A 121,896-nucleotide genomic window follows, 5' to 3' on the forward strand; every position below is an offset into this window, starting at 1 on the left:
TTTACAGCACCTCACTAGCGGAAGCTGCTTCCCATTTTCTGGAACTTTCTCCTTCCAGGGTTTCTTGCAAATATCCGATGTCGATGCCTTCCTGTCCCCCCCCCCCCCCAGCCATCCCTCCCTGCTGACTGTTTACTGTAACCAGTCTTTCTAACGCAGAAACACATAAGTCAGCTTAAAGCTAAATTGAAAGGCTCACTGTCTGTGACCACGAGGTGTCAACACAGCTATGAACACAGATGTTATTAGCTTATTAAAGGTAGTCACAGGCGATCTCAACACAGATTGCATTAAGGGGTATTTGTTGTTGTTGGTTTGTTTTGTTCAAGACACTGTTTGCTGAGGATAAAACCCGGACCTTGATAAAGGCAGATAAGCATCCACCACCGAGCTACATCCCCGTCCTAGGGGCTGGAAAAGCACTGAAGAGTTCAGTATGTTTGATGCTTTATAATGAATAATATAATAAATAAAATGTTGGTTTTGAAAAGCAAAAATGAGAAACTTCTTACTGTGTCCATTGGTCCTCCGATTCCACATCCCTGAAGGCCTAAGAACTACACGCAGAGGCAAAGAAGCTGCCCCTTCCTCCCAGATGGGGACAGGAAGCCCCAAGGGACTTTGCGACTAGAGTTACTCATGCGTGTTCAAGCGCTCACACGTACCAGGAGTTATTTACATAGTTAATGTTTGCTGAGCGCTCACTTTGTACAAGGCTGGTTAAGACACTGTACGTTTGATTTATTAACCCTGCAGCCATTTCGTAAGCTAGGGACTGATCTTACCTGCACTTTCACCGATGGGAAAACCCAGAATGTAGAGAAGTTGAATAATTTGGCAGGCTCACACACAGCAAGCAGTGCATCTCTTACCTGTGACTAAAGCACAGCCCATTCTGACGGAAGCACTTCAAAGCCTGTCTCTGCCAGGTACATCCATCATGAAATGTCATGGTGGTCAGTTTGGTCCTCCAGCACTGACTGTAGGTCCCCACACATTCTTCACGTGCCAGCTCAGCATCAGGCCCACCAGACCCCTGGTTAAATGAGCATTATGAAGAGGGGAGGGCGCTAAACTACAGAGCGTGGGGGAGGGGTGCACGCTCATACTGTCTTTGGCTATTCTTACTGACTAGTCTCCATTTTATGGGTTATCAAATATTGTTTGGAACGAATTCAAACAGATTTGCTTTTTGTTTAGACCAAAATCAGGCCCGCAGGCCCACACCGGCGCTCTCCCTCCCTCCTGGGACCAGCTATCCTGATGAAATGTTTGAGGAAACAAGGCTCCTACCCTCTGCTATGGAGGTAAGCTTTGAGGTGAAAACAACGCTTTCTTACCAAGAGGGGTGTCCCTGACTTGGTGCACGGGGCTCTCAACCTAACTGTTTCTTTCCTCTGTTCTCGTTCTCTTGTTTCACAGGCACTGCGGGAAGACACTGGGAACCCCTTCGTTGTCTACCTGAACAGTGGCCGGCCTGTGGCATACATCACTGGGATGTGGTGTCAGCGACTGGGGATGGAGAGCGCACATGTTGCTGCATGATTACAATTGCCGACTCGAAGAGGCATTAAAGCCAGGAAATGAAAAAGAGATGAACCATATTACTTTACCCTCGGGACCCTGGACAGTCTGTTTATATGGTCGCCAGGAGGCAACCCTGTGGAAGGGCTCCAGCGTTCGGCATGACCTAACCTGCGGGTCTGTTTTCTTGTCTGGAATCTTCTCTTTGGGGATGGGGGTGGGGGTGCTGAGTGCTGTCTGATACTAAATATTTCCAGTCAGGGAAATCCTAACCTCCCTTCAATGCTCCTGAGCAAATTCTGAGTCCAGCTCCACCCTGTTTCATTCCGCTGCCGATGCTTGTTTTGGGCGGTTTACACCTTTCAAATATTTGCCGTCTGCTCTTCTGTTCCCTGAAGTCATTTCCGGGTCCCGGCTCTGGGTTTTTGGTTCCTTTAATCTCGCCTCATAAATCAGTCCCTCCGTTCTCTTCATCATTTTTATAGCTTTTCTCTGAACTCTCTCCAGTTTGTCTACATATTTCTAGTACTGACTATCTAAACTGAGTTCTCTGGACCAAAAGCCCTATTTTGACTTCCTCCATCCATCTCCTGCCCTGAACACTTCCAAGGGGCCTTTGCTATGGCTCTAAATACCGCCGATTTGTCTACCCCATTAATGTACAATAAGCGCTCCTAGAACAACCTGAAGATGTCATAAGGCCACAAACAGTGAGATTATCTTACCAAGAAGCTAATTTGTTGGTTTTGGTGGGGGGTTGGGGATGAGGTTGTTTGTTTGTTTGTTTTTGTGCATACACAGTAATTAAGTCAGTTTGCAGGGGTCCACTCCACATCTTAGTTCATTTTTATTAAATGGCACTAAAGGAGGGTATTTGTCACAGTTAGGTTTCTGTTGCTGTAAACACTAAACCTAAACCAACCTGGGGAGGGAAGTTTTCATTTGGCTTACAGGTTACAGTCCATCACAGAGGGAGGGCAGGGCAGGCACCAAAGCAGAGACCACAGAGGAATACTGCTCACCAGACCATCATACTGCTCCCTCTGGCTTCCACGGTTCCTTTCTTATACAGCCCAGGACCACCACCTCCCCTACAGTGAGCTGGGTCCTCCTATATCGATCAGCAATTAAATAAATTCCCCCAGAGACCCAGAGACATGGCCAAAGTCAAATCCAATGGGGAAAATTCCTCAATTGAGATCCCCCTTTCCCAGGTATGTTTGTGTCAATTTGCAAAAACTGTGCCAGTATCACAGGCAACCCCACCCATAGAGAGGGAGGCCATTTGTAAGTTGACCATCCAGGTATAGCATACAGCCCTTGGGTAACTTAGGGCCTAGGGCTGAATACTGGTCCACAAAATGTATTCTGCTGGTTATAAAATACTCCCAAACCCCAGTCTACTAAGAAAGAGCGAGAAGGAAATACACATTACACCAGTAATCGTTGTGTAAATTTGCACAACCTTTCTAAAAGGTGCTTTGGCGATTTGTATCCAAAATGTTTACCAAGTACATTCTCGTTGACCAGCGAGCAACCAATGATATTCTAAATATCTCAGGAAATAACTGGGAAAAGGATAAAGGTGTGTGTGTGTGTGTGTGTGTGTGTGTGTGTGTGTGTGGATATTTACCCAACTTCTGTTTATGGCAGATGGACAAATGCTTTAAAATTTTAAGGCATGACTATGAATGGAGTTGAAGAAAAGGGTACACAGGTGATATGTACAGGTGGTATGTACAGGTGGTATGTACAGGTGGTATGTACAGGTGGTATGTACAGGTGGTATGTACAGGTGGTATGTACAGGTGGTATGTACAGGTGGTATGTACAGGTGGTATGTACAGGTGGTATGTACAGGTACGCTCCATGCAGGGTAAGGTGCATGAAGCAGTGGAGCAGGCGAGGAGTAGAGTCAGCCACAGAGTCATTGGTTGAGTAACCACCCAGTAAGTGGTCTGGCTCCATAGTTGTTCACACACAAATATGGCCGTGGTCCATGTAGTAGCTGAGAAAAGATTAGGAGTCACAGACTGAGCTGGTTTGGTTTGTGGGGTTGCTTTTGTTTGTTTGTTTGTTTGTTTTTATCTCTACCTTTGTACATAATAGTTGTGGAGAAAAATACACTGACCTCTCACAGCAGTTGTCTCTGCCTCGCCATGGGAGGTGGGTCACTCTATGGCTCATCACCTGCTCCCCGTTCAATAAACAAGTTTATTTGCAAACCTAACAACAACGAAACCATGGTTTTCTTTTACTCTAAACTATAAACTTATAATCTAAAGTATAAATTATAATTATAATCTAAATTATACATTTGTGGAGCCTCTACTGTGTCCTAGAGCACAGACATAAGAATTGCTTCCCTCTCCTAGGTTACCATTCAGTGTCCCCCAGCATCGGTAGTTCTGTGGCCTTGACCATGACAATGGAGGAGCCATGGAGGCAGGGGAGGGAGAAACTGTGTAAGTTGAGAAAAGAGCCGATACCTCATTCAGACCTCGAAGGATGGCCTGACAATGGAGAGAGAGAGGAAATACAAGGCACCACCATGCCTGCTTCATATTCAGCTAATGTGACCCTTACTCTGAAAACACCGCCTTCCCTACATACCATGACCTCTTGCCCCTCCAGTGTCCACAATGCTGTGATGATCAACTACCGTCTTAGGGTTTCTATTCCTGCACAAACATCATGACCAAGAAGCAAGTAGGGGAGGAAAGGGTTTATTCAGCTTACACTTCTACATTGCTGTTCATCACCAAAGGAAGTCAGGACTGGAACTCACACAGGGCAGGAAGCAGGAGCTGATGCAGAGGCCATGGAGGGATGTTATTTACTGGCTTGCTCAGCTTGCTTTCTTATAGAACCCAAGACTACCAGCCTGGGGATGGCACCACCCACAATGGACCCTCCCACCCTTGATCACTAATTGAGAAAATGCCTTACAGTTGGATCTCATGGAGGCATTTCTTCAAGGGAGGCTCCTTTCTCTGTGATAACTCCAGTTTGTGTCAAGTTGACACAAAATCAGTCAGTACAGCCACATAGTTCCTAATATGTATTTTTATCATCATTGTCAATGTATGTGACTAGCAATTGGTTAATTTTTCTAACAAAGTACTAACACTGTGAAAACCAGAAGATCAAACAAGCACTCAATGAAAATTAGAGGTAGGTGTAGGGGTGCATCCCCACAGTCTCCTCACTCAGAAGGCTGAGTTTGAAACCAGCCCGGACTATACATAAAGGGGAAGACAGAGGAGGGAAGGGGACAGAGAAGAAGAGGAGGTGAGGGAATGGGAGGGAAGAGATCCACCAGACTCCCAGTAGGAGATTGTCCCACTTAGACAATAAACACATACCCACAGTATTTCAGCTAGGCTCTGAAACAGTCTCATAAAATCTCCATCCCGGGACAGCACTCACTGCCTCACATGGACCCCATCTTGTCGTCACACCCCGTCGAGCCTAGCCGCCGCCTGAGCCGCTGCCTGTTCGCTGAGTGATGACAAGCTCTCTTCAGTACCATTGTGAAACACTGCATCGCGGTCGACGCCCCCCTCCACTTCCCAGATTCTTGGCCGTAAGACAGAGAACGGACTTTTGAATTCCAGATGCCGGGGAGCACGCGTCACCCGGCACCGGAAGAAGCCTTTGTTGAGAGGCGCTATTTCTTTCTCCCTGGTGATCTGGGAAAGCAGGGAGATGCTTGCTCGTGGCTGGTCACTCACACCACGTGGGGCTCAGGTTCTTCGAGCAGATTACCTAGAACTCGGTAGACAATCTTTGGTTGCCTTCTGGGAATTTGTTGCCCTTCTCTCCAGAGCAAAACTTCTAGTCTATCAAAAGTAGACTCTTAAATTCCAAAGCAACCATGAAGGGTAAGAAGAGACGAATCACAAGAACTCATTTTTGCACTTTCCTGAGAACGGACCCAAGACGTGATATGCGGGTTAAGACCACTGATACCCACCTTCACACATACAACAAATAAAATCAGAAAAAAAAATCAAGATACACTGAAGTAGAAACTTAAGCATTCTTTGGAAAGTCAGTTGTGTTGGATAGTGTTTGCTGAGCAAACACGTGAAGGAACGCCTTGCTTAAGTGGACACAGGTGAAAAGCTAAGGCAGACTCGTGAAGGAACGTTTTGCAGACACAGGTGAAAGGATGTTCTGCTAAAGCAAACACGTGAAAGAAAGGATATGTGATGAAGGATTCTTCGATAATGACGCATGTATTGGTCTGCCTTACATTGCGTAGTTGACCTTCATTTATTGGGACTCCCTAGAGACTCAGGCCAATTGGTAGAGTGATGTCAGCTGAGACAGACTCATATACTAAGGCAAGACACGTGGTGAGGCAAGGACATGTGATGTTTGGAGGGAGTATAAATAGGACCCAGTGACCTGTGACCAAGGCTGAGCTTGAGCTAGCTTATAGAGTTCGCTTCAATGCTTGTCAGTCTTGTGTCTTCACTGATCTTTTCCAGAGGCACAGCCTAAAACTGTTCCTGGCATCTCTGGTGACCCTGGTCCCTCCTATTGACTTGTGCCAATTCAGCTGAGGCCTGGCTGTTCTTGATAGGCCATGCCACTGCACTTGCTATCCCAACACTACTGAACTGGACTGCTGATATATCCAAAGGATTTGCGAGTAGATTGAGCTGCCGATGCTGACCTGTGAATTGGGCTGCTGATTTCCTGACAACACAGATGGGATTTGCTCCAAAGAACCATTTCTAAACAGGTCCACTTCCCCCAAATCCTTTCTTTCCCACTACCTCTGGTGGGTGGTGGGCTAGAAGGGAGGTTAAAGCATTTAAAACCCATCTTTAAAGACTGGTGAGATGACTCAGTGGTTAGGAGCACTGATTGCTCTTCCAAAGGTCCTGAATTCAAATCCCAGCAAACACGTGGTAGCTCACAACCATCTGTAATGGGATCTGGTGCCTTCTTCTGGTGTGTCTGAAGACAGCTACAGTGTACTAACATACAAGAATAAAAAAATCTTGGGGCTGGAGCAAGCAGGGCCAGAGCAAGCAAAGGTCCTGAGTTCAATTCCCAGAAACCACATGATGGCTCACAACAATCTCTACAGCTACAGTGTGCTCATATACATAAAATAAATACATCTTTTTAAAAATCTTTAAAAAATAAGCTTTGAAAACTTAAAGTTACAATATACTAAAAGAGAATCTGCTTTTAAAAGAGGCCAATATCCACAGGAAGAAAGCATTCAAACAGTAGCAAGAGGTCCTGGCCTGGAGAGATGGCTCAATGGTTAAGAACACCGTCTTGTTCTTCCAGAATACCAGGGTTTAGTTCCCAGCATCTAAGTGACAAGTCACAATTGCAGTTCCAGTTCCAGAGAATGTGAAGCACACATACACATGCAGGCAGAACATATATACAAAAAAATAAACATTAGACGTTTGTAAATAGCAAGAAAGCATAATGTGAGTGTATTTATTGCCAACAGAGCTGTAGATTCATTATGATGAAAATGGTAGGTTTTATGGCCCACAGGTAGTGTCAGAAAGCTGTACATGAAGCTGGATCCTGACTATCTAATGTAGCCACGTGAGTATTGTATTCCTTGGCATAGAGAACTTGCTAGGAAATTGTCATGAGATACAGAAGGCCTGATCCCTAAACGTGAAAGTGTCTGGAATATGTTTTATAATTTTGCGTGTATCTGTGGGTGTGTCGGTGTGTGTAGGTGTGGGTCTGTGCACCCGTGTGTGCACATGGATGTCAGAGATCAGCATTGGGTATTCTTCTTTAGTACTCTCCGCCTTATTTTTGAGGCAATGGCTCCCACCCAAGCTGGAACTCACTGATTGGCTCGACTGTCTGACCAGCAAGCTCTGGGGGCTCACCCGCCTGTGCCAACCCCAGTGCTGATGCTACGGATATGCACCCCTGTGCCTACACTTTCACATGGTTTCTGGGATTATGAACACGCATCCTCGCGCTTGTGTAACCAGTGCTTTATCCATGAAACCGTTTCCCCAGTCCTGTGTTTCCTAATATTTTCAAATTCTATGAATGTATACTTTTTTATTTATATGAGTACACCGTTGCTCTCTTCAGACACACCAGAAGAGGGCATCGGATCCCATTACAGATGGTTGTGAACCACCATGTAGTTGCTGGGAATTGAACTCAGGACCTCTGGAAGAGCAGTTGGTGCTCTTAACCATTGAACCATCTCACCAGCCCCTAAATAACACTTTTTTCAACCTGTCCCTTCTCCAGTAAAACTGTACAAGTCAGAGCTCACCAAAGAGGAAAAGGGTGGAAGAAAAGGCTCACGAAATCACAGAGTCCAAGTTCCACAGTCTGCCATCTGCAAGCTCTGTATCCAAGAATGCCTGTGGCAGAGATCAGTCCAAAGTTCCAGTCTGAGGGCCTGACGCCACCTGAAAGCACTCTCACGGACACACTCGATGGCCATGTTTTGCCATCTATCTGGATATATCCCTTAGCCTAGTCAAGTTGACAGCTAACATTACCATTTCATAGCTCTTATCCAGACCCACTTGGATTGTTGTCATAATTCCCTGACTGATAGATAAGCCCTTCCTCTCTCCAGTGCCACTAAAGACCGTGTTCTGAAGGATAAGACAGAGGAGACATGTCACATGGTACTACTGACTCCTGGCATGTCCTTCAACTCAGAGTCATCCCTTACTGAGCAGCACTGATCAGTGTGAGGCTGTAGGAGGGACACCTGACAAGCTGTCACTAGGAGGAATCCCCAGGAGGACTCTGATTGAAACTGGGGAAAACATATCATATTCGGAGGAATAACTTGATGCAGAGGGTGGAGGATAGGATTTGTAACAAAGTGGTGGTTGTCTACCAAGCCTATAGGATTGTATTGTGCATTTACTCGGAGTAATGTAGGCTACGGTCAACGGCAATTCCAGGAAGTTCTATCGCCATCAATCTGCCCCCCACCCCCTTGTTCTCCTTGCTTCAGCTTCCTCCTGGCCTGTCGTCATTTCAGACATTGCTTTCTCTTGAGAGTCTTCCTTGACTCCGAGTGTCCAATCGCCTGCCTCTCGTCTAGACTCTCCTGACACCTCGCACACCCTTGCTCTAAAACCTAGGCACACTCTTCTGCCACTCTCCTTCCGTGCCCTGACGCCAGTCGACAGCTCCTTCAGAGGGAGGGATGCCGTTGTCCCAGTGCCTTGAGTGCAGAGCCCCAGAGCAGGCAAGTGACAAGTACTTAGTCATCACTTCCAAACAAATAATTAAATACGTGAACAAATAGAAATTAACACTTAGCAGTTAACCATCTCGAGATCGAGAGAGATCACAAAGGGTTAAGTGCTGTGTTAATGGCATGTGTACCTCCCGCAACTCCAGTGAATAAGCCATTAAACGTTTTCTTATATGGTAAGTCACAGTGAGACAGCATGTGACTTTGGTCATTAAATAAATTAATAAACTGTTGATCTGAAATAATGTCCAGGATAAAACTGTGAAACAAAGTAAGGCAGGAACACATGGTTATTTAATTCCCTAGAATTAAAGATACATACTGGGCAAGAATCCCGTCGCAATGCCCAAATCTAAGAAACACCAAGCTGCTAGTCCCCAGTTCCTGTTAAATGCTGGTTGTTACAAGAGCAGATTCTAGAAGCATCTCATATGGGCCCTAAAACAGTGCAGCCCTTTTTCCTACCCCCCAACTCCAGAGCAGAAACAAATCTGCTATTGTGCTTTCTGTTACTCGCAAGCAAATTTAATCTTAGTTCCTACAACTTCCTGAAGGAAATGAGTTGTGAAAACGAAGCGGCAGTCATCCAGACGCAGAGAAGTAGGCAGGGGGTCACAGAGGAGTAAATGAATTGGGCACAAGGACAGAAATCGAAAGACAAGGACAGGCCCTAGAATAGTGGACACGGGCTGTCCAACAAAGGTGAAGGGAAGAGACAGGCTACCAGGCTAGGAGACAGGCAGGAAATTAACCTGAGATAGCGGGGGACCAAGGCCGCACAAAGGAGCCTTTGTTGTCCCGAAGAGGAAGGGAAAGTATACATTGTTTCTAAACAGGAAAACTAAGCATTTGAGTTAGCGCTGAGAAAGCTCTCTTCAATAGAGACCCGCCTGAAGGGAAGCAAACTGGAGCCAGGTAAGTGGCTGCCACAGTAGTTTACAACAGTGGTTCCCTGCCTTCCCAACACTGTGTCCCTATAATATGGTTCCTCATGTTGGGGTAACAACTCCCCCCCAGCCATAAAGCTATCTTTGTTGCTACTTCATAACTGTCATTTGTGACAGTTATGAATCATGATGTAACTATCTGTGTTTTCCCATGGTTCTAAGTGACCTGTGAAAGGGTTATCCAACGACACCCAAGGGGCTGAGACCCACTGATTTGGACATCCATAACCCTACATCTGCACCATCCAAAACATCACAACGAAGTCTATCCCTCAGACACTGGATCACCAACCGGGCAGCACACACCAGCTGACGTGAGGCCCCGACACACACACAGCAGAGGACTGCGGGGTCTGGGTTCAGTCAGAGAAGATGCACCTAACCCTCAAGAGACTGGAGGCCCCAGGAAGTTCAGAGGTCTGGTAGGATAGGAGTGGGGGAGACATTCTCGTGGAGACACGGGGTTGGGGAAGAGGTATGGGATGTGGAACCCTCGGAGGGTGTACTGGGAGAGAAATAAAATCTGTAATGTAAAATAAAATAAAATAAAATAAAATAAATAAACAAAAAGAAGCCTAGTCCTACAAATTGAAAGAGACAAGGAAAGTCAACAGATGTGTTGTGAAGATACCTACAGCTAGCTCCAGCCATCATATGAAATGATAACATTTTTTTTCAAAACAACAATATTCCGTATTGGTTTGGCCTAGTTTGGTGCAATCCACCAAACCTGCTCCTGGCCTATGAAGCCAAGCCCCCCAATAACCGACCCCTAGACATTTGCCTTTTTCTGCCCTGTGTTCTGGCCCTTGTTGTGGCTGTCTATCAGCTACCAAGACTCCTGACTGGCTCTCAGCTCTCGAGTGCACCACAACGCCTGGCACACCTCCTGGGACAACTGTGTCTCTTCATTTGCCTTCTGAGATTCCCCGCCTTTGGGTCACTCCCCTTTGCATGATGACTATCGTCTCCTTTGCTGACTCCTTGTCACCTGAGCAACCTATTAAATGCTTCCGAGTCCCCAGCTCAGTGTTTCACCTTCCTCTTTCCATCTACATAAGGTTTTCTCAAGATCGACGCTACTGATATTTTGACCTGTCTGTCCTGTACTCAGCTGTCCTGTGCACTGTAGGACACACCGTGGTACCTCTAGCCTCTAACCACCAGAGGTCAGTAGCTATTGTGCCCCACTGAAACTACCAGAATAGTTAGGGACCAATGTCAGCATCCACAGGAAAGTCTCCTTTGGCTGTTTTAGATTTTTGTGCTCTCTTCCAGTCACTGGGTTCTAGATAGTGTCTATTGGCTGGTGGTTCCGCAATTCCCGCATCCAGAGCAGACTTCTCTCCAGAACTAAATAGAATCTTCAGTTTCCCATTCAAAAGTTCGTCCAATATTTAATACACACCCGAACCCACCTCTCAGCAGCCGTGACTCCACCCTTCTAGCTGCTCAGACTAGACTTTCCCTGTCATCTCTGACTGGTCTCTTATTTTCACATTCTGCATCCTGCCAAGAAATCCCACTAACATTCCAGATCGCAGGGAGGATATAGCTGTTTCTCTCCAGCTCCACTGCTTCAGCCTTGGCTCAAGACACCACAAGCTCACTCTTTGGCTACTGCATCAGCCTCCTACCAGGCCTCTCTGCTTCTGTCTGATATCCCTTCATGTCGGTTCTTCATGAAGCAGCCAGAGCATGCCTTTCGAAGCATGTCAGATAATTCCACTTCTTGCTGACAGTTCTTCGTTGTTCATTTTAGCTAGGTTTTGTTTACCTGTTTGTTTGTTTGTTTGTTTGTTTGTTTGTTTTTATCCATGTGCAGAATGTTCAGTATAAAGAATGGTGGCTTGGGCTGATGGCTTTGGAGGCTCCAGCCATGGTCAGCCAGTTCTACTTCGATGAGCAGGTTCTAGGTAAAAAAAGATGTACAAGATGCAGTGGCTCACGGTGTCACTTTGGAAGAGCATGCTGGAGCAGAGCTATTTAGCTAATGTTGGCATGAAGAAGAGAAAGAATGAGAGGGAGAAGGGGAGGGAGAGGAGGGGGAGAGAGGGAAGAGGGTGGGAGGGAGAAAGAGATAGAGGATGGGGACAGAATATGCCCCCAAGACATGACTCCAAGGATCCACCTCCTGTGACCATGTCCCACCTTCAGAGCATGCCACTAAATAACAAACCTATCTATGAAGTCTAAGATCAAATCGCATACCCAAATCACTATGTTGAAATACTGTTGCATTTGAAAACCACACCTCCAGCCTGTGGGGAAACGCTTACCCAAACAATAGGTGTATCTTTGCATTGTCCTCGGAGAAAGTTCAGCCTCCGTGCAGGTCCCTGTGTGAGCTAACCTCTATTTATTTTCTGGCTTTATTAACTGCTCTTCTTAGTTACCATCCACAGAGACAAGAAAGCTGAAGGGAGCAGGCTGGGTAGGCAGACCCAGAGTTCATGTAGAAATGTTCTTTTCCAGTTGCAGATACTGTGTAGACAGCTAGTCTGTAATCTAGAACTCAGAAGGAATTATGGGCTGGAAGCAGCCATTTAAAGTCGTTGTCATAAAACAGTATTTAAAACATGAGCCTAGAACAAGTCTCCAATGGGAGCAGATATTGATCAGCAGACCATGGGTTGAGCTCTAGGACACCCCAATATTAAATGGGTGGGAAGAAAAGGAGGAGCCACAGCAGGCGGCTGAAAGCGGAAGTCAATAAGCTAAGAAAGTGCCCTGCCAGCTACGTGAAAACTTCTCCGGGAAACAGAGAATCGAGTATTTGCATACCCAAATGAAGTATATACATATACAGATATGTCTTCCTCGGTTGTGCTTGCCCGCCTGTCTTTACCACATGGTCTTGCAGTAACAATTCTTTTCTCCCTAGAATACCAACTCTCTTGTTTGTGGAAATAGGGTTCTAGTTTCGTTAGATAAACCTAGGGCCCAGGTAGGGTGTGACTAGACCATATGGTGTGGAAATATTAAATGACACATATGACTAATATCTGATATCTGCAAGTTGGAACATTATTGGTTACTAATCTTGTCAACTACCAGAATGGGTGGCTGCCTTACCGTCAGCATCGTCAGAGCAGAGATGCGGCATCACATGATGGCTAAGACTCCATCCAGTGTTTTCCTTGTGTTTGTTCCTTTAATTTACTCTTCCATTACCTTCTCTTATGCCTGCCCACTCCCTGTGGAGTCCTTCTGCTTCGCCAAGTCTTTCTCTTGGTATTAATTATCTATTCAGTTTCCAGGGGTTTCCCAACACTTAGAACCAGGTGGCTTGGCTAACACAGCTAGTTCTTCCAGTGATACCAACACGTGTTGATCCAGCCAGTGTAATACTGAGGGTTACTATAGCCAATGGCAAACAAACCAGAAGTGCCACTTGGGTCACCTTGGTAAGAAAAGGTGTGACTTCTTATAAACATTTACTCCCCCCACCAAAGCAAAACAGAAAAAACTGAGGCTACCTGGCCTTATGATCACCCTTTTAAGCTGAAACCTCCTGGAGATTGGAACTGAAAAGGCCCCACAGGCCATGTTCCCTGTAAACAGTTATTGAGCTCGATAAACTAAAGGTCGGACCAGGGGTGGTGGCTCCCGGTTACCATCCTACCGTTGAAGAGGTTGACCCAGAAGATTGCCATGATTTTGAGGCCAGTCAGGGATACAGAGACAGAGACAGACAGACAGACAGACAGAGAGACAGAGACACAGAGAGAGGGGATGTGAATGGATATGAGACTTGAGAGAAGAAGGAAGGGAGGGGACAGAGCAAGGGAGGGAGAGAAGGAGGAAGGGAGGAAGGCAGAGAAAAGGAGGCACCGCAGACTTCAAGGGCACGTGGTGTGTATACCTTGTGCTACCTGTGTCCGATGCCCTTCACCCACACTGTTGCTCTGCACATTCCCTGGACAGACGTCCATCTGTACCACATTTTACTAAAACCATGGAACTAAGTCACCACTTGAGATTTGTAAAACACCATCGATGAGTGGAATCTAGCTTCTCTTACATTTCTTGATATAGAATTGGAGCCTGTAAAAATTAGTCAGATCGATCTCAAGTACCTATGGAACAGACCCTGAGAAGACTTAGCATAGGACCTTGGACTTCAAACTGCTCAGTAAATGGGTATTGAATGACTCTGAGCTGGAAATCATGAGAGGAGATCCTGGGCCATAGAAGGCAGGCTAATTAGAGCATACGCAGATTACACTCTTTAGCGAAACTGCCCCATGCGTATCTCATCAGTAGGGAGGTGTGGAGAGGGTATCCACAAAGGCACTGGTCCACTGATGAGGTTGCCAAATTGTTGGTCTCTGTAAAGAAGAGGTTGAACCGATCTCCTTCCAGAGTTGTTCCAGCTCCGAGGTCTCTGGAACATCAAGACATACAGAGAGCATCTATTCCATTGCTAGCTCTGCACCCAGGAGGGTGACCTTTACTCCTGTCCCCAGTGTGACACCTTACCTTACATATTATTTTCAAAGGAGGGCTGCCGCACTTTGCCTTCTGTACAGCCTGGGACAGACACCTTGTGTAGCCTCTAGCAAGTTTTAAAAGAAAGTTATTTGAAACCATTCATCAAGACGCGGAAGTCTTTGGCAGCAAACTTTGTACCTGAGCGCCTCTTGCGAATACATATGTACATACTTGCGAGTACATATGTCTGCGAATGAACAAAATGGGCTCGAGGACATAGGAAAAACAAAAGAGCCATCCTTGTAACCTAAAGGGCAGCGGGAAGTGCCCCTACATACACACAGCCCTCGCAGTCCGGCAGATGGCAATGTTCACGTGAAGCAACAGCGGCATCTAGTGGTCAGATTGATGAATCGCAAGTCCTCCAGTGCCAGTAATAGAGAAAGGGAGACCCCAAAGCTTGCTCTCTCTCCTCTCAAGTAGATGTAACCTGACAGATGATTGGGAAAACGAGTGCAGAAGACAATCATTAACTTGACCCATCTGGAATTTACTGAACACTTCATCCCAGAATGTAGGTTAACTCTACTCTTAATCCCCTGATAGTCGATGCACAGCCAGAGTCTTTTCCAGAATGCACATACCCTAGGCGGCTGCTAGTGTGTACTGCATATGAAAACTACTACCTAACATCTGTGGTGGCCAGTTGTTTGCTTACTACACTGATGAAACTTTAAAACTCTCATGAAGAAGACACATTCACCTCTCATCCTAGAGTGCAGGGGATGCTGGGATTGACAGGAGGGCTTGCAGAGGTTTGCCAGCCAGCCTAACTAGGTTTAGTGAGAGACTCTGTCTCAAAGGAATAAGGGGTAAAGTGATAGGATAGCTGATGTCCTCCCTTGTGGAACAAGTGGCCTGCCACCAGACAGAAGAACTGGTAAGGCTGAGCAGACTCAGAATCTCAGAATTAAGAAGGGCAGGAGTGGAGCCAGCTTCCTGCCACGATCTACTTGTTCGTGTAACTATGTTACTTGTGTGTAACCATGGCACACACGCATGAACACACAAACACCCAGCAGACCATGCAATCAGCCACATAGCATAAAAACCTGGAGTTCTCCATGCTAATGAGGTATCAAGATAGGCCAATGAGCTTCCCTCCCTGGGCATCCCTTCCTGCAAAATGTATTTAATCCCTGGTTCACCCAGAGTAAGGTGTATGCATTTACATTTGCAATCAAATAAAAGTTTGGACAAGCAAGAATAGTCTCTTCCTTACGAATAGCCACGAAGGGGGGGGGGGGGGGGGGTAGGGCGGGGGCGGGGCTTCGTGGTAAAAAGCCACGCCCAAATCTCCAGGAAGAAGGCCTTCTCTCTCCCAGCCCCTCTGTACTCTTGGGATTCATTCTGAACCTAACAGGCAGCCTTTCCTCTTCCTGCTTGGCCACAGACACCCTGAGGGGAAGCGAAGACCAGGGATCCCCGTGCCTACTCCCTGCGGTACCCCAGCAGCAACTGGGTACACAGGAGACTGGGACCCACAAGCAAACATCCCAGGTGCCACTGTTTCCCACCCGAGAAGAAACCGACTGAGATCCCTGGTAGTTACGGATGGCATCCTGCCTCCCCTGAGCAACGTGCCTGTTCTCTGAGCACCACAACGCGAGGCGAACACGCAGCCTGACACTCCCTCCGTCTCCATGGTCCATTGTACCTGTTGGTATTTCCCCATCTGTAACTACCCTGGTAGTTGGACATAGATATACAGAACTCTGTGTATGACTGTCCCCTTTTCCTGAAAATTTCTCTCAAACACCTTCACAAGAGCCTCCATAGCTAGCTGTCTGGGACATGAGCTAGGGGCTCTTCACCTCATGTGACTTCTCTCACAGGGGCATTTATACACATGGGGCGGGAAGAGGCATCAGTGAGATTCTCCATCTTCAGTGAGAAACAGGTAGTGGCCAAATCGGTGGCTTTCAAACTCTGACCTCCAGGACCCCAATCTTCTAGATTATCATCGGCAAGAAAGAGAAGGCACGGGAACGGGTGTAGCCTCTTTCCCCCACCTAGCCAGAGTAGCTCTGTACTGCCTGGGTAGTGCAGTTTGAACACAGAGTTCGGTTGTAGATCTGGAAGTCCAGAAACACAGGGACTTAGCATGGTGTAAAGACAGCACTCAGATCAGTAGAATGGACCACTTGACAAATGCTGTGGACAGCCTGGGTAAGCACTTGGGAAAAATATGTTAAGAGGACACTTTAATGCACATCTTATGTAAAAGTGAATTCCAGAAAGAGACAAGCATAAAAAGCAAACCGTAAGAGAAGCAAAAGGAAAACAGGATGTTTTACTAAGTATGAAGAAGTAGAGAAGGAGGCTCTCCACATTTCACAGGACCTGGAAATACAAAGGGGAAAACGATAGATGATCCAGATACATGGTAATAAATTAGTAGCAAATTTTGTCCTTGGTCGTAGCTGCCTCCATGACTGCACTGAGAGAGGCCTAGAAAGAGGATAGCATTGTCTCGCTGGTTAAGACTACATTTCATCAGAACGAAGGGAATATTAAGTCATCACTGACTCCAAGAATTCCTTAAAGTTGTTGATGTTAACTGTGGCGACTCCGTTTGCTTTCCTGAGGAAAGATGACTAACTCGGGACCCCATGTCGAAAAGATTTCATCTGTGACATGATGTCAAGCTGTTCACAGGTGGCATCAAAAGCAAAATCCGTGCCAGAATGTAATGAGAACTGGCTTACAGATTTCTCATTTTTACTGGATGTTATGGTTTGTATATGCTCAGCCCAGGGAGTGGCACTATTAGGAGGTGTGGCCTTGTTGGAGTAGGTGTGTCACTGTGGGCGTGGGCTTAAGACCCTTCCTCATCCTAGTTGCCTGAAAGCCAGTCTTCTCCTAGCCGCCTTCAGATGAAGATGTAGAACTCTCAGCTCCTCCTGCACCATGCCTGCCTGGATGCTGCCATGTTCCTGCCTTGATGAGAATGGACTGAACCTCTGAACCTGTAAGCCAGCCCCAATTAAATGTTGTCCTTCTCAGAGTTGCCTTGGTCATGGCATCTCTTCACGGCAGTAAAACCCTAACTAGGACACTGGATTTAACTACTCACTTCAACGAGTTGAACATCCATCTCTAAGGCAAAGGCAGCTAATCAATGTATCCCCTAAGTCACGCCAGTGTTCCAACGGAAACTAAAGCTATGGCATACTTGAACTGAGGCGATCTTACGCATGCTGACACATCAGCTAAGCATCTTTCCTGTGGACCCTGAAACCTGCATCGCCTTGCTTTTCTATGTGGTAAAGGAATTTGAAAACAGACTTCAGGATATCCTGGGGGAAAAAAAATAACATTTTGGTATACTTGGGACTCGATTTTCAGTTGACGTAAATGACTTATCAGTCAGTTTTCAAAGGGAGTAGAGAGCCTGCCATCTGGTATTGACTTAAACCTTTGATCGTGCCCTTCCTAGACTTCCCCAGGTCCGGCTTCCCAGGGGCAACTATCCCTTGATTCACAAACATTTCTTACTCGGGTCGTCACTTGAAAGAAGCACCTGTGGGAAGCCACATGTGTCGTTGCTGAGTGGCACTGACTACTGCTGGCCACCACGCATAAGATTGGACAAACAACCAATGTGTACATATGCAGTAAAGTTTTTTGCAAAGACACTGCCTGGCCCGGGCATGATAATGAGGTTCTATAAGGTACTGAGAGTATAACCAATCAGATGTGAGACATGCAAATGAGGTATGATAATGAGGTTCTGTAAGGTACTGAGAGAGAGTAACCAATCAGATGTGAGACATGCAAATGAGGTATGATAATGAGGCTCTGTGAGGTACAGAGAGAAAGAGAGAGTAGCCAATCAGATGAGGAACATGCAAATGAGGCATAGTGCATAACCAATCCGGGTGTGAGACACACCTCTCCTAGGCCTATAAAAGCAGCACCAGTTCTGGGCTCGGGGTCTCTTCGCCTCTACAATCAAGCTCTCCCAATAAACATGTGCAGAAGGATCCTGTTGCAGCGTTGTTCTTCCTGGCCAGTCGAGTGCGCGCAAGAAGCACCTATATTTGCTTGGTTGGATTTTATTTGCTTTATTAATGGTAGTAGTAGTGTTTTCTTAGGATGTGGGGATGGCCACATGGGTACCTTTAAGCACGCCTTCACTTTCAGTTAACTGCCTAGACTGTAGGCAACTCAACGTTTCTCAGACCTCAACACCCTTTGGTCCAAGAGCTCGTTCACACCAGTGACTCCGCCACTGTGTTTACAGCTTTGGGAAAAGGCTTACAAGTTCTTCTGTCCCCTTGTCTCAGGAGGCCTTTCTCACGTGCTCCCAGTGAGTGCTCCAGTGGCTCTGCTGAACCCCACAGGGCTTGAGAGGCTCCCAACCCAGCTCTCTTGCTACACTGTAGACACCATCAGGGATGCGTGGAGCTTTTGGAGGAAACTCGCTTTGAGGCCACCTAGGAATTTCACTCAAATTCCATTCTGCTCCCAAATATACTGCTGGGGCTTCTAAATTTTGTTGAGTTTGGGAGTTTTAAAAACAAAGCAAAAAACTAACAAACAAATAAACAACTGTTCTCATTTTTAATCATTCTACTTTTCTTAGCCATAAAAGCAACAGATGTGGCAAACAAGATATGGGTGGGGGCAGGGCATGGGTCATACTTGGCATTGTGTCCCATGACAGGAGAAGATTCAAGGCCTACAGAGGTTCAAAGGGCCTAAAGGCACCATGCTCCCCCTAAAGCTGCCCCAATACCCCCAACCTCACTCCCCTCACTTCCCCATATTTTCTGCTATAAGGATGGAGAAGACAGGGAAATAAGAGAGATCTCAGAAGATGTATGTGTTACCTCTGCAATGGGGAAGTGCTTTTCCATACCAGTGATACAACCAAGCTGGCTATCATCAAGAAGCAGAAGGTGGTTAACTGATGTCACAAAAGTTATTAGGATGAAGTGCTGTGAGTCAAGTCTGGTGCTAAGCCAACGTGACTTGGAATGAGCCTGTGTTGTCTTTCAACTCCACGATTCTCCAACAAGCTGTCCCCTCGTGGTAACCGGCCAGCGGCCAGCATCGCCTTGCAGGCTTTTTCCCTTCCAAATGTAAGTCCAATAGATCAAAGTGAGTCTGCTCCCCTGAAAGCTTGAAAGGAAAGCCTAGGAATTGATTGATTTTCTTTGCTCAAGTGGGAGCCAAAGATCAGTCACCACACCCAGGGTGGAGGAAGATGTTGAGGGGCTCTCAGCTTAGGCCTTGGACTCTGGGGCCATCAATCTCACCAGAAGTATAGACAGAGGGAGGCGGGGGCTAGCTCACCAGGCAAAGCCAGTCCTTTGTTATGGAAGGAAGGCAATAAATTCTGATCAACAAGGATAGCCTAGGACCACAACAGGCACCATGAACCTGAGATTGTGGTTTTACGGATACGGACATTGACGTTCCCAAATGTTAAATAGCTTGCCCTTGGTCTTAGGAGGAGGAAGTGGCAGAGATTAGTGACCCCACTGATGTGGTGTGCCAAGACTACAAGAATGAGTAGGTGTTCCTCAGACCAACTGGAACAAGGAAGAGGTCTAAGCTCTCTGAACATGGAGGAATAAAATATTGAGGAGCTGGGACGTTGGGGAATCTTCAAGTTATATTTGACTGTCATAGTTTGCATAGTGTCTTTCCCAGACGCCTGTGTGGTAAAATCTTGGTCTCCACCCTGCTACTATTTGAGATGAGGTAGAAAAATTTCAAAGAGGCCTAGTGAGAAGTCTCCAGATCATTGGGATGTATCCTCGAAGAGGCTGTAGACTTCTCTCTTGTCGCAGGTCATCTCCACTCCGGCGGAGACAGGAACGACACGGGTTCACGCAGTAGCTTCTTTACTTGCTCTCCTTCTTGCAGCTTTTCTTACAACAACTCCCTTTACAACAGCTTCTCTTACTACTACTAGCTTCTACCTAGGGCAAAGGCTAAACAACCCTCCTATACTCCCACCGAATGACCTCATCTAGCTCCACCCCACCTCATCCAATCAGAATTCACACACGCTCCAGGCACGAGCTCAAGTCGGTCACCAATAGGCTGACAGGTCCAGATCACAAGGAACGGTCCAGCCTGGCAGGCAGCCCACACATGCAGCCTCATGGCACATGCTCAGGCAAGGCAGTAAACATCTTGGCCCATGCGGCTACATCCAATTCCCGCACTCTCTTTTCCTTTTTTTTGGTTGCTTTTGATATCTGGCTATAATGTGGTTGACTTTCTCCCACTACCACCACCATCTTGCTACATACCCAACACAGCAACGGCCAATCAACCATCTACAGAAGGTTTTGGGAGCGTGAGCCTAGAAATCTCCTTTTGGTTGTTTCAGGTATTTGTCACAATAACACAAAACTAATTAATTATACCTTCTTGTCAGGCAGCTAGCAAGGAAAACTATCAGGCCTCGGCCAGACAGCATACTCTGTGATTTATCAGCCAGGTGGCAATGGTCGAGAGTATAACCACCTTGCTTTGTTTCCTAGAATAGTGATCCCTGAGGGACATATAATGCCTGACACACAGAAGCCCAACAAATGCTCACTACCGCTGTTCTGGAGATGCTAAATCAAGAATGCAGATGATCGGGGAGAGACCACGAGGAAACAATAGAGAATCATTCAGGATCTTCCTAACGAGTTTGCCCTTTATTTCTCCAGAAAGTCAGAGGAATAGAAAGATGGGCCTGTTAACATTTTCCTTTTCCAAGATCACCCGGGCAGCAATATGATAGAACATGGGTGATGAGCAACGCTCCCCCCCCCCCACACTACACACACACACACACGCACACCTGTTCACCTACAAACTAGGAAGAGTGTGCTTCTTCACTAAACACCAAACCTACCAATATCTTTACCTTGGACCTCCAGTCCCTAGAACTCCACAACTATCTATTGATGAAGCCACCCAGTTTGTGATCTCTTGTTATGACAGTGGGGCCAAGATACTCAGTGTCCTGTGTGGGAGCTGATGCCAGACCCCATTCATTCCCCAGCTTGGGGGAGCACAAGCACTGTTATCAGTGAGCCATCATCCACAAACAGGTCCCACATCCCATCCATAGCTTTAAAGCAGAGGCTCCTGGCCACAGATGTTGCTGACTTTAATGAACGATCTCATGTGGGGAACAGAAGCTTCCGTTGCTATGATCCACCCCTCCACCCCCATCTCAATCATTTCTATAGTCTCTAAATCTTATTTATGGAAGCTTGGCGACCTGAGTTCAACCCCCGGAAGCTGTGAGAAGCAAACACACGCATGCGCGCTTCCTGAAAAAAAGATCCACGGCTCTAAAGGTTCTAAAACATGCTACTTTTCTAACTTGGGAAAATGACGTATTCGAAATGCTGCTTCAGAGGACTGCTGTAAGTGGCAACGGAAGTAGGTTGGGAATTACATAAGAATCTATGCGGAGAGGCGCAAGCTGCTGGACACGTGACCCTAGCTCTCGGTCCAGGTGGAGTTTTTCAAAGACCAAGAAGTAAATTTATATTATTGCTTCCTTTAGTAAACAAAGTAAAAGAGCAGGTCTAAAGGTCAACTTATATGTACACCATATACGTATGATCTCTCCCTCCCTGCGTTCCTCCCTCTGGCCGCTTCTATTCAGGAGCCTGCTCTTCTGTCCCCTTCTGGGCAAATGAAAAGGTGCCCTGCACCCAGTGGTAAGAGCAGGAATGAACAGGGCCCTGAGGAGCCTCAATGAGTCTCCCTCGCTCCTGTGATCAAGCGGGATACAGGAGAGAGCGTTGAGAAATGACTAGGAGGAAGGAACGCTAAGCTTCCTGCACATTCAGACAGGAAATGACTCCGCCACCACAACAGTGAGAATCTTTATGCATATATCTCTGTGATCAGTACAGTTCTTCAGAACTAGACAAAAGAGAGAGAGAGAGAGAACATTGTTCCAAACAGTTACAGCCATAGATCGACATTACAAACTAGGTTTAGATCTAGATCTTTTTGGAGAGGACTGAGGTGCAGTTGACTTCCAGAAAAAGTGCTGAAAGGGTACAGGCAGACTCGGAAATAAACTGCAGTTATTAAGTTCTTCCGGTGTTTGCATACAGTGTCCGACACGTGGGGAAGATGGACAGTCACAACTGCCCCTTTGTACATGCTGTGGGGAGGGGCGGGGGAGGGGAGGCTATTACAGAGTTCTTGTTCTCTAAGTGGCAAGGCTCAGAAGTCCGTCAGTTCACATTGTGATTACCTGGTACAGTGCATGCATGTTATCAGTACAGAGAGCTTTAACAGGAATCTGTTGGGTTTCCTAAATTGACATGGTCATTTTTACCACACACACACAAAAATATTCTTCCAGCTATTCGTTCAACCAATACTCGGCCCATACCCTGTGCTGTCTCATCCGGCTCTTTCTTAAGATATTGGGGGACGAGATACTAAGAGAACAGTTGATAGACAACCCCACCCAATTATCCATCTCTCCCTCCAAACACTAAGACCCTCAAGAGCCAGGGATCTTGGTGGAGAGAGAACCATTTTCTCTTCAAGTCAGTCATGGGGTGTGTGTGTGTGTGTGTGTGTGTGTGTGTGTGTGTGTGATGCTTAATTGGAATGATCAAGAGAAAAGATGATAATTAGGTGGTCGTTGTGAATGAAGTTTAGTAGATAAAAGAAATTCTCTTCTTGTGCTTAACTTTGGGAAACAGTGGGTCTCATCATCTGGGGGTGGCATACAAAGTAAGCCCACGCAACCCCCCACCCACAGCCTTCCCTACAGACAGAGGAAGTGGCCTGCTAACTTCAGATAGAACTCCAGGCCCAAACTGTAACAACTTACCAGCTATTCCATCTTGCATCCTTTGGGGTAAAACTACCATGTGGGGGATTAAATGTGTCATTCCTGTAGTGGTTTTTCATTCAAAAGAGCCCACACAACTCCACTCTATCTGATTAAAAAAATGAGTACTTCTCATTGTAAAAGCCTTCTGAAACCAGATTTGGTTTCAGAAATAGCAAAGCAACTCACTCAAACCAACATTGACGGCTTCAACAGAGTTCCTGGGAGGAGCCAAAGGCTCTGGGAAACGAAGGTAAAGATATCACTGTATTCTGCTAATGATGGTGGAGACGGAGTGGAGAGCCCTTCATTTATCCAAAGGATAGACGCGTGAAGCATGTTGAAAAGGAACTAAATTTTCATGGTGAGGCAGTTTCACAACTCATTCTGTGAACACCATTCCGGGACTCTATACCAGCTAGAGAACGAGCCTTTGAATTAGGAGGCTGTGTATTAAATGGCTTCCTAGTCTTGGCTCATACAAGCTCTGTAGTCAGTCAGTGCGCACGGACAAAGAGCAATAGACCAGCTTGTCGTAGAAGAAACACTGGATTATTTACCGTGAGTTACTGAAGTGCCACTTAACCTGTGTGGCTCAGAGTTCCCAACTGCATAGTAGAGACAAGAGATGCTCTCCCTCTGATCTGCTGGGACCAGGGTAGGAGTGGAAAGACAGAAAGAACATGGGGGAAAGAGGGCCTTCTCCAGAGAAAGGCAGTGTTCAAGTAACAAAGTAACAAAAGTACTGCAACCCGAAACCACAAAATTCAAGTAACAGTCACTGTGCGGTGTTCTGGTTTGGAGCTGTGCATCTGCAGTGGAGAGAGAGCTGGTAGCGATCAGAACCATGTTCAGAGGATGCTGGAGTTCCACACAGAGCCCATCGAGTCCTTGCGAGAAAAAAATGAGCCTCCAGAAAGGTGGCAATCAGCAAACCGTTCAGAGCAGTTGCTTAATGCATAGTCCACCTGTGTCTCTGCATATAGTCTTCAATTTGGCTATTGACTTCAATTTCGTCTTATTTGAAGATTTTCTTTTTCACAGGTAGAAATAGAAAGTTAAAGAAAGGCTATCTTGACATTTTTGCTATGCTTTAGCATATCAATAAAAAATAATCTGAAGACAGGTATTAAAGTATACACATGTGCACGCGCACACACACACACTCTCACCCAAGCACACACAGGCACTCTTACTCATACACACACAAACTCCCTCCCCTCCCCAACAGAGCAGAAAGAGGAACATCAGGAAGTTTTTTTGCAACTAAGAAACTTACTTTCTACGGTTTTAGTTCTAGCAAGCTGGTGTTCGTTCATGCTTGAGTATTAGTGACCTCCTGAGGACAGAAAGGTCAGGGAATGTGTTGTTTCAGGGATCCAAAAAGGCCCTGAGAAGGCCAGAAGAGGGCTTAACAGTCTACAGGTTGTCTTTTCTAAAGAGCTCACAAGGAAAATTGGGGAAACGCCATACTTGAGACGCACAAGATTTACTTAGTCACCAGAATCCACTTTACCCAGCAGATGGGCAAAGGTCCCATCTGGTCCCCACCATGGAACTTCCAATTCCCGTTTGGATGGGGCTGATGGTGCTCAGCTCTGAACCTCTCAGTTCATTCTTATTGGACAAAAGAAACAGGAAGGGCGTAGCCTGCCACGTGAGTCTAGCCACTGAGCCACTTCGAGGCGTCATCGCTTCTTGGTGCTGCTGTTCCCAATGCCGGACTTGTTGAAGCCCCTGCTCATCTGAGGGAAGTGCACGTTTGGGGTTCTTTCTGTGGGGCCATATAACCCCAAATTCCTGGCCGTGGCTGACTTTCGCAGTGGCTTGACACTGGGAAAGGGGCTGAAGATGGGGGTTTTTGAGGTGCTTCCCGGGAGAAGTTTGATGGCAGTCTGGTTTTCTCCAGGGGCATCGGCTAACTCTGAAGCGTGCCGCTGGCAGGGGAAGTGCACCTTGGGTTCCGTTTCTGCCGCGGCATCCCTTTGGTTCAGTTCCAAGGCTTCTAATTTCACCTGAACTGCAGCCACGTCGACGTCAGCATCCCCAAACACTGGCTCCGGAGACTGCCCTTCGATCGTCCTCGGAGTGCTGCCGCCTCCATCACCATCACCGCTGCTGCCTTCACTGTGAGCTGTTACTGTACGACCGGAGGGAAACTCCTCGGCTGCCCCCAAGCTGCTGGCCTTACAGCCTTCACTCTGTTCTTCTATCAGCCCTACCGTGTCTCCGCAGCCTAGATGACTCTTGGTCCTCGGCATGTTCTTTTTGTGGACTCGGATGTGAGTCCGCCATGGAGAGTTGAGCTTTGTCTTAATGTCTTCATAGGGGACGGGAGAGATTTTCCCTCCTGGGTGGCCTGGCACGTGGATCACTGCATTCTTGGCTGCTCTGTTTGTAATTTTCATCTTTTTCCCCAGAAGAAGGTGGTTGATCACGGGAGAACTATTTGCCTGCGATGGGAGGATGCTGGTCACCGGCCCTTTGTCTGAAAGAAAGGTTGAAAGTCCGTATGAAACACACCACGCAGAAACACAGCTGTCTTAACGGCAATCTCACGGAGCATTTCTTCCCCCAAATCGTTTCCCCAAAAGCTGGCAGAGCCATGTGACTGAGGACAGTAGAAACCGAATCAAATCAAACCCTAGTGCCGGGGATACCCAGTCCCACCCTCTTCAGATAGGAGAGCACTGTGGGCTGATACATTATGCTTTAAATGGATGTATTCCCCCCTAAGGGCTCCTGTATGGAAGGCTTGCTCCACAGCTGGTAGATCCAGTCACTGATGACATCATCATGACGTTGACCTAACAGCATGAGGTAATTGTTCCTCACAGGATTTTAAATTGCATCAACTCTTTGGAGGTGGTTAAAGGTGACCCCATAGAAGTGGGTCGTGGGGGAGAGGATGCCACTGAAGGGTGTACCTTGTTCCCAGTCTCTTTCCCTGTGGCTCTGCTTCCTGGCTGCAGAGCTGTGAGCAGTTTTTCTCTACCATAACCACCACCACCACCACCACCACCACCACCACCACCACCACCACCACCTCCTCCTCCTCTTCCTCCTCCTCCTCCTCTTCCTCCTCTTCCTCCTCCTCCTCCTCTTCCTCCTCTTCCTCCTCCTCCTTCTCCTCCTCCTCCTCTTCTTCCTCCTTCTCCTCCTCCTCCTCCTCTTCCTCCCCCTTGTCCTCCTCCTCCTCCTCTTCCTTCCTCTTCCTCTTCCTCCTCCACTTCCTCCTCCTTCTCCTCCTCTTCCTTCCTCTTCCTCACTATCTCAGGCCATGAGGATGGGGCCAACCAACCACAGCCTGAAACCTCATGACCCACAAACCAAACCCAGCCGCCCCTTCCTTCATGCTGTTCCTTCAGTTATGGTCAGTTATGAAGACTCTAACACAGACCTAAAATGGAACAGAGACTCTGCTGGCCCCATGCATTCCTAAAGAAAGCTCAGCTATCCTAATGCTTTTTACAGAGTTTGTCTCTGAAGAGCCACCCTAGAGATCAGGTTATCTAGAAAATCTTTGAAAAGAAAATTGCAAACAATACAATAAACTCTAAGGACATGAGTCATGAGCCATCAGACCCCGAGAGGCAGGAAAGCGACATGCTACACAGTGTGGAAGACACTGTCAGAGGGAATAAACACAGTGGGCTCACATTGACCCAGTGCCTGGCCCTGAATATGAAAACTATGTCCTCAGCTCAATGGGCTTTGAAAGCCAAAAAGCAATTAGAGCAGCAATGTTCTGGGGGACACCGATAGCTTGCTGCCTTCCTCCTCTTGAGGCTGTGACCAGATCCCTATCTGTGGTCTAGCATTTAACACCACGAGCCCCGGAAATGAGGGCAATGGCCGGAAGCATGGAGGAGAAGTCTCTCCATGTGAGCGAAGCTCGCTCTCCCTGATGCCTGTGCTGTGTGGCCGACTTCCCTCCACCTCCTCAACTCTAGTCATTTCCTTCCGGTCACATCTCAGTCTCACTGGAAGCATTATTCACATCTCCACCTCATATGCTGCCCTCTCCCTCAGAGAATTTAGAGTTCTTGGGACAGACATGCCCATTGACTATTCTAATGGCTCCTCTCCCTCCGCTGCCCTGTCCTGAACCTTGCCATCAATACACACACTCACTCACACACACACACACACACACACTCTCTCTCTCTCTCTCTCTCTCCCTCCCTCCCTCCCTCCCTCTCTCCCTCTCTCCTTCTCGCCCTCTCCCCCACCCCCGCCTCTCGTAGGTGCCTGCCTCCTGGTTGTCCTAGTTTCTCACATCCCTCATCCATCCTTACATTGCCAACTAAATGCTCTCCATGTGTGCCGCTCAGCTGAACCTCAGCCTGACTACCCACCATGCGTGCCAGCGTTCCTACACCTTTGCCACACCCCAGAGAAGTTCCAACCCCAGATCTAAGGCCTACATTCTCTTTTCGGAATCCTGGCCCTTCGAGTTCCTGACTTTGGGTTCCATTGGGACCTTGATGTCACCAAACAATCTGTCCTCCTTTCCCCTCTTCTCTCAGACCCTTCAATGATTTATCCAAATCTTAATTACTCTCCTTCATGTTCCTTCTTGTTCTCAAGGCTTCCCCCATGCTCACTGCAAACAGCATCTTTCCTAATCTGCCCAAGGAAACAGGAGCTCTCGGTCTTAAAGACCTTGACTTCTTGTCCTTTTTACCCTAGGAATCTGGGACCTCAGGCCCTCCCTACCCTGGGAATATGGTACCTAAAGTGCTATTCCCATCAACCCTTCCATTCTGAAATCTTTACTGTGCCTTCAAGGTACTCAGATATTTAATCTCATCTGCTGCCGCTTCCTTTAAAACCTTGCTACTCAAAGTCTAGGCCCCACCCAGAGGCTGAAGAAGCCTCGGCAAACAGCAAACTTGCTGGAACGAGTTCTGAACTTCAGCCAGCCTCTAAATGACTGTCCAGGCACCCTAAAATTAAAGAGCCAACGCTCTGTAACTTTGCCTCTGAACACCAATCTCCCCTTATTTAAGGACAACAAAGGGGGCTCTAGAGAAGGGACCATCAGACTTTCTAGACTGTAAATCTCCTAACCACTAGAGCATTAAGCAGCCTTAACCAAGGTGTAAATAAATGGGAATAGCTGTTTTCCAATAAAACTTTATCAAAACAAACAAACTCTACAAACAAGCAGTGGGCAGGACTTGGTCTGTAGCCTCGGTTTGCCAATTCCTGACTAAAGAGCAAGCCATTGGAGTAACTTAAAGCCCAGCAGCAACCGTTCACCATTCTCTCAAAGATGCTTCTGAAAAACAGCTACACAAAAGATGAAAGTTGCCCTGGCTCTCACCCTGGCCTGACCACTCACAATCGCTGTAACCCCAGACAAATGCTAACCTGTTAGCCCTTCCTGGGAGATTGAAGGACAAAGCAAGGAAATGTGTGGGCCAGTGTTTTGAAAGCTAAAACGTTGTCATTGTGGGTTTCCTTCATACTGCTTTCTTACTGACTCAAAGTGGAGTGAGAGCCTTCAGGATTTCCCTATTTTTTTTTTCCTGATGTTTTTTCCAAGTTTTGTTTTTTTGTTTTTTTGTTTTTTTTTTTTTTCAGTGTTTGTCCAAGATCAGTCACATGCTCTGAAATCATTTTCCAAATTTGTACTTTTTGTGAACTCCGTCCAGACAGGCAACATTTTCATTGGGAACAGGAGACTCACTCCCCAATCAGCATAAATTAAACAGCAAGGCAGATTGTTCCCTTTGATTTGGGAGATTATACAGGTGAAAAAGAAGCTTGACAATCCTTGGAAAAGAGCGTTTTCACCGAATGACAGTTGTTCTCCTCATACAGGCCCAAGATTCCAGAGCTAGCAAGATAGGTGAGACACAAGATTTCTTTTTTTTTTCTGTCTCCCGTCTTCTATGGTCACAGCTGTTAAATTACTACCTGACTTAACTAACGAGTGCACACACAGCTGATGACATCCCACTTTCAAATGCTTGCTTGTCTTCCTGTTTGTTTGCAAGTGCATGTGCACATGAATGCAGCTATATGTGGACATTGCACACACCCGGAGGTCAGAGGTCGGCTTTCTGAGTCATTCCCCTGTAGTACCGGGGACTGAGCTCAAGTCATAGAGCCTATGCAAAAACACTCCCCCTCTGTCATCTCACCAGCCCACACGCTTGACTTTCTAAGGTTTCTCAAGTCCAAGGATTGTACAGCTCGGCCACATTTTAATCATTTGTAAATCCCTCTCTGCAAGCACACGCAGTAAATAGGATATGATACCATCCACAGCCTGTTCCTCAGGACCTAAGTAGAACCCAAGGTCCTGTTCTTCTTTAGATCCTGATAAAATAAAGTAGAAAATGAGGCTCTAGATAGGTTGCTGTCGGACACCAGTGTGTGACTCGATGGCTAATCTTCACTGTCAACTGGACTCGGAACCACCTGGGAGACACACGTCTGGGCGTATCTGTGAGGTATCCTGAGAGGTTCCCTGAGGAAGGAAGGCCCGCCCTGAACATGAGCAGCCTTGTCCCTTGGGGTCTTGACCGAATAAAAAAGGAGGAAAGATAGAACATAAGCTGGATACCAGCACTCACCTCTCTCGGCTCTCTCTGCTCCCTGACTGTGGGCGCAGCATAACAGCTGCCTCACATCCCTGCTGCCCCACCCCCAGCCCCTACAGCCCCTCTCACCACCTTGCTTTCCCCTCCATGACAGACTGGGAGCCATCCTATGAGACAAAGTGATCTCTTACTTTGCTACTTTGCTTGTGTGGGCTATCTGCCTCAGCAGTGTGAATTCTGAGGCCATCCTAGGGTCCCTGTATGCGCTGGGATGGAGTTCACACTAATGGAAGCATCCCCTTACCTGCCCTTATGTACACCTGATGGAGCTGCTGCTGTTGCTTCTTCTTAATTCGGGAGTACTGCCGCTTCAGGGCGTTGATGTCCGTGGTCATCCGCTCCATCATCATACTGTTGAACGCTGCATGGTACTCACTCCGACAGGAATTGATGGCTCCTGGGCTCAGCTCTGCGATGTTGTTCGATCTGAGGGTCTGTTCCTCAGTCGCTTCTGTACCCGGGGAAGGAACAAAGTCAGCGGAGGGGACCTGAGCAAATGGGAACCAACTACCCTACAGCCAGTCTTAACCTGCAAGAAATTCCAAACTAGGAAAGCGTCCTCTGGAATTTACCTAGTACTGGCTTCGATTTGCTTCTGCATTCCCTAGTGAGCCTGTGGGTCTGAAAAAAGCCCTGTGGCTCACTGATTTGGTGGGCACTTTTTTCATGCTATAGACATACAATCAACTATCTCCAATTAAAAATCAACGCTGAGCCGGACATGGTAACCTTTATTCCCAGCACTCGGGAGGCAGAGGCAGGCGGATTTCTGAGTTCGAAGCCAGCCTGGTCTACAAAGTGAGTTCCAGGACAGCCAGGGCTATACAGAGAAACACTGTGTTGAAAAAACACACACACACACACACAAAAGATCAACGCTGGGCTGGCGAGATAACTCAGTGGGTAAGAGCACTGGCTGGTCTTCTGAAGGTCCTGAGTTCAAATCCCAGAAACCACATGGTGGCTAACAACCATCCGTGTTCTGGAGTGTCTGAAGACAGCTAAATCTTTGGGCCAGAGTGAGAGGGGTCAACCAGAGTGAGCAGGGTTGACAGGAGCAAGCAGGGCCGGCCAGAGCAAGCAGAGGTCCTAAATTCAATTCTCAACAACCACATGAAGGCTCACAACCATCTGTACAGCTACAGTGTACTCACATACATAAAAATAATAAATGAATAAAATCTCTAAAAAAAATTGCCATTTTCTAGAAAGCCCTCAGAAAAATACAGTACCAAGAGGTAACTACTGTATGAGCATCCTCTCATCTGCATAGGAATGTATTAACCATTTGTAGACATTTTCATTACGTTTTTAAAAAGTAACACCTTCTATAAATGTATGAGACCTGGACCACTGTGTCACAAGAAGCCAATCCTTTTGCACACCTAACAAGCATTTTCCAACTGTGTGTGATGGGTGTTAGGTCTCACCCAGGTACCAGACACCCTTGCTCTGGTGAGTGTGGCATTCACAGGCTGTCTAGATGAGAACAGAGAAAAGCAGACTTCTCTAAGGCACTGCGTGAGGCTGAGCCCGGGAACCAATGAAAGACAGAGATTTCAGCTCAGCTAATGTCTGCTGGGAACGTCTCCAGGGAAACCCTGGGCACCTGGTAAATTTGCTGCATGGGTTACTGAAAATCACTTCTCTAAAGGGAAGAGAATTAAAAGAATGGATAAGTTGAACAAAATCACTAAAAAGCACTATTTATGAGAAAGTGATGTCTACCCTGGTCTATAATTGCACAGAAAGAAAAACAAAAACTGACCAGAGGCCAAGACCATAGACTTAAAACCCTTAGCACTGGGACTGGGGATGGGTCAGTGGTTAGGGACAGTTTCCCTGTAATGGTAAGGACCAGACTTCAGACCTCAGACCCCATTATATAGCTCAGTGACCCATAAACACGTGTCACTCCAGCATCAAGAGATCTGACAACCTCTTTTGGCCTCTACATGCATACAAGTATCCACACACATATGTATATAAGCACTCAAACATGTACATTCACACACATCAGTAAAACAAATTGTTAAAAGTAAGGAGGGTCAATAAAAAAAACTACATAGCAAAATAATGAAATAAAAAAAAAACTTTCACATTGGAGCTGAAGAGATGTCTCAGAGGTTAAAAGCACTGACTGTTCTTCCAGAGGTCCTGAGTTCAATCCCAGCAACTACATGGTGGCTCACAACCATCTGTAATGGGATCTGGTCCCCTCTCTGGTGTGCAGGCATACATGCAGGGAGAACACTGTGTACATAATAAATAAATCTCTTTTTCTAAAAAAAGAAAAACTTGAGCATTAATAATTAATTCCATGTCTAAAAATCTAAAAGCTGAAATTCAGACAAGAAAGGGAACAGAAGGTATTGCAGAAATCAAAGGAACCTCACTGGGCTCAGATTTTCAAAGCTTGTTTTCAAAGCTGAGAGAAGAGTGCATGTCACACACACACAGAGCAGTGTGAACCCAGCCTTCCCCACTCCCCAGTGGAACTTCTTATAATTTTACAAACTTTACTATAAAATAGAAAACTGGGACATACATAAAAACATACACCAGAATTAAGCAGACCCGAAGTCTATCCAACTCAATGAACCCAATCTTTAAGCAGGCGGAAGCTGGGCATGTAACTCACTCGGTACTGTGTTTGCCTAGCATGCACAAAGCGTGGTCAATCCTCAGAACCATGTAAGCCCAGCATGGTGGTGCATGCCTGTAGCCCCAGCACTTGGAAGGAGGAGGCAATGCCCAGATGTATGAATCTATGGTGGTTTGGATGAGAAGGCCCCATAGGAGGCTCATTACATTTGAATAATGGAGCTCCAACTGGTAGAGCTGTTTCAGAAGGATCAGGAGGTGTGGCCTGTTGGAGAAGGGGGTGGGCTCTGAGCTCTGTGCCTTGTGCTTACCTCAGCATGTAAGCTCTTGGCTACTGCCCCAGCACCATGCCTGCCTCCCTGCTGTGGTGGTCATGGACTCAACTCTCTGAAACTGTATGTCCAAATAAACTCTTTCTTCTATGAGTTGCCTTGGTCATGGTGGTGTCTTATCGTAACAATGGAAAACTAAGTAAGACAAAGACTGCTTCAAACAATCTCAAAACGAGTCCAGCCTTGGGTAGTACACTCAAAACTATCACAACCAAAAAGCAGTACCAGCAGCCACTTTTTAAGTAATAAAAATAAACAATAATAAGCAAAATTTGATCAGATGGCTCATTAATGTCAAGATATCAAAGCTGGTAGGAAGTCAAGATCACACAGAGGGGCCTATGTGGCTGTCTCTGGATGCACGTTTCTGCCCTCTTTGGACAGGAAAATTGGCCTCTTAATTTGAAGAGGCAGACTAAATATTCTAAGTCAGAGATGACTTAGAAGTCAGACAGGAAGGGACCCAGTGGGGAAACCACAGGCTACATCTAAAAGCTCATTAGACTGTACTGTACAGCCCAGAGGAAGTCACTTCTGTGAGGGAAATAAAGTATGGTCATTGATCCAGAGCACCATTTTTAACAGAGACAATACCAAATCATAGAACTCCTAGGGTGGATTCATAGACTACCAAAAGGTCTAGAATCCTACCTTATGAGAAATGAGCTCTTTAAGAGAGCCGGCAATATAGCTCGGTGAGTAAGCCCTTCCCTAGCCTGAGTGAGGCTCTAAATTCAGCGTGAGAGAAAGGGGATGTGGGAGAGAGGGGAAAGAGAGGGGATGGGCAGGTGGGCAGGCACAGGTGGGCACAGGTGAGGACAAGCAGGCAGGCAGGCACTTCTAAACATGGGCCTTCAAGAGAGCCTTAGGAGACGTGATGGCCATCCTCAAGGGCTTGAGAGATTTCAGGTAGAGGAGGAGGCACACTTGCTCTGCTGCTTTGAAGAACTGGTCAGATCAGTAGGAGCCCGAGGCTACCGGTAGATCCTAGCAGTCTAATAGAACCAACTCTGTCAGGATCTGAACAAGGCCCCTCCTTACCTTTAATCTGCTTTTGGTACTTCTGCAGTTCAGGTGCCAGGAGCCCACTGAGCGGTCCAAGGCACCCCACGGCACTCGCAACAGCATCCTCATCATCCGGGCCGTTCTCATCGTCACTATCTCTGGCCTTACTGTGTCGCCTTGGGAAGCATAAAGGAAGGAAAAGAAATAGTGAAAATATCAATTTTTTTTAAAGGAATAGAGTCACCGTGTTTAAATGGTGTGTGTGACTGTGTGTGTGAGTCTCTGTGTGTGTATGTGTGTGTGTGTATATGAATGTGCATGTGTGTGTATATTCATGTGTGTGTGACTGTGTAAGTTTCTGTGTGCATGTGTATGTGTGTGCATGTGTGTGTATATTCATGTGTGTGTGACTGTGTAAGTCTCTGTGTGCGTGTGTGTGTGTGTGTGTGTGTGTGTGTGTGTGTGTGAGAGAGAGATTTGTAAATTTCCCACTCTTCTTTGCCAATTTTTTCCTGGGTCTTGTCCTATCTAATTGCCATAGGCCAACTTTATTAGCAGTTTCTTTTATATTCTCTAGTTATCTATGTATAGATAAAAAGACATAACTGTGGATTTTTATATAAATACCTCTGCACCTTTAATCATAAAAGATTTCAATATTTTACGTAGAGCTTCCTTGATCTTTTCCATAGCTGTATTAAATCTACACAGCCTATGTTCATTAGCCAGGCTGCTAAAGATGCCCACCTGAATGGTTTCCAGTACTATCCTAGGACAAAAATTATGTGTTTTGCATATATAGAAATAAATCTTTGGGGGTGGGGGGCTATATACAGAATTGCTGAGTGAAGTGAAACACACACCCGTATTTGGGGCAAATACTATCAGATTGTCCCAAAGCCTGAGGAAACTGTAAATCCACAACGTATAAGATTATCTGTCTCCATCCACAATCTTATCCAGCAGTGGACCTTGCATACCACAACATGAAACTGCCGGGAAGATATGCCCAAAATGGCATCACTATTACAGGAGCAACCATGTTCCGATGGGATTTGAAACATGTTCCACAGGAGGAAGTTCAGGCCTGCGGCTGTAAACCTGGGCAAAGCCTATGGCTGGGGAGGTCACGGGCCCTGAGGAGTGGGAGAATCTACTACCGTTGTTTTGTTAAGTGGTCACACTGTTGAACAGCTTTCTAAATATTTATGTTTATACCCACTGACGTGTGCTGCTCTCAATCGTAATCAGAGAAGTTTCGTTTTACTTTGGGCAGCAGTTAACGAGGAGACTCCAAACTGTTCTAAGAGCTCAGAAGTGACTTCTGGGTGTTCAAGTCAAAACTTGGGGACAGAACAAATGGGGACAGAAAAAAAAATGTAAGTGCTGCAGGATGGGAGGGGCCCTGGAGGATGGGAGAGGCACTGCAGGGTGGGAGGAACAATGGAGGGTGGGAGGGGCGCTGTAGGGTGGAGGGGCACTGTGAAATGCTGCTGTCCTCTGGACATGAAATGGCCATTACATCCTTGAGCTCACAGCAGCTGTGGTTCCCTGCACAAGGTCAAGCCACTCCAAATTCCAGCATAGGTGGGGGAGAAACTCATGATGTCCCCACCCTGTGCTGGGGAGCTACAGGCAGCTAATGAACACTGGCGCATGGAGAGCCATTTTTCTCCAAGCATGTAATCACTGGCTGCCACTGCTCAGATGGCTGGCCCCACACCCATGGGCATATGGGCACTAATCAAACTCAGAGGGTGACCAAAAAGGAAAGGCCATTACATTGGGAAAGGACTTTTGGCTGCCAAGGGGAGCTGAAGGAAGGAAAGAGAGGTGGATATGATTTAAATACACACACACATATGCACATACATGCACACACACATGCACACACATGCACATACATGCACACACACATGCACACACATGCACACACACATGCACATACATGCACATGCACATACATGCACACACACATGCACACAAAAATAGATATATACACATGAAGGGAATCCTCACAACAAATAAAAATGTATTTTTAGAAAGCTATCAGAGGGTGAATATTTAACCTGATTCAAACACTGCACATTGTTGTACATGAGATGGAACTCCATTTAAAAGCAGAACAGAACAAAACAAAACAAAACAGAAGGTCTTCACAGCCTTGCCAACCGAGAACAGTACCAAGCATATGGATTTATGCCCCTCGGACAGGTGAAGACAGACCAACATACAAAAGAGAATCGACTGTTTTAAGCTGGTGCTAACAGAGTAGCCCTACCCTCTTGTCCCCACGCTCTGATCAGCACGGCCGCCATTTTTTTTTTTTTTTTTTTTTTTTGGTTTAGGTCATGTAAGAAAATCTTTTAATGTATGTAAATCTAATTCTTTCCCCTCCATTTCTGAACTGTTTAGTCAGGTACTAAGTCTTCCTCCATTCCAAAGAAGGGGAGGGGGGTGTCTTTTACATTTTCTTCTGTTAAGTAGACCTCTTTCTCTCTTTCTTTCTCTTTCTTTCTTTCCTTCCTTCTTTCTTTTTCTCTTTCCCTCCCTCTCTCCCTCTCTCCCTCCCTCCCTCCCTCTCTCTCTTTCTTTCTTTCTTCACCGCTTAACATTTTAATCCAGATGGAATTCATCCAGAATACGTGGTGTGAGGAGCCGCTCTTTTCTAACTACTCCACTGGAGCATGACCATTGATTTTGATCTTCTCTGGCAAATTTTCCCATCCTACATTCTTGATGTACTTGTCAATGTGTGTGTGTGTGTGTGTGTGCGTGTGTGTGTGTGCGTGTGTGTGTGTGTGTGTGTGAGAGAGAGAGAGAGAGAGAGAGAGAGAGACAGACAGACAGACAGACAGACCTTAAGACCTTTTATAAAGAATATTCCAAATCAGCTCATTCACTAATTGGTAACCAGCTTCACACAGTTTAAATTACTGAGATCTTAAGTATTTATATCTTTAAATGAGTTGCAGGTTTGTTACATTTTCCTTCAGTTTCATGTCCCAATTTATTTGGAAAGCACCCTTTCAAAAGCTCTCTTAAATCTAAGTGTATAAACCTTTGGGAAAGAGTCATTCAGAGTTTTAAGTACCAAGTTACTTTGCATATATCTGAGGGCTTAATAAATATTAACTTACAAAAACAAATATTAAAATATTAAGTCTTCCCACATCTAACCTTCGAGAGACTTGAGGCCTCAGGGAGTGAGGAGGCCTTGGGGGGGGGGCATCCTCTTGGAGACGGGGGGGGGGGGGTGGGGGGTGGGAGGGGAGGAATGGGATGAGAAACTGTGGGAGGGCAGACCAGGAGGCGGGAGGCAATGACTGGACTGTAAAAAAAAATGAGAGTAATAATAAAAAAAATATTAAGTCTTCCATTATGTAAACAAGAGAAAAAAACTTACCCAGAAACTGAAGTGGGCTTAATCGTGGCTGGAAACGGTGTGATGTTATAGGTATACTTTTCCCTCAACTCTGCCAACTGCGGGAACGGGAAAGGGGCCATCGAATACACGGTCTGGAAAACAAAAGCAAAGCCGCCAGGTCTCAGAGGGTGACCTGGTGACTCTCATGGGTCCCAAAGGTCATCCATGGCTAAGCAGTGTGTTTATGGCCAGGCTAGGCTACATGAGATCCTAGCAGATGAACTAAAGCCCTAGGAATATTGCAGATTGGGTATCGTCTCTCAGCCTTGAGGCAAAGGACTCTAAAATCTGAAACAGTTGAGTCCCAACATCATCTCTAAAAAAGGAACAAAAGAATTCCACATCTAACCCATGTAGTGGGTTACAGACAAAATATGGATATTCTCAAAGTATGGTATAATACTAACTTCAGAGACAAGGGGGAACATCCTATGACTTATTAAAAAAAAAATCCTATGTTTAGATTTGCGCTCCATACCCAAGATTTCTCATTGTACACATGCAAACACCCCCAAACCCGAGTCATTTCTAGTCCAGGCACTTCAGATAAGGGGCAGCCAACCTGTTCTGATAAACACACGAGTGACCCCCCACAAAGCTGAGAATTCCAAATAAGGGGCGCGGGCAGGGGAATTCAGGCATCTCACATCCTCTTGCCGTCTGAGAGGTGTGTTAGCTCCTGCATCGTCAGCACCCACACATGCCCCTCCCAGGTCTGGCTTGTTTAAAGTGTTTTGATAACTTTCGTGGGCACTGATATCAGCTTTCTGAATCTAATTAAGTTTCGTGGATGACCTGGTAGTTGACTGCGAGCTTTCTCCAAGGGGACCACTGTTCCCAATGCCTGTGGAGGAGCTCTAAGCTAGAACTGATAGCTGCTATTTTTGAAGGGAAAAGAAAAAACAATGGTAGGTTAATGAAGCATAGGCTATCAAAAAAAAAAAAATCCTACAAATAAAAACAAGGGAGCCAGGTGTGGTCCCGCATGCTTTAACCCCAGCACTCAGAAGGCAGAGGCAGGCATGTCTCTGTGTTTCAGACCAGTGTAGTCTACAGAGCTAGTTACAGTTATAGGACAGCCAAGGCTAAACAGAGAATCCTTATCTCCAAAAGGGGGAGGGTGGGAGGGCACTTGGGCTTACACCAGACCTGGAAACTCTGCATCAGCCTGAAGAAAAGGATAGGCTTAGTTCTCTTACTCTTAAAACTTAATTGCCCCACACTCACCCACTCAGCCACCCAGCCCCCCTCACTAGCAAATGTGCACTGGTAATGTGATCATTTCTTGATAGAAGCCAATCAAATATCCTGAGGAAAGGACTGGGAAAAAAAAACGACTCAGCAGTTGAGAGCACTTGCTGCTCCTAGAAGGGCCGAGGCTCAGTCCCCAGCACCCACACGGCAGCTCACAACAGCCTGTAATTCCAGTTCCAGGGGCTCCAACACCACGACCTCTGTGGATCCCAGGCATGAGAACAGTGAACACACATGCAAGTGGGCACAACATCTGTGCTTATGAAGTAAACGTAAATAAATCTTCAAAAACTATATATATATTGATGGTCTAGGAAACTATTTTTAAGTGGTTTTTTCCATCTCTGCCAGACCTCTGGGACTGAGGCGCTCCTTGGGTAGGAAGGGGAGAGCTCTGAATGGAGTGTCAGCTGGTTCAACTGGCAATTTCTGTGATGCTACTGTGACAGTTCACTTCAGTTTTGATGCATCCGTCCCTCCGACTGTCTCTGAACTTCCTGCCATCCACCTATACGCTTTATATACCTTTATATACCAGTTCAAGATCTCACACAAGTAACCGTAGGCCACCGTCCCTTCTCTTTGATGCTTTATGCTTATTTTGCAAGGCTGCACAGCCTACACATTGTTTTTAAGGGAGCGCCTCCCATACACTACATCCATGATGAGCCACAAGGCTGAGACGCAGTATAAATTTAGCAGCACTACACAACGCTCCCCACACCCGACGAAGAAGAAACAGAAGACTTCTTCTTGTGGCTCTCATTAGTATGGCGTGTGAGGTAATCAGTCCCCAGCCATTCTGGGCTTCTGTGCTTAGTCTGGAAAATGCGGGGTGTGAAACCCATGGTGACAATTCCCTCCAGCAGGAGGTGGGTAGTTAAAACCAGGGAGGTGTGCACGGGGTGTGCACGGGGTGTGCACGTGAGTGTCAGTGCTTGGATTCTTTTGTTTTGTTTTGTTTGTTTGTTTGTTTGTTTGTTTTTGAGACAGGGTTTCTCTGTGAGAGCCTGACTGTCTTGGAACTCACTCTATACACCAGGCTGGCCTCGAACTCAGAAATCCGACTGCCTCTGCCTCCCAAGTGCTCCCAAAGGCATGCACCACCACTGCTAACCTGGACAGCGTTAGTGTAGATTTTGTGATACCATGTTTTAACATACTACCTGCCTGAAGTGCTTTGTATAATTATACGAATAGTGGGTTCTCATGTTTGATCTCACAAAGATGGCCAGTGGGCTCATTCCCAGTACAGAATCTTCTCTTTGCTCCACATGATCTTTTGGAAAGTGTAGAAACATATTCTTGGCATCCTGACTTTGGACCCAAGGAAGTACCTCCTCTCAGATGTCAGTCAGGGAGAATAGAGTCAACTGTATCTGACACCATACACACATGTCACCCCAGGACTGAGCCAAGAATCACCTGACCCTGTCCTTTATGCAAATTTTTGTCTTAATAACTGAAGAACTTGATTCAAACAGTTAAGAAATTCACATCATTTATATTTTGTTTTAAAAGATTTCACACACGCACACACACATACACACACACACACACACACACACACACACACACACCTCAACAGGCAGGAGAGCTGGCCTTGCCCCTCACCTACTGCAGCAGTTGGGAGAGCAGAGCCTGCGTTTTCCCTGAATGGCACAGTAGAGTTGACCCTGATGGACAAGGCTGAGCCAGCCCTGAGAAAGCTGGCCCTGCAACTTGTCTGTCATGCAGTGGAATGAATGAAGGAGAGATGCTCTCCCCACCCCTACCCCTACCTACTACGCCCCTGCCAGAGAGCTGGCCCCAGGGTCATGGGGTCATCTGTGTGGGAGAACTAGCTCTGTCCCCTCACCGGCTGGCCCAGCTCCTTCTCTGGTATAGGCACAGATGAGCTGGCCCCAAAGTCATGAAAGCAGAACAGCTGGTTCTGCCCTTCACTGCAGCACTGGATGGGCTAGCTGGGACAGCACTGGGAGCTCACCCTCAGGCCCAGATCCAGGGCTTTCAGTTGGTCCACCCTAACATCTACCCCATTGACAAATTGCTGGCACTTGTGAAGGGGCCGATCCAATTCCATAACCGGGGATTGCGGTGACCCCTAATCCAGCTTTGGGTGAGCTGTTGCTACTTCATGCCCCCAACCTGACCCCATCCCGCCTGGGGCAGATGGCTGTGCTCCAATCATGAATGATCAGAGCCACTAAGAACAGAACAGGCACTCGGCTGGGCTTGCAGCTGCCTGGCAGGCTTGGGGCTCCCCGGCTCTCTCCTTCCTCTGCTGTTTATTTGTGGTTAGCGCCTCAAAGCAGTCACCTGCATCCTGAAGCAAGCTCACCCACAACCCTTCTTCACGTGGACACACGCGTGCGTGAAGGTCTCACATGTCTGAAGGCACATTTGTCCCATGATCATGAACATGCCTGGTTCTCTACCCAGAGGGCTAGATATGTGGAACTCATGCATCCAAGTTATAGATTACCACAGATTCCAAGTAAGGCCTTCCACTAAACCTCTTTGAGCTCCCATGCTGTACAGTAATAGAATCTCAGAACAGAATTGAAACATAATTTAGTTCCATGCCCCTCCTCATTCCACAGGCAGCCCTCTGGGGTGTCACCGGCAGATGGCCTCAAAGGCGCTGCCTAAACGCTTCCAGTTATGGGCATACAGTGCCACTCAGGGCAGATGGCTTCAGTTTGTGACAGAACTAATTGATCAAACATTGTCCTTCTATTGAACAAGCATCAACATCCTTGACATTTCCAACCCGCCACTGGGGTGGTAGTGGGGATGAGCAGTGTGGTTAGTGGGCAGAGCCCGTCCCATGGCATGCAACAGCTGCCTCCAGATTAATTCAACTTTCCCAAACAAGGTGAGGTGCTCAAAACACCTATGATTCTTGTAACAATTCTCCCGTGTTCAAAACACCTATGATCCCTGTAATAATTCCCCTTCCATGGTCCTTAAGGAACTTACCACAGATACTGTCCAGAGTCTACTGCAATCTAATTCAGATACCTTACCTCACTGGCACACTTCAGTTGCCCATCTAATACCATCAATTAAGGAAAATCAGAAGGGCTGGAAAGATGGCTCTGCCAGTAAAACGTGCTCACCGCTAAGCTTAGGACCTGAGTTCAATCCCCAGGATCCACGTGGCAGGAGTTTCCTCTGACCTCCACAGTGCACTGTGCAACGTGTATATCAGCAAATACACAGACATGCACACCCCACATACCCACACACATGCACATATGCGCACACACATACAGAGACAGACAGACAGACAGACAGACAGAAAGACAGAGAGGCACACAAACAAATACATACATAATAAAAATTTTAAATGTATACAAATGGCCATTGCAGAATTAGTGGGGAGTAATGTGGTCTCTGCAGGGAGGAGAGGTGCTGCCCAGTCTCTTTGTTTGCATAGTGTTTAGAAAGGCCTGGGGAGAATCCTTGTATCCTCTTCAGCTCAGAAATAAGGACCCTGTATTCAGCCAGCTCATGTATTCATGCAGAGCCATCTCCCATTTGCTGACAAGTTCGTGGTCCACTGAAGCCAGATCCCAGCCACTAAGTGCTTTGAGAGTGAATAAAGAAGAGAAAGTGGCTTGGAATGGCATTTGCCATTTCTCTCACTAACAGTCCTTCATGACAAGGAAAATGGACAAGTCTCTCTCCTCTCTGAGGTACTAGTGTGCATTGAAATAGACATTTATATTTAGGCCCTGCTGAAAAGGAATTATGTTTTCTTTTCTATTACTGACGTGTTTTATGAGAAACACGGACATAACACATAAAATTAGGCCTAGCTCGTCTTCCCTCACACAACAGGAGGAGTGCTGCTCATGGGCCCTGCAGACCATCCAGAGCCTACAGGTCTCCCTGTAAGTTCTCAGAAGGCAGGATTAAAAAGCCACCTCTCTCCTGATGGCTAATTAGAAACTCACACCCAGAACAGCTTTCCTTCCTTCTGGCCACATTTAAACTCTCCGTGAACTGATACATGGCTTATCCTTCTAATAATTTCACTGTTAGAGAGACATCTTTAGAATAAGCTGCAGGGTTGTCAGGAAAAGCATAATTAAGCCAGACGTCAGGGACACGGGTCTCAGTCCTGGGTCAGCTACTAAACAAGCAAGCAGCTGGCAAACTGCTCACATTCCAACCCTTCGTCTCCTCTCTAGGATGTAAGAGAATTACGTTAGTTGTGATCTTACACTTCTTTCAAGCCAGTGTTTTTCTAAGTGGTCTGAGACCCACCTACACCAGAAGTCCCCACTGACTAACATCCGCACTGAATACATTCCTGAGATGTTTCTTACACATGGTCTGCTTTGACAGCAATCGTCTTCTGACCCAACGTTCTATGACTCTGTCTCCCTAAGCAACCAGAACCATGCTTAGCACACCACTGCTTACCATAGAGAACACAACACAAGACCCCTTTCATTAAAGGACCTATGTCTTCCTTAGAAGGTTCAACTACTTCACAAAATTGCAAACAATGCCAGATAATCTGGAATTAATACGAAGTCAGTTGCTGAACATCTTCAGTACCAGAGATGCAACTCCAGAAGAGGCTCCATCACTGAGGGCTGAGGTAACAGAGAAGAGGCAGCGGACACAGGTGAACTAGTAGAATTATCCTGATGGAGCGTCAGCAGGAACACAGCCTACAGAGGCGTGGGCAAGCACAGAGCTGTGGCGTGAGAGAAAGATCCAGCTGGAAAGCAGTACAGAGGACCACAGATCCTCTGTACGGGGAAGCCCTCAGCATACCTCCAAGGATGCTGTGTGGAAACAAGCCTACCTTCCTCCCCCATAAATACTGCTTTCTTGTAAGCCAGAAACTCAGGGTCGCTCTTGCCTCCACGGCTTTCCCACAGGTTGTCCTGGTGTCGGGTTGAACTTTCCAAATCTATGCTTCACAGCTTTCCAAACGGAAAACACAACTCAGGCCATTTCCCCCTGCCCTTGAAAGCCTTTCAGATCGACAGCTCCTGTTTCACCCTTAGCAGAGAGTCAAAGAGATGCTACACCTGCAGGAAGCATAACCCGTGACTAAAAGCCCAAGTCCAGGCACCGTGCCCTGGCTGGAGTCTTCCACATCCCAGTCCCTGAAGATCCCACCCCTCACCTGCTGTGCATCAGGTCTACCCTCTGCTCCTGCAGCTCCCTCGCTACTGCTAAGATACAAAGTATTTGGTTTTCAACCTAGCAAGGGGATAGACTTGTTCTTTTTCTAAGTCAATTTGGCTGGATTTAGAATCACTCAGGAGAGCCCGGCAGTGGTGGTGCACGCCTTTACTTTCAGCACTTGGGAGGCAGAGGGAGGCAGGCAGATTTCTGAGTTCGAGGCCAGCCTGGTCTACAAAGTGAGTTCCAGGACAGCCAAGGCTACACAGAGAAACACTGTCTCAAAAAACTAAAAAAAAAAAAAAAGAATCACTTAAGAGACACATCTCTGGACATGTCCTTGAGGAGGTTTCCAGAGAGTGTTTATCTGAAGCAGGAAAGTCCATCCTGAATATAAACATCACCACAGGGCTGGAATCCTAAGCTGAACAAAAACACTGAGGCCAGACACCCTCGTCTCTATTCGGTGGTCTTTCCAGATGTGGGGAACTTCAGCTGTGTTCTTGGAACCACCCTAGACTCTGCTGCCCATCTGACGTTGCTCTTTGCCATATCTTTCACAATAATGGGAAAAGCAGCTGTAACAGAGACCAGCTACCTGCCCATCATCTCTGCATTGCTGCCTTCAACCCACACTTCCCTTTGATTTGCTTCTCTGTTGCTGTGACAAGCATCATAGCCAAACCCAACCTGTGGGGGGGGAAGGGATGGTTTCCCCTTGGAGTCCACAGTCCTTGGTGGAGGAAAGTCAGGACAGCAACTCAAACAGAAACCTAGAGGCAAGAACCAAGGAGAGAGAGCACGGGGGAGCTCTGCTCACTGATTTGCTGACACTTATACACTCAGGGGTGGCACCACCCACAGTGAGCCACATCGATCCTTAAGCAAGGAAATGCCCCCACAGACTTGCTTACGGGGCAATCTGATGGAGGCATTTTCTCAGTTGCAATCCCTTTTCCCAGATGACCCTAGCTTGTTGAAAAAAAGAAAAAAGAAAAGCACACACATAGATGTACCATAACATGCATGTGCAGCCTCCACACACAGACACAGAGCTAGACATCTTTAAAGGTCCCGGACATTAATATGAAAACATCTTCTAAGTTCACCTGCCCTCTCACTACTTCCTTTTCCCCTGGGGATGAATCCTCTTCTCCTCAGCCCTATACACGCAGAGCCCCACTTCCTCATCCCACATTGTCCCCAAGATCTAAGCACAGTACCTGTTAGGGATACTCAGTAAATATTGAGACGTCTGTACAGAGGCTAGAACCTGAGAGTAGGGCATTTTGTTGATATCGGTTAGTGACAGCCCAGTATAGTTTCCCATGCCTGCCATTCCAGTGCTCAAAGCTATAGAAGGATTTCATGGCCAGCCTGAGCTACAGGCCTTCTCAATAACAACAACAACAAAAGTAGCAGACACCGTGGTGCATCACTATCCTCCTACCTAAATTGCCACCGTCGTCTGGGGTCTGGCTGCAGATGCTTTTGCACCTGTGTAGCCCCTGGAAGTTACACAGAGGTTGCTCCACCATTCCTGCGACAGGGCAGTTTACTAATTCATGAAGCAAACATTTATTGAGAGTCTATGGTTTGTTTTCTGATATGGTTCAAGCGGGGGGAAAACAATTTGACCCAACGTGACGAAGACTGGATACAAAAGGAATGGACAGGCACTCTTCCTGAAATGAGGGGAGTCAAGAGTGTGGGATGAGGGTCTGGTGATGAGATCTGTAGGCTGTAAAGAGCTTTGGAGTTTCAAAGGTGAGAAAGAAGGGCTTGTCTCTCCAAATCCTGCTTTGAGCACGTGATTCTAGCAGTTCTGTAGGATTTAAGGGATTTCATGCATGAGAAATTGCAGGCATGGAATGGGGCTACAGAACAGTCTCAATAAAAGACACCTAAGAGGGAAGAGCAATGACCAGGATGCGTGAGGAAGGCTAGAATCAGAAGCCAGCTATCAGACCAAACATTTCCTCTTCTGAGACAAGAAGGAAGGAGGGCTGAGGTTTGACAGAGCACTGACACTCAAATACAAATGCCCTGGACGTTATATCAGACTACCCGTGCTCCCAGTAAACCTGACAGGTTCCGCCGGAAGCAGGCTTTCCTGAAAAGAATCTGGGGTATCAGGCATGAGTAGAGGGGCGATGCTCATTTCTCCATTGGTGCCTGAGTCTTAGAGTCCGTTGACTGAGTCCCAGTCCCCAAAATGGCCACAGGCAAGGCACCCAACATAAAGGTGAAACCAAGAGAAAGAAGAGAGAAATAGCAGAGGAAAAAAAGCAAGCAAGTCTCAGGGACAGCTTTAGATACAATCCACGGTTGATCAAAGACAAAAGGGGGAGATGGAAGGATTAGAAGAGACCCAAAGGACTGGAGGGGAATGGAGAGGATAAAAGGGCGCCCCAGAACCCAATGACAAAATCTTCCAGAAAGATAACCTAACTCCTCCTGCCTCTCACATTGAATTACACTTGTAATTCATACAGGATACTGTCAGTTGAACATAAACTGAGACACAGGTCAGTCTCCATTCCAAACTTAGTAACTTCTTTCCCCTCATAAACACTTCATCCATAAGTCACCTTTCACAAGCCTCTGAAGTAGGGCCAGCAACACAGCTCAGGAGGTAAGGGGCTTGCCGCGAGAGCCTGACAAGCTTGCAACTCTCTGTAGAAGGAGAGAAGCAACTCTTGGGGGTTGTGCTCTAACCTCCACAACGATGGCATGGTATGCACGTGTCCGCACTCACACACACACCAAACAACAAATAAAGACATCTTTAAATCTCAGAATTGGATTCACAATAAGCGGTGATGACTTTTTTTTTCCAGGTTTTTTTTTTCACCTTATACCTAAGCATATTTTAGGCAATAAACCCCATTCATTTCTTCCATTCTTTTGTGATGAAGGTTCTTATTCATTATGCACATGCCTTGGTGGGGTCATTTGCCTGGGTTGCAGGTGGAAGTTCCTACAGGAACTTAGAAGATTAGACTCCCGCACTGAGCTTGCTTTGCAAAACAAAGGATAGGTTCTGTGGGCTTTCCCTATATAAACGCAGTGCTGAAAATTAAACTTGGAGCCTTGATCAGAACCTCGTCTTGGCTTCATTCTTCTCTTGCCACCGCCACCACCACCCTTTTTCATTTCCAGCCTCCCTTTCAGGTAAACCCAGTTTGTCTGGTCGCTGGATGGCTACAAAATTACAAATAGACTCTTGGCCAGTGGAAAAGCTAAGTCTGGAGGACTGGCTGATACGGTTCCCCAGGGTCAGGTCTCAGAACAACACCAACTGTCATTCCTCGGTCCTGGGCTTCCCACCCCAGACTGCCCAGGCTGCCACTCACCTGCATGAGTTCATGGCTCTGTAGCAGATCCTGCTCCAGCATCTCCTGGGTGAGGCGCCCCATGGTGCCGTAGAATTCGTCTGCTGTCTCGCAACATTCTATCTGCCTAGATGAGAAACAAAAGAGCAGAAAAGGGCCTCAGTGGGGGGCGTTCATACTGCATGATGGCTCCAAGGACCGCCTCTCACCATCAGTAAAGTCCTGGGTCACTCTCACAGTGCAGCCCGCTGTGGAGCAAAGACCAAAATTACCAAGGGCAAGGTGACCGTGGCCATGCATCCCTGTAATACCAACGACTAGGAAGACTGACTCAGGGGGGTCATTAGAGAGTAAGAGTTTGAGACCAACCAGGGAAACACAGGAAGAAATAATTTTTAAAAACACAAAGACAAAACGAAACCAACAGCAGACATGATTTTGAGGTAGTCATTATAGAATGAGTTCCCATCTCCTCTGCATGGCTCACAGAAGCCTCACAGCCTCAAAGGGTTTGTTTATTCTCCCCGTGAGGCACGCTCTGTGCATCAGAACACACACCAGTGAGCAGAAATCAGAACCACAAAATTGGGAACTGAAGGCAATTACCCCCCTGTAGAAATAATTAATCGGATTGAATCTGCTGGGATACGTGAACAGACTGAATTCAAACCACAGTCAAGTTAAGTAGACTATGGGAACTTTACATCCTGTCTCCAGACTGTTTCCACTGGCTTCGCTCATTCCTCAGGAAGGTAGCTGTCACCTGGGAACCTATGACACCGCTGAGACTTGAATCTGCCTTCTAAAGAGGAGGAAGAGGGAGGACATAAAATGGTGGGCTCTGGGTGTTTCAGGCTGATCTGTCACAAAGGTTTTTGCACGGCTAGACAATCCTCTTTGCCTACCAACCATCAGACTTGTTTTGATCGGCACTAATGTTGAGCAATTTCCACACAGACATTCAAAACACAAACGTAATGGGAAGAGCCAAGTCTTCCACCACCACTGTGTAAGCAAGAAAGTGAAATACGGTGAAAAAGTTGCATTACAAAACACAGCAGGGCAGGGGGGCACCATGAGAAATGGCTACTCTCAACGTGGGGTAAAAGAGAGGGAAACCGCCTAAGATACACTTTGTTAAAAGTACTCTGTGCAGGGCTGGAGAGATGGCTCAGAGGTTTAGAGGTCAATGCCCACCAACAACAACATGTGGCTCACAACCATCTGTAATGGGATCTGGCGCCCTCTTCTGGCACATAAGCATATATGCAGGGAGTACTTTTTTTTTTTTTTTTTTTTTTTTTTTTTTTATGCTCTGGAAGAAGCATTGCAAAGACCTAATGTAGAAGACAGCAGCAGGCCTGTCTGGGGAGCCTCTTGCTATTGCCCAAGACCAACTGATGTTTATGGAAGGGAAGTCACTGCACAGCCAGAGGGAGCCATTGAGAGTCAAGGCCAAGAGCTGAGGACTGCAGATTGCAAAGGCCCTATTGGCCTTCTGAGCCTCTTCAGGGCACCAGTGACCCAGAGGTTTTTAGCAGGTTTTAGAGGTGGCTTGGCATGTTGGGGCACAGTTAGGGAGACTGAGTGTGAGGTGGTGAGGGTGTGTGCCAATATGGAAGTCATAAGAGACAGACAGAAGGATGCTGCTACAGTGAGCCGGTCGAGAATCCACAGTGGTTCTGCTGAGAGGGAGGAAGAAAGGAAGGAAGGGAGGGAGGGAGGGAGGGAGGGAGGGAGGGAGGGAGGGAGGGAGGGAGGGAGGGAGAGAGGGAGGGAAGGGAGGGAGGAAGCAAGTAAGCAAGCAAACAAACTAGAAGGGCCCCACAGATAATACAAGGCACAAGCGCTGTTCGGTTATTCATAGACCGAGGCTACCCACGCGATGGATGTCTTCCCAGCTGTACATCTGTGGGGAAGCTTTACAGGCGCCGGAGTCCAAGACTCCAGGCACAAGTCCCAGCTCCGCTTCACATTAGCCGTGTGACTGTGAACGAGTTAATTAACCTGCTCGGATAATTTTCTCACTTGAAAAGACAGGGAGGAACAACGTCCTCCGCTCTGCGGGGTTATTGAGAGAACCGAATGAGATAATATACTCAGACTGCCTAACGTAATGACAGGCGCTGTCGGCACTAGATGGATGCTGGTGGCCTCTCCTTGCTCCTCACAAGCCGCGAGCTGAATAGCTGTATAATTATCATGAGCAAAGCCCCTGAAACACTTACAATTCATAAACGGGAGCCACTGCTAAGCAGGGGATTTGCATAATGAAAAGCACAAATTATAGAGCCAGGATGCCCTGGTTCAGCACAGCGTTTCTCACTTACGAAACGGGAGATTTCAGGTGGCTCGTTGAACTCTGTGCTTCATTTCTCATGGCTGTGAGAGGAAGCTGGCGACTCAGCAGCTAAAAGCACTTTCTGAGTTCCGTCCCTGGGACCCATCTCAAGTGGCTCACAACTGCCATAATTCCAGATCTAAGAGGTTCTAGCACCTTCTCTAACATCCCTGAGCATCTGCACCCACACAAGACACACATACTCACACACACATACACTCATACACACACATATGCACACACTCATACACATACATGCACACTCATACACTTGCATCACACACTCATACACATACACACACTCAGATATACACGTACCCTCATACACACACGTGTACACATGCACGTACACACACTCATGTACAGACACACACATGTGCAAACATAATAACGTTTAAGATGAAGATGGTAAAGAACTACCCATGTAGGATGACAGAAAGCATTAATGAGCATACACCTGCACAGCACACATGCACAGCACACGCGCACAGCACACACATACAGTACACATGCAGAGCACACATGAACAGTGCACACACAGAGCACACTCACACAGCACTCGGAGCAGACATGCTGCCCACTTTGAGCACTCCATGAGCACCAGGTCTCACTAAAGCAATGACCTCACCAGTGCCACCCCTCCCCGCCCCCGTAGGAACAACTTCTGGTGTGACAGGAAGTGAGCAGAGGGGAACAGTAGGACCCCCTTCTCTCCCTGCCTCATCACTGAGGACTAACAGGAAGTGACCAGCACTGACCCCGTACAGCACCTTCTTGAATGCTATACAAATTACACAGTCATGGGCGAGGACGCTCAGAGAACCTGCACTGTGAAGAGTGCAGAGAGCAGGGCATCCTGGGAGAAGGTGGGAAGGCAAGGAAAAGGCACCCAAAGCCTCGCAGATGAGGACTTACTGGTTCGTCTGTCTGGAAACCATCATACAGTAAAAGACGACAGCTGTGTGATGTTTACAAATACATACATTAATGAGTTTTTAAACCTACGAACTGATAGCTGCCAGATCTTCCCTGTTTAAAAACTACATCCCATAAACAAGGTATAAATAGAAAGGCTAGCTAAAAACTTTGAAAACGGAGCAGGCAAGATGGCTCAGTGGGAAAAGGAGCTTGCAGCCAAGCCTGACAACTTGAACTCCATCCTCAGAAGCCGAATGGTACAAGAGAACCAGTTCCTGTATGCTGTCTTCTACCCAACATACACAAACCATGGCGCCCATGCCTGTACAGACACAAGCCACGGCACCCAAGCCTGTGCAGACACAAGCCACGGCGCCCATGCATATGCAGACACAAGGCACAGTGCTCATGCACACGCAGACACAGGCATGTCGCCCATACACACGCAGACACAAGCCACAGCAGACACAAGCCACGACAGACACAAGCCATGGCACCCATGCCTGTGCAGACACATAGATAAATGAGTATAATTTTAGAAACATTTAAAACACTGCCAGTAGCTTGTTAGTTTTCTGACCTTTTGTCATGGCTACCTACTCCAGTCATTCACTGGAAATTTCCCTGCTTCTCACATTCACTGTAAATGAGCAGAGACAAGCCATTTTTCTCACCCGCTACTACCAGGGACAGGAAGTTGCATTTGGGTTGGTTTTATGTTCTGGAAGAAGAAGATTTTAACATCTTGGTAATTACTCATGATGGAAGGAAGCGTCTTATATTGTACTACCAACTGTACAGGCGCAGGTACACCTTCTCCTACCAACTGTAAGGCACAGCTACACCTTCTCCTTCCGACTGTACAGGAACAGCTACACCTTCTCCTACCGACTGTACAGGTGCAGGTACACCTTCTCCTACTGACTACAGGCACAGCTACACCTTCTCTGACTGTAGAGGCAGAGCTACACCTTCTCCTACCAACTGTACAGGCACAGCTACACCTTCTCCTTCCGACTGTACAGCACAGGTACACCTTCTCTGACTGTAGAGGCACAGGTCCACCTTCTCCTATGGACTGTACAGGCACAGGTACACCTTCTCTGACTGTAGAGGCACAGGTCCACCTTCTCCTATGGACTGTACAGGCACAGGTACACCTTCTCTGACTGTAGAGGCACAGGTCCACCTTCTCCTATGGACTGTACAGCACAGGTACACCTTCTCTGGCTGTAGAGGCACAGGTCCACCTTCTCCTATGGACTGTACAGGCACAGGTACACCTTCTCTGACTGTAGAGGCACAGGTCCACCTTCTCCTATGGACTGTACAGCACAGGTACACCTTCTCTGGCTGTACAGGCATAGATATACACTTTGTGCAGGGAAATCTCATTTAATTTTATCACAGCTCTAACATCAGAACAAAGTAAATAATAAAGATCCATAAATAATAAGAGGCAGGTGTGGTGAGCCACACCTCTAGTCCCAGTTTTGGGGAGGCAGAGGCTGGGGGATCAGGAGGTTAAAGGTGATTCTCCACTTCATCGTGAGTAGAAGCCAGCCTACACTGGATAAAACTCAACCTCAAAGAAAGAAGAAAGAAGAGGAAATAATCCAATTGTGACAAGCACCAGCAAATCTGCCTATTTCTTTCCAGATGCAGCGGATTCTTCTCTAGCTAAGTCCCCTCTCCTCTTCCACAGGAGTGGCAGAAAGGCTGCTGAGGAGGGGGCCGGATACAGAGGAGAGGAACCTAGAAGAAGTTTGCAGGTTGGTGTAGCAGAAGTTTCCCCTAATTAACTGATTGGATAGTAAAGAAGCCAATCACTGGGCGACAAGGAGGCCGGCCTTCCCCTTCGGAGTCAGAGAGAGGAAGAGGGGATGCAGGAGGGAGGAAGGACATGTCTTTGTGCTGTGAGACAGCAGCTGAGAGCAAACAAGATGTAGACCCAGAACTGTTAGACCTCTACCACTGGAAGATTTCCAACGTAGAATAGTTGGTGAGTCATCTGTTGATTCTAAACTAAGATTATCCGGTGTTTTACATTCGCAATGACTCAGGTGAGGTGGAGGGAAAGAATTTAGCCGGGGCAGAATTCTGCCAGGCTTTGGAACTGAAGATTGGACAAGGACCGAGCTCCAGGAGAGAGGTAACCACAGCAGAGAGTATGCTGGCGAGAGCGCACCCGCAGCTAGCCGCAGAAACTTGGGAGGGCAGCAGCTGGCCACTGGGACCAAGAGAGCCATCTTGGAGCCCTGGAGAGGCAGAGCTTTTGTGGGAAAGGCGATGGCTATGACAGACCCTCAGTCTCCGGCTATGTACTGGGCTGGGAACAGACAGAGACCACGGGTGCCAAGCCGGCTAGGAGCCCGCTGAGGTTTGTGGGGGCCACAGCTTGCTTTCCCACACTTTGCTCTGAGGAGCCCAAAGGCAGCTAACAGCAGAGGGCAGAAAAGACAATCACTCACTCTCCCAGCTTTGCCCAGATGGCCAGCGACACCCTCAGGATGATCTCTGAACCTTCGAAGAACACGGAGTCCCAGATCTTCAGAACCGTGTGGTTCGGGAGGCACGTGGCAAAGAGCGTGAGGAACCACTGCATTGTGAAGACGTTGGTGAGCGGGGGCTCGTATCCGCCTGAAACACAGAGAGGGCGCAGAAGCCCCTGAGAGTGGGGATGTGTAAGGTGCACGGCGCCCTTTCTTTCTCCCATGGCCTCACCTGCTGCTTCCTGGCTACCTACTTTGTATTCCCTAGCGATTTTTCTTCCTTTTTCCCTCCCATCTTTCTAGAGGAAACATTTTTAATAGAAGGCTCCAGGACACGAGAGTCATAAATTCTTTGCCACTCTTCACAAGTCTTTAACCTGACCTAGATCTGGCTGCACTTATTGTAGTCTGCTTTAAAGGAAGGAGAAATTTTTCCTCACCAAAAAGAAAAACAAAGAAAAAAAAAAGTGTGAGAAGAAGCCATTGTATCTGCTCAAATACAAACTCTGGGGCTGGGGCTCAACTGGTACCTACGAGACCTTGGGTTCAAGGCCCAGAAGAAAACAAAAACAAACAAACAAACAAACAAACAAACAAAAACCCAAATAAAACAAAAAATGCCAGCAGACTTTCAAAAATCTTGCAGTTCCCACTTCAATTCAAATGTGGTTATTAGAGCTAAAATTGCTTATCCTATATTATTTATCTCTTAAGTTGTATAATTCCAAGATCACAATGGAATGAAACAGAAACTTAGCAGGAAAATATTCCAAAATACCTACATGTTAAACAACTTTAAACTGGAAAATGTTTTGAACAAAGTGATACATGATTTTAAAGGGAGATCCGCCCCATTTTGGAATTTCTGGACTCACTAAGAGCTCAGCCCTCCTTCCCACCCCACGTGACTATAAATGTCTGTTAAGATTTTTACCCTCATCTCCCCAGTGACTGTCAATAGTACAACTATCTCATGGTAAGAAAAAAAAATAGTTCCCAGGACTTGTTTTCTTCTCTCCTGTGAACAAATATTTGCTCAGAGACTTGAGGCCAAGGTTATCCTCATGGTCGGGAGCAAAGGGACTTGACGGAAACCTACATGTCAATAACCCATGTCTGCCACTACCATAAAGAGAGTTCTACTGCAGCCGGATCACACAAGACCATTAGAGATACTCAGCTGCCTCTAAAACCTCCAGTGTTGTTTTTTTTTTAATAACAACTAGATCTTCAGCACCCTTTAACATAGCCCCGCATGTTAGTACAAACTTGTAGTTTCGGCATGAAGAGGCTGAGGCAGGGAGGTTACCACTAAGTCTGAGGCCAGCATGGGATACATAGTAGGACCTCATCTCAGAAACAGCATCCTTTAATGTGTGCCTCATTGTTTTACTTCATTTCACCTCGCTTTTTCCTTTTGCTGGTCCAAGGGCTCGAACCCAGGGCCCCGGCACATGCTGGATAAGCACCATCACTGACTGCAACTCAGCCCTGCGTTCCCAGCTAGACTGTGTGTGGTGTACCACAGCAACCGGCCACCACAAACAGAAGCTCAGCAAGTGTCTGACGGGTCTCTGGTGCTCAGAGAAAACACAGTTGGCAGAAATGCACCATGCAGACACAGTAGACTCAGGATGTCCACTACCTACCAGTGACCCGTGACCCAGAGTCTCTTTTCAATAACCTATTGCTTCTACCAAGGTCACAGTCTGTGCCAAAGCGCCCCTACCTCAGTTTTTAGAAAGTCCTTCTGGTCCAGTGCCAGTTTAGTTTAACCGATTAGACCATGTCCACCACTCTTTGTGAGGAGCTGAACATATCCTGATGGTTGCGGATCTGGAGCCAACGTAGAGTTAGACACTTAACCAGGTACCCACCCTTATCTACCGATAGCTTCAGCTCGTGACCCTATATATTCTCAATATTGTGTATGTTCTCTGGAAAGGGAAGTGTGATGACACCACACCCTTTAAACAGAAATACCTGGCAACCTGTTTCCATCCAGAAAGTAAACTCATAGGCAGAGCAGAACCAGACCAGCCAAACACTTCTGGGAACGCAATAGCCACGCGTCTTTCTTACCTCCGCTCTCTTTGTTCGCCGTTCTCTGAAGTGTGTCGAGGTGCTGAGACAGCTCGGGGAGCTTCAGTCTCAAGAGATCTCTGAAGACAGCCATATCCACAGACAGTGCCCGGAGATTATTGACAAAGTAGCTTTCGGGGAGTACCTTATCAATCAGATAAATCATAATCTAAAAATAAAAAAAATTTTAAAAATTAAAATTAAAAAAAGAAATCGCAAGCCTGCTTCATACCCTCCAGGATTTTAATATGCCCAAAATAAAAAATCACAGCAAAAAGACACAGAAGCAGCTGACCAAAGTTCCTCCTGATGCGTCAGAAACCAATTCGGGACTCACCTACACCACCCCCACCCCTCACCCTCCTGCAATGAGAAGGCGGCATAATTATCTAAGTAACCCAAAGTCAGCTATGCTGCGAGGTTTCTAAAAGGGCTGCCAGACCTGAGTTCACCCCATATGTAATTGCAATTATGCAACCCTCAGCTTCGCGGAGAGATGAGAAGGCACAGGTTCCCCCGCATTCAGCAGGACCCTCCATCCTCACTCCTGATGTCAGCGGTTTTACAACCTGGATATGAAAATCCCGAGAGCTGGCCCGTCATAAAACGCCCACGCTGAGGCAGGCCCCGGTACTCATGGCCACTTGGGCTATCAGCGTGGCCCACGCCGGCTTTGGAGAACATAAACTAGGCTTTGTTTGCACACTTGGTGCCTTTTTAAATCGGCGCTTCTGTCACATGGCTTCCTCAAATTACCACTTTCTTCTGACTGCCGTGCTCGCGTTGCCTTTCTAACGTGTCAAAAGCCACTCAAATGACCCAACAGAGCACAGGTCAGTTCTGTGCATAGCCTTTCGCAGGCAGCTTGAATGCTGGGTGATGCCCCGCCCCCTACTGCCTGACAGTCTAGCTCACTCTCCAGCGCACCAGATAAACAAAGACTAAAACCACAGCTAGCTCTGTACGCTAGTGGAAAAGTCCCCGCCTCAAAGGATTCCACAAAACTTCATTTTCAAAAAGGAAGTTAGGCCCGCCAAGGGCCCATTTTTTCCCCCACTTAATGGTTTGCAATTTCTCCTTCTCGGGTCCTAGTTCTGTAAGGGCCGGCTGCCGAAAACCCCCCTGGCAGCCTTCCATACAGGACAAGCAGGCCCAAGGAGCCACAGCTTTGTTTCATCGGGACAGGATTCACCACGTAAACATATCTCCTGAGCGGCAGCTCAGCCACAGGGAAAAAGGGAATCCACGCAGTCCCTGGGGGAGGTGAGGGTGCAGAAGGCTCTGGTGGGCATGGGTCAGGAAAAGGTGATAGAAAACAGTAAAGACAAAAAGTCATAATGTGGGGGCTCTGCCGAAGGTCCCGAGTTCAAATCCCAGCAACCACGTGGTGGCTCACAATCATCTGCCTGAAGACAACTACAGTGTACTTACATATAATAAATAAACCTTTTTACAAAAAAGTGATAATATGTACATCGTGATACTTCTTACCTATGTTATATAGTACCTGAGAAAACACATTTATTTATCTATGGCATTGGGGGCCAAACCCCTATACTAGGTGATATGAAAATCCCAAGAGCTGGTCTGTCATAAAACACCCACACAAGGCAGGCCTGGAGATGCACTCATAACCACCTGGGCTACCCCATACTCTAGGCAATCGACCTTGCCATTGAGCTGCAGCCCAGGCGAGCACAGTTCTATTAAATTGTGTCTTCTTTAAAACTGCTAAAGAAATGTTTCTCAGTCATGCTGTAATTCTTTTCTGCGCGTGTGCAGGCAGGCTGGGGGTCCTATGGAAGTGGTGTGTATATAGAAAGGACCAAGGCTGACACCAGATGCCCGTCACTTACCGAGGCAGGATCTCTTGCTGAGCCCAGAGCTAGTCTGGCTAGCTAGCTTGTTTGCTTAGGGATTGCCTGATGCTGCCTCTAAGAGGCAGGATGACAGGGATGCTGCACCTCCATTAGGCAGGATGACACACAGGCCATCTCAGTCACCTGTCTTTTATGTGATTTCTGGAGATCTGAACCATTTTTACCTGCTGAGTGTCCCTATGCCCCCAGTTATGCTTGTAATTCTATAACACAATAAAACTGTCGGTCTAAAGTCATCTCAAATTCTAACATCAGGTCAGCCTTCCCTCACTCTACCCATAATTCCAAGTGTCAGGCAGCCCGCCCTCACTCAATCCAAAATTCCAGGCGTCATGTCTTACGTTGCAAATTAAGATGAGGAAGAGGAAGAAGAAATAGGAGTGTGTCTGATTTTTAACCAATATTTCTAAACAAAACAGCTACAAAGGAAACGTGTGGCAAGGGCTGAGGAAGAGGGAAAGCGGCTTGCTCGTATCTGTTGTTTTAGCTCCCAGTGGCTAAAATGGCAACTGGAAAAGCAGACCTGCAATAGTCTCCTGGGTATCAGGCAGGTCCCCTCGTGAACCTCGCCTCCCTCTGCATGTGAGATGTCCGCCAAGGTCTACCCGTCCTCATGCACCAACCACAGACTACCATGGCATCTCACGGCACGCTCTGGACTCTTTTATTTTTTCTTTCTTTCTTTCTTCCTTTTGTTTAGTATTGGTTTGGGTTTTCTTTTAAAGCAGGATCAGACCTTGAACTTGTTATGCAGCCAAGGCTGTCCTTAAACTCCAGATCCTCTGGCTGGAGAGATGGCTCAGTGATTGAGGATACTGGCTGCTCTTCCAGAGGACCTGGGTTCAATTCCCAGCACCCACATGGCAGCCCACAACTCCAGTTCCAGGGGATCTGACACACTCACAGAGACACACCTGCAGGCAAAGCACCAATGCACATAAAATAAAGATTTAAAAAAAAATCATTAAACAAAAAAACAAAAACTCCTGATCTTCCTGCCTCCATGACTTAGTACTTAGGTTAGGTACCACCACCGCTAAACTCCAGTTCATCCTTTTTACGAGTTAATTTCTCAGGCATCACTGAGCCCATCTGAGACCTGATCGGCCTGCACACACCCCTCCCCCTAAGCCTCTCCATCCCACCTCCAAACAGAACCACCACGTACTCCAGCTTTGCAACAGAACACTCCCTATTTTAGACATGCAAATTACATCTGAGGAAAAACACTAAAGGCAGTGGACGGAATACATAAAATAGTTCTCTTTTATTTTTTTTTTTACTTTGACCGGGTTCGCTTCAAACTCACAGGCATCCTCCTGTCTCTACCTCCCATGCCCAGCTAAAATTGCTCCTTAATCTAAAGCATCCCAAAGCCATGCACTGCGTCCCTGCTGCCTTTTAGATGAGCCAGGAGCTTCATCGTCATTGCCTTCTATACATAAACAGAGAAAGAGAGACGGTGAGTGCGTTCGGGCTGGGTTTATAATTAAGTCTACCGTGATACGTCTACAACCGGGAGGAACGTTTGTTTATTTTTCCATATCACTGAGATATTCCCCACAGTCAAGGAGGTGGAGGCTTGGGTACAGAGATTAGATCTCAAACGGCACAAATCCTGCAGTCAACATCAGTGTGGAGGTTCAGCCATGAGACGGAGACTCACACTGCCCTGAGTATATGAGGCAACGGTACCCCTCCCCCAACATATGCATATATCCTGTGATGGTTTGAACGCAAATGGCCCCCGTAGGCTCATATATTTGAGGGTTTCATTCCTAGTTGGTGGGCTGTTTAGGAAGAATTAGGAAACTTGGCCTTGCTAGAGGAGGTGTGTCACTAGCAGTAAGCTGTAAGATTTCAAAAGTTTAGGCCAGGCCCAGTCAGTCAGTGTCTCTGTCTCCTTCCCTCCTCCCTCTCCTCCCTCCCTCCTTCCCTCCCTCCCTCCCTCCCTCCCTCTCCTTCCTCTCCTTCCTCCCTCCCTCCCTCCTTCCCTCTGGTTCTTTCTCCCTCCTGCCTGCAGATCAGGATGTGAGCTCTCAGCTACTGCTCCAGCCTAATGCCTCCCTGCCACCATGCTCCCTGCCATGATGGTCACAGAGCCATCCTCTGAAACTATAAGCAAGCCCCCAATTACATGCAGTCTTTTCCAAGCCTTGGTCATAAAGTCTCTTCATAGCAATAGAACAATGACTAAGACACTCTGTGGTGACTTACCCGCCCACCTTCAGACCTCTAACCTTACACCACCAGTGCTTTCAGAATTGCTTTCAACTAAAACAGGTCGTAGACATCAAAGATTCAAAGACACGTTTATTTCTGTATGCAGACACCTCCCATAGACGCATCTACTTACATCCTATACACCCTGCCCCAAATACAAACAAGTAAAGCAATCAAGTTAGGCAGGTCGCTGCTAATAGGATCCCCGTGTCGTGTGTGTGTGTGTGTGTGTGTGTGTGTGTGTGTGTGTTCTGTTTGTCTATCTGTCTCTGTCTCAATCTCTCTGCCACTCTCCTCTCTATCGACAGGGTCTCAAGTAGCTTGGGCTGGCCTTGAATTCGTTATGTACTGAGTATGGTCTTGAACTCAACCTGATGCTCGTGCCTCTGCCTCCCAAGTAGTCAAGCTGCAGAAATACACTAGCGCACCTGGTCTGTGCAGCGCTGGGAACTGAACCTTGTGAAGGTCAGGTGAGCATTCTGCTGCCTGAGCAACATCCCTGGCCTGGTAGTCCTTATGTAAGTCCTTCCCCTGGGATATAAACTGACCTGGTGACCATGGATATGGAAAAACAACAGCCACCACAGGGGACGTTTGGCTGTACATCTGTCATCTCCTCGGCCTTGCTCTTAGGGATGTCAGTCACCTGTCTGAGATGGGGGACATTTACATGGCAAGGAACTGAAAGGCCTTCAGCCAACCACCGAACCCCGGAGACCCTTCATTTCAACAGTGTGTGAGGAAGTTCTTGCCAACAACCACATAAACACGCCGCTGGACAAACACTCCTGCCATTTGGGCCTTCAAATAAGATCACAGCGGCCACCATCATGAATGCCAAAGTGGTGTGCACCTGAGCTGGCTCAGCCATGCCCAAATGTCTGACGGAAAGAAACTATGAAGAAATATACAAGAGAGAAAGAGAGAGAGAGAATTGACATAATCAATGCTTGCTTTTAAAGTGTCTTATGGAAGTGAAAACGTTCATAGTTGGCAGCTACGGCAGTCTGTCACCTCACATGGCTTTAACTTGGGGAGAATCCTACCACAGGTAATTACAAACGATCGCAAGGGGCAAGGCAGGAAAGAGTCATACCCCAATGTCAGCATTGCTGTTGCCCTGGTCTGAACCTGACACTCACCTTCAGCGCGTCCCCCTCGTTGCCCTCCATCACTTCCAGAATGAGGGCAGCCAGGATGTTGAAGCCTTGGCAGTACCCGACGTTCTTGTTCCACCGGGCGTAAGCCAATAGCACCCGCTTTAGTACCACCCTGTCTTGCTCTGCCTCCTGGCCACAGTAGGAACTACAGCCCGTGCGATGCAGATCCTAAGAAGGGAGGGGAACAGTTCTTAAATACCTCCTGCCGTGGTTGGAACAAGTCCTGGCCTTCAAGGAGCAAAGAGCTTGGCTCTACACACTTCCCACCATGATGGCTCCCCCGCCTCAGACGTAAAGCAACGGATCAGCAGACCTTCCTGACCAGTGAGCCAAATATCTTGTGAGTTGACCATCTCAGGTATTCTCCACTGCCTGGTCACATGATTGAAAGCTGACTAACAAACCTAACACTCCCTCAGGGAAAAATACCTGAATTTTTTTTTCTTCATTTCACCTTTACCTCTATGAGCATAGATATTCACCTTTTTTGCTTTTAATTTATAAGCAACGTATATACATGAGCCAAAACGCTCTTAAATTTTTTGTTTTCCTACTGTTTTCAACTATGCAGTCTGAGAAAGAATCGCAAGAGTGAGTTTAGTCAGTCAAATGTTCCTTAGAATGCTTCCTGAGCAACACAAAAGGTTACTCAGTTAAAAAAAAAAAACTCCATTAAAATTTCATGTAAATTGAGAGCCTTTTTAAAGATGTATATTAGTCATATATATATATATATATATATATATATATATATATATTTGTTTCAACATATGAGAGGTGCTAAGATTAATCCTTTGAACAAAATATGGTATAAGATTTAGCTGCTAAAGCCCTAATACTAAAGACTAAAATTAAAACAGCAAAGTTATCAAGTATTACACAGAGAAATCAGCCTTTGCCAATTAGTCTATACATTTCTACAGTGTAGGTAATAACACCTGCTGCTCTGTAATAACATGGAGCTAATATCTATAATTGAATTACTAAGATGAAGCTATGGTTTTCAGGAGAGACAGTTTCACTGATTAGCACTCGCTTCACTGAAAAAGATCCTTTTAGTAGCATGATTATAAAATGTGTGTTGCCTAAGCTGGTCACGGTGGGAACCTCCTCTGACCCCAGCACACTCAGGAGGAGAGGCAGGGGGATTTCTGTGAGTCCAAGGCCAGCCTGGTGTACATAGTGAGTTCCAAGCCAAACAAGTCTCAAAAAAAACAAAAAACAAAAAACAAAAACAAAAACAAAACAGGGCTGGAGGGATGGCTGGGTAGATAAGAGTACTGGATGCTCTTCCAGAAGCCATGGGTTCAAATCCCAGCATCCAGATGGTAGCTCATAACTGACTGTAGCTCAAGTTCCAAAGGATCCGTTGCCCTCACCTGGCTTCTGTAGGTACCAGAAATGTCACAGACACACATGCTAATGAGACACCATATACATTAAATAGCATAACCTGTTTAAAGTGCACGGACAGCCTTAATTCGTAAGTTAAACAGAAAGGGAATATTTCAAGTATGGAATTTTGTCTCTATGAAACCTATGCTGAAATTCCAAATAAAACATTGAAATGCAGACAATGCAAAGCACGCAACGTGCCGTGCAGAGATTTTTAAAAAATGTTCATTTGAAACAAACCAACTTAGAGCAGAAAGTAGCTCATTTTAGTTTGTTCTTCCTTTTTTTTTTTAAATGGATTTAAATGTGCCAGCACATTAGCCATCTTGTGGTGGCCAAAATGTAGATGAGACAGCCTTCCTTTTCAAATCCCAGCTTAGCATTCCACTGTGGAACACTCACAAAGTCAAAGCCCACGTGCCTGAGCCTTATGGACAAGGATTATTCTGGTACCACAAGAAACCAGCATCTTGGCTCTTAGCACCAAGCTCTTATCAACTGCCGCAATGCAGGTGTGCAATCAGAGCTGCCCCCATAGCGGACTAGAACACTAAGCACAGATCCATCAGCCAACACACCTACTATAAATTAACAGTGAGACTAGCAAAAACTCTAATAAGAGCCAAATGTTGCTAATATGAAATATATTCACCTTTGAATCTCTCAGTCCGATGACTTTCATGTAAAAGTACAATTGGTATCCCTGACCCGTACCAGAGAAAATAAAAAGGAATTCCTCCTATCGTGTGACCAAACTAAATAAATTGGATATGTATGGGAGCTCGCTCATGTTCTCCTCTTACTGGCAACATTTAAATTTATGAAGACAGGATACGGTCAAGTTCTCCGTACAAACGCTAAGGATTGATGGAGTGAGGTCGTAAGGAGATGCTCAGACTCCGCGCAGAGGTCATGTGATCCTCTGCATAGGGAATGCTTGGCTCTTAGCGTCCTTCTTCCTGCATTAGAACGGGAAGCTGAGCTCAGCATCGTTACCTTGACGATTTGAATTCCCATGGAGTCGTCATCCGGGTTGCTTCTCTCATTGAAAGTGAAACGCATGGTTTTGTCCCAGTCGATGGCTATACTGTGCAGATAATGATCCGCCAAGGTCAACCAAACCTAAAGGGTTGCACAAGTAGAGAAGACTGGAGAAGCAGAATCGCCACTTTCATTAGTAAGCTTGGACTGCATCCCGGAAGAGCTAGCTGGGAACTGTTCGGAGGCCGGGGCTAGCTCGGGCATACAAGTCTAGTTTACTGGAGTAAAGTGAACCCTCTGGGGCTTTTTGTTCTTTCTTGCAATAAATATTTGTTGAGTTCTACTATATGCCAAATAACAATCTGATCATTAGAGAAGAAAATAACCAGGTTTTATTTTTCTTTTACTTCGGGTAATTCAATAGTCTGTATAATTCTATGACCTTGTTTTGCTTAATTCTAAATCATTCTCTGCTTGGGCAACAGCTGCTTGGCCACACACGAACCGTTTTTTCCCATGAAGACCTCTGCCTTAAAACTCCCCCTACACACCCCCTCCATACACACAATCCTGACAGGTAAATACCCAGAGTCGCTGAGTATTTTAATTCCCTTACCTGACCAAGAAAATCTAATTCTGAACAATGAATTTCATAATTCCGTGTTAATATTCACTTGAGAAACACTCGGTGTTCAAATTCCAACATTATGATTAGGTTTATAAATTAATAACTTTAGAGTTCTTTTTAAATTTCAGTACTTGGACATATTTTGGCAGGAACAGCATTGATTAATATCCCTAAGCAGACTTCCAAGCATCAGAGTCCTGCCCAAATGCCCACCAGATACCTTTGTGTTAGAGATGAATGGGGCATCCCAACAGATTCATATTCATCATTCATTCATTCATTCATTCATTCATTCATATTCTCTCTCTCTCTCTCTCTCTCTCTCTCTCTCTCTCACACACACACACACACACACACATATTCCGGTTATACACACAGACATACACACACCTGTTCCTCCCACCTACACTAACGACAGCTCTACCTTTCCAGAACTTGAGCCAAAATCTTGACATCCCGTTTATATCTTATAGTCATCCGACCCTTCATCTAAGCTCAGGCTTCAAAACGCAAAAGGCCAGTTACCACCACCCCGGCCTGTTTCTTGCCTGACTTATGATAGTCTATGTGCCTCCTGGCTGTACCCTCACATCTCAGAGGCTCACCAGCAGATGGAGTAACCCATCTGACAAGACTGCTCTGAACTTCCCAGTACTTCCTCTCTCACACTGACACAGAAGAGCCCTTCTGCTTCTACAGCCTGGGAGGGGCCCAGCCACTCACTCATCTAGCTGTAGCTAGACGCCCCGCCCCCTGCTTCCCACTGCCTCTAGGCACCTCCCACCTTTGTCTCCTACGTTCCTGAGAACTTGGTCCAGATGCTCTCACCCCAGGCAGCTTCATAAGTGACCAACTTCCTTTAGGGCCCTACTCAACATCCATATAAAACTCCGCCTCCTGACCCCTTATTCTCCCACACTCTCCGCTTTACGTCTGTTAGCCCCAGCACTTATCGCTGGGTGACACACTATATTTGATTCACCGTAAGTTCAACGAGGACAAAATATTCCACCCTTATTCCACCCACTGTGGTTTCCACAGCTGCATCCCTCGCACCCAGAACGTAGAACGTTACCTGGCACGAATGATAAATACCCAGGGCATGATTAAGGACGCATACACTTTTAGATTTCCCAGACACATCAGTGGTCAGAGCGGTGGTCCTTGAGTATTCCAGCCCTGTGAGAAAACACTTACCTTTCTCCTCCATTCCTTTGGTATCCCCGTTGACAGTCTGGCCACAGCCTTGAGAGCATCATACCACTAAGACCAGAGAGAAATATTAGGAAAGGAAAAAGATGGACCAGAAGCAACATTTTTCAGGCTTTCTCCATCTTGGCATCTGCACTGTCTAGTTTTATGTCAACTTAACACAGGCTCGAGTCACTGGAGAGGAGGGAGCCTCAATTGAGAAAATGCCCCACCCCCGAGAGCGTGCCCCATAAAAATCTCACTAGAGTCAAGCCTGCAGGGTATTTTCTTAATTAGTGATCAATGGGGAAGGACCCAGCCCATTGTGGGTGGGGCCATCCCTGGGCTGATGGTTCTGGCTTCTCTAAGAAAGCAAGCCAGTAAGCAGCAGCCTTCTGCATCAGCCTCTGCATCAGCTCCTGCCTGTTCCTGCCCTGCTTGAGTGCCTGCCCTGACTTCCTTCAGCGATGAACAGTGCTATGGAAGTGTAAGCTGAATAAACCTTTCTTCCCAGCATGCTTTGGTTATGATGTTACCACAGCACCAGTAACCCCAACTAAAACAGCATCCATAGAACGTGAGAAAGTTAACACAGCACCCCGGGACACTGACAGCTCTAGTGTATTAAAATACATGTGAATATTAAGACTTAAAAGCCAAAAACGAAGTTACCTGCTGAAAACCATTTTGACCCAAAGAAGGCTCAAGTGTGAACTTCAATTTTGTATCAACTCCTAGAAGAAAATTAGGTCGTTGTTACTTATGGAAAATGTAACAAAGTTCATAAGTAAATTCAACACTCAGTTCTACTGAATTATGATAAAAATGTTTTTTTAACTAAATTTAGAAAAAAATTCATTAACATTAAAACACACAGAACATTAAAATAGAAAAGTGACCTAAGACAATAAAATGGAGTTATAAACATTGGGTGGAGGCCCTCACAGATGCCCAGAGTAAGGCAAAAGCAAAACAATGATTGACTGACACACAGGCTGGAGACACAAAACAATGATTGACTGACACACAGGCTGGAGACACAAAACAATGATTGACTGACACACAGGCTGGAGACACAGACCTGCATTCACTTTGGGTCCTACACTGAAGCTGCTTAGCCTGCCTGGACCTCAGTTCCCACATCTCTGAGGTAAGGACAACAAGCCCCACCTCAGAGGACTGTTTCAGGGACTGGCTGAAGATATCATCACCTGGGCAACTAACAATTACAAAACACAAAAGGGAGTTCTCTACTTACAGTTTGTTTTTCTGCAACCCCTGCATCGACTAAGACACTTAAGGAGAAACATCAAGGGCTAGAGCTGAGGCCCGGCAGTAGATCAACCTTTGAGTATGTGTGAAGCCTTAGATTCACTGGAACACCAAACACTATAAAAATACCTTCATGAGGCTGTGGATGCAGCAAGGAGGCAGCGCTAGGGCCTGGTGCATACAAGGTGAGTTGGAGTCTCAGCAGAACAGGCTACTTCCGTCTATCTATTCTTCCTGTTTGCTTTGACTTAGTAACGCTGAGGATCAAACCTTTAGCCCAGCACATGCCAGGCAAGTGCTCCATCCCTGAGCTACACCCACCCACACCTCTTCCTGCTTATTATAACCACTCCATTTGATGACTTCCAAGTATTTTAACTCTGTCTCAATACACCTCTCCATTGACGATAAAAGTACATTAAATTCTAGACTTCAAAATAAATAAATAAATAAATAAATAAATAAATTCTAGACTTCAACCTAAAGATAGGACTGTATTCTAGTGCTAAGTGATCTACTGCTTTAATTTCCTTTGATTTAATCCCAAATCTATGCAACACAAGTGGGAAAGTACATAAAAATAATATTTTTTTTTACTCCTGTTGAGCCGGTGTTCACAATCTGCAATAGAATTATGTGTTGTTGTTGTTGTTGTTGAAGAGAGATTCCATAACAATTCTTATTTCTGTTTAAATTCTTTAAAAATATGTAATTAAATGTGAAAACATTATATATCCTTTTTACACAGTGTCAAAATCATTTGATAGCATTGCTTGGTTTTTGAAGACAGGGTCCCATTATTTTACCCTTAATGGCTTGAAAGTCTCTGTGGACATCTACCTGATCTTCACTTCCTGTATCTTCTAAGTACTGGCATTACATGCATCCATCATCATACCCAGCTTTAAGCTGTGTTTGTCAATGTGTCCACATATGTGTGTGTGCATATGTGCAAGTAAGCAAGCATTTGGGGGCATCTTCCTCAATTGCTCTACACCTTATATTTTTGGACATAGTCTCTCACTGTGGAGCTCATGGTGCTAGGCTAATCAATGAACTCTGGAGATGCGATCAATCCTACACACACACACACACACACACACCCTTGGAGTGCTGGGGCTACCAACATTTACTGTGCAGCTTTTACAAAGGTTCTCAGGATGCAAACTCAGGTCCTAGGCTTGCAGAGCAAGCATTTTGCCTTTAAGCCATCTCTCTCCCAAGCCCCCTTAGCCAACTTAGAAAAGGCTTATTCCTTACAAGTTCAAGGACCAAGAAATGCCAAACCTTTTCAATAATAGTCAGAAAAATCAAACGATGACATCATTGCCTCGGTATTTAAAACCTCTCAACTTCCACCCTTTAGATATTGACATGGATAGGAACACTTGGAGATTAGTGTTCCTGATGTATGTATAGGAGCATACATGTGTTCCTGTATGTATAGGAACAGTCTTCAGGACTTAAAAATAATAATAAAGCGGCCTTTTAAAAGACATACATATGGAGTCGAGAAGGGGGAAAGACATGTCTGCATTTCCCAAGCCCTTGACTATACGCAGAGAGGTGGTAGGGACGCTGCTATTGTTGTTCTTGCTCTTGATGGTGATGTGGAGCCCCGTACAAGTGTTTTGGATACACATATTGACACCTAGATGTCCTGTGTCAAGAACCCACGGCATCTGAGAATACCCCTGTCATTTCGAAGCTTTAAAGTCAAAGCAGCGCTATGACTGGATAGATGATTTTCTTCTCCAGGAAAATGTAAATTACCCACTGATTCTCATCTCTGGAAATTAGTTTTAATGAATTCCTCCCAGTCTCTGTAGTGGGATCGAGTCAGCCTCCAGTGCCAACCAACGAAATGGACTGTGTAGAGAGTGCTGTCCAGGCCTGGGGTGCTGAATGTAAGAGCTTATAATTATGACTCTTGCTTTATCACAACAAAGACCAGGAAACTCGGCCCTATGGTGACTTTGTCACTGCCCAAAAACCACTGGCCTCCTAGTATGCTTGACCAAATACGCTCCTTTGACTTTGAGGAGCCACCTGCTGGGCTTAAACCAATTGCTTTCCTGTGTTGTAAAGCAACTGGGTCTAGTCAGTCAAAACCACAACTATTTTTCTCATAGTCAAAAATGAGTCAGGTTTTAAGTGGAATTGATCATTCGCTGCCCTCACGCAGAGGCTTGAATCGGGTCATTTTCACGCTCTTTTCTTCCAAGTGAAACGAGAGGAGAGAAGGTTTATGTTTCATCTGATAATCACAGCTGTTCCGGATTCAGAAATACAAAACACTATTTAACGTGGGAAGGAGATTTAAAAGGGGGAGGGGGGGTAAAGGTAAAAGAAGACGGCGAGTAAATACTACAGTCTCGGCAATTAGACACTTCGGTGGGAAGAAAAACAAAGAAACCACGAGGTTCAGAGAGGCAGCAACGCATTCCACCCTTTAAGACCCAGTGCCTGGCTGTAGAATCTTCAGGCTGGGTGGGAGCAGGTCCCAGAAGGCATGGGGGGGGGGAGGGTGCTGGAGAGACCACATACTGACTGGGGACAGTAGGGGGCCACTCAAGGGAAAGGTGAGTGCTCCGCGGGCAAAGAGAGCTGCGTTCTCTGCGGCTACCTCTTTGCCAGAACCCCCAGCGCCCAAGCGCCGGTGCCAGAGCCAGGCTCTTAAACCCCAGAGCAACTATGCCAGGTGACGGAGCTGGTGCGGAGCCTGGAGAAGCAGGGATGTGTAAATACAAGCTGATTGTAGGAAGGGCTTGTGCTCACCAGGCTAGGCTGGCTCCTGGACCTTACCTTACCGAACCGAGCTCGTGCCCCCTCCCACCCCCAACACAAACACAGCACGGGCACTCTCTCGGGAAAACACGCTCTGGATCGCCCGCCCTTCGCAGCCGCTGCCCTTCCCTCAGACCTGTAGGGTCAAGGCTGCGCTTCAGCCAACCCACACACCTCTCCGGAGGTCTGGCTTCCAGCGAACCTGGAGCACAATAGGTGACGCGGCCTGGGCTGACGGGGGCAGCTTCCCTCAGCCCCCACCATGCACGGAGGCTAAGCGCATAGGCCGCGGGGTGGTTTCTGCAGGGTGGCGGGTTCTCTGTGCCCGGGTGGCCGCTGAACGCACCCAGGCCGGAGTCTGCTCCCATCCCTCCCAGGCCAGCGGTGCTCGGCAGACACCTGCACCCCAGCGCCCATCCGCAGCCCGCGCCTCACCCGGCTCCAAGGTGCAGAGCAACCGGGGCGCGGTCCGCGAGATGCAGCTGCGCTTCTTGAGCACATTGCTCAGGATGGTGCCCACGCCACCGCCGCCCTGGCGCTTGAGGCATCGCCCGCCGCGACGCAGGGAGCCGGTCAGTTTGTCTTGCCGCATCCGACAGCGCCGTCCGCCGCCCGGCTGCTCACTGCTGCTGCGGCTGCGGCTGCGGCGCCGGAATGACTCCTCACGCAGGGCTCGGCGAGTCCAAGCCGGCGAGGCTCCCTGGAGAGTCGCGAGCGCGCAGCCGGAGCTCCGGGAGTCAAGAGGATCAGAGAAAGCGGCTGAGCTCCGGGAGACCGGCTGGCATCTGCAGTGCGGAGCCCGAACGGCTGAGAACGGAGCGGGCTGGGGCGGGGAGGAGGGCGGGAGCGAGCGCGCGGGCACGCAGAGACGGAGGCGGCGCCTCGGCACCCAATCCCGGCATCAGCCTGAGCAGCAAGGCGGTCTGAGCCCCGGAGCCCCGGAGCCCCGGAGCCAGCTCCGTGGACAGAAACCAGAAACAAGGCAGAAGTATCCTCACGTCTAAGCCTGGGAGAGATGGAGGGGCCGCAGGTGCAGGCAACCAAGTGCCCACTTGGTTTTATCAGCCTGGGGAGGCAAGGCCTGTCCACTCCAGCACGAAGCAGACCTCGGGGCAGAGAAGCTGGCAGATGGTGACCTCAACCTTCAGCCCAAATTGTGCTCAAGTCTTTCCAGGCCGCTTAGAGAGGCAAAGAACCGTGTTTAATAACAATGACGACAACAATATAGTTCCTCTTGGGAAAACAGAATCGTAAGAAAATGTTCCTGTTGAAGAAGCAGTTTTCAAAAGAAGGGTTTCTGGGGACGTGGTGAGGTCAGGTTCTTAAGAAGTATCTGCCAGACATGAAAAGAAAGAAAGAAAGAAAGAAAGAAAGAAAGAAAGAAAGAAAGAAAGAAAGAAAGAAAGAAAGAAAGAAAGAAAGAAAGAAAAAACAGAAGACTCTTGAAAGAGTGTAGTTCTGAGTCAAGGCTTCGGGTGGTAGGTTGGAGAGACAGAATAGCTACAACCTTGAAATTAAAGGGGCTCACCCCGATGGATGAAGGTTGATGGCTACGTTCTGGCAAGTCCCATCCGGCCTGAGTCTATCCATCCATGTAGATGCTCTACCTCCCATGGCGCTGCTGCTGGAGCTGCCTCAAGCTAGCAAGCCTAGGGAGACAGGCAGCCCAAGACGTGACCGGGCTGCCAACCTAAGGCTACCTGTGCAGCCTTCGCCCAGGTCTATACTTTTTATATTTCAGACATGGGGCTCACTTAGGTTGCTCTGACTGGCCTTGAACTCGTGATCCAGTTGACACGACCTCTTGAGTAACTGGTATTATAGCACTATATCTCACCCCTGCCCGAAGGCCTAGCTTGGTTTATACTTTTTTCTTCTGCTTATATTTCACGTAAAATATGGTAGCCAAGTATGGAGGTGTAAGAGGATCTCTCCCAAGCTGTCTTTAATCTTCAAAGCGCCCCCTTTCTCATTGCATTCGTTGAATCTCAGCTCTCAAATCTTCCAAAGCTTCAGAGAACAGCCAAGTCTGGCTTCATAATCATTAGCAAGCCGCCTGGACAGACTTCTTCAGGACCTCCCTTGGCACGCCTGTTCCACAATCTCTTTCCACTGCCTTGGGACCACAGAACGCCCTTCCAGACTCTTCAGCAAAGTTCTCTGGGAGTACTGGTCAGCTGGCTAATCTTCATAAACACGTGGCCCTGATCTAAACACTTACGAATGGAAAGACATTTCCTTGCCTTTGCCGATGAGACAAGTTGGAAATCGCTTCATCTGCCCTTCCTATGGAAATTTCAAAGGTTTTCTGCAGCTCCTGCAAGACCCTGCTCCAGTTCCAGCTGCGCTTTGCAGGTGCTGTGTGTTTTTCCTGCCCAGGTGGTACCAAGTCAACACTTACTTAGTTAAGATACAATGTTTGTCCTAGGACCTGAACTGTGGAGATAGAGTACATTTCCCATCTGGATCTTTTCATCAGGAACAAGATAATGGCTCACAATTCTTTCTACAATGGTTTCTCCATAGCAAGTTCCAGGCCATCCTGGGCTACACAATGAAACCCTATCTAAAAATAAAATATGGAGAGAAAATTGTTTCTTAGCAACCCTTGGAGCTATAACTTGAGAGTTACCAAAATAGAATATAAAACTGATGCTAAGGTACTTAATTGTGACTGTCCCTTGAGAAGCCTGGTCCACACTTGAGTGTGTCTTATTCTTTCCCTGAGCACCCCCCTCCATCTCTCCCTCCATCTCTCCATCTCTCCCTCCCTCCCCAAGTATGCATGCTAAGCTTATCATTCACAAACTTACAGTCTCCTTTGACAAGCCCACTCTTGGTGTGTCATACATTCCTCCTGAACATCTATCCTCCCCTTAATCTTTCTGTTTAAAATCTATATTAAAATCTCTTTTAATAAACTAAAACTCTGCTTCGTCATCTCCCCACGCCTTCTGTGCTCCTGAACTTGTGCTTACCACTGTTGCTGTAGAAAAGGAAAAGTCTTTCTTAAAGTACAATGGCATGTTGCCTTCAGAAAGCAAGGGGGCGGGAGCATAGAAAGGTTTCTATTTGGTAATCTTAGGGAGGAGGAAAGCAAATATTTAAAACCATGGGGAAGGAGGCCAGGGAGAGTCTCTGTTTCAAAAAATAAGGTGGATGGGGTCTGAGGAAGAACAGCACAGAAATTGTCTTCTGACCTCCATCTATACCTGCATACCCACAAACACACACATGTACATACACAGGTACACACATACACATGCATAGACATACACATACATGCATGTACATGCACATGTACACAGACACATATACATATGTACACATACACACTTATATACATTCACACACATATATGTGCATGTATATACACATATAAATGCACAGACTACACATGTACACATGTACATGCACACATGTACACGTGTACACACACATGTATGTATACACATGTACACACATGTATATATACACATGTACATATACATGTACATGCACACATAACATACAGGCTACACACATATATATCTACATATACATATATGCATGTACATACACATGTACACAGTACACACATGTACATGCATACAGGTACACATGTATACATACACTCATATACATACACATGTACACACATACATATACATACATTTAGTCCCTGTACTTGAGAAGCAGAGGCACATGGATCTCTGAATTCGAGGCCTACAGAGTGAGTTCCAGGAGAGCCAGGGCTACACAGCCAAACCCTCCTGAACAAAGCCAGAGTGTCCTCCAGATTTGCATCAGATCTCCTGGCCTTCTTCAACAAGCTCAGGCACAGAACTCTATCCTTCACTGGCCTGGTGCTTTCACACTGTATGTATTCACTTTCCTTTAGCTTTTCTTAGCCATCCCAGCCTCTCTCAGGGATGTTAAGGACCACAGGAAGGTCTGATGTTTAGCACAATGTTCTAGAGAGTTCTGAGGCTGAAGACGATGAACTGCAGGAGCAGAAAACTCCAGGACAAGTGTTCAGTGCACACAGTCTTACCTTCCAGAACTCTTTCCTTTGCCAACCCTAGGGCTTTGTGTCTTCTTTAACAAAGGATGCTATTCACATGGCATCTCACTGAGACAGCAAGAGAGGCAGCCTCATGGGCCAAGAGGAGGAGCCTGTGGTGTGGGGAGGACAGCCCGAGGCTGTGTGACACACGCCATTCAGAGCACCCCACACCCTTTGCCTCAGACATCACGCTCATCAGGCAACCTCTGATTATCATTTGGCTTCAGAAATGGCTGCTGCCCAGAAGGGAGTGTACTGAGCACAGCAAACTGCAGCCACAAGCCCAGAGTTCGGCTAATGCTGAGCAGGCTGAGGAAACCAAGGTTCTAAGCTATTACAGCTGAACTCCAACCCTGGATGGAGTGAGTGCCTGGCCAGGGGTTTCTTTCCTCCCTCAGAGTGGAGGAGGCTACTTTCCCAAACAAACATTCCATTTTGTATTACCAGAGAAAACAGACTTAAAAAAAAAAAGCTTCCATTCTAAAATGTTTCTACTATTATAGCAATAAATAGCGGAGGAACTAAACAATGTTATTTTGTTTACATTGGGGAGGAAAGCCAGGACTGCCAACTTGGGTATCAAACAGATAATTAAGTTAGTGCTAAAATACAATACTCTAAAAGTAGCCACAGCACAAGCCTGGCATTATATTTATTATGTGACTCATGGTTTATTTCATGTCTGGGATATTGTTTTCCAAAAGCAAAAGATGTCATCTGAAGTCAACTCAGAGATAACAAGGCAGTGTGGCCTTTGCCTGAGGCTACCAACAGCAGGGCCAGCCCATCATTAGTCTCTACTCAAGTAATGACCCTCCCTACCAAATAATGTCAGTGAATTCCCATTTGAGTAAATCACACCTCGGAACTATCTGGAATAGTTAAGATTTAAGCTGAATGTGTGGAAACGCTCAATGTAAAATGTATACGGGGTAAGTCTGGAGGTGAGGCAGGAGATCATAAGTTTGAGGCCCTACATCACAGGCGCTGGGCTAGCTTGGGCTACAAAGTGAAACCCTGTCTCAAAATACTTTATAGACATAAGAAAGTGTCCCTCATATTGTTAAGGAAAGAGAACATTTTGAGGAACATCCTACAAGCTGACTGCGAATTAAGGACCATTTGCTCACAGGGCATTCGGTGAATTCTTCAGCCTGTTTTCTGGGAATGAGCCTTCTTGAAAAGAAACTTTGCCTTGAATGGGAGACAAGCAAGAAGTCTGAAAGAAAAGCAAGCCCAGCACCGGAAATAAAAGCCGCGTCCCAAGGGGCTTTCCAAGAGAAATCGGGTCTGAGACGCTTTCTGATTTCCTGTTGCTATTTTCGCTTAACAGAAAAATCTCGAAATAAAAAAGGCCTCCGTGCGTGCGTATCCTCAGGGAGAGTGCAGGACTGGTGCTGGCAATTACCAAGGAGAAGAGGCCCAGGAAGCCTGCTGCTTAGAGAAAGGAAAACCGCAGGGAGCCAGGCTGCAGTGGGAACCTGGGGCTGGAGCTTAGCCCCTTGGGTTGCTGCAGCTGCACAGCTGCGGAGCTCCGGGCAGCCTCCGAGGGTCAGGGAGATCTCACAAGACATTATATCCATCATACCTCACGTTGGGCAGCAGATGAGACGGTGCATCTTGCCCTCACGGTTACTAAAAGGGAAGGGCAACCGCCAGCATTAAAATAAAAAATAAAAAAATAAAATAAAATAAGCCACTTCTTCTTTCCCCGTTCTCCCTACTGCTTGGTAAAAAGCAACATTTCCACATGTCTCCTGGTGTCTGCTATAGGCTGGCTTATCCTGAGAGGCAGGCTTGCTGCCAGCACTAGTGAAAGGCAGTCAGCCTTTGGGAGATAGGGCCTCGGAGTGAGCCTTCCTGAGGTCGCTGGGCACATGCCCCTGAAAAAGGAAGGGGGACGCTGCTCCTTTCTCCTCCCTGCCCTGTGGCTTGTGGTGAGGGGAGGCATTCTGCTCCACCTGCACTCCTGACTCACCGCAGGCTCAAAACACAGAGCCAGCAAGATCATGGACCGGCGCCTTCAAGACTGCAAGCCAGGATAAACCTTTTCTCTTTATGTGTGAATCGCCTCACTTGTTTCGTTACAGCGATGGAGAGCTGACTAACAGAGTACACACAGCCACTTCTCTAGAAAACGAACATTCTCCTCAACCCTACTTAAAAGTAGAGTCTAATAAGTAGTTCCTTCAACTCATTATCTAGGACAGAGCCAAGTCCGACGAACTCGCGGTGATGAGCATTGTTTTCGTCCATCAAAGAGGCTTGGGGGCAGAAGAGCAGGAAGGAACTGAGCGGGAGGGAAAAAAAACCCCACAATTTCCTGACACTGTCACATGACGCACACGGAACATTTTACTTTCCTTTTATGTGACGGTTCTCATCTTAGTCATAAAAACACTTTATTTAAACACAGATGTCCTTTAAGACAATGGGGTGTGGCTTTTGTATTCTGTTAAATGCAGAGAAAAATTACAATCACATGCTGAACAAAGGAGCTCTGAGATTCCAAAAACAAGTCACTCCTCCCCGTTCTTCCACCTCTCCGCGGTGCTATTTATGCTTCTCAGAAACATTCTCTTCAATAAGATTTTAAAAGAACCAACACCCCCAGGCATAAATTCTCCTAAACTCACTCAAACATTCTGGAAGATGTATTTTAAGAAAAAGAAATCACTTAAATTTATAGATCAAAAGTTCAAAATTAAAACTATGTCTAATGTTATAATTTAATTCCTAGTGCAGAGATCATACTTTTTTAGTATTATGCTGGGCGTGTACTTGAAGCCGCTACAGCCATTATGCTTCTGACCTATTACTTTTGGTGAAGCACTTTCTATCCTCAAAATGGTTTATATGGAGTCGCTACTAGGGATGCCTTTAACCCAAACCTTCAGGACCAAGTGTGTTTGGGGTTAATATTTTAAAATATTTACACACATGTTCACAGGTAGATAAGTAGATAGATGATAGATAAGTAGATAGATAGATAGATAGATAGACAGACAGACAGACAGATGGATAGATGAATAGATGGATGGATGGATGGATAGATAATGTATATGTATGTCTGGAGTTAGCTTGGAGGTAGACTTCGGTCTAAACACAAAATGCATTTATAACACCTTCACATCTTATATACATGATGTTGAGGTAATCTGGTAGAATATGTTTAGCCTGCCTGTGTGTGCAGTATGCCCATCACATGAGGTCATGTAGACTTTTCCACGTGTAGCAGTGGCATGCCACTTCCTGAACAGCTTTGGGTTTTGGAATACTTCAGATTTGTAATTTTCTTTTTCTTTCTCTTTTTTTAAACGATTTATTTATTACTAGATGTAAGTACATTGTAGCTGTCTTTAGACACACCAGAAGAGGTCATCAGATCTCATTGTGAATGGTTGTGAGCCACCATGTGTGTGGTTGCTGGAATTTGGACTTAGGACCTTCGGGAGAGCAGTCAGTGCTCTTAACCACTGAGCCATCTCACCAGCCCCAGATTTGGAATTTTCTAATACAATGTTGAACTGTTCTTGAGCTAGGCTTACATTGACCATAAAAAGACTCCTGTTTTGAGGGTCCTCCGTTTACCACTGCCTCGGTGAACTCACCACTAGCCTGTTCCCTTTTTGACATGTGGCAAGTTACTTTTAGAAATCATTTCTGAAGTTTCTTGGGAAACTTGAAGGTCGACCAGAAGAAAGGGGTGTAAGATCACTTGGAGCTGGAGCCACAGGCATTTGTGAGCGACTTGATAAGGGGCTGGGATCCCAACCCCAGCCCTCTGAAAGAGCAGGGAACATTCTTTACTTCTGTGCCATCTCTCTAGGAGACTAGGAGCCTCATTGCTTTGGCAAAACCGCTGCTTAATGTGTCTGTAACTGTCTATCCTGAACACTTTACAGAAAACTATTCTATGATTCTCTTCACCTGTTTTTAAAAAGGCAGGGCAGGGGATTGGAGGGGGGGGAGTTCCTGGTACCAATTAATGCAGATTACTTTAGCTTAAAATATATACAACTGGGAACAGGGACAGCAGAGGGGTAAGATGTAGCTGCTAGCGTTTCCTGGTATCATTCGCCACCAGAGGAATCAGATTTTAATAAGGCTTACAAGACTAGGATTGAGTTGTTGCACCCAGCATTGAGTTACCATTGTTTCTGAACTGAGTTTGTATCGCATTTCCCTTCACGGGAGGTGGCTCCTGGCTCGTTTGGGTTCAAGAGAGAAAGGTTGTTCCAAGTTTCTGGCTATTAGGAATGAATAGAGCAGTCACAATCCTGGTTGAGCCCATGCCATGCCCTTGGAGTAGGATGAAGTGTCCTTCAGACTTTGCGGCTGGAGCCAATTGCCGATTCAATTGCTACACTAGAGAAGGACTTAGAGACGTAGATTGTCAGCAATGACCACCACCCCTAGAAAACATTTGGACAAATAAAATTGTTAGTGAAACTATGTTGCAATGTTTTTACTACTGGCTCTTAGGGAACCAGTTAGAGGTTCAGAAAGGCAGGCTCTTATTTGCTAAGCTAGAACTTTAATGGTCAGGGAACAAGAACAAAGGCAGCACTGGCTGGTGTGACTCTCGCTGTTGCTGGACAGGGGATGGTAGATTTCTTATACCCATTTTTGCCCTCAGCTTCCTGATATAATTTATTAAGAATTGCTGATGAGAAGATATGCATTCTGAGGATTCAAAATCAATATGATTGATTTTTATATAAAAGTTTAGATTTGTGATTCCTTTAAACTTTTTCCTAGATTATTTTAAAGATAAATAATAAAATACTTATTCCTTTCTTTGTAATATATATATATATATGTATATATATATGTATATACATATATATATATATACATACATACATATATATATATATGTGTGTGTGTGTGTGTGTGTGTGTGTATACATATTATGTGTGTGTGTATACACACACACACAAAACCATAGACTGGAGCAGGGCAATGCTTTTGAAAAGAACACTATTGTGGCTGGAGCCTAGTTGGTAGAGTGCTTATCTAACCCAAGGCCCTGGGTTCAATCCTCAGTGCCACAAAAGGCAGATGTGGTGGCCCATGTCTGTAATCCCAGAACTCAGGAGGTAGAGGCAGGAGAGTCAGGAGTTCAAGGTCATCCTTGACTTCAGGGAAAGTTCAAGGGTAGCCTGTACATAAGACATTGTCTCAATTTTTTTTTTCTTGATAATAAGAAAGAAGTATCAGAAAGCAGAGAAAGGTTACAATCGACAAAAACACTGGCTTGGCTGGGCTGGACCTCTTCTCTCAACAAACTGAGTTAGTTCATTCTGTAGAGACAGTGCAGATATTTGGGCTGAGAAAGGGTGTATGAGACACAGGTGTCAGCAAAGACACCCCCCCCCACCCAGGAGGCCAGGCAATGTGGCCAGAGCAGGCCAAGGTTTAGATTCTAACACCAACATGTGTCTTTGGGCAGGTGTGGTGGTTTGAATATGCTTGGCCCAGGGAGTGGCACTATTAGGAGGTGTGGCCTTGTTGGAGGAAGTGTGTCACTGTGGGGGTGTGCTTTGAGACCCAAATCCTAGCTGCCTGGAAGACAGTCTCCTGTGTGCTTTCAGAACAAGATGCAGAACTCTCAGCTCCTCCTGCACCATGCCTGCCTGGATGCTGCCATGCTCCTGCCTTGATGATAATGGACTGAACCTCAGAACCTGTAAGCCAGCCCCAATTAAATGTTGTCCTTATAAGAGTTGCTTTGGTCATGGTGTCTCTTTGCAGCAATGGAAACCCTAAGACAGCAGGTGACCTAGTTTCTAGGCTTCAGTCTCATCATCTTTAGAATGGATGATATTTATGTTATGAGACCTGATGACATGACAAAGGCAAGAATGTAAACCCAGTGCTGGCACAAAGCAGGTGCACAAGACACTTACACCCAGGTACCTTTCTGTGATGGTTTATATAACCTTGGCCCAGGGAGTGACCCTGTTGGAGTAGGTGTGTCACTGTGGATGTGGACTTTAATACCCTCACACTAGCTTCCTGGAAGCTAGTATTCTGCTAGCAGCCTTCATATGAAATTGTAGAACTCTCAGCTCCTCCTATACCATGCCTGCCTGGAATCTGCCATGTTCCCACCTTGATGATAATAGACTGAACCTCTGAACCTGTAAGCCACCACCAATTAAATGTTCTCCTTATAAGAGTGGCCTTGGTCATGGTATCTGTTCACAGCAGTAAAACCCTAACTAAGACACCTTCCTTCCATCTGTGTGGCCATCACTGAAAGGAAACCCTGGCACTGTGAGTTCTCTACCTTGAGGTCTACACAGTACAAGACCTAGGTCCACATCCAGAGCCCTTTCAACTGCCCAGGACCCCTCCTGGTGTCCACACCAGCCTCATTTTTTTGTTTTTGACCCTAGAACCCTCACTCGCTTGGTAGGAACACAGAGATGATCTCTGTGCTTCTCCCAAAGGGGATGAGTTTGAACTGTATGGTGAGAGCTATATAGAAACAGACACCAGCAAAAATGTAAGAAAATTCTTGCTATGATAAAATACATTCTCAAGGATCAGAGATTCCCTCTCCCACAAGGCTCTGGGGCAGAGGCTACAGGGTGGACATGATGTTCACACCACATGAGGCCAGACCAGCATCTGTCCTTCTAGTTCTCTGTGGTAAACTCAGTGATAAGATTCTATTACACCATTACAATCCCTCAATGCCGCACAAACACAAATGTCTAGAGAACATACCTATAATTGTTATGTTTTCAGACAAACTGAAATTTAAACAGCAAATCCTTTGGGTATAAGCCCCTCCTCATTACAAAAGATTTATAAATATATTATATATTCTCGACTTAAATAGCCTGAACAAATAAAATTATTATTCATTTCTTAAGGATTTTATGTTATCGGACCTAGAGAGATGACTCAATGCTTAGGAGTATATATCACTCTTCCAGAGGATACAGTTTCGAATCCCAGCACCTACATGGTGGCTCACAATGGTCTGTAATTCCAGTTCCAGAGGATTTGACATCCTCTTCTGATCTTTGTCGGCACCAAACACACACATAGTGCACAGACAAACATGTAGACAAAACTCTCATATACACAAAATACCTTTAGGTCACTATTCTTATGCGTATGATTCCAAGACAGATACTATAAGTTCAGGAAGTTAAATAGTGCCCAAGTCATCTTTCTCACATGTGCTGCTGGGTTTAACTCTTTAGATACATGTGTTTAAACTGGTGTACTCCTGCCCTCCCTCCATCCCTCCCCTGTGGGAAGCCACATGTGCCGTTGCAGAGTGGCACTGACTACTGCTGGCCACCATGCATAAGTTTGGACAAACAACCAACGTGTACATATGCAGTAAAGTTTTTTGCAAAGACACTGCCTGGCCCGGGCATGATAATGAGGCTTTGAGAGTATAACCAATCAGATGTGAGACATGCAAATGAGGTATGATAATGAGGCTCTGTGAGGTACAGAGAGAGAGAGAGTAGCCAATCAGATGAGGAACATGCAAATGAGGCATAGTGCATAACCAATCCGGGTATGAGACCCGCCTCTCCTAGGCCTATATAAGCAGCACCAGTTCTGGGCTCAGGGTCTCTTCGCCTCTGCAATCAAGCTCTCCCAATAAACGTGTGCAGAAGGATCCTGTTGCAGCGTCGTTACTGCTGGCCAGTCCGGCGCGTGCAAGACTCCCCTGTCCATGACTGTACACACACACACACACACACACACACACACACACACACACACACATAGGGCTCAGCAATCATCTTTGATGAAGGGGTAAAAAGACTGCCAGAGCCATAGGCAGCAGAATAGTATTTTCTGTCGGGCTGTTGTACCCAAAACTCTCAACCCCAACATGGATGGGAGGGGGCTCATGAAGCCCCACCCCTACCTGAGTTACTACTGACAGCTGGTGGCTGCTAGGCAAGAGGGGAGTCAGTTCTCTTCAGGAATGTGGCCTCAGACAGTCTATGCGACAGTAGATGGCCCTATGCCATGCACACAAGAGACTGCAGTATGTGGATTCCATGTGAGAGACTGAGATTGAGAGAGGCAGAGACAGAGAAACTGAGAGAGACAAAGAATGAATATAAAATTGGGAGAGAAGACTGAAGAAATGGCCATCCAGAGACTACCTCACCTAGGGATCCATCCCATATACAACTACCAAACCCCACACTATTATGTATGCCAAGAGGTGTTTGCTGACAGGAACCTGGTATGGCTGTTCCCTGAGAGGCTCTGCCAGTGCCTGACCAATACAAGATGCAAATACTCACAGACAACCATCAGACTGAGCCCAGGAACCCCAATGGAAGAGCTAGGGGAAGGACTGAAGGAGCTGAAAGGGTTTGCAACCCCATAGGAAGAACAACATCAACTAACTGGATCCCCCAGAGCTCCCAGAGACTAGACCACCAACCAAAACTATACATGGAGGGATCCATGGCTCAGCTACATATGTAGCAGAGGATGACCTTATCTGACATCAATGGAAGGAGAGGCTCTTGGTCCTGTGAAGCTCCATGCCGAAGCATAAGGGGATACTAGAGTGGTGAGGCCAGAGTGGGTGAGAGGGTGGAGGAGCACCCTCAGAGAGGCAAAGGGGAGGAGGGAGAGGAGGGATGGGATGGGGGCTTGTGGAGGGGTAGCTGGAAAGGGTGATATCATTTGAAATGTAAACAAATAAAATGATTAATTTTTTAAAAATTAGGCGAGAAAATTGTTGGGACAATAATGGAAGAATTGGAAGGAAAGGAGTAGGAGATGGGTTTCATCAAAACATGCTATAAGAAATTCACAAACAAGCCTTCAGTCTTAGCACTCAGGAGCAAAATCCCTCACAGCAAAAACAGCAGATCTCTGTGAGTTTGAGGTCAGCCTGGCCTACATAGCAAGTTCCAGGACAAGCAGGGCTACATAGAGACACTCTGTCTTAAAAGAACAACAACAAAAATCCTTCTGAAACACTAAAAAACAATTTTAAAAGTGAAATATGGAAGGCGTTTTTGACGGGCACGACCTGAGGGAGAATGTAAATGGAACATTGCTGTGGCAGGGGCCAAGGTCGGTGCATGTGACACTGTGTCAAGTTGATAACTTCGTCTTCCCTGGAGGGAAACCCTTGGCACACAGGCGAAGAGAAAAGAAGCGTAGGGTGGTGTAAGACACAGGAATATCCTAGTGAAGGCCCATATTTATGTTCTAGAGTGTCAATGCCCACATATGCTTTGGCCATCACAAAGAGCTGGTAAGGAAGCCGATAGCTCAATCAATGCACTTTTCTGCGTTCTTTCTCTCTGCTAGAAGCAATGCAGGGTGGCATGTTCTACTTGTGAACTTAATATAGCGACAGCGGCACCTTTAATTACTACCTCTTTAGTCCCTGCTTGCAACAGAGCATCACCTGGCAGAATGTCAACCTGGCGTATTGCCAACATTAATCATATGCACCCGCTCCTGGGGAGGAGACACATTGTGTCTTTTTTTAAAAAAAAAAAAAAAAAAACATTTCTGGTGCTTGATACTTAATGATACTTTTAGTATCCCTTACCCAAAACTGTTCTAACCACCGGTGTTTCAAATTTGGGTTTGTTGTTGCTGTTGTTCAGACTTATTTGCTCTTACAGCGAGAAATCATAGGAAGGGCTCTGAGGTTCATTTTCACCTTAAGCACATGGCTGGAAGGTGGCATTGTGCAGTGTTTTTAATGGGCCTGAGCCCAGGTATGGTAGCCAGTGCCTATAATCCTGGCATAGAAGAGTTTGAGACTGGAGAATGGACACTTTGAAACCAGGTAAGGCTACCTGGTAAGATCCTCATTCAAAAAACAACAAGAACAACCAAAATTGCACAGGCTGGAGAGATGGCTCAGTGGTTAAGAGCACTGACTGATCTTCCAGAGGTCCTGAGTTCAATTCCCATCAACCACATGGTGGCTTACAACCATCTGTAATGGGATCTGATGCCCTCTTCTGGTGTGTCTGAAGACAGCTACAATGTATTCACATATATTAAATAAATGAATAAATGTTTTAAAAAATTGTATGTCAAGTTTCTGGTATAAAGTTTTCTCCCTGTATCATAATATTGGCACATATTTTTTTTAATTTTGGATTTCTGGACTAGATAGAGGTGATAAGTCTGTATATTCTGAGAAAATGGGAAATAACTTGCTAACATAGAAACTGATACACACGACCAGTCTCTTATGTTTGTTGCCTTGGCTGCCTGGAACTTGCTATGTGGGCCAGACTGGCCTCAAATTCAGAAAGCCCCTCCTGTCTCTGCCTCCTGAGTGCTGGGTTAAAGGCATGCAGTACTGAGCCCATCTTGTGGATATCCTTTTAACTCTACTTAGAGAACACAAAGTGTATCTGAGCGGCGTCCTCCCAGTGTGACATTTAAAAATGACACCTGCCTTGACACCTGTATCCGTGCCCTGCCCTCCCCACCCCATGTGTACTTCATCCATGTGCTTGAATTATTTATATGAAGACTTTTTATCCCCTCAATAAAACATAAGCTTCTTTGAATGCAGAAACTAATTTTTATTCATTGTTTATCTCTCTCCGCCCATGCCTGCAGCTATCATGGGGCCGGGTACACATTTGCTACCCAGTTCACAATGTCAAAAATAAATAGAATCAGAAAGTCATCGGGTCAAGAAGTGTGACTTGTTCCCACTCGCCAAAAAATGATGTTTTATTCAATTATGAGAGAAATAAACAGATGTGTTTATGGACAGTTATTTTGACTAACATTTGTGCAACGAAAAAAAAAACCCACACACTTTTCTTAGTCTCCTGACAAGATGTGTAATTCTCAGCCCTCACACACTTGTCTGCTCATCCTGCCAATACAAAGGGAGTCAGCATGGAATGGTGGGAAAACCCACATTCTAAAACAGAAGCTCGGCTCCATCGCTCAGTAGCAGCGGTAATTTGGGTAGCATCTTAGTCTCCTTACCACAAACATGCGACAAGTGAGGGGCCAACTCTATAGATGGCCTCTTAGGAGCAAATACCATAGATAAAACATCTACCACACACCTGTCATACAGTGAGCTCGCTATAGAAATATTACTTGTTCTGTTGATAGTAGGCGGGTATTAAAGCACTTGGGTTACTTTTAAAGACTTGTTTAAGCTTGCTTGCTTGCTTGCTTGCTTGCTTAAGACAGGGTCGCACTATGTAGCCTTGGCTGTCCTGGGACTCACTCTATAGACCAGGCTAGCTTGGAGCTCACAGAGACCCACCTACCTCTGCCTCCCAAGTGCTGGTATTGAAGATGTGTGCTACCACAGTGGCGTGTTCACCTTATAGTGACCTTCTCATAGATTTCCAGCCCCGCCATCAGGTCAATTGAGCAGGATTCTGTACTTTCTAATACCATGACTTCCCAGCTTGACCTGGTGATCTCATCTAAAATGCCAGGAAATCAGTTTTGGAAAGTATTCATTCCAACTGACAAATTGGTCCCATCTTCTGTCTGGGTTTTCTGAGATGTCACTCAAAGAACTTTTGCCACAATGCAGACACGTCAGCTTTTTCATTCTTCAAATGTTAATAAAGCCTCAGTGTTAATTACCTCATAGCCATTGTCTTGGCAAGACCATTGCAAACAGGAAATCAATCTTTCCTAGCAGAATCTAAGCGAGCCACTTTCTTTTCAATCTCTCTCTCTCCAATATGAGAGCTTTTAAAGAATGCCTGCAATTACCAGAAATTGAGTCATTATATTTTTTTTAAAGTTTGCCAAAAACGGCCCACCATTTATAGGAAGTTTTCTGGTCTTTGGAATTATTATTTTTTTCATTCTCTGCAGCACAGATAAGTTTTCTGGTAAATTCTGCGTGCCGTGCCTATATGTACTAACAACAATCTCCCAAATTGGCAGTTCCAAATACATACTAAAAAGAGGAATAACTTGTTCAAAAAGGGGGTGGGAGGGGGACTTGGGACCTGGAGACCTGGTTCAGCACTGGCTGTTCTTCCAGAGGACCCAGGTTCAATTCCCAGCACCAACATAGTGGCTCATAATCTCTAACACTAACTCCTATGGGATCCAATGCCCTCTTCTGGCCTCCATGGGTACTGCATACATGTGGTACACAGCCACAGAAGCAGGCAAAACACTTAGACATAGAAAATAAAAATAAATCTCAAAGAAAAAGCATTTTTCTAACCTTTTCAACTTGCCAGGATTATATCTCCTGAAAGAAATGCCTGGGAACAGGAGCAAAGATGGAAACAGGGTAACAGTATTAACAGTCAGGTGTCAGCTGCTGACTATGGACCAAACACCAGACCGCATGCTTGAACTGTCTATTTAACTCAGCAACATAGAAACCCCAGGGAAAAGTGCAGACATTAGTAGGGTGAATTTTATTACAAACAGAAAAAATGACTATAGTATAACATAGTCAACAGATAAATATAAGTGGTTAATTCTTGTGGGTTTTTTTTTTTTTTTTTTTTTGCAAAATATTGGGTTTTTTTTTTTTTTTCTCTTGAACTCATTTTTTTACATCCTAGGAGAAGAATGTTGGCTGGCTCCTGAGACACCTCCCCGCTCCGTGGATATAAATGGTAAGTCACTGCCAGGGAGGAGGCTCATTGGAGGTACAACAGCCCATACGTAGTACAGGAAACTGTAGCGGTTCAGTTTGTGGGAGCCATCACCATGCTAGGGTGGGCTCTTTGGCAATGCAGCTGCCTTCTGTCCTGTAGCTAACCCCTCATCCAGGCTTAAGTAATCCCAATACCTCTTTAGTTCAGCCAGCCAAACTTGGGTGGAATCATTTCTTGGTTCTTTTGGTATCCCTTCTATGATGAACAGACATTGTTCACATCTCCCCAAGAAAAGTCATACAACAAAGAGAAATAAAAAGAACATGAATAATGTAAGAGATTAAACAACTTCCTCCAGAGTTGAACAGCTAGGTAGTTGGATTATGAACCCCGTTTAATACTAAAACCACACTCTAACAACTATGTTAACAAAATACAGCCAGATAACTCTGCTTGACTAGGATGAAAGCATCCTGGACAGTCCTAAAATAGACTTGCTCTCAGCCCCGTTTGTGTTCCCAACTGAGTGTGGTACACCCATCATTTCTGCAGATTCTTCTTACGTCATTTATTAATATTGTAATGGCACAGATAACCAACAAGCAGTTTCAACAAGGTCAGTCCGTCTGTGTTGGTTAGCCTGAAAGTCCTGAACAGCAGAGGGGATGTAAAAGCTCGTCGGTGAGTGCAGCAGACCTGGCTGTTGCACAAGGTACCAAGACAGAGCCTACAGAAGTCAGTCAGGACATGAGAGATGGGCTTTACTAAACATTTACTGTACATTCCAAATATTCCTCTCTGCAGCAACCCGCCCTGTAAGCCACCCAGGAGACATCTGGTCAACCTTCAAGTTTCCCAAGAAACTTCAGAAATGATTTCTAAAAATAACTTGACTTATGTCAGAAAGGAAACAGACTGGTTGGTGAGTTAACCACAGCAGTAAACTGAGGACCCTCCATACAGAGAAGGTGTCCATGATGCAGGGTATAATCAGTTAGAAATAATTTTTGTGCCAACGTTGTGCTCCCTCTTCAGTGAGAAGCAGCTGTTGTAATCACTGTGGCACAGAAATTAAGAAAACATCTGAGATGATTCAACCCAAAATGCCCTGGGTTTTTTTTTTTAAGTGCTCAAAAAAATCTTACATTGTATTAGACTCAGTAGAGAAATTAAAGACTGCATGAATCATTTATCATGTCAAAGCTTTGATAGAGTCAGCATGGGCTGTGAGTCCAATGTTTGCATTACAGTACCTGGTGCACAGTTTGGCTGAAAATGAACTTTAGTTAAAGAGAAATAGTTAGAATGTGTGGGGGTCAGCTTTAATTGTCAAGCCGACAAAACCCAGAATCACGTGTGAAGAAAGTCACAGGAGGGACTGTCAATGTTAGGTTGACCTATGGGGAGTTGTCTTAAGATAACTGATATGAGCCGGGTTTGGTGGCACACGCCTTTAATCCCAGCACTTAGGAGGCGGAGGCAGGCGGATTTCTGAGTTCGAGGCCAGCCTGATCTACAAAGTGAGTTCCAGGACAGCCAGGGCTACAGAAAAACCCTGTCTTGAAAAAGAATAAATAAATAAGATAACTGATATGGAGTGCCCATGCCACTGTGAGCAGCACCATTACTTAGGCAGGGACTCTGCATAAGCATAGAAAAATAACACTGAGCACAAGCAAGCGACCGAGTGTGCACACATTCATTTCGCTCTATTCCTGACTGAAGATGTGATGTGAACATTCTAAGTTCCTGCTGCCTTGGCTTCCCGGCTATGATGGACTGGAACCTGGAAGTGCAAGCTAAGTAACCCCTTCTCCCTACGTTGCTTTTAGATGAGGTGTTTTATCTTGGCAGCAGCAATGAGATAGAACAGAATTCCTCCCCCACCATCCTGTTTGAACTTATCCAGGTAAAACACAACCACACAGCCAGATGTTACGTGCAGCCAAGTTATCTATGGCTGACTCTTCTGTGCAAGAAAAAATAGGTCACACCAGGATGTACGTTTGCCTCCTAGGATAGGAAGGCTGTAACTTGATACACTGTAGGCTTCACTTGTTGGGGGGGGGGGGGAGTTGTATTTGTTTCTTTGTAGAACTGAGGGGTTTTTTTTAAGATTTATTTATTATTTATTATATGTTAAGTACACTGTAGCTGTCTTCAGACACTCCAGAAGATCTCGTTACAGATGGTTGTGAGCCACCATGTGGTTGCTGGGATTTGAACTCCGGACCTTCGGAAGAGCAGTCGGGTGCTTGAGGTTTTGACTCAGAACAAAAGCATTCCACCCCAGAGCGGAGGCCCACGTCCTGAATTTGAATCTGTAAGGACAGCTGAACTATAAGATCGATTATGAAGACCTAAAGCAGAAGGTTCTTAGAGAATTCTACATCTAAGAACAGCTGAGATCAATACTAAGACTCAGTTCATTAACCAGTTCTTATTTTCTCCCTTGCTACAGTTTCCCTTCATTACCCAAAACCTTTAATAAAGTAACCTTCCAGGTTTATGGTGGGGAAACTTTGGAGAATGAAGAGGAGGGGCAAATCTGGAGTAAAGTGAGAATAGAAATCCCACAAGTAAAATAGGATGGCCCGATGCAGAACACTAAAACAAATCTCTCTCTCTCTCACACACACACACACACACACACACACACACACACACGCACTGCCCGGAAGTGAGGGGTTGGACTGACTTAGCTATGGGTTGGCTCTAATGCAAGAGGAGAATTTTCACTCGCCGAGGGCTTGAGGTCATGGGAGCAGGAGGGAGCCAGGAGGTATGTACTCTAAGGAAGGGCTTCGTGCTGAACTTGGGAAAACTTGGATCATTTGAGCCCTCTAAAACTAAGTACATTTGTGACACTGATATACACTATTGATATGGCTTCCAGAAAGACACAGATTAAAGCTGACGCATGAAAAGTGTTAATTGGATTTAAGAAGCTTAAGAAATCCTGGCCCTAACCACCTGTGCAGTGGGCGTGGCTTCAGACATGACACTGACACCAGAGGCCCACACAGTGGCATTTCTGTTTCACTGGCCTTCACAGGGGCCTGATTGATTATTAGCACAGTATAGACAGAAATCCACAGAAAATTCTACAGAAATAGATTTGCAGTTGTGTTTTCTGAGACAGCAGCTAGCTATATAGCTCAGGCTGGGCTTGAACTTGTGGTCGATCTTCCTGCCTTGGGCTCTCAAGTGCTGAGATCACAGGTGTGTGTCTCTATGCATAACTCTATGCTTTTTAAAGTATGGTTCAGGAGGAGAACAGCAGAAAAGGCCATTTCCCCAGGAGCTCTGATGTAGGAGTCACCCACCCAGAGACAGAATGTAGGAAGGTTAAAGACTGTTTGCAATGAGATACCCTGGAAAGGAGTCGCCAGTCACTGGTAAGTCCCTAGGTAAAATATTGCTTTGCAAAGAGCTAAACAAGACAAAGAGGGGAATCTAAAATAAACACACAAACAAACACAGGCCCCTGAGAGAGGGAGCCGAGCACAGCGAAACACCAACAGATCCAGCTATTCCACAGGCTGAAGCTTCTGGGCCAGGATGGACAATATAAGTCCTAGTGTCACAGACAGTGTAGGCCACCATGTGCACAGCTTTCATCATGCTCCACAGGCTACAAAGGCAGAGGATGTTAAAGTTCAAGGTCAGCCTACGCTATACAGTAAGCCCTTATCTCAAAAGAGCATACACATGTGCATTCATGTGAGTGCACACACTAGAGCACACACACAAATACACACAAACAGAATAAAACTCCTAACTTCACAATCTCATAACCCAGTGCTGTCCACACATTTAGCTTCTCCCTTTAAAAGGACGATTATTATCAGACACCTTCTTTGTATGGATATGTAAAGACATTTAGCTACATAAAAGTCTCTGTGTCTTGTGGGGAGTCGCCATGTTGTGGGCCTGATTGGATGCTGAACAGGAGAAGCCTCTGTGATGAGCCACTAAGAGTCATCACACAACACATGGAGACCTCAAACATTTCCCATTTACAGAGCCTTAAGATTGAGGTCTTTATGCCTGTTATGGGAGGTCCTCAAGACAGAACATACCGAAAGAGTCGTAAATGTGCACTGAGAGGGACGTCCTTCAGCATGTCAAGTTGTGTGGGGAAAAGAAAGGGATTCTGTATCCGTCCCCTAGTAATTTCTAGTCACACAACTGGGTCTAGAATGTTGGTGACCCTGTAAGTTGTTGATGAAAACGAAATAGAGCAAACAAGACAGAATCCCAAGTCCGACAAAGGAAAGGAGCCGGCTTGCCCTCTGCTGGCCAAACCAGGTAGTGTCGGCAAGATGTGAGGTGACCTTTCCTACCCCTCTGAACTGAAAGACCCAGGGACAAGCACTGAAACCACATTACCCATCTCACAACTTCCACCCATGACCAAACCCTTACAAGAAGATCACAGCCACGTGCCACACTTCACAGCTAAGCCCTGAATGAGCCCTTTTCTGTGAGTGTATTAAGAAGGCAATATTGGACAACGAAAATGGAGATGGGGTGGAGGGTGGCGTCGGGGAGAGCTACAACGATGGCTCAGTCGGAAAAGTACTTGGAGAAGAATAAGCATGAGCCATGAGCTGGGTGAATTCTAAGTCAGTGAGAGACCGCGTCTCAAAAGTAATTAATTCATGAAATGGCATACATGCACCTGGATACACACAATCACACAATCATATGCACAAAAACTTGAGTAAGCTAGGCATGAAATACATCTTTTCCAATCAGCAACATCAAAATAAATTTCTCTATATAGCCCATTATGAACAGGTATAAAGGAAAGAAAGAAACGACCTCCTACCACCAGGGAAAGAGACAGGGTCAGCTGTACACTCAGCATAAAACTTCACCATGCTCTTAGAAGGACATTGTGCAAACAGCACCCCCCCTTCCCCCGTGCCGCCACCCCCGCCCCCCATGACCTAAGCTTGCTACTCTGTAGCCTTGGGAAACAACTCTTTCATTTGCTTCTTTCCACCCACATGCAAAGATTGTATTAATGTTGTCATAAAGCAAGTGTGTACTTGATGATCGCCATACCTCCACTTGCTTTAAATCTAAGAAAGCAGTTGCTATACACTAATGTCCTATGTTCAATAATAAGCTGAGGCCCGGAGTCAGCTCAGCTGCTGTGACAGCATGCTGTTCCTGTAGAGGAGCTGAGTTTGATTCTTAGCACCCACATCAGGCAGCTCACAACTGACTCTAACTGCACTGGGGCATCGATACTCACATTCTACACACTACACATACATGCCCACATGCACACACATACCCCACACAGCCCACAAACCCTACACACACACACACACACACACACACACACACACACACACCACATGTACATGCACACACGCACACATATGCCTACACATTTTACATATCAAAACACTTTTAGTTTTGTCTCCAAAACATTCTTGAAATCTGTAAGATCAATATTACTGCTCACTTTGTAAGTTAAGAAAAGCATAAGAGCCAGGCGTGGTGGCGCACACCTTTAATCCCAGCACTTGGGAGACAGAGGCAGGTGGATTTCTGAGTTTGAGGCCAGCCTGGTCTACAAAGTGAGTTCCAGGACAGCCAGGGCTATACAGAGAAAAAAGAAAAAAAAAGCATAAGAAAAATAGAAAAATGGAATAGTAGTCTAATGTTCAAGTACAATTTTAGTGTTAATTTCTGTTTGTTTTGTTTGTTTGTTTTGGCAGCTTTTCAAGAAAGGGTTTCTCTGTGTAATAGCTCTAGTTGTCCTGGACTTGATTTGTAGATCAAACTCACAGAGCTCTGCCTGCCTTTGTCTCCTGAGTGTTGGAACTAAATGTGTGTGCCACCACACCTGGCCAATAATATCACATCTATTTTATTGACTTATTTTTTTGAAACAGCATCTCACTTTATGGCCCAGGCTTTACACAAACTCACAGTCCTTCCCACGTGTTGAAATTACGGGCATGTACCACTATGCTTGAGTTATCGTATCTAATTAATTAACTAGTTGATTAATTAATCTTCTGGTGCTAGGAGCTGAACTCAGGACCTTGTGTGTGCTAGGCAAGTGTTCTACCACTGAGCTAGTTGATGAAAGCCTAGTTTCATGAAAGATAAAATCAATTTGGAAGATCCAATAGAGATAGAAACCTAATAAAAGGGACCCAGAGAGATGGTTCGCCTGGCCTTCTGATCATCATTTGTCATGACTTCATAGAGAGAAACGCACCAAAGAGTTTCTCATGATGTTCGAGAGGATTCTTGTCACTTCCACAGACTCGGGCCGACTGGCAGGGCCTTGCAGTTTCTTCTGGATCAAACTGTTGTTGCTGACTCGTGAACAGTATCTGTGAGTGGATTGAGCGACCACTGCTGATTCCTGTAAGCTGAACTGCTGATAACCTGACAATGAAGATTAAATTCGCTCCAAAGAACTGTTTCTAAACAGGTTCACATTCCCCTTTGCCCTATTAACCTTTCCTTTCCACTAGGTTAAAACATTTAAGAACCCTTACCAAAGTAGGTTTTGAAAACTCTAAGCCTGTGGTAAGGCAATGGGATGGAATGTAGACATGGAGCAAAGCAAGGATGTGAACTAGAGAAATAAATTAGCATGGCTGGCAACAAAGATTCTCAATTACATTAGCCGCCACACATCTAAAGAGAGGTCAGATAATCTGTCTCTCCAGCCACAGCCAGCAATAGGTGCACGCACAAGATGCTAGAGATCCGAAGAAGATACAGGTTGGCATTTTGCCGGGGGAGACCAGGCCAATTGATCTGTGTGGGCATGCAAGTGAACTGTGAACACGCACGATGTAAACGCTACACAGTTAAACAAACAACAGTCACCAGTGATCACTGCCAGGTCAAGTAGGCCCACATGGTCACAAAACCAGGATTCGGCTGAATGCTGTGGTCCATGCCTAGGATCCCCGAGAGTCTACAGCCAGGCTGGGCTACACTGCAAGTTCCAGGCCAGCCTGGGATTTACAGTGAAGACTATCTCCAAAGCGGGAAGGGAATGAAGGAGAATAAGCTTTGTCCTTCTCTTCAGGGATCTGCCAATGCTGAGGAATAGTTTACAGGTTTCCAAACTTTTCTGTTCCTAAGAACAGCTCTGGAAGCTTACAAATCAATGTGTCAGCTCATGCCAGTCAATCAAACCTGAATGCTGGGAAGTGGGGGGGGCCAAGCATTGCCGCATGTTACATTATGATTGTGCGTGCTGCTGTAGATTCAGTATCCAACACAAGAAGAATGCAGTCTGCTGACGTACAGACAGCAGCCAATGCTTTGGGGAAGAACACTCAAATCATCTTAAATATTTACTTACGGTAAAAGACGCTTTGAATCATGCGGTATTAATCTTGGACATGTTGCTCATCGCCTATAATCATGTCTGGTAAGTTGTAAAGGCATGTAAATATCTGTCAAGTGAATAAATGATATTTTCATACAGAAAAGATATTTTAAATGGCAGTGCTCCTTTTTAGCATTCAAAATGATTGAAACATCCCACTTCAAAAAGTATTTTATTGTAACTAAATGTAAAAATAATAATATGTACAAAAAGTGATTTTTACTTATTTTATGTATGTGAGTACACCGCAGCTGTCTTCAGACACACCAGAAGAGGGCGTCAGATCCCATTACAGATGGTTGTGAGCCACTATGTCTTGCTAGGAATTGAACTCAGGACCTCTGGAAGAGCCGTCAGTGCTCTTAACCGCTGAGCCATCTCTCCAGGCCCCAGAAAGTGCATTTTAAAAGGACTCCCTCAATCCTTTCATATACTCTGTCCCAGATCACATCAGTTCCTGTTTAGTAGGCTTTCTTACCTTCTGGGATGGCACAACACACTACTAATAGGAACTTTAATGCCTTTCTTATGCATGCCTAAGAGTGCTCCCCCTGCTGGCTGTAGTTGGTAATGACAGCATCTGACAGCACAGCCGGAGGAGTCCTGGCTGTGTCATGAACCAGCTGAGAATGTCAACCCTCAGGCCTCACTGTGTTCAACCAAGGCTTGTGGGTAAAGAGAAATCACACTGAATTCTCCTTTTCCTGAATCAGTTTCCCTAAAACTCTTGTCCTTTTTAAATGAGGTCACAAGAAGATCTATCATTTGTCTCATATGCCCAGGGACATCTCAGAAACTGGAAGTTCAAAAGGTATTATTGCAGTATGCTCAAACTTTATGTGAGTTCTCAGTACAGTTTGGAATAAATTATGAAAAGTGAAAACACCATTCTTAGCTAGAAGATGCTCAAACATCTTATTTCTTGAAGAAAAGAAACTGATAATAAAATATAAAAGATTAGACAGGCAGATAGACATAGATAGCTTCTTTTCATACCTCAAACAACCTAAACGTTAGCTTCTTTTTATACACCAAACAAATGGACTTACATATACACACACACATGCATGCACACATGTGCACATGCATCCACACATGCATGCACGTGTATACACACCTACATACACAAAGAACATCAGGTTACAACGACAGATGGGGAAAGAGTACGTATGATTCTGATTCCCAGGGGGTAAAATCACACTAATAATATAGTAAAGGGAATTTTAAAAGTCATAACCTTCCATCCCGATTATCTTCAGTGATGCTCACGATCAGTTAACCCTGTCAGTGAGCCCACAGTTAACTGTGAACAGATGGGCAAGGCTTACCAGTCTGACTGAGAAAAGACTAAACGTAACAGCCCCTCTTTAAAAGTTTCTTCCCTCCTGTATGATTGGTGTCCTGGTTGGTTTGGTTTTGTTTGTTAACTTGACACAGGCTAATATTATCTGGGACAAGAATCCTCAGTTAGGAAACTGTCTCTAATCAGATTGCTAGTAAGCAAGTCTGTAAGGTGTTTTCTTGATTAATGATCAATTTGGGAAGATCCCGTTCACTGTGAGTGTTTCCACTGCAGGGCCAGTTGTAGAAGCAAGCGGTCTGATTCAGGCATAGTGGTGCACACTTTTAATCCCAGCATCCGGGAGGCAGAGGCAGGTGGATCTCTGTGACTCAGAGGCCACTCTTGTCTACATGGTGAGTTCCAGAACAACCAGAGCTGCACAGTGAGAGATCTAAACACAGTCCTGAACAAACAAAGAAGACAAGAAGCATCAGACTGAGCAAGCCGCGGGGAGCAAGCCAGTAAGCAGCATTCATCCAACAGCCTCTGCATCAGCTCCTACACTGAGTTCCTGCCTTCAATTCCCTTTGTGGTGGTCTATAAGCTGTAACAGGAAAGAAACCCTTTCCTCCCCGAGTTGCCTTTGGCCAGGGTGTTTATTACAGCAACAAAGTAAGATAGGTGGTCTTCATGCTGCTGTTTTCTAGTTACTGTTTTAGCCTCTATCTTAACAGATTTAGAACAGTTTTAAAAAAAAATTACATTGCACCAGTGTGCTGAGACATTTGTCATACAAGCCATGGATGAGGTAAAGTCTGATTCCCCCAAACCGATAACAGTGAAAGGCGGGAACAGGCTCGTGAGCATTGTCCTTACTTCCACACACATGCTGGACGACACTTCTGGACAGAATGTCCAGGAGGCTGGGCGACTTCATGTCTGAACTGCTTCATCCTGCAAGGTGATACTGAAACCCTGGCTCTCCCCGTGATGCCCACAGAAGTGTGCATTCACTTACAGCTAAGAGTTAACTGAGAGGGGGTGGAGGGGAGATAGAGCAAGCCCTGGCAACCTAGCTGATCATTCAGTAACTAGCCTGACACCCATCGCAGAAGTCGTTTTTTTAACTTTTCCCTCTGATTCCCCCCAAGAGACAGTGTAACCTCCCCAGCCTGAAACCTGTTTGCTCAGGTTTCAGTGTTAACTAGAAGAGAGCATGGGGCGGAGCTTGCCGCCCTATCGTTCTGCCACTCCCACTGCCGCTGCCTGCCGCCTTGCTGTTCCGGAATCAAACACGTGGTCACCTGCAACTTTACTCCAGGATGATTTGGCGGGAAAGGGCCCCTTCCCCTGCTTCATAACCAAGTGTCGAGAATAGTAAAATCGAACCTTGATCAGACTGGTTGTCTTGGTTCCACCTTTATCGCGCCGCCTAGCCCCCACCCCCACCCCCTTCTCTTGCAGATTCCAAGATGCCTTTCCAGACTAGAATCCAGACGTGTGAGCCGCTGGCCAGCGCAACAGATCTGGTGCCTAATGTGGGGCTGTGAAACAGCAGAGGACATTTAGAAGAAGCACTGCTGATTTGGAGCTCCATGAAAGAAGAAAATAATTAAAGGAAATTCATACCAGATAAGGTCGGTATGGGCTAAGTTGAAACAGCGTTAAACCTGCGCGCTAATTCACTTAGGTTCAGCAGTGAGGTTTATCAGGGACGAGGAATGTAACAGGTAGTTAGCCGTAGCTCCCAGAAGCTATATTTTTAGGCGTGAGAAAAGAAAGGGTTTATTAAAAGGAAATTAATAATCAGGCAGATGGCCGCAGTTAAAAACTGCATCATGCGGGAGGAAAATGTCCCAAAAAGCAGAGAGAAATTTCAGGAATGCCCTGCTTTGTTCTCTCTGGGCCTTACAGCAGAAGTGCTCGGCCTTCTTTGTGTCTTTGTCTAATGTCTGGTGCACCAGTCCGTTATGTGTTCAATTCATGTATGTCCGTGTCCAGCCTGTATGAATGAATGTTCTATGTTTTATGTTGGATAATAAAGATGGCTAAAAAACTTTATCTGCAAAGCCCAGAGAGAGAGAGCGGCCACATCCTTCAACCAGGAAACAGGCACACAGCAGGAGGGCCCCTGCTGGAAAAACTGTTCCTTATAGGAAAAAAGGAGAGTCTACAACCTCTTAGTTTTGGGGTAAAAAAGCTGATAAATGCTTTTTTCCTGGAGGGTTCTCTGCAATCGTGATTAATGTGTTTGGCAAATGATAAAGTGCTTTTTATTCTATGATTGTAGCTAGAAAAATTAATGTTCTCTTGATTGGTCTAAATGTAACTGCTTCATTTTTTTATTGGTAATATGCTCTACGTGTTTTCACAATCAGCTCATAAGTTATTAGTTAAGATTAATAATTGTTACATTGGAAACAGGTGGTTAGCCTTAAAATTGATAACTCAAGTTTAGAGTCATTTCCAACACGTGGCATAAGGCAGGCCAAGAGGCTGGTTCTCTAAAGATATTTCTAGTTGAGATAATAATTAATGTGGTTCCTATCCTAGAAAGTAGAATTAAAGATAAGATTTAAAGCAATGTCTCTTTATTAAAGTATTAAAGCTTGCATGTATTCATGGGTATTAATTGGCAGCCAAACTTCGTAATATGATAGTAATGCTTCTAATATTAATTCTATAAGTAATAAATTGTTTTAAAATTGAGATTTACTTTCCCAAAGTTAATGTTGCAAAAGAAACTTAATAATTCTTTACAGATCTAGCCAGATGCTGTTTTAATGAAGTTCAAATTCATAGTTTATAAAGAGTCAATCAGACCATAAAATTTATCAAGGCATTACAATCTGGTTTGCCTACCTCTTATATAGTTATTATAGATCCGAACGTTTGTTTCTTTTTCTCTCTCCTTTGCATCTTAATGATTGTAAAGGTTTTGCTTCTAGTGAGTTTGTAATAACTAAAATATTTTGCCTCTAATATGGCTAAATATTGATCTACATTATGTAAAAAAATTTATCATTTCTGCTTCTATACAAGAAGCCAAGAGTTTTAATATTTCAGTGTATATTGCTTCCTAAGTGGAAAATGTTTTATTAGCTAATGCTTCTCAAGAGAAGTTTACTTTAAATCCTTGCTCTCACCCAAAAGATTCAGAGACAATATCTTTTTATTACTTAGGGTTTTAGTTTACTACAGGAGGTTTTGCAAAAAATAAAGAAGGCTTTTACAATTGTTATTAATTATAATCATTGGTAATTAAATATTAGCTGTGCCCAAGACAATTCCTTGGCCAGAAAAAAACATTGTAAAGTCATTTTTCTCATCCTCCCAGCCGATCATTGGCCTGTGTGGACCCAGCTAGCTGCTGGCTGCTGTGGGGCTGGGCCTTGAGACACACAGTTTCCCAGAGCTATAGTGGTACAAGAGGCCGCCATAAGGCAGGCAGCCTTACAGCGAACTCAGGAGAGGGCCGCGTGAACCTTTGCCCCATGAGCCTCCACATGTCCGGACCAGAGTAGCCATATTGTTCTCACTAAGACCCGGAGTAAGTTTTCTGGCCTACAATAAATTGGGCTGCCTTCAGCCTCTTCTGCCTGAGAGAAAGGCCAAGGGCAGACGGCCAAGGTCGAAGTGGTTTTCACAGTTTCAACTGTGGTACTAATAAAGAATTGTAAAGTATATTCATATATTTTTAGAAAATCTATAACAAAAATTGTCTTAGAAACCTGACTAGTGTATGTTCCTTGTTCAATACAGCAATTTATTTGGTTATTACCAAATATTAATAATTGACCTATTACATACCATCATTTTAAATAGATTAACAATCAATATCCCAAAGATCAGTTAAAAATTGTTTTTAATGCATGCTTTTATATCTTTATAAATTCATGCATGCATACATCCCAATTATTGTGTTTAATAACAACCCCTATATGAGACATAAGTACATGTGAATTAGATCACATGCTTATTCTCTTTAGTTTCCCCCTGTTTCAACACAAATAATCTAGTTGTGTGCTATAGATGGTGTTTTAAAATGCTGAACAATCAAACCTTAATTTGTATATTAATAGTCAATGTCATATCTCAGAGCTCACAATTGCTTAAGATCATTCATCCCTCAGATGCTATTAATTCTCAAATTTGCAATTGCTTATGTGTATACAACTCATAGAAAAAATGCTGTCCTCTTAAGAAGGCAGTCTTTAGACATTTATTAAATTGTTCTAAATTGCCTGGACATTTTAAAACAATGCCAGGCTAGATTTATATCTCAGACGGTCTATAGGTCATACATATAAGGTAGATTAGATATATAACCTCATTCTTTGTATATTCATAACAGTTAAGGTTTAAAATAATATTTTAGTATTCTTAAAAATTGTGCAAGTATGTGAATCCTCCCAGGAGCCCAACAGTTGAGCAGGCCCCAAAGGCCTTGTGGCCTCTTCTGAGAGCTTTACCTCAGATAGAAACCTTACCCTCCTTTCACAACCAGGCTTGTCCTTGCTACTCAGGATTTCAGAACCGCATCGTTGCTTGGGAATATAGCCAAAAACAGAAGTATAAACAAAAGCAAATTCGGGCTTTCATAGGAGAGAGACTTCACCCCGAGAAGAGCTCCTGGGAGCTTCTAAGGGGTCTCGTAGTTTCTGTTACTCAAGCTTGGTAAGCAAATATCCGTATATGTAGACTTTCATTGTTCCTTGAAATAAAAACAGTGTCTTAAATACTCCTTATACTCTGTATAGTGGCGCAGTGTGTAGTAGAACGTATTTTAAGGAGTAAGTGGATTCTTCGGTGAAATTGCTTTAGCCTTTTGACATACTCCAGGACCAGTGTGTGCGACAGAACGAGTGAGCCTTGGCTACTGAGCTTTACCCTCTAAAGCACCTCCCAATTATTCTTCATAGTTTTACGCCTATAAATACAAAGTACGTGAAGAAGCTAGGATACAAAACGTTATGCAGTGTGATGACTTAAGAAGAAACTACATGTGGGTTTATATCAGGATATATTATCCTGATACTCACGAAATTATAACGCTGTTAGGCTGGGGTCCCAGCTCAGCTTGATCACTATGCAAATAAAATAAAATAAAACGAAAGTTTCTAGCATCTAATATGTCTTCGTGAGATTGGGGTTAAAGAACAAGAAGGGGAAGATTTTTTTCATACAGGACTGACAGAGCACCAGCCTTAAACGTATTGGTGACTGTGTGATTTACTGTGCCTCTTGCGTGGAACTATCACTGAAGGGCTAGGAAAGTAGCTCAGCTGATAGGGTGTTTGTTGGCATTTCATCTAGGCTTCACCCCATGGTTACTTGGCAACAGCCAGGCATGCCTGACTCACTATAAAAGGGGTTGCTCGCCCCCTTCCCCCCTCCTCACTCTCTTGCTCCTGCTCCCCCTCTCCCCGTTCCCCTCCCCCCTCTCTCTCCACATGCTCCTAGCCATTCTATACTCCTCTAACATGCTCCCCTCCCCCACCTTTCTCTTTCTCTACTCCCCTCCCCATGCCCTGAATAAATTCTATTCTATACTATACCTTCAAATGGCTGGTACCTCAGAGTGGGAAGGGATGCCTCTGCATGGGCCCACAGAGGCACTCCCTTCCCCTACACCTTACCGCGCCTCTACCAAACATACTCCTTCTTTCTTATCTTTTTATAAAACACAACAGTGTTGGCATAGCACTCATGACACCCCAGGTCTGCTCTGCAACCCCACATAACCTGGCTATGACGTACATGCCTGTAATTCCAGCACTTGGGAGGTAGAAATGGGAGGATCCGAAGTTCAAGATCATACAGAGCAATCAGGCTGGAAGTGACCCGGATGCTTCCTCCCTGCCCGCCAGCTTTCATGGTCCAGAAGGTGCTGTACAAGCTTCTGGGGCCAGTGGGTGGGAAGCAGTGGGTGTCAGACTGCCCAGTAAGGGAAATGGATACCTTACATAAGATATTATCAGAACAGCCTGTAATACCAGGCAAAGGTGCAGAGCTACATCCGTAACCAGCAAAACGAAACCCACACAGTCTTAACTAGTTGTGGATGCTGCATGCTACACAATCAAACTGCCAGGTAAGACTGTGTCCACTCCACAGGAGAAAATTCATGCATGGTACGGTAACCCTGGTCGAAAGCCCGAGTTAGGAAAGTCACAGACCTAAGGGGGGGGGGGGGGGGGGAGCTACGACTGTTGTTTTCCTAAACTGAGACCTTGAGCCCTCAAATTGTCTTCTAAATATTTATACCCATAAATTGGTCAGAGTCTCATTTCACAGTGGGAAGCAGTTAGAACTAGTTATACTTATAATTAGTCAAAGTGCTGAGAAGAAATAACTGTTGAATGTTCATCCCTAAATGTCACCACCACCCCTGCCAAGGTTTGGAAAATGTGAAAGAAGAGACAGAAAGCCGGTAAGGGCTGAAGATGGTAAGGATTGCTGTAAAAAGCCATCTTCTGGACATAACGTGGCCACTGCATGCATGAACTTGGCAGCTGTAGTCATCTGCACAGGGCTGCTTCGACATTTGTCTTGGTTGGTGGAGGAAGATACATCACGCAGCCCCACCAGTCAACTGAAGAGCTACTAGCACATGATACTGCAGAAGAAGGAATCCCTGGACTTTTAATTATGTCTGCCAATTTACTTAGGCACTTAAATCCATTTTAGGTGTGCTTACTAAGTAAACCATTACTGAAAGAAAACTGTTTACTATTACAATGTCGTGGCAAAACAAAATGACAGACTGTGAAACCCTGGGATAGCGCTGAGGATGAAGACATCCAATGAGATGGCCTACAGGATGACGACATCTAATAAGATGGGTCTGAAGAGGAAGGAGTCCAATGAGAAAGTTCCGAGAATGAAAGCATCCAATGAGATAGTTCCGAGGATGACGGCATCCAATGAGATAGCTCTGAGGATGAAGGCGTCCAATAAGATGTCTCTAAAGATGAGGGAGTCCAGTAAGATAGCTCCGAGGATGAAGGTGTCCAATGAGATAGCGCCAAGGATGATGGCATCCAATGAGATGGCTCTGAGGATGAAGGCATCCAATAAGATGGCTTCGAGGATGGATGAAGGCGCTTGCCTCCAAGCCTGACCACCTGAGTTCAATCCCCTGGTCCCACAGAGTAGAGACAGGGCACCAACTGCCACCAATTGGCCTCTGGCTTTCACACGCAGGCACACACATATGCACAACAACATGCACACACCTGCACAAGTACACACCTGCACATATACACACAAAGGACTCTCGCCGTTTTGACAAGTACCTGGCCCTTGCAAATATTTCTAAGAAACCATAAAAATGTAGAATGTGAAAGTGGATGTTTTTCTAAAATAAGGCGGCCAACTGTCTAGGAACCCCGTGTGTATTGGCAAGACTTCCATATGGTTGCGTACATTTATATTTAGCTCATGTTTTCTCCTATCACACTTTTAAAGTCACAGCCATGTTTTATCACTTGATTTGTAATGGCATTTCACTAGCTCAACCAGCCTGGCATTGACCACACCAAAGCAGAAGATTGTAAAGCCATATGGCGCTAATCACATGGATTCTGCCTTCAGGAGAAGGGGGTTGAGCAAAACAGATTTAAAAAAAAATATCTCGGCCGCAGCCATCTTCCAGTAACTCGCCAAAATGACGAACACAAAGGGAAAGAGGAGAGGCACCCGGTACATGTTCTCTAGGCCTTTTAGGAAACATGGTGTTGTTCCTTTGGCCACATACATGTGAATCTACAAGAAGGGTGATATTGTAGACATCAAGGGAATGGGCACTGTTCAAAAAGGAATGCCCCATAAGTGCTCCCATGGCAAAAAAAGAAGAGTCTACAATGTCACCCAGCATGCCGTGGGCATCATTGTCAACAAGCAGGTTAAGGGCAAAATTCTGGCCAAGAGGATCAATGTGCGGATTGAGTACATCAAGCACTCAAAGAGCAGAGACAGCTTCCTGAAGCGGGTGAAGGAGAACGACCGGAAGAAAAAGGAAGCCAAAGAGAAGGGCACCTGGGTGCAGCTGAAGCGCCAGCCTGCGCCACCCAGAGAAGCACACTTTGTGAGGACTAACGGAAAAGAGCCTGAGCTGTTGGAGCCCATTCCATACAAATTCATGGCCTAATGTGTACACAAAGAAATAAAATACCAGCACCAGGAAAAAAAGAATAATAAATATATGTGTGTGTGTGTGTGTGTGTGTGTGTGTGTGTGTGTGTGTGTATCCCATTCTTAAATGAATATAGGAGGGAAATATCTTCTTCTATCAGACAAATACTGATCCTGAATCTTTTTTTTTTTTTTTTTGGTTTGGTTTGGTTTGGTTTGGTTTTTGCTATGTTTTGCTTGCTTATTCAGAGTTTGAGGGAGGTTTCATGTTGTTATTCTGAGTCTCAACTGGGTAACATGGTCTCACCTCCAACTGTTGATCCTCCTAGCCCAGTGTCCCTTTAATTCCTTTCATTGTCTGAGCCTTCAAGTGGGTTTTCCTACACGCCAAACTATGTTCGTACAATACAATCATTTAGCCAAGATAAACACTTCCTTCCTGTGCAGACTGTGACACTTCCTAAAGCAGCACTGTGACAAACCGGGAATCATTTTGTTTTCTGCACATTACAAAACTCAGCAATACTCCAACTATGTTGCAGAGCTACAGGGAAAAACAGAGCACTTGTGATTTACGGTGGAAAACGTGGACTTTTGAGACCCCTGTCTTTCGGTTCTTTCCCAATCCCTCAGCAAGGTGACACTTGGCCAATTAGTTAAGTTGCTGAATCCCAACACAGTGTGCCTGAAGGAGCTGTTGTCAGATAGGAAAGCAAAACTTGGGCAGAAGGCATGTGCTCAATAAATGCTGCTATTTTTAATTAGTATTAAAATGGTTATTAAAAATAGATCTCCTTAAGTGATATGGAAGGAAAATACATTCTTCTATAAGACAATGATTGATCCTGCTCCTTTTGCCTGCTCCATTTTTTGAGATTAAAGTCTGGTAGTGTAGCCCAGGCTGACCTCAAAATCTTGATCCTCCTGCTCCAGGCTACTGAGAGCTAAGAGGACAAGCAGGTACCACCTTACCTGCCATACTTAGCAGATCAGGCTTCTCTTACTCCCAGCTCGGCTGTAAAATGAAGAGATGCTGTCTGTGGCTGTTCGAATGAGAATGGCCCTCACGGTCTCATATATTTAAATGTTTAGTTCTCAGACGGTGAATTGTTGAAGAAGAATTAAGAGGTGTGGCCTTGTTGGAAGAAGTGTGTCACTGGAAGTGGGCTATGAGGTTTCAAAAGCCCATGCCAGGCCCTGTCAATCAATCTGTCTGTCTGTCTCTATCTCTATCTGTCTGTCTCTATCTCTGTCTGACTCTGTCTCAGTTTGCCTCTCTCCCCTTACTGCCCCCCCCCATCTCTTTGTCTTCCTCCCTCTCTGCCTCCTGCTTGTGAATCAGAAGTAAGCTCTCAGCCACTGCTCCAACGCCATGCCTGCCTACCTACTGTCAACCCTTCCCCACCATGATGGTCACGGGCCAATCCTCTGAAGCTGTGAGAAACCCCCCCCCCCCGTTTCATTAACTGCTTTCTTTTTCAAGATGCCTTGGCCATGGTATCCCTTCACAGCAACAGAAGAGTAATTAAGACACTGCCATAAGAGTTTTGCAAGACACTATAAAGTATAAGTAGTTGTTTGGTTTCACCTGGGTTCTGGGGATCCCAACACATCAGATCCTCACACGAGCGCTCTTACCTACCAAGCCATCTCTCCAGCCCCAACTTTGGAATTTAATAAAACAAGTCAACATGCTGCATTTGAATATGGCATTGCCAGGCACTGCTAAAATGAGAGCAGATGTTCTGTGTGGCAGGGAATCTCCGTTCTTAGAATTCTACGTGAGTTTGCTATTGACTTTGTTAGAAAGAGTGTGAGGTACTGGAAGTAGGCCATTGTAACTTCTATAACTCAAGTATTTCTACCACCAAGGAAAGAATTGAATCTGTTGGGAAAGGCTCAGGACAGCCCCATAGTCTCATGAATGAAAATTAAAGCCTGGCTAAAGTTGAAGAGATATATTTAAAATACATCATCAGGAGGATACATGCAGAGATTCACACAGTGAGTGGGTGCTAGTGGGCATATTTGTCTAAAAGACACAGTGCCAATCTTTCTGTCAATCAAATGCATCTAAAGTCTAACATGAATCAGTCTCCTGTAGATACGGACAGAGTCCACCAAGCCCCGCCTCCTCTCAGCTGCTCCACCTTCCCCAAGTCTTCCTACACATCAAAACCCCATGCTTTTAACTTCATGCAGACAAGCTAATAACTAATCAGACTAAAAGCAAAATTGAAAGGAAAAAAAAAAATCAAAGCCAGTCTCTCATAGTAGAAGGGGGAAATAATTTTCCCTTAACACATTTGAATCAGTCAGAATCCATGAAAAGCTATCACGTGTGATGCATGCCAACATTCATGCATGTCCATGCACACACACATGCCCTTCCTTCATCTTTCTCTAGCTCTTCAGATAAGTGCCCGACTAGAGGAAAGTCGGTCTACTCGACTGCATTCCTCTTGGTGAGGGCCACCATCACACCACTATGATCGCTAAACTGCATTTGGCTTACTATTCATCATATCTCAAAACCATAGGTAAGTTGAGGCCAGCAAATAGCAGTGTACTGGGAAGGGGTAATTAGATGGAATTTTAAGCTGCTGATGTCATTACTGAAAACTAGTCAAACTAGTTAAACTAGTTTTCATGTGTTTCATGAAAACAACACATCTTAATTTGGGAATTAAAAAACCAAACGTTGATCTGTTACTTTACATATAAAATGTGACAGAGGAAAGTAATAAGAAAAAGCAGCTCCTGACATGCACCCAAGACGCTGCCCCAGGCATTTTTTCAGAAGGACACTCACACTGTGTTTGCCATACCTGAACCCCACTTTGCCACGCTGCGTGTTAACAAAAAGGATGCAAAACAAAAACAGGGACATGTTAGCAGAATAAGACATAATGCAACCGTATGGAAAATTACAAAATTCATTCACAAGATTCAGTCTCTGACAATTAAGATGGACTGGTAACTGAACAATTTTTTTTTTTAATTCAATTAACCAAGCTAAGCAGCTCTAACTAAAAGTGAGGAACGCAAGACAAGGATTTCACTTGTTCAGACACTTTGCCCTTCTTGGGTTTCAGAGCAGGCTGTAAGCGGCTCTCGTTCTCGTTGGTTAGGCCAACTGTTTAATCATTGGAGCACAGAGATCAAAGGAACAAGGACACTACTTTTAAGTTACATCCATTTGATGCCTGTTTAAAAGCCATTGAGTATCACACACAAAAAAATAACCATTGTCAGAGTGAAACATGACCTCAACTCATGAGTAATAAAGTCAGGGCTTACCCTTAGACATCAGGCATTCATTTTAAATTTAAAAGCCATGCTGGCTGGTTGGTTCCTGGACTTTTCAAAACAGTGCAAAGCAGTACCTGCTGCAGGTTCACTGCCAGCCAGTGGCAAGGGATGACAAACACACACACACCTGCTCCCAACCCCTAGACTTACTTCTCTTCTGTGACACAGCCTGCAGGCACGCTGTCACAATGTCACAGTTCTTCTGAACTTTATGCAGAAGCCTGTCTTTCTGCTTCAGCTGCCGGAGTAACTTTGCGGACTGGATGCCAATCCTGTACTTCAGCTCTCGAAGAACGGTCTTCAGCTCACTGGAGTCTATCAGGAAAGAAGAAATCCCTTGAGAGGGATATAAATCCCGAGTGTGCTGCTAGTCAAAAGGTGTAGGGCTAGAAAATGAATTTAAATCCACTCAGTCTAGCTTTTCATCCCAGGTAGCATGAACGCGATTCAGCTAAGCCGTTCCAGTCTAATCAACCACCCATTCATCTCTGGCTTTGCTCATAAAAGGAATTCTATAAGATAAATGTTATCCTGGATGCTACAATATAACAAGTAAGCAAAGACTTTCACTGTTACCAGCTCCTCGGATACATTTCTCTCTTCCTCTCTCTCTCTCTCTCTCATCCTTCCTTCCTTCCTTTCCTTCTCTCTTTCTTTCCTTAAATGTAGGACTTTTTATTTTAGACAGGGTTTCTCTGTATAGCCCTGGCTGTCCTGGAACTCACTTTGTAGACCAGGCTGGCCTCGAACTCGGAAATCCACCTGCCTCTGCCTCCCGAGTGCTGGGATTAAAGGCGTGAGCCACCACGCCCAGCCAGGACTTTTTAAAAAAGATTTATTTTATGTATGTGAGTACATGGTCTTCAGACACATCAGAAGAGGGCATCAGATGCCATTACAGATGGTTGCGAGCCACCATGTGGTTGCTGGGAATTGAACTCAGGACCTCTGGAAGATCCGTCAGTGCTCTTAACCACTGAGCCATCTCTCCAGCCTGTATTTATCTTTCAATGCTTTAAAAGTACCAGCTATTGAGCCTGGTGAGACAGGCCTACAATGCCACCTACTCAAGATGCTATGGCAGAGGGATCACAAGTTCAAAGCCAGATGATACAACTAAAATAATGTCTTAAGACCTTAAGTGCTGTGGAGACAGTAAAGTACTTACCATGCAAGTTTACTAACACCAGCATCACATAGAAAATGTCATCATGGTGGCACACTGGCCTCTAGCCTTTACAGGCAGGCACACATGAACACACATACACACATATACACACACAAATAAATAAATAAAAAGTAAGTGAGGTCTCAATGGTAGAGGCATTGCCTAACATGTCCTGGTTGTTCAAACCCTAAGACCTCAAAAATAAGAAACAGTTCAAACAACCTTGTCAGTTGTAAATAACACCAGCACATTTCATAACAAAGATGAATGTAGCTATGCTGATTTTGTTTTAAATGTGTGGCCTTCAAATAGCCTGGGTAGTACATTTAATTTAGGACCTCAATAATTTTCATACACGGCAGAAAATGTATTTCCTCTAAAGGGGTCAAATGATTCAACATCCTTGGGCTGGAGAGATGAGTCAGAGGTTTAAGAGTCTTGACTGGCTCTTCCAAAGGACTGGGTTCAAGTCTAGCACACATAATGGCTAACAGTTTTCTGAAATTCCAAGTTCCAAGGGAATGGACCTGTCTTCTGACCTTCGGAGGCACTGAACACATATGGCATACAGACATGTAGGTTAAAAACTCCCAAACACATAAAATAATTTTTTTAAACTTAAAAGAACTAAAAACCTTAATAATAAAAATAATGAAGTTTACATTCTTAAAACTAATACTGGCAACAGTAGGAAGTGTGTGAAAACTCTAACTTAGTTTTGCTGTTTCTTAAAGTACCTACAACTCTGTATTTCTCTACATTATATACTTCGTATGGGGACATATTCTGATTCTCATGTAGAAATGTCTTCCACAGTAATAGCACAGGCAAATAAACATCCTACACAAAAACCCGTCTCTGTGTAGACCATAACCCCTGCTTCTCACTAGGTAACAGAGGAAACAGTCAGCTGGAAACCTGACTAATTTCCTCTCAAAGGAATTTTATCCCTCTATGATACATGGGCTTGCAATACTGAAAGTGTTCTCTAATACTCACAGAGTACCTAACACACATTAGCTTAGGTAAATAGCCTGCCCGAGGCAGCACAGCTAAATAGAAATAGTAACAGGGTGATAACTGAGGAATCTGACTCCAAGTTAATCCCCTCCACCACAGACAATCCACTTTCCAGTACAAACTACTTTGTTGCTGCCCCTAGACCTCAGACCCACACCCAGCACCGTCTGGATACAACATTGAAACAAACGCTAAACTGTGAGAGAAGAAAACCAGCAGGCAGGTTATCTGCATTGTCCCTCTAAGTGGACACAACCCTTAGGTTGGAACAGCTAACAACCCAGTGAGCATGATTTCTGCAAACAGCTGCATCCGTGACCCGATGGTCTAATCACAGTGTTGTAAAGATGTCTGTCCACAGAGACAGTGTGTCAATATACAACATCTTGCTCACCCAACACAAGTCAACTGTGGAAAGAAAGGGTTCACAGGCAACGGGTCAGCAATAGAGATGAAAACTGGGAAGAAATGGACTCTGGCAGGATCTGTGAGTGATCAGTAGAGTGGCCACGCATGTGAACGTGACACCCACTTGCAGGCTGCCGACCTCTATAAACTTTGGCTTGCCAGCTTTCCTCTTCTAAAGGGAAATTATCAGTTTCTCGAAGTTTCCTGGTAAAGTGAATAGCCTTCTAACATGCGGAAATCTGGTCATAATTTTCAAAACTGATTCTCTTGGAATCTGACCTACTGCAAGAGTTTGGGCAATAAGCAGACATTCTTAGCACAGCCAGGTAATTACATAAAATAAAATGTCTGCAGCCAAAGGTGTTGGGGAACGTGGGGGGGGGGTCACTTGGAAGCTGAGAATTGTTTACACAGGTAGGAGCAAACAGACAGATTTTTTCTTTTTCTGTTTTTTTTTTTTTCCTGGAACCAGCTAGACTGGATACAGCAAGTACAAGAAGACTGTATAATTCTCTCTATTCCCCACCCCCATGGTCATTTAGCACAAGGACAATATTGCAAGAAATGTGATAGTGGCTGGCCTTCTGTTCCCCACACTTTAGTACATTTTGTAAATTGAGGTTTTCCCAGATCTATGCAAAAAGACAACTACACTAGTCCCGATGCCTGAAATATAAGCTATCATTATTGAGAAAAAAAAAATTTTTTTTTCGACCAGAATTTGAGTCTCAGAATTTGATAACGGAAGAAACATCAAATCAGCCTATGATCCGAGGAAACCAGGCCATTTCTCAGCTGCACTCTCTGGGCAGGTGAACGGTAGCAGTTGTTAAATGCACCGTGAAGGCCAAGCGCTCAGACTTCACTCAGTCCTGAGACCCAGATTAAAGCAGAGCTGCTGGGGACTCACACTCTGACAGGCACGGAATTCACGCGCTCTGCTGCGAACTGCATTATCGAATTATTCTGCCTCACTAGTTAAAAATCCCTGTCCAAGCGGCGTGGCTAGGGAAGGGGGTGGGGTGGGAAGCCCTAGAAGTCGGCTCTCTTCTCCCAGGGTCCTCTAGGAAATTTCTAGTAAGCACGGAAGAAACGCCAAACTAGTCCTAACAGCTGTTCAGGTAAAGTTAAGAGTCTACACTGCCCCTAGCTTCGGACTTCTGAGAGGCGTGGGGGAGGTGGAAAGACTCGACCACGCTCCGAGCCACCCTAGCAGAGGGGGAGGGGCTGGGCATTAGGAAATGTCTAGGGAAAGAGTGACAGAAGAGTCCCGAGTCAGATGAAAGGAGACTCCACACTCTCCGGGTGTGCGGGCAGAGCGGCAGCGCACAGGTGGCGCAGGTGGGCAACTAGCACAGGTGGTCAAGCGGGCCAGGTGGCGCAGGTGGGCAACTGGAGCAGATAATGCAAATGGCGCAGTGGGGCAGGTGGCACAGATAGGCAGGAGTCCCCGCGCCCTCGCTCACCTTTCCGCTGCAGGTACTGCATCTGGAGCCGCAGGCTCGGGCGCTCCCGCAGCTCCTGCAGCACTCGGGAGTCGCCAGCGCCGCGGCCGCCCAGGAATGCGTCGGAACCCGAGGTCTCGGTGGAGCTGTCCAGGCTGTCCCTTCGCAGGGGGCGGCCCTGGGACGCACGGTCCCCGCCGGCTGCCACCTCCTCCTCCTCGGTGCAGCTGTAGAGCTCGGTGAGCAACCCGCTCACTAGGGACGCCGTGCGGCTCGTGCGGCCGTCGGGCTGCGGCTCCAAGTCGCCCTCGTCCGCCGGGTGCCCCGCCGCCTCCTCGGATTGCTGCGGGTCCCACGTCCTGCCCGCTGGAAGGACCTCCATGGCTCGAACCGCCGCGGCGCCCGCCAGTTCCGGGAGGGCGCGGCCACGCGGGCAGCAAAGAGTCCCCAGCAGGGGTCGAAATGCCAACCAATGGGCGGAGGACCGGAGTTCCGGCTTCACGTCCGCGGGCGCCGCGCCCGAATCCTTCCCACCTGACCCGGAGCGTCCAGGAGACTCCACAAAAACCTGACTATCTGGCAAGTCCTGGGATTTGAGTGACGTTGTGAACTTTTTTCCTCCAATAAAAGACCTGGATTCAGAACAACTAAATTCCGTGACACTTGATTGTGGGTTTAATAGACCTTCCTGAGTTGGCCGAGCTAACAAAAGTCGCCAGAGCTGGTTTTGATGGTGAATTCGAGTTTATGGGAGTTTTATCTTTTTCCTTTAAAAAAGAAAAAGAAAAAATGTGTATTATTGCTGCGCACTCATCCCAGGATGTGCCTGTGGAGACCAGCGGTCAGGCAACACTGTGCAGCCGGTTTTTCTCCTTCCAACTTTTAACTGGGTTCTGGGAATCAAACTCCCGGCTTTAAATGGGTTCAGGGGGTCAAACTCGGGTTGGCAAGCTTGTTAGACAAGTACTTCTGCCTGGCGAGCCCTCTCTCTAGCTCCTCGGAGAGATCTGTCTTTACACTAGACTTCGGAAGAATTTTTGATTACCTTCCCCTTGGATAACTTTGTGAACTTAGTCACATTGATCATCAGTTTAACCCTGTGGTGTCCTCGCTTTTCGGTGAGAGCCTTGCAGCCAAGAGGTTCAATGACTTGCCAGGAAGGAAGCTTGAACTTTTCTTAGTGTCTGCCTCTCATTAGACAGAAATACTCCTCAGCCTGAAGCTGTTAATTGTCTGTACATCTAGGGCTTCTAAAGGAGAGTGGCAGCCGGGCATGGTGGCGCATGCCTTTGATCCCAGCACTCGGGAGGCAGAGGCAGGCGGATTTCTGAGTTCGAGGCCAGCCTGGTCTACAAAGTGAGTTCCAGGACAGCCAGGGCTATAAAGAGAAATCCTGTCTCCAAAAACCAAAGAACAGTGGCAGGCTTCCTGTTTATTTACACTTCTTACGTGGTGGGGCACAGCCTGATGTCCTTAACCACTACCAACAAAATACTTTGAAATTTGAGCTACTGTGAGTTATAAAAGCACCAGTTTTATGACGTTGTATGTATGCCCTAAGCATACAGAATTTGAACATATACTGGAGGGGCCGAGAGATGGCTCAGCAGTTAAAAGTACCAGCTTTTAAATTTTTTTAAATATTAAATTATTTAATATATAGCAAGATGGATCAGCAAGTAAAGGCACATTTGCCATCAACAACCTGTGCTTGATCCCTGGTACCCACAAAGTAGAAGCAAAGATCCCCCTTGTAAAAAGTTGCCCTCTGACCTCCATATGCATACCATAAGACACACGCACAAGAATAAAGAAATGGTGGGCTGAAGAGATGGCTCAGCGGTTAACAGCACTGACTGCTCTCCAGAAGGTCCTGAGTTCAAATTCCAGCACCACATGGTGGCTCACAACCATCCAAAAATGAGCTCTGACGCCCTCTTCTGGCGTGTCTGAAGACAGCTACAGTGTACTTACATAAAATAAATAAATAAGAATAAAGAAATGTCAACCTGTTCATGGATTACAAGAAAAAGATGAATAAACTGCTACCACACCGATTCTTTTAAAGAGATTTTTCTCCCTGTTGCCTGTGGCATGAGTGAAGGAATCCATGGGCCCTTCATCAGAGAAGGATCTTTGCAGCACACCAGACTTCCCCAGGGAGCAAATACGGCAACTGTTTCTCTTTTCTCAGTAGATATTCCCTGGTTTCTCTCCATTTGCCTCCACTAGGGACCCGCTTCAACATTTTTTTCTTTTTAGAGCCTGTCTTCCCAGAAACTGACAGAAGTTCAAAGGGATCTGAGGAAGATTGTGGGAAGCCACATGTGTCGTTGTAGGGTGGCGCTGGCTTCCACTGGCCACCACGCATACATAGGCAGTAAAGTTCTTTTGCCAAGATGAGGTTTTGAGAATTAACCAAAATTAACCAATCAGATGAGAAAAAAAGTTAAACAATCAGATGAGAGAGAAGTTAACCAATCAGATGTAGGCATGCAAATGAGGTAATAAGCATAACCCAAGCACAACCAATCCAGGTGTAAGACACGCCTCTTCTAGGCCTATATAAGCAGCACCAGTTCTGGGCTGGGGTCTTTTCACTCTGCAATCAAGCTCTCCCAATAAACGTGTGCAGAAGGATTCTGTTGCAGCATGGTTCTTGCTGGCCAGTCCGGCACGCACAAGAAGTGGTGCCGAAATCCGGGAAAAGAAACATCTTCAGGCACGAGTGAAGACCCCCTGCTACAGGGAGGATTCAGAACTGCATCGTGGGGAAGGAGCGGTTAATAAAGGTTCCCGTAAAACAGACTGCTGAGAAGGATCCGGCGTGGATTCAGAACTCTTCAGCTGGGGAACGGTGGTAATGAAGTGTTCCTACAAAACAGACTGCTGAGAAGGATTCAACTGCGTGGATTCAGAACTCTTCAGCTGAGGAACAGTGGTACCGGTAAGTAGAAAGAAATTAATGTGAGTCTCTAAGAGGCATGCTCTCCTACAAAATAGATCCGATAACTGTCGCTGGGGTTGCTATCTTTCTTGCCTTGATCTTATGTCATAGCCTTAATTGTCAACACCCAAAATGTAAAGATACAAAAGATAGTATAAAAAATAAAAAGCAGAAAATTAAGTCAATTTACCCTCCTCTCAAGGACTCTGAGTTGTCTAGCTCAGAGGATTCAAAATTATCAGCAGGAGAGGAGGAAGATTTGAAGGAGGCTGCTGCGGAGTATGAGGTAAAAAGATCTGGTCCAATAGGGAGGAGTTTCGGTGCTCCCCCACCTACTCCGCCTTATGCAGATAAGAAAGCAATTGGTAATGGTCACTCTTTTTGCACTCCTAAAGGGTTGCAAAAAATATATCAGGCTTTTCCTGTTTTTCAGAATCATGCTCAACAGCGATATTATGAGCCACTATCACATAAACAAGTGAAAGAGCTAACAGAGTCAGTAAGGACCTATGGAGTTAATGCCTCATTTACTCAGTCCCAAATTGATAGACTGGCTCACAACGCCATGACTCCTTTTGATTGGATGAGTGTGGTAAAGGCATGTCTTACAATGGGACAATATCTAGATTGGAAGTCTATATGGCATGATCTGTGGTTGAGTCAGGCCCGTGCTAATGCTACTGCAGGGCAACCAGCATGGAGCTTTAAAATGCTTACAGGTCAGGGTATATGGACAATCAATTAGGATACCCAGTGCAGGTCTATGAACAGATCAATCAGGCAACAGTGAAGGCTTGGAAAGCATTGCCTAATCGAGGAAAGGTATCTGGTAACTTAACAAAAATTATTCAGGGAATTAATGAGCCATTCTCTGAATTTGTGGCTCACATGATGGAAGCGGAAGGACGCATATTTGGTAATTCTGAGACCACATTGCCATTAATTGAACAATTAGTTTACGAGCAATGTACCAAAGAATACAGAAATGCTATCACACCATGGAAAGGGAAAGGACTACAAGCATGGATGAAAGCCTGTAGAGAAATAGGAGGACCTCTTTCAAATGCAGGGCTGACTGCCGCAGTTTTGATAGCGCAAACAAAAGAAATAACCTGCTATAATTGTGGACAAACAGGGCATATGCAAAAGCAGTGTACAAAGGGTAGAAAGAGTAGGTTTGAAAAGACAGTACCAGGTATTTGCCCAAAATGTGGGAAAGGAAGACATTGGGCAAATGAATGTAGATCAGTCAGAGATATAAAAGGAAGGCCAATACCTCAATTTAAAGTGCAACAGCCAAAAAACAAAGTGAGGGGCCCCCGTCCCCAGGGCCCCCAAATGTATGGGGCATTCCAGACCACAGTGTCCATGAGGCCACCCAGAGACCGAGGAGAGCCACTCCGGGTTCAGCAGGATTGGACATCTGTGCCACCTCCAGAGTAATTCTTACACCTCAAATGAGGTGCCAGCCTATTTCAACAGATTTTAGAGGTCCCTTACCAAAGGATACAGTGGGCCTACTGTTGGGTAGGTCCTCTTCTGCTTTGAAAGGATTGATGATACATCCCGGAGTTATAGACTCAGATTATGAGGGACAAGTTAAGATTATGTGTTCTGCACCCCGAGGTATTGTAGCCATTTCTCCTGGAGATCGCATTGCTCAATTACTGATTCTTCTTAGTTTGCATAACATGTTCCCTAGTAGCCAGGATCCCCGAGGGGATAAGGGACTCAGTTCTACAGGAACTAATGTGGCCTACATATCTTTAGATTTGGAAAATCGTCCCACTTTACAATTACAAATAGAAGGAAAAACCTTTCAAGGTATAATGGATACAGGAGCAAATAAAAGCATTATATCCAGTAAGTGGTGGCCCACTTCTTGGCCTGTTAATCAATCATCACATAGCTTACAAGGATTAGGATATGAGGCTACCCCAACTATAAGTACAAAATCCTTACAATGGAAAAATAAAGAAGGAAAGACAGGGCTTTTTCAACCTTATGTACTCCCTTTATCTGTAAACTTATGGGGAAGAGATGTGTTGTCAGCCATGAACTTTATATTGACTAATGATTACTCTCAGAAAAGCAAGGAAATGATAAAAGGAATGGGATATATACCTGGACTAGGTCTTGAAAAAAATTTACCTTCTGTGGTGACTCTCTCCTATCTAGTGTTAGGGGGTTGAAAGGGTGGAAGAAAGGGGTGGAAGACAGAAGAACCTAAAAAGTGGCAAATATACATATATATGTATATATATATGCTTGGCCTACAGGAGTGACACTATACAGGAAGTGACACTATTAGGAAGTGTGGCCTTCTTAGAATAGGTGTGGCATTGTTATAAGAAGTGTATCACTCTGGGGGTGGGCTTTTTTTTTAAAAGATCTATTTATTTATTATATGTAAGTACACTGTAGCTGTCTTCTGACACTCCAGAAGAGGGCGCCAGATCTCATTTTGGATGGTTGTGAACCACCATGTGGTTGCTGGGATTTGAACTCAGGACCTTCGGAAGAGCAGTCAGTGCTCTTAACAGCTGAGCCATCTCTCCAGTCACCAGGGGGTGGACTTTGAGGGCCTATGTTCAAGCTCCTCCCAGTGTGGAAGATACAGTCTCCTGGCTGCTCTTGGATCAAGATGTAGACCTCTCAATTCCATCTCCTGCACCATGTCTGCCTGGACACTGCCATGCTTCCCGCCATGATGATAATGGACTGAACCTGTGAAACTGTAAGCCAGCTTCGATCAAATGTTGTCCTTTATAAGAGTTGCCTTGGTCATGGTGTCTCTTCACAGCAATGGAAACCCTAAGACACTCACAGGAGGAATGAATTGGTATGATGAAAGTTATGACTGTATCTGGAATTATATGCTCTAATATCTGGCGGTGAGCATTGATTATTGTTGAAGAAGAATTTCTTGAAGAATTTCTCCTTGGCCAGGTTTGAAGGGAAACACAAAGCAACATTGATCAGCAGTTTGTCAATTTCACCGTTTAATTTTGCTGTTTAAAAATTAGTCATGGGCTGGTGAGATGGCTCAGTGGGTAAGAGCACCCGACTGCTCTTCCGAAGGTCCGCAGTTCAAATCCCAGCAACTACATGGTGGCTCACAACCATCCGAGATCTGACTCCCTCTTCTGGAATGTCTGAAGACAGCTACAGTGTACTTACATATAAATAAATAAAATCTTTAAAAAAAAAAAAAAAATTAGTCATATGCTCGGAACATCACACAATCTGCATTTTCTATCCACTTGCTATATGTGAGGAAGATTTTTATTTCTCAATCTAAAAAGTTGTAATGATGATAACAAGGGGGAAGGGATTAGTGCTTTTAAAAGCCATCAAATCCTACATTTCTTGCCTGTCTCTGTTGATTAATTTTGGTTGCAAGTCTATTTTATTAGATATTAGGATGTCTGTGTTTTCTTTATTGCTTCTATTTCCACTTTCAGGTCATGACAGTTTTATTCATTTCCTTCACCTGTTTGATTGTTTTGTTTTGTTTTCTTGTATTTCTTTAAGGGGTTTATTTGTTTCCTTTTTAAAGGCCTCTACCTGTCTGATTGTATTTTCCTGCATTTCTTTATGAGGTTAATTCATTTCCTTTTCAAATGTCATCTTCATAAGATTGGATTTAAGGTCCTTTCCCTCGCTTCAGTTGTGTTAGGATATCCAGGGCTTGCTGTAGAAGGGTAGCTGTGTTCTGAAGTTGTCGTATTGCCCTGACTTTGATTGACTGAATTCTTTCAAGGACCTTTAGCCATCTGGATGGCTTTGGTTCCTAGATGTTCCTATTGCAGTAGGTATTAGGCAGGGGCCTAACCTCAATGATCCTGGTGTGGTAGGCCTTGGGTGGGCATCCTTGGGCTGTAGGGTTTTGGATCAGCGAGTCTGATGGATGGGAAGAGAGGTGTCACCCATCTGTGCCCTCTGTTCCTGATTCTGTACTGTTTACCTTCTGTGGTGACTCTCTTGGTCACTAACTACATCTGGAATGAAAGAACTCCCCAAAATGACAAGGAACAGATGTGAAGAAAAAAATTTTTTTTATTTTATTTTATTTTATTTTTGCTTAATTAAATCATTTGAAGTGAGAAGATCCACTTCTAGTCTGGTAGTCTGGGTCTTTGACACACCTTTCATCCAGATCTTTAGTGGTGGGTCTTATAATCTGGGACATGTTTTCTGCTGGAAGCCTATATAAAAGACATGGAAGAAGGAAACTCGGTTCATTGCCCGCTTGCTCTCACCTCTCCCACAAGTCCATTCCTTCCCTGGCATTAGAGCTACTTTTTCAGGATCCCAATGTATAGTATAGTGATGGCCAACTGAGACATCCAGCATTGTAGAATAAGCAATGGATCCTCTCTCTCTCTCTCTCCCTCTCTCTCTCTCTCTCTCTCTTTCCCTCCCTCCCTCCCTCTCTCCCTCCTTCCCTTCCTCCCTCCCTCCCTCCCTCTCTCTCCATTACTTAATTCATTTATTCACTTCACATCCTGATTCAAGCTCCCCCTTCTCCTAGCAGCCCCCCTCAAAGCTCCTACCTTCCTCCCCTCTCCCCTTCTCCTCTGAGACAGGGGAGCCCCACCCCCAGGTACCAACTCACCCTGGCACATCCCTTCCTATTGAGGCCAGACGAGGCAGGCAGGGAACAGGGTCAGGGACAGCTCCGGCTCTTACTGTTAGGGGACCTGCATGAAGACCAAGCCATACATCTGCTGCACATCTGTGCCAGGGGACCTAGGTCCAGCCCGTGTATGCTTTTTGGCTGGTGGTCCAGTCTCTGGGAGCCTCCAAGGGTATAGGTAATTGACTCTGTTGGTCTTCCTGTGGAGTTCCTACCCCCTCCAGATCCCCTGATCCTTCTCCCAACTCCTTCACAAGACTCCTGAGCTCTGTCCAGTGTTTGTCTGTGGGTCTCTCTGCATCTGTTTCATTCAGCTGCTCAGGGGAGCCTCTCAGAAGACAGTCACACTAGGTTCCAGTCTACAAGCATAGCAGAGTATCGTTAATAGTGTCAGGAATTGGCGCTTGCCCATGGATGAGTCTCAAGTTGGGCCACTTATTGGTTGGGCATTCTTTCAGTCTCTGCTCCATCTTTGTCCCTGCACTTCTTGTAGACAGGACACATGTTAGGTCAAAGGTTTTTTTGTACTTTCCTTGTGCAAGCAGCCATTGTTGGACTAGCTGAACTACAGCCTATATATAAGTCATTCTAGTTATTTGGTGCCTTGTGAACTAGAGAGTCTCTCAGAGCTCTGTATAGGAAGCTTGCACTCCCCCCCCCCTGCCCCTACTTACCACCCTCCTATCTCACTCTGTAGCCTGGGCTTGGCTGGCCCAGAACTCCCCAGATGGTGGTAGCAACGGCAGCAAGCAGGATAGAGGTAAGAGTCTGAATTTACCGCAGCTGTACTCACATGCACACACCATCTCTCTGCAGCGTTTGCACAAATCTCTTTTTTTTGTTTTGTTTTTTTTTTTTTTTAAACAGTCTGTGTATATAATCCAGGCTTGCCTGGAACTTTCTATGTAGACCAGACTAAACTCAGACTTGCTGCATGTATGTATGCACACCATGCATGTGCCTGGTGCTTGTCAAGGCTGTGAGAGAGCATTGGAACCCCTCAAAAAGGAGTAACAGAAGGTGTGAGCCTCTTTGTGGGTGTTGGGAATCTAACCCAGGTCCTGTAGAAGAACAGTGCTCTTATCCCCCACATCGTCTCTCCAGGTCATTACAATGAGCTTATCACACCAGCTACAGTTTTACAATTATAAAATAATAATAATAATTTATCATTCACACTTGACAGACATAAGTGGATCTGTAATAAACGTTTTAAGTGTTTTTTCAGAAAACCTTTCTACAGGTATTGTCAACATGGTGTGTACAAAAACTTACACTTTGAAATTCTGTCAGATGTGTATTCTATTATAAAATAAAAGCCTTACAAAATACTCCCGTCAGCTCCAGCAACAGCCACATCAAAAGGCAGAGCATTCTCAAAGTTCAGAAATCATTTGCATAATCCAGGATCAACTGGCATTGCTTTCTGTTACATCAAGAACTGAAGATGAATTTTCAGAGAGATGTGGTGGCCTATGAAAAATGAATTTGCAGACAAATCTTATAGTCAATCAAGTATCATATTTATAAAGTCTCATCATTAATTCTATTATATAAAATTATAACACCCACAATATTCTTTGCAGGTCTTCAAGTGACACTATTAGTCACACACCACTATATCACCTATTGCTTTATGAAGATTTATTTATTTTTAAATATCTGAGGATAAGTGTGGGCACACGAGTGCAGGTGCCCATGCAAGCCAGAGGCTTTGGACTCCCTGGAGCTGGAGTCACCGGTTTTTGTAAGCCACACTGTGTGGTGCTAGGAACCAAACTCGGGTACTCTGTTAAAAAGCAGTAACAGCTCTTAAATGCTACGGCATGTCTCCAACCTTGTAACATTTTGTGAGCTATAAGATATTTTTAGGGCTGGAGAGATGGCTCAGCAGTTAAGAGCACTGACTGCTCTTCTAGAGATCATGTGAGTTCAATTCCCAGCAACCACATGGTGGCTCACAACCACCTGTAATGGGATCTGATGCCCTCTTCTGGTGAGTCTGAAGGCAAATACAGTGTGCTCACATACATAAGATAAATAAATCTTTAAAAATATTTTTTTTAAATAAAAAGCTTTGGACCAGAGAGATGGTTCAGTGGTTAAGAGCACTGGCTGCTCTTCCAGGGGTCCTAAGTCCAATTCCCAGCAACTATGTGTTGGCTCCCAACCATTTATAATGGGATCTAATGCCCTGCCTGGCGTACATAGCATGCAGGTATCTATATGCAGACAGAGCACATAGACACATAAAATAATATAGAAATAAATCTTCAAATATAAAATAAAATGTGAAAAGCTTTACGGGATTTATTTTTCTTTTTGCAGCAGGATTTCGGGCTGACTTTGCACTGCAGCCCTGCCTCAACCTCCTGAGCCCTGGACTAGATTTATGTCTTAGCGTTGATATTTTGCAGAACGGGCCCCATGTTTTGCTTCACCTTGGCCTACAGATGATGTAGCCAGCCTTGCCTGGCACCGTGTGCTTTTCTTCTCTGTCCAGCCCTCACTGGGAGCTGACAGCCCATCCTGGCATTCAGTGTGTGGCTACAGCTGTGTTCTTAGGTATAGAATAGTTTGAGGCTGTGACTTGTAAATTTTTTAGTTGTTTGGTTTTTTCCGAGACAGGGTTTCTCTGTGTAGGCCTGGCTGTCCTGGAACTCACTCTGTAGGTCTGCCTGCCTCCGTCTCTGGAATGCTGGGATTAAAGGTATGCACCACCACAGCTGCCTCCTGGCTCGAGGCTATGGTTTAATGTTTCTACCAGGCAACGTGAGTCTCCACTGTAAGGAGTCTCTCTCCACTGTAAGGAATACAAGATGCAGCCATTTGGGTTTCATCTGAAGGTAGATCCTGGGATACTTTGGGACTTCTAACAACTTTGGTGATGTGTTAATCCCTATATTTCACAGGGTGCACTTCCCACTTGCTGGAGCATATACGCCACCACACTAGTCTTTCTTGATCAGCACGAATGACCAGCACAGCATCATCAGGATAACTGGTAGATAAATGTTCCTCAGAATGCACGATGGCTTATGTCTGGTTGGACTGTATTGTGACACCCAGTGGCATGCTGTTGCATATGGGATCATTTGCATCACCTTGAAACCAAACTATATATAACTTTTGCTGTGAAATCCTCACAAACTGAAACTGTTTTGGAATCCCTTTCATGATTGAATTAGATAAGAATGTACTTGCCAAATCAACACCCTGCTTGCAATTAGCTGAGGATGTCTTTATCTTCCCTGGCAGAGATACGCCATGCAACATCAGCTCCCGCAATCACCTGTTGACTGAGATCATGAGAGATGATAATCATATCTGTGGTCCTTTCTGCCTCTTTGCCAGCCTGCCTCTTGGAGCAGGGATATACTGAAGCATGCAACAGCTTGTCTGTTTCGTTTATGCCCAAAGAAATCACTTTTGATCCTTTTATTTTTCTCTGATATTTTTCCTATTCCTTGTTCCATTCATTTCTGTTATTAACCTTTTAAAATGAATTATTTTATTATGGGGATTTATATGTATACATCTCTGTGTGAGGGTGCGCATACATGCGTGGGTTCCCAAAGAGTCTAGGAGGCCATGCCAGAATCCCTGGAGTGGAATCAGAGGCTGCTCTTCTAGAGATCCTGAGTTCATATCTCAGCAACCACAAGGTAGCTCACAACCATCTGTAATGGGACCAAATGCCCTCTTCTGGTGTGCATGAAGTCAGGGTACTCATATACATAAAATAAATAAATAAATAAATCTTAGAAAGAAAAGTAAGAAATACTTTACGGGTTTTTTTTCATTGACTTTTTAAAAATATTTTTATTAGCTATTTTCCTCATTTACATTACTTTACGTTTTTTAAATTAGTATCACTTAAACTATATATGGATAATCTGACCAAATCTCATAGAGAGGCAGTGTATCGGAGAGGTTGCTGAAAAAGGAACAAACTTCCCAGGGGTCACCTCTGAGCAGCACTAGGCCCATAGCATAATTTTCAGCATGGCTAACTCTACAATTTATGATAACTCTGACGTGAGCTACAGTCAAACCCGCATGTGCAAAGCGGTATTGCTAAAGTAGAGGGCAGAACATTGTAGCAGCCCAGGAGACTTGCATTGTGTCTGGTGTCTGCTGGTTTTCTTGGAGTCCTTTGGAGTCTTTGTAACAGGTAAACATGTTTCTCTTGCTGCTTCCCTCCCTATGTCTTTCAACATATTTTTTTTTTACTATGATGCATCTATTTATGGGCCCTTAATTAACTAGTTAATTAATTTGCCAATCTGGCTTAAAACTAGCTTAGTAGCTGAAAACCTTATGCTTCAGGCGCTCCTATCTCGGCCTCCTAGGTGCTGGGATTACAGCTGGATCGAATGTGTTGCTCCCAGGCTCGATTTATGCAATCCTTGGACTTGAACATAGAGCTCCTGTCAGGCTAAGTAAGCACCCTCCCCCATTGAACTACGTCCTTATGGCCATCTGAGGAGCTGCCTGAATGATTTCCTTCTGTACGGCTACAACCGCAACCATAACGCTGAACAGGGTATTGAGAGCGAACATTCTTGTTACCATCCTCGAAAGCTAACATTTATGTAGCCTTTTACAGTGAAGTAGGTGGCTAGCTGTAAGTTTTTATGACTCTTTTTCTTTTCTTTTCTTTTTTTTAAATTTTTTTTTCGAGACAGGGTCTCTCTGTGTAGCCCTGGCTGTTCTTGAACTCACTCTGTAGCCCAGGCTGGCCTCAAACTCAGAAATCCTCCTGTCTCTGCCTCCCAAGTGCTGGGATTAAAGGCGTGCGCCACCACTGCCCAGCGAGACTCTTTTTCTTTAGACAGGTTCTTATAGCCTAAGCCCAGGTTAGCCTCAAACGTATAATCCTCTTTCTCCCAGTGTCCTAAGAGCTGGAATTGCGAGTATTTGCCATCATGGCTAGGGGAAAACTGTCTCTGATTTTTCTGCACGAGGCTGAGTTCCTTGGATCTTATTTTCTCAAAATTTAGACGTTTTGAAGCTATTATTTCATTTAAAAAATTATTTCTTCTTTTTCTAACTCCAGTCCTGTGAGTGGTGGACTACATTGTCGTGTCTCATAGGTCACAGAGATCCTATACATTTTTATTGTATATTATATTAATTGTACAATACTGTATGTTATTATAAACTATCTGCTTTATTTTTAGATGTAAAATAAAAAAAAGAAAAATACTTTTCGAAGGTTCTGTGTCCAGTTGTCTGACAGATGTCTCAGTGGTTAAGAGCACATGGTACTCTTGCAGAGGACCCATGTCAACTCCCAGGAACCCTCGTGGTGCCTCACAACCATTTGTAACTCCAGTCCCAAGGGTCAGACGCTCTCGTTGACTTCCCCAGGAACTAGGCAAGCATAGTACACATACATGCATGCAGACAGACACTCATGCAC

The 121,896-nt window shown here is 45.5% G+C and overlaps 1 protein-coding gene, 3 long non-coding RNA genes and 2 pseudogenes across 8 annotated transcripts; 3 read left to right on the forward strand and 3 right to left on the reverse strand.

Moving 5' to 3' along the window:
* Positions 1-869: 869 nt before the first annotated feature.
* Positions 870-3,308, forward strand: Gm35404. The gene is made up of 3 exons (XR_380884.2): positions 870-929; positions 1,201-1,307; positions 1,423-3,308. It is a non-coding gene; the product is annotated as a predicted gene, 35404 (long non-coding RNA).
* Positions 3,309-21,708: 18,400 nt separating this feature from the next.
* Tbc1d30 (TBC1 domain family, member 30) lies at positions 21,709-109,534 on the reverse strand. Of its 5 annotated transcripts, XM_030245334.1 has the most exons (14): positions 108,907-109,529; positions 104,995-105,159; positions 64,712-64,773; positions 64,046-64,111; positions 62,236-62,361; positions 59,827-60,012; positions 54,582-54,750; positions 52,479-52,647; positions 46,770-46,875; positions 36,988-37,100; positions 33,618-33,757; positions 29,885-30,091; positions 29,297-29,356; positions 22,040-25,514 (listed from the first exon to the last, which is right to left on the reverse strand). In XM_030245334.1, exons 1-14 carry the CDS (start codon positions 109,265-109,267, stop codon positions 24,715-24,717), a joined length of 2,730 nt encoding a protein of 909 aa, XP_030101194.1. In that variant the 5' UTR covers positions 109,268-109,529; the 3' UTR covers positions 22,040-24,714. The 5 variants fall into 5 exon arrangements, with proteins under 5 accessions (NP_001347944.1, NP_083333.1, XP_030101194.1 ...); NM_001361015.1 differs by lacking the exon at positions 29,297-29,356 and having other exon boundaries at positions 21,709-25,514; positions 108,907-109,534; XM_006514253.4 differs by lacking the exons at positions 104,995-105,159; positions 108,907-109,529 and adding an exon at positions 68,534-73,770.
* Positions 70,047-70,587, reverse strand: Gm18987 (predicted gene, 18987; annotated as a pseudogene).
* On the forward strand, positions 101,034-101,583 carry Gm4478 (predicted gene 4478; annotated as a pseudogene).
* Positions 109,535-111,790: 2,256 nt separating the features above from the next.
* Positions 111,791-121,157, forward strand: Gm51786. Its single transcript, XR_003948972.1, has 3 exons — positions 111,791-111,832; positions 119,384-119,475; positions 120,824-121,157. It is a non-coding gene; the product is annotated as a predicted gene, 51786 (long non-coding RNA).
* Gm40785 lies at positions 115,874-117,924 on the reverse strand. Its single transcript, XR_001779659.2, has 3 exons — positions 117,797-117,924; positions 116,451-116,535; positions 115,874-116,040 (listed from the first exon to the last, which is right to left on the reverse strand). It is a non-coding gene; the product is annotated as a predicted gene, 40785 (long non-coding RNA).
* Positions 121,158-121,896: the final 739 nt, after the last annotated feature.

The sequence above is a fragment of the Mus musculus genome, chromosome 10 (assembly GCF_000001635.26).
Source record: "Mus musculus strain C57BL/6J chromosome 10, GRCm38.p6 C57BL/6J".
Taxonomy (NCBI): Eukaryota; Metazoa; Chordata; class Mammalia; order Rodentia; family Muridae; genus Mus; species Mus musculus.

Coding starts and splice junctions, on each gene's coding strand:
- Tbc1d30 (XM_030245334.1), bottom strand. CDS start 109,267: ATGGAGGTCCTTCCAGCGGGCAGGACGTGGGACCCGCAGCAATCCGAG. Junction 60,013..62,235: donor TGGGAATTCAAATCGTCAAG/GTAACGATGCTG, acceptor CTCCCTTCTTAG/GATCTGCATCGCACGGGCTG. Junction 54,751..59,826: donor ACGAGGGGGACGCGCTGAAG/GTGAGTGTCAGG, acceptor TTTTATTTTTAG/ATTATGATTTATCTGATTGA.